The sequence below is a fragment of the Alexandromys fortis genome, unplaced genomic scaffold, assembly GCF_014885135.2.
Source record: "Alexandromys fortis isolate MF-2015 unplaced genomic scaffold, M_Fortis_MF-2015_v1.1 scaffold_10, whole genome shotgun sequence".
Lineage (NCBI taxonomy): Eukaryota > Metazoa > Chordata > Mammalia > Rodentia > Cricetidae > Alexandromys > Alexandromys fortis.
In genome coordinates, this window is record NW_026067895.1 from 21772960 (window position 1) to 21881855 (window position 108896).

Sequence of the window (108896 nt, forward strand, 5' to 3'; positions counted from 1 at the left end):
GAGGAGAGGAGAGGAGAGGAGAGGAGAGGAGAGGAGAGGAGAGGAGAGGAGAGGAGAGGAGAGGAGAGGAGTTGGGCTGGCAAGAAGCTCAGCAGGTAAAAGTACTTCCAGAGCATGCCTGATGATTGTGATTTCTATCCTAGGAACCCTTGGTGGAAGGGAAGAACCAACTCCTAAGAGCTAAGTTTTAACTGCATTGGTACACCCATGTGCACACAATAAAAATAATTATTGCGTCGGGCAGTGGTGGTGCATGTCTTTAATTCTAGCACTCAGCAGGTAAAGGCAAGTAGATCTCTCTAAGTTCAAGGCCAGCCTGGTCTACAGAGTGAGTTCCAGGACAGTTAGGTCTACACAGAGAAAGTCTGTATCAAAAAAAAAAAAAAGAAAGAAAGAAAAGAAACAAACAAAACTACTAATACTAAATTAAGCAAATATATAACCACAGAAGTTGTAGCTCAGTGTAGAGCACTTGACCATCATACATGAGGTCCTGGGTTCAATACCTGATACTGGAGGGAAAATATATACATATATAGAGCCAAGTTATATTAAATGCAGTAAGATTTGAAGATAATTTACACGATAAAATACAAAAGTATAAAGTTGGTGCTAACTTCAGCAGCACATATACTAAAATTGGAAAGATGCAGAGAGTAGTCAGGAAGGATGTGAAACAATCCCGTTAAAAATAAATAAATAAGGAGTTGGTTTCAATTAACATGCTTCCTTTGAATTACTATTGCTACTGGAGCAGAGCAGTGAGTGAAGAGCAGTACTCCGGCTTGCTAGCAATGTTTCCCACAGCAAGGACAAACCGGCCTTCATCTGTTTGCTATCCTGAAATTGTGGAGCACAGGCACAAGCCTCTGGAGCAGCAGATGACCTGGGCCCAATTATGTGGCTATCAAAATGGGTATCAAAATGGGTAGTTGGAGCTCTGAGTTCCAAGACAGCCCTGGCTGTTACACAGAGAAACCCTGTCTCAAAAAACAAAACAAATCTACCCCACGTACATCTAGGCAGCACTAATTAGACTTCATGGGTTATAAAACAAACAACAACAATAAAAAAAAAAAAAAACTGGCATGGTGACATCATAAGATTTTAACCCCAGCACTTTAGAAACAGAGGCAGGCAGATCACTGAGTTCCAAACCAGCTGGAGTAACATAGCGAGACTTTTTCCCCAAACCCCCTCCACAAAAAGTCATGAAATTGGGGGATGAATTTGTTAGGGGAGATCTGGGGAGCAGTGGAAGGGAGAAATAGGGGGATTTATGAAATTCTCAAAAATAAACTTATTTTTAAAAAAATTAAAATAAGAATATCTCTATGGTTCTATGGTGATCAAATAAGAAAACAGAGATGAAAAATTATCCTAACTCCCCACTCCCCTCTCTGATTCTGGTCCATATATTACCTTTTTTTTTTTAACTAAAAAAGACAAGTACTACTCAAAGTTTGCCCACATGACATTTCTTACCCTAAATAACAGGGGCTAGGGAGATGGCAGGCAAAATACATGACTACCAACCTACGTTCAATCCCCGGAACTCTTGTAAAGAGGAAAAGAGAGGATCCAGTCCACACAGGTGTTCCACATTACCATGACACATCCCTCCCTCCACAACAGCAGCTAATGTTTAGAGGCAAAATCCAATTCATCATCCCAGGTTGGTCTCAAACTTGTGTTCCTGCCTCAGCTTCCTAAGTTTTGGGATATTAGGTGTGTATCATCATATCTACCTACTTAAAGGTTTTAGTGAGGAACATTCTGTATAAAAGTCAATGGAATTAGTTCAGAAATATTTGTGTTGTGTGTTAAAGGAGACTAGAGCTCTTCAACAATCTGTGGTTTACACAATCAATACCACTCACATTATTTTCTGGATCTGACAGTATGGCAGATGCCAAGGCTGCAATCTGTATTTTCTTCTCCTGTAGTTTCTTCTTTCTCTCAATTAAATGTTCTTCTATGGTGAGCTCTGGAACAGGGTTTTCAATGACCTCTGAAAGAAATTAGGTTTTCCTTCTTAAATATTCCTTTACTTTCAGAGAGCGAATAAATTCATACCTTTCATTTTATATAAGTATTAACAATGGCAGTAAGCATCTATGTCTATTGTTGGGCATAACCCACCAGTCTACTATCATACACGTACATGTATTTTGCAGATGCAAAAACTAAAGCTAAAAAAGCAGCTTAGCTAACTTCAATTTCAAATTCAAAACCTAACAGAAACAGACCCAAAGCCCACGCTCAAATTCTTAAATACTATCCTAACAAGCCCACAACTTCATTAGCTAATGAAACACTCTTGACGTAGTGTTTTCTTAAGTTACAAAATACCATACTTTTGTTTTCAACTCTATGTAGGGCTTTGAATTATATGTTAAGGGATTCACAGGAGGTGGATGGCGGTGGCATATGCCGAGAGGCAGAGGCTGGCAGATCTCTATGAGTTTGAGGCCAGCCTGGTGTGCAAAGTGAGTTCCAAGAGAAAGACTCAGAGGAAACTAGATAATAAACACACAAGAATAACCTGCGATGCGCATCTGATCAGTGACTGAAACCAGCTAACTACAACAGTTAATCTATAATCTCACACACATTTTTAATGAGGCCTGATAAATTGAAGTAAAATTTAACAGTAGTTTCATTTAAAATGTATTTCCAGGTTAATTTTGATTAGTTAAAACTATTCCACTAGGCATGGTGTATGATGGCTCACACCTGTAATCTCAGCATTTGGCAGGCTGAGGCAGGATTGCCATGAGTTTGAACCCATCCTGGGTTACACAGTAAGTTTCCGGTCAACCTGAGCATATGAGACCTCGTTTAAAAAAAACGGTGAGGGTGGGGGACAGTGAAATGGCTCAGCTGGTAGAAGGAGCCTGCTACCAACCCTCTAATCTCCACATGCATACGTATACAATAAAAATACAACTTTACCAACTTAAATAAGGAGCAATTTTAAATGTTAAATGTTTTTAAATGTTAAAAACCCACATTTCAGTAACTGAAAAAGACATACACTAAGCACGATTGTCCTTAAAAAAGATTGTACATCACAAAATCAATTTTGCTGTTTTCAAAAGTAATCGTTTTTGTTAAGTAGGTCCTTTTCTTATAATTAGAAGGATTCAAAACAGTAACAATTAGAATTTTTCATGTTTGCCTCGCCAATGAAAAATGTAATTTACACATTTTTCCATAATAAAAAGTATATCAGCCGGGCGGTGGTGGCACATGCCTTTAATGCCAGGACTCGGGAGGCAGAGGTAGGCGGATCTTTGTGAGTTCGAGGCCAGCCTGGTCTACAAGAGCTAGTTCTAGGACAGGCACCAAAGCTAGAGAAACTGTCTCGGAGGGGGGAGGGAGGGGGAGGGAGTATATCAAAGCTTACAATTGTGAGCCTTTCAAATGTAGAGAATGGCCTTTAAAGGAACAGTGCTCCACGATGTCCACACTAGGTGCACCGCCTAAAACAAACTATATTCACCATGCAAAAGACCACTTCCTAAACTGGGCGGTGGTGGTGTGCGCCTTTAATTCCAGCACTCTGGGAGGCAGAGGCAGGTGGATCTCTGTGAGTTCAAGGCCAGCCTGGTCTGCAAGAGTTAGTTCCAGGACAGGCTCCAAAGCTACACAGAAACCTTGTCTTGAAAACAAAAACAACAACAAAATAAAACAAAAGACCACAGTCAACTATGAAGATATGTCTTATTACCTTCCTCAACTTCCTGTTCCTCTTCATCCTCTTCTTCTTGCTGGCTGTCTGTGACTATTGGACAGATTTACATATTAAAGCTGTGATAACATTAAGTGGTAAAACAGAACAGAGAAGAAAGGAACAGAGCGATGGTTACCACAGATCTCAGGCTAGGTACCAATAGGAAGGGAGGGAGGGAGGGGGGGGGGGGGGGGGGGGGGGGGGGGGGGGGGGGGGGAGGGAGGGAGCTAGCAGAATTTAGTGTTTGTCCAGATGGCATTTCCTGAGTACATGCTTTGCTACAAATCACTATAATGGTGTCTTTGATTTTTGTCTTTTACTATTACTTCACAAACACATTTTCTCTTTTTTCTCTACCTCTGCCCCATTCCCCTCTCTCTGAAAAGATAATCACCCAAACCTTATTCTCAATGAAACAGATTCCCAAAAGAACTGTCCGTGACCCTGGCCAGAATTACTAAGTCCACTATACGCTAATGGCAGCTACTCTTACTCTACAGAGTAAGAGTAGCTGCCATTAAAAGCCAAATGCTAAACTTTGAATGAAAAAAAAAATGTGTTCTAGGAGTAAAATCTAAGTGTAACTAGGAAGTCAGCCATCGACTCACCTGGCTTCTCCCTGGTCTGTGGGATTATACCGCTTTTATCCTTGATAGGAAGCAAATGAATCAGCTCCTTCTCAGGTGCGGTCTGCAGAGTTCTTGGCACTTTTTCATATTTAGCTATCACACTCTCATGCTTTCGTTTCTTGATATGAACTGGCTCACTGCAGAAAAAAGTTCAATTTCATTCTTAAAGGGTATTCTTCTAGATAGGCCTCTGTTGCAGTAATAAACACCATTGTGGCGGCTTAGATGAATGCAAACAAATTGTGATAAGTATATACAACTTTAATGGAAAAATCAGACTCACAAAACCGAGGTTCCCGTGGAGTACAGCACAACTGAGGAGGAAAGGATCTGTTCCAGCTTACAACTGGAGTTCCTTATGAAGGGCAGGAACATAAGGTAGAAACTGAAGAAGCTATGGAGGAATACTGCTTATTGGCTTGTTCCTCCTGGCTTGCTCAGTTTTCCTTATACCAGGACCACATGCCAAGAGACAGCATTGCCAAAAATGGGCTGGGCCCTTCCAACTAACATAAAACAAGAAAATGCCCCCCAGGCTTGCCAGTAAGCCAGCGACTCTCAACCTGTGGGTCCAATCTCTTTGTCAAAACTCTGTCTCTAAAAATATTTACACTTCATAAGAATGGCAAAATTACATTTACGAAGCAGCAATGAAAACAATTTTATGATCGGGGGGTCACTAATAGGTTTTCTGTCCCCCAGTAATATGTTTCTCTGCTGCCTCACTAAGCCAGATCAAGCTGAATTTAAAAAGTATAACAACAGGCTTATTTGAGCAAAGCAAATCCCAGGTGGGTTCTCCAGTCCCAGAGATCAAGGCTGGAGAAGCCGCCCACAGAACTAAAGCAGGGAGATTATATAGGTTGTAGGTGAGGGTTGATGACATATCACCCACAAAATGGGTTTGTACCCAAATATGGTCAAAAGCTGAAAGCATCAGGCAGGGACTTGGGCAGTGGGCAACATCAAGAGAGGAAGCTGCAGTGGAGCCAAGAATGTGGAACTGGGCTCTTTGCTGCCTTTCCTTTGTTCAGAGACTCTGAGCTAGCTGGGTTTGGGGGACCTAGCAGGAGTGAGCTGGAGGTGCCAACCGAACAGCTACCACAACATGAGGAACTGTATTAAAAGGTTGCAGCACTGGAAAGGTTGAGAATCACTGCTATAAGCCAATCTGATGAAACATGGTCTCAAGCGAAGGTCGCTCTTCTCAGATTACTCTAGTTTGTGTCAGGTTGACAAAAAAACAAACAAAAAACTAACCAGCACATGTACCTGAAGGCTATCGTCAGAAAATCTACTGTAAACCAGACAAGATGATACGTGCCTATAATCCCTCTGGGGATTATGAAGGCTGAGGCAGGAGGACCATCAGTTATAGTCCATCTTGAGCTACGTACAGGGTCCTGGGTCTGATGCTCAGAACCACATTTGTAACGCACAGAGATGTGAACACTTATAATCCAGATGACATATTACCTAGAAGAAAGATCTCTTGTAAGAAAAGATGCTTTTTGCCCTAAATCTCTCATCAGCTGTAAGTCATCTTCATCCATCATATCTAAAGGAAGGGCTTCTTCCTCCTCCTCCTCTTCCCTCTCCATCCTTTTAACTGTTCCACCAAAAAAGAAAAAAGAAGTATTAAAGCCCTGCATTTTTTCTATCTCACCTCCCCTTCTTCCAGTTCTCCCCATGAAAGCACTACTGACATGCCGGTGACAATTCTTTTCCTCGTGGAGATGCTCTGAACCCAGCCAAGGGCTAGCAGCTTAGTATCTGATTCCTGAAATCTAGAAATCAGTGTTTGCCTGTATTCTGAACTGAGAACCAACGGCTGAGTTCATTAGCACCTTCTCATCTCCTGTGACCTTTGCTTCACTTCAGCGGCCCTCTCCAAAGGCCAGGTCCCAAGCCTTGGTGCTCATTCTTGGACCACAACCATCTGTACTTCGAATGTACTATTTTACTAACTATACATATAGACCTCTATTTCTTCAACCGTTGCTGTTCTGAACACTAGAGTGTTCTGCTTTTGTTCCCTGGCTTAGATTGCAGGGTTACACTTCCACCATTCTCCTGCTTACACACTTGGCAACTCTCCTTTCTGTATTAAAGTTACTCATCCTATTGTTATAATATAAAATATAATATAAAATCCCAACCTCACTCCTATTGTTATAATATAAAATATAATATAAAATCCCAACCTCACTCATCATTCTAACTTCCTTCTCTGCTCACTTTCTGTGTTCCCTTTATTCACCTTTTTATTCACGTGTGTCTATATGATATATATGTGTGTGCATATCTGTGTCTATATATCTCAAGTGCCAAAAACCCTTTTAGAAGTGCAGAAGATTCAACTTTGAACAAGACAACCGTAGTGTTTTCACTAACAAAACTTAACCTTCCTAACAGCAGCAAGACTGATAAATACTACTATGTAAGCAGGCACAGAATGAAACTCCTATCTACTTTAAAGGACACTGCATTTCTCAAACCAGAAATTGGTGTATATTGTTAGTCAGCTTCCTCTCCCATTGACTCTCTTATTTTCTGTCACTGCACTTCTAGCTCCTTCACCTGCCTCATTTCATCCAAGGACCTACTCTGCTATTTTAGTAAGAAAAGTGAGGCTACAAGGGAAAAAAAAAAATCCATCGATTTTCTTCATATCAGACTCAACAGTGTTTGCCTCCATCATTTTCTTATATTCATCCGTCTCTCATGATTTCACTTAGATGCTAAGCTGTAAAAATGAATTTTTTCCCCTTTACTTTATTAAGGGAACTATTAGCACGTTACACTTTTCTCTTCCTTCCTTTCTTTCTTTCTTTCTTTCTTGCTTTCTTCTCTCTCTCTCTCTCTCTCTCTCTCTCTCTCTCTCTCTCTCTCCCTCTCTCTCTCGGGTTTTCAAGAAAGGGTTTCTCTGTGTAGCCCTGGCTGACCTGGAACCCCCCTCTGTAGACCAAGCTGGCCTCAAACTCAGAAACCTGTCAGTCTCGGCCTCCTGAATGCTGGGATTATAGGCGTGCACCACCACCTGGCAGCACATTACACTTTTGAGGTTGTAAAACTTTAGAAGTTTTAGATACTTTCTCTAAAAGTATCTATAATCAATCAACTCATTGTTCCTAGACTGGAGGCTGAGTGACCAAACAAGATCACATGGTTACCAGCACAAATCAAAAGAAGAGCCCACATTTCCTGACTTCCAGGCAAATGATCATATATCCCTTACAATAATAATGCTACTACTGGGTCAAATATGTCAGGATTAAGAGATTAAGATGGTTATAGAAAAAAAATAGTTCTTTAAATCAGCTTCAGAACTGGCCTGATTCAAAATGGTCACATTCTTTTCTTATTCTGGGTATCTGAAGTTCTTGGATAGTTCTACAAAATAACCCAGACAATTAGAGCTGAATTTCAGCCCAAGTCTACAAGCTGAAAGAAAACCACCAGTTTAGAAAGGGAAATACCAGTTGGGCAGTGGTAGTGCATGCCTATAATCCCAGCACTCAGGAGACAGAGGCAGGCAGAACTCTGTGACTTCGAGATCAGCCTGGTCTACAGAGCAAGTTCCAGGTCAGCCAGGGCTACACAGAGAAATTCTGTCTGGGGAAATAAAAATAAAGAAAAGAAAAGGAAGTACCTATTGGCAACATGGTGAAGAACGCACGAATGCAAAGCAGTCTGACCTCGGCTCTCAGTGAATGGGAAGGTGACAGCGCCGACGTGTAGCCCAAAATTCATTTACACAGCTACTCGGGGTGTCTCCCAAGTACTACATTTTCAGATCTGCTGTCTAGACCAACTAAAAGCAGAAGCGAGCTTTCTCACAGTGCATACTATCTTGAAATGCTTTCTCATACTGACTGTGGTAAAGCATAAAGGAATTCTATCGTTACCTAGACCATGAACACAGGACGAATGTTACTAGAACACAAGTCACCTCCGCAGAGAACCCTTCAGCATAACCGGAGAGGACTAGGGTGAGTGAAGGCTCTCATTACCTGGCCATTTGCTCTTTGGGTCCTCCAAGGGGACTGGTTTCTTGGATACGGCATCTTTGACAGCTTGCCTTAGCTTCCTCTGCTCTTTTCGGTACTTCTTGATAGTGCTCTGCTGCTTAAATTGCTTATTCTTCAGTTTGTTTTCGAGTTTCACCTTACTAGTTTTTATCAGCTTGCGAAAGCTTGGGACCTGCTTTTTATTCCTCCTCTAGAAAACAACAGAAGGGGCACTGCAACTTAGAAACTTAAATTATTTCTTAAATCAGGTTAAGGAAAACAGCTTACAAATTAGACCAATTTCACAAATGTCTCACAACTGTGGATCCTGCATAAGAACTAAAACCAACATAAGGCAGTAGTAACTCATCCTACAGAATGGCACTAGAACATCGGTGACTCATGACAGAACTTTTCCATAGCCTGACTCTACCTGAAATGAAAAACGTTATGAATCTCTTATTTTGAGGTAAATGGTTATTCAAGAGTAGCTTATAACACTTGTACCATAACACAGAGCAAAATAATGCTATCTTTAACAATAACAACTGACATTTACTTGGTGTTTTATTAATCCCAAAGCACTCAGACTTCTCAATCGCCTACATAATGATCGTCACATAACAGAGGAAGTGAAGGTTACAGAAATCATGCAATTCAATGAAGATCCCTGATTTAAGGAGGGTTAAACTGAATTATGTGTTTGGATTCCAATTCTCTTGCTGGCAATTGTTTTATACTCCAAATCCCAAGACTCCTTCTAAATTTCCCTCTCCATCTCGGAAATCACCAGCCTTCCTATCTCCTTAAACTTTAAGTGGGAAACGGGTCCTCTCCGGGTCCGGTTCAAGAAGTCTGGACTTGCTTCTCACGTGTAGAAAAGGACCGAGAGACAGTCTGGAAAGACTCTTCAGTCTGACATCCTTCAGATGTAGGGCTCACAGCTGGCCTCACACCGGCTCCCTAAGGCCGTGCTTGGTCACCGTGAGCGAGGAAGCAAAAGCCAAGTAAGGACCCGAAGCAGATGGTGCAAAGAACCGCCAGAAGCCCCAACACAGGCCACCGCCCCCTATACCAGAGTGGAAAATCTCGGTAAAGACAAGCCAGGCGAGGACCCTGTCAACCCGGGAAACCGTAAGTCATGGAGGGCGGGGACCCGAGGGCACTTACCGCCTTCATCCTTGAGCCTGCAAGGAGTACCGCAGACAAGATCAACAGGAAGGGGGAGACGCAGGAGCCGGAGAAAGTAACACACGTGCCTAAAGCACAGCTTCACTCGAACAGGAAGCCGCTGCCAGCCCCACACCTTTCTGCCACCGGAAACGGAAGGCGGGACTTCCGTCTTCTGGCGGTGGCGCGCGCGCGCCCCCTAGGGTGCTCCGGTTTCTCGTCCCGGCGATCGGTGGCTAACCCGGGTGAGACGTGCTGAGGCGGGGTGCTGCTGGCATCGGTTGAGCGGATGGCCCAACTGAGGGGATAAGATAGGTTCCTGCCCGGGTTCCTTTGAAATTCTGGGGAAGACAGAAGGCGAAGCCTTGGCCCTTTCAGTCGCCTTCGTCTCGCGGCTCTGTCTGTTGCGGGTATTCCCCTTCCCGGTCTTCTAGAGGGCGGGATGCAGCTTCTTTTTTAGAAGCTGGCCCCTCCACAGGGCATGGGGTTTTGTTCCAAATGACGATTTCTCACCTCCACCTGCCAACCAAAAGTCCACGCTTCCTAGTTTAGACGTGGTGGCCACGCTTTTAATCTCAGCACTCTGGAGGCGGAGACAGGAAGATCTCTGTGAGTTTGAGGGATCTACACCACGTAGACCCTGCCAAGAAAAGCTCTGTACTTTTACTGTGGAATCGTTTTGCTTTGGGTTTCACCATTATATGAGAAAGTACTATATAGTAAATCTTTCAGAATTAGGTTTCTGTTAATCTTTTGATAAAGACAAAGTTGTCTATTTAGTAATTACAACCAAATCGTTAATTCTTACAAGAAGATATAGGCTTTGCAAGAATATGATTTTCAAGTACTTCTCTCCCAAAAACTGACCTGCATTAAAAAACAAAATCAAGCCCTGCGGGGGTGGCTCATGCCTCTAATCCCACACTAAAGGGGCAGAGGCAGATGGAGACAACCACGGATATTCAGAGAAACCCTGTCTCAAAAATCAAAACAAACAGAAAAACCCAAAAGCAAAAACAAAACACTGGGCTAGAGAAATGGTTCAATGATTAAGAGTGCTCGCTACTCGCCCAGGAGACCAGGGTTCTGTTTCCAACACCCACATCCGTCTTCACCGCCAGCTCCAGGGATTCTGATGACTCTTCTGGCCTTCTCAGGCACCCTCCCGAACCCATATGTAAAAATTAAAATAAAAATTTTTGAAAAGAAAAACACAAAACTGAACTTAAGGCTATTAAAGGTGAAAAAAGATGTTATTTGACAAACCCCCAACCCGAAATGCTTCCATTTCAGTCTCCCAAGGACTGATTACAGAGTAGAGTCACCATGCCCAGGCTTAAGCATATCATTCTTGATCACAACCCTGACACAGTTGGCCTCACAGCCCTGAGCTGGGGAGATAAGCCAGAAGAAGCCCAGAGGACACTGAGGTCATGAACAGTTCTTACAGAGCCCGAGAAGAAACGCCCTTTCTGCTTTCCCCTTCACGGACACTCTTTCCACCTCCTGTCTCACATTCTCCTTGTCCTCCTTCCACACCCTGTCTCGGAAACAGCAGAGCCTGTCCCACTGTTAGATGACTTCACCACACAAATTGAAAACATAAGCCTGTGCTCTCACCGAGCGCCCGAAATTCCTTCCTGAACAGAACCGTTAACTCCCACTGCTTCGGTTTGCCTAATTGTTCCAGGGATGAGGCATCCCCATTCCTATTCACAGCTACCTCCGTTTCTTTCTCTTCCATGGACTATCTTCCCCTCTGCCTTTCTATAATAGTTCCTTCCTTGTTAGTTTATTCACCTAGAGCTCTTCGCTCTGTATTTTTTTCTAAAGGTGGTTTCTCCTTTTAATTTAATTACTGTTTTGTCTTTCTTCCGTCTTGAAAAAAATTACCATCCTGCATCTCCACTTCCTCTTCTCTATTATAATAACCAACTCTGTGCCAGATTTTTAAATTTTATTTTAGACTATTTTATATGTATGAGTGTTTTGCCTATGTATGTAGTATGTGCCTGGTATAGAAGTGGGTTCAGTCCCTTAGAATTGGAGTTATGGATGGTTGTGAGCCACCAACTGGGTTCTGGGAATTGAACCCTGGCCTTCTGCAAAAGCAACAAGTACTCTAGACCGTTGAGTTATTTCTCCAGCACCCACGCCCTCGTGCTAGCTTTTTAAGGATCTGCATCTTATTCTTTGCCCATTTTATACTTAAGTTTATAATCAAGTAAAATCTTTGAGTCATTTTGAGACATGCTAGCTCTCTCCTATCTTGAAATCGAGCAGCTCTTTGTATGAAAGCAAATTTCAAAATGGAAGCTTTGGTGATTCTTACTAACTTAATATTAAGGAAGCTAAGATGAACTTAATGTAATTGGCTTCATTTGCTTGTTTGTAGCCCTGGCCAGCCTAGAGGAGGCTGGCCTAAAACTCCTGAGTGCTAAGATTAAAGGTCTGTCTGTGCCACCACCACCTGGCTCTAATCAGCCTCTTGATCCTGTCCACTCCAACTCATCACCCATTCAGCTAACCCATGTTAAGTCTACTTTGTGCTTGACGTCTTCTTGGCTCCCTCTCAGCTTTTCTGGATACAGGCTGATAGGGATCACTGGACTATGTTAACAGGGTGGCAGGAGCTGTTCCTAGATTCCTGTGAGTCCTTTGGGAAGGCACGTACACCCATCTGGATGCTCCTGTGACATTCCCCTGGAGCTGATCATATTAAGAAGCTCCAAATTCTGGTTTTTCTCCTAAATATTCACAGTGTTGCAGTGTTTCTCTCTTTAGCCTCACTGGGTCTCTTGGCTACATTTGCTGCTTTCTCTCCTGTCTTCTCTTTCTCCCCTCCCCCAACACCCCCTTCTCTACATTAGAATATGGGCTCCCTTGGCTCTCCCAGCTGCCTCTTCCCCAGGTCTTCTATTCCTTCCCTCTCAAGCCTCTTCAGTGAAGATGTTCACTGATATGAATAGTGCAATGCAACCAAGCAACACTATTCATAATAGCCAAGTTACAGAATCAGCCCAGCTAATCATCACCATATGAATAAAGAAAAGGTAGCTGAGCCTGGCAATGGTGGCACATGTCTTTAATCCCAGCATTAGGGAGGCAGAAGCAGGAGGATCTCTGTGAGTTCAAGGCTAGCCTGGTCTACAAAGTGAGTTCCAGAACAGCCAGGACTACATGGAGAAACCCTATCTCAAAAAGGGAGGGAGGGAAGAAGGGAGGGAGGGAGGAAGGGAGGAAGAAATGTAGCTGAGTCTAGTGACACAGATCTATAATCCCAGCTACTCAAGAATATCAGGCAGGATTGTCACAAGTTCAAGGTCAGTCTTGAAGAGACTTAAAGAGACTCTTCTCTAAAGAAAATTTTAAGATTTACTTCTTCACTTATGTATAAGTGTATAAATGCCTCATGTCTGTGGGTGCTCATGGAGGCCAGAAGAGGATGACAGATTTCCTGGAGTTGGAGTAGAACCATCAGACTTAAGTGAATTTTATTCTTGTTGAAGAGCAACAAGCACTCTTAACCCCTAAACCATCCTCCGGGCCCATGTCTCAGAAACTTTTAAAGTAAAAAGGGCACTGGTTTTATATATATATAAACCCTGTCTCAGAAAAAAAATACATTTTCCTTAAGGAATTAAATTATGTCATTTTAAATAAAATGATTAGAACTGGAGATCATCATATTAAAATAACGTGTGCTCAAAAAATACTACCTTTCTCACATATTTGGAATCTAGTTTTGTTTTTATTTTGTTTTGTTTTGTTTGTTGTTTTGTTTTCTTTCTTTTTTTTCTGGCTTTTGAGACAGGGTTTCTCTGTGTAGCACTGGCTGTCCTAGAACTCACTTTATAGACCAGACTGGCCTCGAATTCACAGACATCCACCAGCCTCTGCCTCCCAAGTACTGGGATTAAAGGTGTGTGCCAATACTACCTGGCTGGAATCTAGATTTTTTAAGGCATTAAAGTAGACTTAAGATTAATTGGGAGGGAGGAGGAGTAAGTGGAAAGGATGAAAAGATGAAAGGAGTATGATTGAAGTGTGCTGTATTCATTTATGAAATACCATGATGAAATTGATTATTTTATGTAAATCATATACCTAAATAAAAAGAAAAGAAGATAGAAATTCCAGCAGCCACCAAGGGTATTAGAAACAAGAAACTAAATCTCCCTCAGTGATGCTAGTTGCAGACTTCTGGCCTCTGAAACTATGAGAGAATGAATTTTATTGCTCTAAGTTACCAAGTTTGAAGTAATTTGTTATAGCAGCCAAGGAGACTAATACACTAGTATTTATGTGTCCTTGGAGATAGGACAGCACTTCCCCATGTACAGTTCACAAAATGATTAAGCACTGTCTACAAAGACAGCCTGCTCACGATCACACTATCAGGGTCCTTCTCTTTCTTGTCTCACTTCTGTACCCTATAATCAGTGGCTCCTGGACTTTATTTTCAAAAATAAATAAATGATCTACACTCAGATACTTATGCATTAGTTCCTTATGTCTACTATAACAAAATACCATACTAGATAACATCTCAGAAATGTATTCTCTCAAGGTTACCAAAGCTACAAGTCTAACATCAAGGCATTGGCATAGTTGGTTCCATGTGAAGAACCTCTGCTCGTTACTAGTGACAGGTGGTAATCCTTGACAGCCTTTGGCTTGAAGACACTCCAGTCTTTGCCTCCATCTTCGTTTAGTATTCTCCTCTGTCCCTGTGTCTTCACATGGCTGTCTTCTCTGATGACACTAGGTTAAGGGACAACCTAATGACCTCACATTAAATTGATTATATCTGCAAAAGCCCTGTTTCTAAGAAAGGTTGCATTCCTACGTACAGCCACTTAGAATTGTTAACATATATCATCGGGCTCCCCTTATCCATAGAGGCTGTGTTCCAAAACCAGAAGCCAAAGATATTATTGAGCCCTAAGTACTATGTTTTCCCTATGAGCACATAAAGGTTATCAGTTGGGCACACAAGGAAAATAACACAATAACTAATAATATATTAGAAAAGGTATAACAATATACGGTTGTCAAAGTTATATGAGTGCCATCTCTGAAGTGAGAGGGCAAAGTGCAGATAACAGTTAACCACTGTGTCTTCTCTGTGAGAGGAAGTACATGTCATGCTATAACTAAAAACATGTTTACAGTGTCTCATATGAACACCTTGTTACTGACCATTCTCTCTTTCTGCCTCCCTGCCACTTCTGCATTCTCCACCTTCCCCACGTTCATGTCTGTTGCTTTTGTGACCTACCAAGAATAACCAGGGCCATCTGTGTGTTCAAGAGTTTGGAGCTGTCTGTTGGAACCGGGTGGGTTCAGCAGAGGGCACACAGTTAAAGACAGTGATCCACCCTCTCCCTGAATCTTTTGAGAGCTGTTAGCTCTGAAGTCAAATGTAGGGCTCTGCGAACCCTCCCTTCCTTGACTGACTGTTGATAAGGCTGGTCCTGGGACAGGTACTTAGAACTAGTGTGAGTTCATGAATCCCTATTAAGCCATGGACTCAGAATCAAACAAACCGAAGGCAACTTCCACTTACTTAATCACTTAATGTTCCCAAGCTAAGTGTACTTTGTTTTCTCTTATTGTCAATAATTTCATGAGATAAATATTAGCTTTACTGAATTGCCATAGATATTGATGTATAGCCCTGCTTAGTCTTCACTTCATGGCCGTTTTCCTTCCTCGCCTCTCAAGTGCTGGGATCACCATTATAGCACATTAGTTAATTTTTATTTAAGAATCAGGCACGGCATTAGGTATTACATTGAATTCCAAATTCAGCTGGGAAATGTAACAAGGTGCCAGTGCCATCAGAGAGAGTAGTTTTTCAGCAGACAGGATTGAATACCTAAGGCTCCTTTCTCAATCTGCAATAATGTAGGCAAGGCAAAAATTAAGTTGGATTTTCCTAGTGTCATGATATCTTTTTTTCCCTTTAAAGATTTCTGGTGATAAATGAAACCTCAATATTTCCTCATTGCATACTTGCATGAGTAGGTCAGAGCCATACTCTATTCATTGGTTTTCAAAATCCCTAGGAAAGAGAAAGTAATTCCGTGCACAAAGATGTACACAGTTTCTGAACACCCCTGGGGCAACACAACTTCCTCATCCTCCCCTCTGTGCCAGACTCTGCTAGGAACTGTCAGTGAAAGAGTGTCTGTCGAACAAGGATGTATTGTCAGTAAGGCGGTATTCTAACGCTGCTGATCAGCATAGCTGATCCAGCAGGAGACGACAGAGCACAGCTGACACCTAAGGTGTCACGTATCATTCTCACAAATCCCACAGTGCCACCTCTGCTTATTTCTAATGCGTTATCCACCACACCTATCAACAAACAGACGTCTGCTCACAGGCTTACCCTCATGTAATCTGAGGATCTGCTTCGGTGAAATTGATGCTTTTAATGTTTTCCGTCTTTTCCAAAGCCGGTGCTATTAACTGCATTTAAAATCCACTTCAACAAATAAATGGATACATAAATAAAACAGAGATCTGTGAAATTGATGAAAGGTCTGAATGATACAAAATATCTCTCTAATATGTCAAACAGGAAAAAACTATCTAGAGCTAAAGAATGTCTTTCTTTAATCCATTGAAGAAGAAGGAAAAAGTCTCTTAAGGACTCTTAGAACTTTCTTTTTTATATTTATTTATTCATTTGGTTTTCTAAGACAGGGTTTCTCTGTAGCTTTGGAGCCTGTTCTAGAACTCTCTCTGTAGACTGGGCTGGCCTTGAACTCACAGAGATCCACCTTCCTCTGCCTCCCAAGTGCTGGGTTTAAAGGCATGTGCTACCGGCACCTATCTAGAGCTTAATTTTAAAATTGTATTTACATATTTAAGCATTATTTTGTGGGGGGGTGTGTGTGAGTGAGAGAGAGACCTGCGGCATGCCATTGACAACTTATGGGAGTCAGTCTTCTACCATGTGGATCCCAGAAGTTGAACTCAGGGTTTTTTTTATTAATTAATTAATTTTTTTATTGAAAATTTCCACCTCCTTCCCTCCTCCCACTTCTCTCCCCTCCCCCACTCCCACTTCACCTCCCTCTCCAGTCCAAGGAGCAGTCAGGGTTCCCTACCCTATAAGAAGTCCAAGGTTCTCCCTGTTTCCCCCAGGTCTGAACTCAGGTTGTTGAGCTTGGCAGCAAACACCTTTTCCCAGTGAACCATCTTTAACTTGTTTAAGATTTTATAACTACCAAAATAAAAGGGATTTGACAGTCTTGAGAAGAGGCAAGATATGGGAAGTAGGACGCTGGAGAGATGGCTCAAGTGTTACCCACATCAGCTCAGTGGTTAAGAGCATTTGTTGCTCTTTTAGAGGACCCCGGTTCAGTTCCCAGCACCTGCATAATAGTTCACAACCAACCATACCTCTAGTTCCAGGGTATCTTATATCCTCTTCTGATCTCCACGGGCACCAGTCAGTCATCCATGTGGTGCACATACATACATGTAGGCAAAACATGCACATTAAATATAAATACATCTTTAAAATGTAAAGATGTTTTTACAAAATAATGTATTTATAAAAATGTATGTAAAGTGGAGGACGGGAAAGAGGCGAGTGAAAGAGACCACAAAACAGTTACACTTTAAAATTTACATAACGATTTAATGTGTACATTTTAGTAAGTAAATGAAGTCATCGCTTTAAAATATTAGATGTTTATATTGCGAACTGGTTCTGTGGCCTCCGGTGTGAGGAGTGTGTAGCAGGCTTGTTCTGGCTTCAGAGACTGCAGTCTAGATGCCTGTCAAAGCTGTGATGATCACTTGAAGGCTTTAGTGAGTGGGGCTCAAGGATTAGCTACCATTCTGACCTTTATGGCTGCAGCCAAAAGCTTCAGTTTCTCTGTGACCATTACACGACTTGAATGGCTTCAAGCAGAACAGTTGACTTCTCCAAGAGAGAGGGGGGAATGCTCATGTTTTTAAGGCCCAGTCATGGATGTCATTGGTTTTTACCATCTGTTTATCAGAAGTAAGTCCCTTACTTCACACTACACTCAGAGGTGGAGGAGTTAAACCCAGATTCTTGAAGGGATCTCAGAAATTGAGGATGTTGGGCTAGGCGCAGAGGTCAAAAGTTAGAGTACTTTCCTAGTCTACATTAGGCCCTGAATTTGATTCCCATTACAACAAAATAAGATAAAATTATGGATATTTAAAAAGTAACATAATGAGTGCACGTGTGTGTGTGTGTGTGTGTGTGTGTGTGTGTGTGTGTGTGTGCATTCATGCCACCACATGCATGTGGAGGTTAGAGGACAACTTGAGGAAGTCAGTTTTTTTCTACCTCATGGATCTGTTGTGTGACAGACTTTTCCTGGAGCAACATACACACACACACACACACACACATACACACTATCACCCCATAATGGGTGTCCATGACAGACCAAAGTAACAATTGTACCAGTATCCAATTTGGTAAGCTAATGAATTTTTATTGTGGTCAATATCAGGAGTAGGTGCATCACCAGAAAGCCCACTCCATCCTGGGTGAGGACACTGGAAAAAGCCTCCCCGAGCTCCCCACAGCTGAGGAAGCTCCAGTCTGAACACCCTTTTTCCTTCTGCACGTTGACTGCTCGAGTCTCCAGTCCCAGTACTGTTCACTCCCTGTGCTGTTGGGTAGGAGCCTTCAAGATTTCTCCAAGTTTTGATAGCTCTGGAGTTTGTCCCCCGACGTGTGACCTTTGTTTATCTCCTGTTTGCCACCCTAGGCTCTTCCTTCCCTTTCATTTCTGAGGAGCATGCCATAGGAAGGATCTCAGGGATTGAGCTCAGATTGGCTGGTGTGGCATGCCTTGACTAGCTAAGCCATCTCATCAGCCCCATGGACATATTTTAAGCCATCAGAGACAAATTCTATGAGTATTGAGAACTAGGTAGGCACTGATTTCAAAGACATATTTTTCTATCACTAAAGAAAGAGTAGGTTTGGAATTTGGTGAAGTTTTTGGTTTTCTTGTGCCTGTAGTTGGTTGGTTTTATTCATCAGTTGATACTTTTGAAATGATTGAAAGATTCCTTTATTTGTATGTGCGTGCATATGTGAGTGTGTGTGTACATGTGGGTTTGCTCCCAGAAACCATAAGAGCGTGTTGGACCCCTCAGAGCTGAAATTCCAAGTGTGTACAGGATGCCTAATTTGTCACGTGGTGCTGGGGTCTGAACTCTGGTCCTTGGGTTTGTACAGGTGCCTTGCTGTACAGACCAGGCTGGCTAACTCATGATGATCCTCCTGCTACTGCCTCTCCAGGCAATGTTAGAATAAGGATGTACAGGACTATTGTAGCTTTGAAAATAAAAGGACGAAGAAGGTAGGATTTAAATCATGGGCTGAGGGACCGGAGAGATGGCTCAGCTGTGAAGAGCACAGGCTGCACTTCTAGCCGACCTGGGTTCAATTCCCAGCAGCAACATGGCAGCTCATACCTGTCTCTAACTCCAGTTCCAGGCAATCTGACACACTCACACAGACGTATGTGCAGGTGAAACATCAATGCACATTAAGTAAAAACAAATTATTAAAAATAAACAAATAAATCATGGGCTGATTTAGGAACTGGATTTCTGCCTAACATAAGAGACACGTTATTTTGTGCTCCATGTGACCGTGCATGCATAAGACTTAATAGGACCTAGACAGTGACTTATCCGTAACAGATAGGCCACTGCTTAGTTCCTAGAAAGAATTAAGAAATATTTACTGGGCCAGGCGATGGTGGTGCACGCCTTTAACCCCAGCACTTGGGAGTCAGAGGCAGGTGAATCCCTGTGAGTTCGAGGCCAGCCTGGTCTAGAAGAGCTAGTTCGAGGACAGCTTGGACTGTTACACAGGGAAACCCTGTCTTGGGGGGGAAAAAAAGAAGAAGAAATGTTTTCTGGCCTATGGAATTAAACTTAATGATGAATTAAGATGAATCCTTAAAATAAGAAAAGCAATCCCACTGGATTGTTGTTGATTTCAAATACTGTGATTCCTCCTGGTAGAATTTTGGAGACAGGCTGTCTCTGTACTCTTGGCTGTCCAGGTGCTCATAGGTAGATCAGGCTATCCTTGAACTCACAGAGATCCTCCTGGGATTAAAGGCCTATGTCACTATGCCATACTATGTGATATATATAGTGATATATATAGATTAAACTTTTGAATATTAATCTAGTCCATTTTTGCTTTCATCCCAAGGAGAGCTGTTTCCTATAGATTTACTTTGTGTTTTAGGTTCGGAGTACTATTTAGTGGCCACATTCCTTTTCAGTTTAGCCACTATCCTGCATGCTGCTCTCTTTTTTTCCCAGTGCCTACATTCTCAGTTGTTTACAAAAACTAGCAAAAAACAAAGCGACCAGTGTAAGAGGCTCCCCTAGTAGATTAGATCCCCTTAGGAATTTATATTATGAAATTATATGTTAATGGTGGATATTTTGGTTGTCTTCTCCTAAACATTTAAAATGCCACAAGATTACTGTGCTGGCTAGTTCTGTGTCAACTTTTCACAAGCTGGAGACATTTGGAGAGAAGGAACCCCAGTTAAGAAAATACCTCCACCAGATTGGCCGTGGACAAGCCTGCGGGGCATGTTCTTTTTGGTTTTATTTGGGAATGGGCATGTTCTTGATTGGAGAGGACCCTGCCTCACTGTGGGCAGTGCTATGGCCTCTGCTTCAGTTCCTGCTTCCAGGTGCCTGCCCCGACTTCCCTCAGTGATGGAGTGAGGTTTGAGAGTTATAAGATGAAATAAATCCAGGGTGGTTTATTACAGCAACAGCAACCCTAACAACACAATTCCTTTTAGTCAACACTTTGCGTGCTTTTCCAAGGTCCCCTTTCAATTCGCACATTTCCAAGTACTTCAAAGAATGATCTGCCACCAAGGGGGACAAGAAGTAGATACCCAGAGCCTTGTGCTTGCTAAGTATGTACTGTACCAATGAGCTACACCCTCAGCTTAATATTGAATACTAACGGATTATTTCTGGGTATGGAGACTATAGTTATAGTTGTGCTTTGAGGTTTGGTGGGTTGTTTTGTTTAGCATTCTATCAGATTGAAAAATGTAATTTTTTTTTTCTTTTACTTTAATTGGTAATTATTTTGAGAAAGGGCTGGAACTGGCTGTATGGATCTGACTACTGGAGTTCCAGGCCTGTTTCTGCTTCCAGAGTTCAGGAATTAAAGTCATGAGCCACCTCTCCTGGCTTTAAAGTGTGGTGGGTTTTTTTTATTTTGTTTTGTTTTGTTTTTGTTTTTCGAGACAGGGGTTCTTTGTGTAGCTCTGTCTGTCCTGGAACGTGCTTTGTAGATCAGGCTGGCCTCGAACTCACAAAGATCTGTGTGCCCCTACCTCTGCTGAGATTAAAAGAGTGTACCGCCACTGCTGGGCATTAAAGTGTGGTTTTAAAAAGGTGTCATTGAAAGAAATAACAGAAATGTGGAATTGGCTCCAGGCCTTGTTGTAGGATAGTTTGATCACAAACTGACACTCCTGAGTCTGCCCAATAAAGTTATACCTTGAATCAGGGGGCAGAGCCAGTGACTAGCTGACCAGAATGGGCCATGGAGGTGCCAGCAATTTAGATAAAGAAGACTTACAGGAAGGAAAGGGTGGGAACTAGAGTTTGAGCTCTCTTGGTTCTGGGATGTGGGAAGAGATGTGACTCTTTTGGACTCTCCGGCCAAAAAGCAAGGTCCACTAGTTGCTACTCAGCCTCTTTGAGCTAGCAGGTTTTCATCCCAGCCTTTGATCTCTGAGTCTTATTGATAAATAGAATGACAGAAACTTCATTTAAACATACAAATTCCAGCTGCAGCAGAGCCAGGGCTGCGGGACCAGAAGCCCACCAGGCGGCAGCCTGAGTAGCTGGAGGGCCCTGACTGAGTGGGGTGGCAGATAATAATTAAGATATCAGTAGATTCACGCACAGCTGCTAAGCTGACAGAAAAACAAGGTCTCGCACCAGCTGTTGCTGAAAATAGAAACATTTAACAAACTTCAGATTTCTTACACTGAATTTATGCAAAAACTTTCATTGGATTGTAACAGTGGCAACTAGTTCCTACTTTCATTTATGTTTTGTTTATTTGAGATAAAGTCTCGTAGCCTAAACTGGTCCCAAGCTTGAATTTTTGGATCTCCTGCCTCTGCCCCACCTCCACCATACTGGATTATTAACTAGTTTGTACCACTGTGCTTGGCTTATGTGGTGCTGGGGATCAAACCTAGGGTTTTGTACAATCCAAACAATCACTCTAACACCTGAGTTACAAACCCAGTTCCATGATTATTTTTAGAAGTCAGTAACTTAAAAAAAAACTTTTGAGACAGAACTTATCTTAGGGCTTTCATTGCTAAGGCTTTGTTTTTGTTTTGTTTGTTTGTTTGTTTGTTTTGAGGCAGGGTTTCTCTGTAGCTTTGGAGCCTATTCTGGAACTCACTTTGTAGACCAGGCTGTCTTCAAACTCACAGAGCTCCAACTGCCTCTCCTGGGATTCACCATTGCTTGGCCCAAGGCAACTCTTATAAAGAAAGTATTTCATCAGGGTGGCTCACATACAGTTTCAGTCCATTATCATCATCACAGGAAGTATGGCATTTGTGCAGGCACATGTGGTGCTAGAGCTGAAAGTGCTACATCTTGCTGGCAATAAGAAGTCAGCTCAGACACTGGGCAGTATCCTGAGCAAAGAAAACCTCAAAGCCCAACACCCACAGTGACACACTTCCTCCAAGGCCATTCCTATTCCAACAAAGCTACACCTCCTAATGGTGTGTGTGAGATTATGGGGGTCAAATACATTCAAACTACCATGGAGCTTCACGTTGAAGAACCAGGCTGGCCTCAAATTCACAGAGTAACTTCAAGTTTGCATTTGCTTATATGTGTGCCTGTGTGTAGAGGTCAGAGAACAACTTACAGGAGTCGGTACCCTCCTCCTGCCATGTGTGTCTCAAGGATAAAGCTCAGATGTTAGGCTTGACAGTAAGAAAGGACCTTTAACAGCTAAACCATTGTGCTAGCCCTCTATCTATACCTTTTAAATGTGGCCTTCTAGGTCCTCTTTTTTTCAAATGCAGCTTAATGTCCTGTCTCAATACAAAAATTATTTGCATTACTTCACAATCTATAGTTATGATATTCATTTAGAACTATACTTCAGATCATTTTTTAAAGAGTTAACATTTAATCAACTTAATATTTTTGTTGTTGTTGTTTTTTCAAGACAGGGCTTCTTTGTGTAGCCCTTAGCAGTCTTTGAACTCACTCTGAAGACCAGGCTGGCCTTGAGCTCAGAGATCCACCTGCCTTCCCCTCACTAATCCTGGGATTAAAGTTGTGTGCCACCACCACCTATTCTCAATTTAAATTTTTTTATAGAGGCTGGAGAGTTGGTTCAGTAGTTAAAAGCATTTATTATTCTTGCAGAGGACCTGGGTTTGGTTTCCAGCACTCACATGTAGGCTCACAACCATCTGTAATTCCAGTTCCCAGGGAATGGAGTTTTTTTCTGATCACAGAGGGATCTTGCAAGCATGTGATGCACATATACACACACTGGCGTGTGCGCGTACACACACACACACACACACACACACACATATTCGAGACAGGGTTTCTCTGTGTAACAGTCCTAGCTGTCCTGGAACTAGGTCTCGTAGACCAGGCTGGCCTCGAATTCATAGAGATCTGCCTGCCTCTGCCTCCTGAGTGTTGGGATAAAAGTGTGCACCACCACTGCCCAACTTTTTTATACTTTTTTATTTTTCAAGACAAGGTTTCTCTGTAGCTTTGGAGCCTGTCCTGGAACTGGTTCTGTAGACCAGGCTGGTCTCGAAGTCACAGAGATCCGCCTGCCTCTGCCTCCCATGTGCTGAGATAAAGGTGTGCACCACCACCACCCAAAAATAAAATATATTTTTAAATGTTGTGAAAGAAGTATAAGCTGGGCCAGGTGGTACATACCTCGAACCTATAATCTCAACACTTAAGAGATGAAGACAAGAGGATCAGGAATTCAAGCTATATCTTGAGTTTGAAGCCAGCTAGGGCTGCATGAGAGCCTGTCTCGAAAAAACAAACAAACAAAAATAATATCAACAAAAATTAAAAAGTGTTCACCCTTTCTCTCTTTCTGATCTTTATAAATACATAATTTACACATCACTGTAATTATAGAATTCAATTCCTTTTTTCCCCCCAATACAGTTTCTCTTTGTGGCCCTGAATATACCTACCTCTGCCTCCTGAAGGCATGTGTCGTCATACCTGGCACAATCCTTTCTTTTAGCATAGATTTGTTAGATTTCTTTGTATTTTTGCTTTTCTGTCACTTGTCTTTGATACACATAGATTTGCCTGCACTTCTCATATTGCTGACTATTTTAGATGAATTAGAATTTTTTATTCTAAATCATTTAGCCACAACCATATCTGCACAGCTGTTATCTTTTCTTTGGAATGGTTTCCTTATGACAGATTCCCAGGGGTAAGATCACAGTGCCTCCTAATATGTGGCATGAGTTGCTCCACTAAAGGACATTGTATATTTTTAAAGCATTTCCTCTTTTCTTGGTCTGAGGTCTGTCCCACTGTGGCTTACCGAACAGCAGCTGCTCTGTGATGTTTCTGTCATTCCTTTCCCACCCATAGTTCACCCTTCGAAGCTAATCTGCAATATGCATCTTTGTAATACTTATTATCTTACTATAATCCACAACCTTGATCCCGGCGACCCTTTTTACCAGATGGGGTTTTACCAGGAATGAATGGAATTTCAGTTATTTGCAGAAGTTGAAGATGATTTCAGAACAAGCCAAATTACATAGATTTGCAAAACCATACATTTCTACTATATTACAGAGCTTACTTTTGAATTTTCATACCAAATTTATTGATCATATTATCAATCAATTTCCAAAAGGACACACTGACAATATAGTTATTTAGTCTATTCATCATTGAAGATAGTTACATACTTAACTGGCCAGTGTGTGTGTATATGTGTGTGTGTGTGTGTTTGTATTTAATCCTTGGCATTTCTGATGTGTATTGAAGTTTGAGTAACATTGCTCTAATTGCTCTAAGGGTCTGTGGATGGTGTTGGAGGTGATTTAACACTGTAAAGGGTGTGTCATACTTAAATGTTCTTTGGGAATCCAGTGTAGCCCAAGAAAGATCAAGAAAAGTTATGAAGAACCGTTCAGTAGGTAAAAGAAAGCACTACTGGTGCAAGCTTGATTAGAGGCACAATAGTAGTAACAATAATAGAGAATAATTTTTAAAACAAGGGTGTAAAGAACTTGAGGCCTCTGTACTCTCCTTAACTATAGCAAAATAATCAGTTTGAGGGATCATCTTTGTAATGGGGAGGGAGGAAGGGTAGAAAGGAGGAAGGAAGAGGAGCGGGAAAAATGTATAGCTTGATAAAAGCAATAAAAATATTCCATGAATAGAAAATAAATTAACGAGACATGATATGTCAGTGAGATCTAAGGCTAGCTGGTTTGGCTGGGCTGGCTGCCAAAGCTTCCCAGAGATCTGCCTTTTCAGTGCTGGAATCACAAGGGCATTCTACCACACCAGCTTCTTACGTGAGTGCTGGGGAGAGAATGAAGGTCCTCAAGCTTGCAGGGCAACTTGACCAACTGAGCTATGATAATAAATGCAGAGACCTTGGTAATAAATTCTTGTTCTGCTTACATTTACAGAAAAACTCATTATAAAAGACACTTGACAGTTATTAATCTGAATGGTGGATACATGGTTGCACATTTTATTACTAAACAAATAGTTGATATTCACTCTTAAATCTATTCACATATTTAGAGGGGTTTTTTTCTCCTTTTTTTCCTTTGGCTTTTCAAAACAAGATTTCTCTGCATTGATTTCTTGGTTTTTTGTTTTGTTTGTTTTTCGAGACAGGGTTTCTCTGTGTTGCTTTGGTGCCTGCCCTGGAACTAGCTCTTGCAGACCAGGCTGGCCTGTAACGGAGATCAGCCTGTCTCTGCCGCCCAACTACTGGGTTTAAAGCGGTCGCCACCTCTGCCTCCCAAGTACTGGGATTAACGGCGTGCACTACCACTGTCCGGCTCACATATACATTTTATATACAAAACTTTGAAGACTTGACGGTACTGTTTGCAAAGTATGTCATTCAATTTCTGTACTTCCTTCCAGAGACATTTGTAGAATGAACGGTCTCTAGTTACTGCTTCATCCTATGATAACAACGTCTATTTAGGTCTTTCACTACAATTTCACGTCGTCCATTCTGAAATGCCAGCAATGATCGGGTTTCTGCCCCCTCCCTACCCTCATTCTTCTATGGAGGCAAGGTCACGCAAGATTCTTCACCTTGCTGCTTTACATAGATGACTCCTCCACCATTGGAGTTTTTAACTTTCACCATGTGTTAGTTAGTTCCAGTGTTTTGCCCCAATCCAGTTTCTTTTTTAAATTTTTTTTATTTTATTTTTTTCGAGACAGGGTTTCTCTGTAGCATTGGAGCCTGTCCTGGAACCCTCCCTGTAGTCCAGGCTGGCCTCGAACTCACAGAGATCCGCCTGCCTCTGCCTCCTGAGTGCTGGGATTAAAGCCGTACGCCACCACCATCACCCAGCAGTTTCCAATTTTTTCACATCAATATCATAGCTTTGTAACTGCTGGCTGCTCTCTTTCCTATCACTCCTGTGGCTTGTTATTATCTGTCTTGTGATTTGTACATTAAATACATTTTATTTCCACTAAATGGTCATCATTCTATTTTAATCCATTACCACAGGGTGCGACAGTTATTAATAGTCCTCGCTCTGACTCCCTTATATCTCCGTACCCAGATGACATTACAACCAACGTGTTCATTGTCATGTGTTACCAGATAAAGCTTTGGTAAACGTGGAGGACAAAGTAGAAAGGGGCTGTCCTGTGGTCAACAGAATTCCTCACTGTTGATAAAGAACGTAAAAACTGTCCAGATGGAAGGACTTAGGCTAACTTCGTCATTTTGCTCTCACAAGAGAATCACATTAAGAGAGCTTTTGACGAAGTGTGTGGTATCTGCGCTTCTGCTAAGCATTGTCACCCGCGAGCGCTCCAACCATCCTCTCCCATCCAGGCGCAGCTGGCGGATCCCAGATTGTCCTCCCGGGTCGCTCTAGCTGCCGTCTCTATGGTTCGGGGACGCGCCGGGTCGCGGCCGGCCCGGGCCCGCTGGTGCGCGTGCGCGATCCTAGCGCGTGCCCGGCCTCCGGCAACTGCCCTGGCTGGCGGGTGGGAGGGGTGGGTCTGGGAACGTTGCGGCGGCCGTGGCCGCGGCCCCTGCGCGCAGGGCAGTCCCCCGCCGCCGCCTCAGATGATGGGTCCCGAGGATGCCGGAGCCTGCTCGGGAAGAAACGCCGAGCTGCTCCCAGTCCCGGGGCCCATGGGTCAGGACGGGAAGACCGTCCACACCGCCGGCGGCTTTGGCGGAGGCGCCGTCGCCGCGGAGTCGCCAGGGGAGGCTGGAGAGGAGGAAGCGCCGCGGCCGCGGCAGCTCCTGCAGCGGTATCTCGCGGCGGCCGCGGGCCCGTTGCAGCCCGGGCTCGGCGGGGCGGAGGCGGCGGCTGTCCCCGCGGCGTGCCGTTCAAGCATGACCAACGGGGACTCGGGATTTTTGCTGCGCCAGGACCGTCGCGGCCCGGAGGAGGCGCGTCGCCGCCGATCCTGCGGCCACCCTTGCCTGCTAGATCCCGCGGACGAGGGTGTGGACGGCGCGGGCGGCCCGGACGACTGGGCCGCGCCGCTGGAGGACCCGCTACGGAGCTGCTGCCTGGTGTCGGGGGACACCGACGACCCGGAACCCACAGCTGCCACCTCTGCCGCGAGATCGGGTGGGAGCGCGGAGCCCAGCCCCGGCCTCCCCGACGCCCGCTTCAGCTCTCGGAACACGTTCGAGGTGAGCCGCCGCCAGAGCGCCGGCGACCTCCTTCCCTCGGCGGGGACACCCACATCCCTGCCAACGGCGGAGCAGAGTCCCGGGGGCACCACGGCTCGAGCTCGACGGAGCGGTGGCTTCGCGGATTTCTTCGCCAGGTATCGCACCGGCCGCGCGGGGGGTCTTGGGCGGGGCCCGGAGCGAGCGCAGAGGGCGGCTGCCTTCCAGCGCTCCGGCGCGTTGGGACTCAGCTTTGATCTGTCGCTAGGGAAGGAGAACCGGATGGCTTTGTGAACTCCAGGCCGGGAGCCAATCTTGGTGTTACTCCGTCCCCTGGGAGCCTTGTGCTTCCAAGTCTGACCTAATGCCATATATTCAGTCGCCTCATCTGGAACAGCAGATAACCACCACTCTTACTATTTTGTAAAATTGCTTACCAGGGATTTGGACGCGGTGTATTCCTACAGGTGTGGTGTAGAAGACGTCTGCGATTTCATTTGCGTGGAATCTAAGGCTGTTCCATTAGTTTGGAAATTCTTAGTTTTTTTTTTTTTAAATTTTACAGTTATTTTATGTAGGTGTCTGTGTGTGTGCGCGCACATGTGCGCGTGTGTGCATCTATGTTTGAATGTATCCTACCTAACATAGAGGTCAGAGAACAACCTTTGGGAGTCGGGTCCCCCCCCCCTCCCTTTGTGGATACAGGGATTCAGCTCAAGTTGTCGACCTTGGTGGAAAGTGCCTTTACTCATTGAGCTATTTTACTGGCCTACTTTGGGAACTCTTGAAATTAGAAATGATTTGTTTTTCATAGTATTTGTTTCACTTGCCTTTACTAAAACACATTCTGAGTTGGAAGTACACGCTTGTAATACCAGTACTAAAGAAGGATGAGGCAGGAGGATAACCACGAGTTCGAGGCCAGCCTGGCCACATAGCTACTATATCAGCCGGGGTTACATAGTAAGATCCCGCCTTTAAACAAAACTGAACAGGCAGGCAGTATAGTGCTTAGAATTAGATCCCAGCCTTTTAGCCCAAATTACTATTGCACTCTAGGAAATCTCCTTTCTGCTTCATCACTTTTCATCAACGCCATCCCCGTTATTCATTGAACCCAGGGCCTTGGATATGCTAGGCAGGTGGCCCACCTACGAAGTTACATCCTCAGCAACTTCTTGTGGAGTGTGTGTGGGGGTTGTTGACTCACCTTCATGTGAGTTTTTGTGCTTGGAAGCATGTATTTTGTGGGCATGGGTTGCTAGAACACTGTAATTATCTGGAAAGATGTCGGTCTCCCTTACCTTCATAAGAAGGTCCTGCTCGTGTGAGATTGGCCTTAAATAACCTCCCGTTCCCTCACCCTGCCTCCAGCCCCCCTCCATTGCTGGGGCAACTAATTTTTAATGGGGTTTTATCTGTAATTTGAGATTCTTGAATTTAAATTATTATGCTGGACTTTGCAGGTTCCAGAGGGAGGCTTTGCTGGTTTCACGGGGCTAGGGAAGTCATGGTGGAAAACTTAGTGTGCATTCCTGAAAAGCACATGTCCTGTGAGGTAGTTTTTGACTTGTGGTCTTTTGTTGGTGGTGGTTTTTATCTCTAGGCAAATAAAATACCTCCAACTTGTAAAATCTTATCTTTATCAGTTTTTCCTGTTTCATTCATTTTGTAGAGACTTTAACTATAACCCAAAGTGAAAGAACCCCTTTAAAAAAAATACAGCTTCATTGTAGCCCAGGCTTGCCTTGCCAGACTGACCTTGAACTTCTCTTTAGGATTAGAGGCTTGTGTCACTAAGTCTGGTTTATATGGTGCTGGGAATCAAGTCCAGTGCCTCCTGCACACAAGGCAAACTCTTTACCCGCTGAGCCTCAGTCCCAGTTCCAGCCTCCTTTCTGAATTAGAAAGTTACAGTTAGTCTGCCTGTTTGTACACAGGGAAGTACATTTTATATGGCACTTGGCAATTCTTACATCTTTCTATTTTAGTATCTCCTATTTTTCCTGCTTGTATAAATTTACAAATATAAAGTTTCTTAAACTAAGAATGGAAAATCCTAATTTTATGTTCCATGGCAGTACTAAATATATAGTAATGAGATCTATAATTTTGCCTGTATCTTCAAAAATATATTTAGTTATATTGTTGTTGTTCCTTTTAAAAATCCAGTTGGTATATTTTTGGAGATGGAATCAGTCTAGCCCAGGTTAGCCTGGAACTTCCTATGTGACTCAGGCAGGTCTCAAACTTTTGATATTCCCCTCCTCTGCCTCTTAAGTGCTGGGATTGCAGGTATGAACTACTTATAAAATTATATTTAAAATCTTGTAGTGACAGTATTATACAAGGCCACAGGATGACTTAAATATATGTGCTTTTGATACCTTGTAGCATTGTACTGAATTACATCTATCATGATCAAGTTTTGAGTTCAGGGCAGGTGACTTTAGAGCTGAATGGGCTTTGGCGATCACCAATCCAGCCAGTATAACCTGAGTGCTTGCTTGGTGCAAAGCATTGAGAATAGCTGTGATTTAGACTATTGTCTCTGGCCTGGCTAGTAGGGGATACATACAGATACATAGAACTGTACTGCAGTTTGTAAGCAATAAATAATAGGGCTTCCTCAATCACTCTTCCCCTTAATGTGTTGAGGTGGGGTCTCTTAGTTGAATCCAAAGTTCACTCACATGGCTAGTCTGACTAGCTAGCTTCAACTACGACTCCCTATCTCAGCTTCCCAGTTGTTGACGTTACTGCAGGCCACCACACCTATCAGGCTTCTGTGTATTCTGGGGATCTCAACTCCTGTCCTCACACTCCATGGGAAGTGCTTTCCTGGCCGAGCCTCCTTCCTGTCCCAAAGAACAAGGTTTAAATTTTTAAAAAACAAAACAAAAAAATAGGCACTTGAAAGTTATTTTTTAAATAATTTTTGAAGTTTTTATGTTGATTGGTTGAGTGAGTGAAGCTACATGTGAGTGTATGCTTGCCAGGATACACGTTAAGGTTCTAGACATCATGGCTTTCTTTACGTGACATTCTTTGAATAGAACAGAATGAGAGGAACATTTTTTCCTTGAATTTAGCAAAAGTCTTAGCTGCATTTTGGACATTTTAAAGGACTCAGAGATGAGTGTCGCAGTGTCTAGCAGTGGTGTGAATAACCCCATTCGAGTTGGGCTAAGTTGTTCTCTTTTATGTCTCCTCTTCTCTACTGTTTTCTGAAGAGTGTAATTATGAATAAATTCTCAATTCTTGAGTAAAATAGTCAGCAAATATCCATCGTCCTGGCAACTCAAGAGTAATTGTTATTATTGTACTGTACACTTGTCAGCCGACGTTCTCGCTGAGTGTTAGGTTTGGAATCAGCTCGCCCTTGCATGGATTCTTTTCCTTGTTTTTGTTTTTCAGGACAGGGTTTCTCTGTGTAACAGCTCTGGCTGTCCCAAAACTCACTTTGTAGACCAGGCTGGCCTCGAACTCACAGAGATCCCCCTGCCTCTGCAGCCTGAGTGCTGGGATTTAAAGACATGCATTGCCACCACTATCCCCTGGCCCTTAAATGAATTCTTATTCTTTGGAGTACCTTGCTCCTACTTCATTATCTAGATGAAGAAACTCACTAATTAAAGCAGGCAGCTCAGCTAGTTAGTGGTAAGTAGGACTAGAGATTGGGATTCCAGGTTGCCAGTCTCTCTTTGTATAGAGTTGACGTGTTTATGTTATGGCAGTGTTCTGTCCTACCTCTTCATCCTCTTTGTTTCTGTCTTTCCCTTTTACTTCTTTTCCTCTTAACTAGACAAAAATCTACAACAAACACTTCAAAAGTAATTTCAGGGTGGGTCGTGCCAGTTTTCCCAGCACTCAGGAAACTGAGGATTGCTGTGAATTAGAGTCTAACTTGGTACAGAGTGAGACTTTGTCTCAAAAAAAAATAGTTTCCTCCTTTATTAATTCTAATTGGTATTATTAATAAAAACCCAGGGTCAGATATAGGGGCTAATACTGAAGGTTAGAGAAGCCGATCATTCAGCCACTAGAGAGTTCTCTACCAATGCTCAGGACCAAAGAAATGATCCAATCTCTATGAATCTTCAGACTGCATCTCCAGACTGTCCTTGGGCTCTTGTCTTCTCCTGCATTATAATTCTCTCTCCACCAGCCTTGTCATTTCTCATCTCCACCTCCCTGGTACTGGGATTAAAGGTGTGAGACACCACAGCCTGGCTCTGTTTCTCTTTGAGTTTGGATCAGTCTACTGTAGCCCAGGGTGGCCTTGAACCCACAGAGATCCATCTGCCTCTGCTTCCTGAGTGCTGGGATTACAGGTGTGTGCCACCACTGCCTGGCCTCTATGGCTAACTAGTAGCTTAGCTCTGCACTCTGATCTTTAGGCAAGCTTTATTGATAGAACACAAACAAAATATCACTACACCCCTTATTTTATTTAATGCAGTGGTGGGAAGAATTTTATGGCAATTTGTGTTTTCCTACAGAGTGTCATATTCAGTTAGGACGCACCATTGATAGGATTGTCAATGACTGGAATAGAAATTCTTCAAAATATACAGGACCTTGTTTAGGTAGCTGCTGTCATTTTGAAGAGCCTCAATGGTCATCTCTTGCTTTCTTCTCTTTCTTGTCAGGTAAGTTTTTTTGTAGTCAGTTTTGGGAGTTTGCTTTACCTTTGCATTGGCATTTGTCTGCTTGTGGTGACTTTGTTGTGTGAGGCCTCAGATCACCTGTTGTGTAAAGATCGAAATGCTATATAGAAACCACTACTGCTCGATGTTCGCCAACTTAGCATTGAGGAGTGAAAACTTTATTTTATTGAACATTTTTAAAATAATTACTTTTGATACAAGGTCTGAGACTACCTTTGACCTTGCTGTGTAGATGAGGATGACCTCAAGTTCCTTCGTTCCCTTATGTACATGTCCTAAATGCTATACCACCATGTCTAGCTTATTTGTAAGTTCCTTCCTTCCTTCCTCCCTCCCACCCTCCCTTGTCAGTCAGTCTATCTATTTATAGCATAGTCTTACTCTGTAGTCCATAATGACCCAGAACTCATTATGTTGCCAAGACTGACTTTGAACTCAGGCAGTCCTCATGCTTCAGGCTCCCCAGTTACTGAGATCACAGATGTGAGCACCCATGGACAGCACATCTCAGAGGAGTAAGCTCAGGGTCTTCTTCTCTCAGCTTTGTTCTTCAGAGATCGCAAGCATCTGTACCTCACCCCTTCTTTACTTTCTTTCTTTTTTTTTTTTTTACATTTATTTATTTTGTTAGAAATATGTGTATCACATGGGTGTATGGTACCTGTGGAAGTCAGAGGTCAGACAGGGGCTGATATCAGGGAACTGGAGTTACACATAGTTGTGAGGCCAGCATGTGTGTTCTGGGAACTGAACCTGAGTCCTCTGTAAGAGCTTTTGGGGCTGGAGAGATAATTCAGTGGTTAAGAGCACTGACTGACCTTCCAGAGACGGTTCAGTATTCCTAGCATCCACGTGGTGGCTTATGACTATTACTCCAATTTCAGGGGATCCAAATATCTCTGGCCTCAGCAGACAAACATGGTTTATGAACATGGTGCACATGCATGCATGCAGACCTAATGTTTATTCACATAAAAAAAAATCAAGTACTCTTACCTGCTGAACCATCTCTTCGGCCTCCATTTTCTCTTTCTTAAAAATCAAATAACTAAATATTTTTTGTGGGTCTTTCAACAAATTCTTTCTTGCTTTCAAACAGAAATGGCTTCATTTTACACATATAGTAGTAGACCTTAAATATTTATTGACTAAATATTATAGATGTGAACTGAGTTAAAGAAGATTCTGAAAAATACCATTTTTTAATCTTTAAAATAATAAAATTATGGTGATATTTTGTGATCTAACAAATGTAGCTTACCTGATGAATGTCGAACTAAGCCACTAGCTAGCCATACAGGCCAGGCAGTGCTGGCACACACCTTTAATACCAGTGCTCAGGAGACAGAGGCAGACATCTCTGTGAGTTTGAGGCCACCTTGGGCTAGTCTCAGAGAAAAAGAGCTAGGTTGTTTAGTCATAGCAGTTGGGAATCACAGGCCTTTGATCCCAGCTCTAGGAGGGTGGAGATAGAAAGAGGTGTGACTGAGTGGAGAGAGGACTCTAAAGCTGTAGGATTCATGGAGACAGGATCTTGTCACGCACTTGGGTCTGAGCATTTGGAGAGGTAAGAACTCTAGTGTCTGGTGCTCTGCTTCTCTGATCTTTCAGCTTTCACTCCCCTCATCTGACTCCAGGTTTTTATTTAATTAGACTAATTAGGATCACACTACAGAAAGTTTCTAGAGGTGGAAAAGACCATTCCCTTCAAAGATCTTCGTTGAAGATGTGAGGCTTTGTGTTTGTTTTGTAAAGCCTACCTTAGCATAATCATGTTAAACCCTGTTTCTTAGGTGTAGACAGTGTAAACCAGCACTTAATTGTGTAGCCTCAGTCGTCCTCAAACTTCAGACCTTCCCGAGATCTGGGATTATAGACAGTTGCTACCGTGTTCACTTCAGATCTGTTCTTTTCTACTAGAATTTCTTTGAGGGATATGTCTGCTATGAGAAACAGCACCGCTGAAATCTATCAATTTAAGGGAAATATGGGTGAATTTTTGTATATTGTGTGAGAAAACAGTGCACAGTTTGTGTAGGAAGACACTTTTAAAAAAAAAAAAGATTTTATTTTTTCTATGTATAGTGTTCAGGCCTGAAGAGGGTGCCAGATCTCATTACAGGTGGTTATGAGCCACCATGTGGTTGCTGGGAATTGAACTCAGAAACTTTGGAAGAACAGCCAGTGATCTTAACCACTGAGCCATCTCTCCAGCCCCTAGGAAGACATTTAAACACTTATTTGTACATGTGCTTAGGTGGTTGAGGTACTGGATTCTTATACAGTGAAGCTTGGATTAAAAAGTAAATAGAAGAAGGAACTAAAAAGGAAGGAATATTGAGAAAGATTAAAATATTTTTTCTTTGTTTTAGGGGAAAATAAATATAGACAGGTGAGGCCAAATTTTTAGCTTAATTTTATGAAATGTTTAACTTGGCTTACACATGTGTTGTCATGGGAAGTTTTGGAGAGAAAGCAGAAACATTTGGAAACTTTGAGGCAGTGCATCTGTCGCATCCCTAATGTATGCAGAAAGGGAACGAGAAGGCTTTTCTGGGGCTGCTGCTTTCAGGGTCTCTGGGAACTAACTCTGTTAGCTCCATGAAAAGTCATCCCAGGTGGTGCTGCTGGAGCGTTGCTTGGCACATACTACTGAGACACCTTTTTCTTCTGTCTGTGTGTGCGTGTGTGTGTCTGTGTGGGTAGAGGGGTGTGTGTGTGTTTATTATCCACTTGCTCATACACTTGTTTTGTAGAAGCCAGACCAAGGTTGGCATCAGGTATCTTCGATCATTCTCCACCTTATCATTATTATTCTGTCTGTTTGCTTGAGACAGGGTCTCTCTCTGGCCTGGATCTCACTCTTGGGTAGGCTGGGTGGCCAGAGAGTCACAGAGTCTGTCTCTACTCACCCAGTCTCATTGCTGGGGGTTTGGGTATCTAAACTCGGGTCCTAATGCTTGGGCATAGTTTGCCAACTTTCTGTCACCACCGATCCACTTTTTAAAAAAAACATGAGGGCTGGAGAGATGGCTCAGAGGTTAAGAACACTTTCTGTTCTTCCAGATGTCCTGAGTTCAATTCCTAGCAACCACGTGCTGGCTCACAACCATCTATAACGAGATCTGGTGTCCTCTTCTGGCATACAGGCATATATGCAGGCAGAACACTGCATACCAAATAAATAAATAAATAAATAAATAAACAAACAAACAAATAAATCTTTTAAAAATCAGCAACCTTTTTTCCTTTATTTATTTTGTGCATGTGTCCATGTACCTGTCATGGAGCATTGTGGAGTCAGAGGCTAGCTTCTGAGACCAGCTCATCTTCGCAGCTCCTTCAGTGGTTCCTAAAGTTTTTAAAAATTACTTGGAAGGAGGGAGAGTTATCAAGAATGGTTTTGTCTCTAAGTGAAGATTTTTGGATTCAGTAGATTGTAGAAGAAATCTCCCCAGAATCTGAATTTTAACAAGTCTATCTATCCCATTGCCCCCACCATTCTTACAATAGTTGTTCCTAGACAGGAATCTCCGAAATACTAAATACTTCACCTAGTTGATTGACAAACTGGTTTTCTCAGGTGGTGACTGAGTGAAAATAGAGCACACAGATTTATAGCTCATGGCACTTCATATGAACAGATAGCAGCTCGGTGATGGTGGCAAATACTTTTAATCCCAGCACGCAGGGTTCAGAGGCAGGCAGATCCCTGAGTTCTGCTAGCCTGGTCTACATAGTGAGCTCCAGCACAGCCAGGGATACACAGAGAAACCCTGCCTTAAAAAACCAAACCAGGTTCAATTCCCAGCACCCACATGGCAGCTCACAACTGTCTGAAAACCCAGTTCCAGGGGATCTGACACCTTCACACCAATGCACATAAAATAGAAATAACTAAATTATAAAAAAATAAAAAAATTTAAAAAGGTCAACTTTAAAAAAAACCAAACCAAACCAACAAAAACAAAGAAACAGATAGCAATAGAGAACAGATGAAGAAATAAATTCAAAATACAGCATTTACAAGCTTGAGAATTTGTGTCTGTATGGTTAAATCTCAGCTTTCTTTTTCCTAATGGGAAGTCTACTATGTATGCTGCGTAGACTGTGTTTGTTGGTAAAAATGTTTTGAGAAAAGAGCGTGATTCTGCTGTTTTTACGGGGCATCAAGAAGCCTGTTAATTTCCTTCCCTCTGAAGGTTCTGCACGGACCATGGCTTGCATCCCACTGAAACTTGCTGCTTCAGCCTTTCTTGAACTGATTTTTGTGGTTAAGAGGGGGGAAACCCATGTGACTGTCTGGTTTTTCAGCAAACTCTGTCCTGCAATTAAGAGAAGTTTAGCTTAGGAAAGCAGGCTAGCTGGTTTATAGTGAACTTGACAGTCGTGTGTTTAACTTACCTCTGAATTTGCCTTTTCAATTCCTTTTCAATTTGAATTTCATTTGACTGTTCTTTTGTGTGTTAAAAATATTTCTATCTGCTTCTCCCTGGCCCCATGTAGATTAAAATATTTTAAATTTGGAACTGAACACCATAGTTTTTTCTTTTCTTTTGTTTTGTTTTTCTGAGACAGGGTTTCTCTGTAGCTTTGGTGCCTGTCCTGGAACTAGGTCTTGTAGACCAGGCTGGTCTCGAGCTCACAGTTTAATCCGAAGTGCTGGGATTAAAGACAGGATTTCTCTGTAGCTTTGGAGCCTGTCCTCCCGAGTGCTGGTTTTAAAGGCATGCACCACCACCACCTGGCCATTTTTCTTGTATTTCCTTGAATATTATAATATACAAGTACCCCATCCATCATATGGTAGGTGTTATTTAGAATTTTCAAATTTGGTTTCATCTGGATTTTAGTTAACTAGAGGCAATTCTTTTGTTATTGTCCCTGAAAAAAATCTTAGTCAAGGGCTATATCAGCTTTTGGGGGGTTTGGGGGAGGAGGAAGTAGGTGGATCTCTGATTTCAAGGTCATCCTGGTCCACAAATTGAGTTCCAGGATAGCTAGGGCTGCACAGAGAAACCCTGTCTGGGGGGAGGGAGGATAGAAATTAAGATAAAATAAAATTTATTTATTAATATCTTTACTTGTGGCATTCAGGGTGCAGCTACACATTATATTTTTTCAACTCTTTCAGTTATTTTTTATAAATTAGAAATTTCTATTACTTATTACATTAAAACAACCAGGCGTGTGACACACACTTGTAGTCCGAGTACTTAGGTGGAAGTAAGAGGATCAAGAGTTCAAGCCATCTACAGCTAGCTGTATAGACGTTGAAAGCCAACTAGTTCTACAAGAGACCCTGTCTCCAAAGCAAACAAATAAAAGATAAATGTAAAACATAGTTCCAGAGCTAAAAAATAAATATGTCTCTTAGTAACGATAACTCTACCAAATGGTAGTTAAATCTTACTCATGAAGAAAAAAATTCATTGTTTGTTATCAAAAACCTATGCTGTGTATAAACTTAAATTCTTTGTTTGTTTTGTTTTTTGAGCTGGGGTTTCTCTGTAGCTTTGGAGCCTGTCCTGGAACTAGCTCTTGTAGATCAGGCTGGCCTCGAACTCAAAGAGATCCACCTGCCTCTGCCTCCTGAGTGCTGGGATAAAGCATGTGCCACCACTGCCCGGCAGAAACTTAAATTCTAAAGTAGTTTTTGAACTTTCAAATATGTATCACATCCTAACAGTTTCTGTATTCTGTTTTTTACTATTGTGACCTTTTAAATAGTATTAATAGAAAGTTCTACTGGAGAATAAAATTTATGTTGCTGTTTTTACTTTCATGGTTCATTGACTTCCTACCCCCATGTGACTTTTAGAGAAAGAGAGAGAGTATGTGTGTTCATGCTGGCTCTAGAACAGGCCACAAAGCTTATGTGGAGGTTAGAGGACACCTTGGGGATAGTTCATAATCTCTCTCTCTACTGTTCAGGTCCTGGAGATCAAACTAGTCATCAGACTTGGCAGTCAGCACCCTTACCCCACTAAGTGATTTTTATTTCTTATTGTTTTGAGTTTTTTATTTGTTTTTTTTTTGTTTTTGTTTTTTTGTTTTTGTTTTTGAGACAGGGTCTCACTGTAGACCAGGCTAGCCTCCAGCTCACAGAGATCCACCTGCGTCTGCCTCCTGAGAACTGGGATTAAAGGTGTGTGCTACCACCACCTGCTTAAGAAACTTCTTTATGTTGAAGCACAGTATCATGGGTCCAGTATGCCCTCTGGAACAAGTCAGTTCCTTGTGGGGCTTGTTGGTTTGTTTGAGATGGAATCTAGCCAGATAGTCCAGGCTAGCTTGGAACTTCCACCACTTCCATAGTGGAATTCTGGATATGTCCTACCATACCTAACCAACACACATAGTTCTTATGAGCTAGTGTGCAATTTTCTTATTATTTGTTCAATAAATTTACTTAGGGCCTATTATATATACTAAGCATTAAGTAAAATAGATAAAACATTTTATTTAAAACCTTAAGGTAAGACTGGGGGGATTGTTTGATTGATAAAGTGCTTGATAGTTGTTTTAGGGTTTCTGTTGCTGTGAAGAGACACCAAGACCACAGCAACTCTTACAAAGAAAACATTTAATTGTGACTGTAGACGTAAGTTTCTGTCCTGCCCAGTCAGTCCCTCAGCCCATTCTGTCCCAAAGAAATACACAGAGGCTTATATTACTTATAAACTGTTTGGCCGATTAGCTCAGGCTTATTATTAACTAGATTTTACAATTGAAATTAACCCGTAATTCTTGTCTATGTTTAGCCACATGGCTTTTTACATACCTTTTCTCAATGCAGCATTCTCATCTTGTTTCCTCTGTGTCTGAATTGCAACCACAATTCTTCTTCTGACCTTTCTTCTTCCCAGAATTTTCCTAGTCTGGTTGCCCCGCCTATACTTTCTGCCTGGCTACTGACCAATCAACGTTTTATTAAACCAATATGAGTGACAAATCTTTACAGTGTACAAAAGTATTACATCACAGCAGTACTTACAGTTCAGAGGTTCTGTCCATTATCATCATGGCAGGACATGGCAGTGTACAGGCAGACATAGTGCTGGAGAGGTAGCTGAGAATTCTACATCTGGATGTGCAGGCAGCATAAGTGAATGTCTAGGCCTAGTTTGAGCATCTGAGACCCCAAAGCCCATCCCCACAGTGACACACTTGCTCCAAAAAGTCTACTCTAACAAGGCCACATCTCCTACTAGTGCCACTCCTATGGGCCAAGGATTCAAACATGAGTCTATGGGTCCATTCCTGTTCAAACCACTACAGTGACTAAGGAAGATACCCAGGGTCAGCCTCTGTTTTCACATGCCCAGCTTCATGCACACACACACACACACACACACACACACACACACACACGTATACCACCACCATCAACAACACCACCAACAGGATAATGCTATAAAACAAGTACTTAAAGTATTCCCTGGTTAGTGTTGAAAAAGAAACTATAGTAGCTTCAAGGCAATAGAGATTAACTTTGGAGTAAGAAGTAAGGAAATTCTCTACTATAGATCAAGCTTGACTTTTTACCTAATGAGGAGGGCTGGGTTGGATTGAAGCTGTCAGCAGTACAGCCACTTGGCAACATGCCCAATATTATACATGATCTAGTGCAAAGCCTTTTGGTACAGCACAATACTCATTAGTATGATTGACCCCAAGTTACATGAAGTAATGCGAAAACTAGAGGCATACAGGTTGGAGCTAAATTTATATGACCAGGTAAGGTGAATGTAGTCAATGGGGACGACAGCAGTGCCCGGAACAGCTTTTCCTCAGTATTGGGGATTGCTTCTGGCTATCATATGATAGCATATGAGCATGGCTGGGCAAATGCTCTCACAACTAAGATACATTTCTAACCTTCATTTGTTTTAAGGTAGCTTCTCAGTAATTTGTCCAGACTAGCTCTGAACTCATCTGTCCTCTTCCTTACTCTCTTATAGAATCGGCCTGTACTACCAGACCTATCATCTCGTCCCCCACTCTCCAATGAACAAAGTCAGTTTTATTAATGGTTAATCATTTTGAGTTGGGAGGAATCAGTCAAAGGATCGCATATAGCTCAGGCTGATGTTTTCTTGTAGCTGAGGAATCTTGACCTTTTGTGAACACCTCCTCAGCACTGGGAATACAGCTGTGTTCACTGGTTTTATGTGATGCTGGTGATCAGCCCTGGGCTTCATGCAAGCACTCTAGCAATTGAGCCAGATCCCTGGCATCCTCCTTCTTAAAAACAACAACAAAGCTAAAACATGCTTAGAGTTGTGTTTCAGAATAGTAAGTTGTCAGTGTGGCAGATATTTGGGGACTTGAGAAACTGGGGCCTAGAGACAGCTGTAGTAGTGAGAGAGTAGCGCTTGATATTACAAAGTGCAGTGTTTAGGATACGTAAGTAATAATAAGTAAGACATTCCGTTTTGTCAGATGGAATGGCTGATAAGTGGAGTGACACATGATTTATGTTATTGGCCTTTAATGAAACCTAGTAAAAGTAAATTTTGAAACCTGACTCTTCTTTTGAGGGAAGTAAAATGACATGAAACTACTTACATGGAAAGTTAGACCTTTACTGTATTTTGTAAGGAATTTCTTGAGTCTGGGAAGAGTCAGAGAAGCTATTAAGCCAGTGCTGTGAATATGAAAGGAAACAGCTTCTGGGAAAAGCCTGAGAGTGCAGAGTTGTCTGTACATCAGTGTGTCCTTTCTGTATGCTGCTCCTTAACTAAATTGTGACAGTTACAACAGTTAACTGTTTTTGAGAATCAGTAAGCTGAAGTCAAAGTGTTGAGACTTACATACACACTTGTGTGTGTGTGTTTGTTTGTTTGTGTGTCTGTGCTCGTCTGTTAAGTTCAAATCTATTTGAAGTTAAGAACTGTATCTTTTTATTTTTTTCCTCTGTATATAGACCTATTGGGTTAAAATGGTGGGGAGGGGGACAAGAGAGATGGCCCAGCAGTTAAGAGTGCTTATTGCTTCTGTAGGGATCCAGGTTCTGTTCCCAGTTCCTACATGGAGGCTCACAAGCATTGTAACTACAGTTCTAAAGAATCTGATGTCCTCTCCTGGCCTTTGTGGGTACCAGACACGACATGATGCATAGACGAACATGCAGGCAAAACATCCATATATAAAAATAAATCAGAATCTCTCCCAGTCTCGGTTTCTCTGTGTCTGTCTCTGTGCTGCATAGTTTCATGCCAGCCTGACACAAGCAAGAGTCATTTGAGAGGTGATGAGAACCTTAATTGAGAAAATGTCTCCATAAGATAGAACTGTAGGCAAGCCTGTAGGACATTTTCTTAATTAGTGATTTAAGTGGGAGAGCTCAGCCCATTGTGGATGAGGGCATCCATGGACTGTTGTCCTGGGTTCTATAAAAAAGCAGGCTGAGCAAACCATGGGGAGAAAGCTAGTAAGCAGCACTCCTCCATGACCTCTGCATCAGCTCCTGCCTCCAGGTTCTTGCCCTGCTTGAGTTCCTGTCCTGATTTCCTTTGATGATGCATAGTGATGTGGAAACATAAGCTGAAAATACCCTTCCTTCCAAAGTTGCTTTGGGTATGGTGTCTCATTGCAGCACTGATGAAACCCTATAATATAACTAAGACAGTCTCTCTGTGTGTATGTTTATTGTGTCTGTCTGTCTGTATGTTGCCCATCCCACTCCAGAGAGATGGCCTGCATTTGATTTTCCATACACTTTTGTACCCCAATACGAAAGAGGGAAGAAGACAACAAAACACTTCTTTAACATAATACAAAGGACAACTCCATCAGTTACTTGCTTTAACACTTTGAGACATCAAGTCCTTAGCATTCTGTTGTTTAGGCTGAGAAACTACTCTAGACCAAGTGTCCTGAAGGCAACCCTTCCCCCAGGTAACCTCATATTACAGAAGAAGAAACAGAAGTATGCTTGCATATCCTGACCATCTGTCAGGATGGAAATAGGCTCACATTTTTGGGCCTCCACACTTGTGGCCTCCTACATTCATGTAAGTACGTTGACTCTAAAAGTATCTTACTAGTGTGAATTCACTATACCTCATGTTGGGTTTCATAAGTATTTTATATATTCTCTTTTAGCCCCTACATTGTTTCCCTTCATTCAGTCTTTTTTTAATCGATATTTATTGAGTTCTACATTTTTCTTTGCTCTCCTCCCTGCCTCTCCCCTTCCCCTTTCAACCCACACGCAAGGTCCCCATTCTACCAGTTTACTCAGGAGATCTTGTCTTTATCTACTTTCTACTTCCCATGTAGATTAGATCTATATAAGTCTCTCTTAGTGTCTTCATTGTTGTCTGAGTTCTCTGGGATTGTGGTATGTAGGCTGGCTTTCTTTGCTTTATGTTTAAGAATCACCTATGAATGAGTACATGTGATAATTGTCTTTCTGTGTCTGGGTTACATCACTCAAAATAATGTTTTCTAGCTCCATCCATTTGCCTGCAAAATTCAAGATGTTGTTATTTTATCTGCTGTGTAGTACTCCATTGTGTAAATGTATCACATTTTCCTTATCCATTCTTTGGTCGAGGGGCATTTAGGCTGTTTCCAGGTTCTGGCTATGACAAACAAAGCTGCTATGAACATAGTTGAGCATGTGTCCTTGTGGCACGATTGAGCATCCTTTGGATATATACCCAAAAGTGGTATTACTGGGTCTTGAGGAAGGTTGTTTCCTAAATTTTCTGAGAAATGGCCACACTGACATCCAAAGAGGTTGTGCCAGCTTGTGTTCCCACCAGCAATGCAGAAGTGTTCCCTTTTCCTCACGACCTCTCCAGCATAAGTTGTCATTAGTGGGTTTTTTTTGTTGTTGTTGTTGTTTTGTTTTTTTTTTGGTTTTTCGAGACAGGGTTTCTCTGTAGCTTTGGAGCCCGTCTTGGAACTAGTTCTTGTAGACCAGGCTGGTCTCAAACTCATAAAGATCTGCCTGCCTCTGCCTCCCAAGTGCTGGGATTAAAGGCGTGCGCCACCACTGCCTGGCCTGTCATCAGTGTTTTTGATCTTGGCCATTCTTACAGGTGTAAGATGGAATCTCAGAGTTGTTTTGATTTGCATTTCTCTGATGGCTAAGGATGCTGAACATTTCCTTTAAGTGTCTTTCAGCCATTTTAGATTCTTCTGTTGAGAGTTCTCTGTTTAGGCCTGTACTCCATTTTTTAAATTGGATTATGTGTTCTTTTGGTGTCCAATTCCTTGAGTTCTTTGTATATTTTGAAGATCAGACCTCTGTGTGATGATGGAGTTAGTGAAGATCTTTAACTGATGAGTCTATTTCCTCTTATCTTCAGTGCTTGAGATTCTCTCTTCCATCTCTTGTATTCTGCTGTTCATGCCTGTGTTTATGGTTCCTGATCTTTTTCTCATGATTTCTGTTTCTATAAATCCTTCAGTTTGTGTTTTCTTTACTGTTTATATTTCAGTTTTCAAGTCCTGAATAGTTTCTTTTGTTGAAATAAGAGCGGCGGGGCTGCGTCCCCAACACCCCGGCTGCTTGGCTAGCTCATGCCCGAAATAACAACACACAAACTGTATTCATTTAAGAACTGCTTGGCCCATGAACTCTAGCCCTTACAGGCTAATTCTCACACCTGGACTAGCCCATTTCTAATGATGTGTGTAAGCACCCCAAGGTGCGCTTACCGGGAAGATTCTAGCCTATGTCCATCCTGTGTTGGAGTTGCCTGGGAGAGCTGAGCATGGCGTCTCTGCTCCCGAGCTGTCGGCTCTCTCTCCGGAAGCAGAGCAGAGTCTGACCTCACTTCCTCTTCCGCCCAGAATTCTATTCTGTTTACTCCTCCCATCTATGTTCCAAGCTGAGGCCAAGCAGTTGGTTTATTATAACTTAACCAATGAAATCAACAGATTGATATATGACACTCCCACATCATTCTTTTATATGTTTGATTTCTTTTTCTTGATTTTCTTTAAGTGATTTGCTGATATCTTCCAATTTTTTGTTTGTCTTTTCCTCAATTTCTTTTTTTTAATATTTATTTATGTATACAGTGTTTTACCTGCATGTAAGCCTGCACACCAGAAGAGGGTATCATATCTCATTACAAGTGGTTGTGAGCCACTATGTGGGGGCTGGGAATTGAACTCAGGACTTCTGGAAGAGCAATCAGTGCTCTTAACCTCTGAGCCATCTTTCTAGCCCTTCCTCAATTTCTTTAAGGGAATTTCTCATTTCATCTTTAAGGATTTCAAACATTCTCTTCAAGTTATTTTTTAGTTCATTTTCTTCTGGTTAATCCATATTTGGTTGTTCAGGTCTTGCTCTTGTAAGGTCTTTAGGTTTACTGGTGTTGTGTTGCTCTTTGTGGTATAGCATGTGATCTCACCTTTTTCTATTCATCTTTTCCTCTAATATGTGTGGTTGGGGCTGTCTGAGATTCTGTTGAATATCTTCTAGGTGCCAGTGAATCCAAAGCTCAGATGGTTGTTCCTTGTGGTACAGTCAGCGTCACAGTTCTAGTTACCTTGTTGGTTACTCGGTGTTCCTGGAGATAGCTCAGTGCTCCTGTGCCTTGCTCTGCTCACTTGCAGTTTGCTGTCTCAGGCCTACTTTGGCTTAGGTTGCTGGCTGTGTCCTGTTTCTGTAAATCCCGGTGGATCCTCTCCTGCAGAACTCCCTGGCTTAGAGTTGAACCTGTTCTGGTGGAGATCGCTGACTCTGGATTTAGTTACTGGCTCAATCCTGATCTGCTAGTGTCCTGGGACTGGGTTGGCTTCTGGGACTAGATTTGCTCCTGGCTTCTGTTCCCCCAAAATATTTAATTTTAAATTGTTAAACATATATACAAGTGTGTGGATAGGTTTGTGCACATGAGTGAATTGTTTGTCTCTCTCTCACTTCATCTTCCTCTTCTTTTTTTGTTAGATCTTCCATGAGAGACAACTTTCTTCCATAATTACATGCTGGCCTTTCTGCAATAAGCTTTGTTACATAGTTGTTTTAGGAAAAGCAATTAATAACGGTGGGACAGCAGTAGATGTACTTTTATTACAAATATTTTAAAAAGTATTACTAAAGGTAATTAAATAGTAATTTTTCAAAATATTCTAATACCTGGGACTAGAGAGATGACTAGGTAATTAAGGGCTCTTTTTTTTTTTAATTTTATTGAGCTCTACATTTTTCTCTGCTCTGCTCCTTTTTTCTCCCCTCCCCTTCAACTCTCTCCCATTGCCCCCATGCTCCCAGTTTACTCAGGAGATCCATGTATGTCTCTCTTAGGGTCCTCAAGGGCTCTTATTATTCTGACAAAGGACTCAGATTTGATTTCCACCAACTATATGGTGGCTCATAGCCATCTATGTCTCTAATTCCAGGGGTTCTAATGCTCTTCTCACTTCCAGAAGTTCCTGCATGTTCATGGTGCACATGCATACATTCAGACGTGTAACACATATATACAAAATAGGATAACTATTTTTAAATAAATGATTATTTAGGTGTGTGTATATATACACATATATATTATTACCTAAGCTCTTAATCTCTCAAAGATTCTTGGCTTTTGAAGTCAAGTATCTGAATCATGAATTTAAAGTGAATATATTTAATTTATGCCTTTTACCTTTCCTTATTGTTTGTTTGTCAGCATTTTTGTGAATAACTCAACATGGTGGCATGTGCCTATAAACCCAGTACTTGGGAGGTGGAGGCAGGAGGATCAGGAGTTCATTGTCGTCATAGGCTATATAAGTAGTTGGAGGTCAGCTTGGGTGACCTCTTGCCTGGAAAAAAAAATTCTGTATTTCTGATTCTACTAATACATCTGTATAAGTCAGGTATTCTTAACTGAGTTATGCTGTTCTAAACAATATTTGTATAAGTAGTAGGAATAATTTTACTTAAAAGTATTTTAAATTTGCTTTAGAAATAAATATACTTAAAAGTTACTACTTAACTGTTTCCTGGTTATGGAAAAACAATTTGTGTAAACTTTCTGTGTTTCAGAAACCTTTTTCCAAAAAGGACGAAGGAACTCAAATCAGTTGTTCATAGCGCTCCTGGATGGAAGTTATTTGGTAAGGTTCCTCCCAGAGAAAATCTTCAGAAAACATCCAAAATTATTCAGCAGGTAAGTACTCATCTGAGCATGCAGTTTCAGAGCTCTTACAGCATCGCTCGGCGCTTGGCTAGCTGCTCAGCACATGAGGGTCAGTGTAGCAGGACCACCCCAAATTTAAGGCTACGCTAAGCTGTACAGTGAATACAAGGCCAACTTGGGCTACATAATGGGGCCTGTCTCAGATAAAGCAGTGTGACAAAGCATTGTTTTATTTTTTTAAATGTTTTTTAAAAATAAATTTTTAAAGCATTTATTTTTATCTCTTGTATATGAATATTTTGCCTGTATGTTTGTAAGTGCACCATGCATGTACCTGGTACCAACAGGGGTTAAAAAACAAAACAAAAGAAAAGTCACCAGGTCCCCTGGACTGGAGTTATAATGAATGTGAGCTGGGATGGTACTGGGTCCTCTACAAGAGCAGTAAGCTCTTTTAACCATTAACAGCCCCCAAGCATTATTTTCTTGAAAATGAACCATTTTCATTTTTCTAGATATAAACTTGGAAATTGTAGGTACTTACTGTAGTTGTCTTATGTTTTCTTAAAAGACAAGCCACAGTATTTCTGATAACATGTTAAGATTGTGAAAATTCTTTGAAGTAATAAGACATTGATTCACTTTCTGGTTATCCTTGAGTGTCTGAAGGGTAGAGGACACCAAGCGTAGCTCATCACTCTGACTGCGTACTTTATCTACCAAAGATGTGGTGACCATTCTGCTGTGAACAATGGAGCTGGGAAAAAAAGGTTGAGGGCTGCCCCATTGTTCTTGAAGCTTCTCTGCTTTCTGTCTGTGCTGAAAGGTTCTGCCGTTGAGCATTGCCTTGTAATTGCTTCCTAGTCATTTAGAAGCAAAGTCTTTTTAATATTTATATTACCAACCACATGAATTCCTAGAACTTATTTTGACTCCTAAACTCGTGCTACTCAGCACTCGATTAATGAGACTGGAAAGTGGTGAACCTGGCTCAATTCGGACTGTTCCAAAATTCTGAATTATTGTTTAAAAGGAATTTTTAAGCCTGACATGGTGGAGCACCCCTTTAATCCTGACATTTACACTTGGGAGACAGCAGTAAGCAGATCTCTGTGAGGTCAAGGCCAGTCTGATTTACTAGCAAGTTCCAGGCTAGCCAGTCCTGCATAGGGAAACCCTGTCTCTAAATAAGTAAATTCTGTTTTCTCTTGTTCAGTTGTAGTTTCCAGATTTAATATAGCCAGCATCTATAAAAATGTTAAAACTTTTACCATTATTCATATTAGAAAAATATCTTTAAGGAGTTAATAATGTTTGTTTCCCAAGTAATAATTATTTGGTTTTTAGATTTCATTCTAGTAATAGTTTTTGGATCTCTAAGAACACAACTAGGTGTGGTGGCACCTGCTCATAATTCTCAGCTCCCTGGAGGCACAGGGAGGAGGGAGGAATGCAGCAAATGCAAGGGCAACCTAATCAGCAGTAATGCTTGTCAGACTCTGTTTCAGAAACAGAGACAAAAATGAACAAAGATTAAAGCACTGTAGTGTCAGGGGCTGTTGTTCAGCTTGCTAGCATCCCTCAGCACTGCATAAACTGGGTTAGTGGTGTATGTGTGAAAGCCCCAAGCTTTATATGGAGCTTGCAGACACCCTGGGCTATTATACCCTGCTTAAAAAACAAACAAACAAAAAAAAAGAGACATGATTAGTTTCATTTACAGATATTAAAATAGTAGTTTATTGCTGCTTTAGAGTGCTATGATTCCCAAATCTTATGCCTACATACTTTGGTATGCAGAGGAGACACATGAGTTATTTATATTTTTGATGTAGAATCAATAGAATCCCACTTTTGTCAGGCAGGGTGTAGCTGTTAATAAAGAAGTTGTTTTAATATTAAGTGATACTAAATTCTTTTCAATGACATTATCATTGTCAATGGTTTCTCTGAGATAAGTATGAGAAAAATACAGGAACTATATAAAAATAGTAATGAATTTAAAATAAGGGTGATAGATGTGACAAGTCTTTCTCTGTCCTACCAGCTTCCAAATAATGACACGGAGATGTCTTATTAATTACAAATGTCGGCCTTTGGCTTAGGCTTGTCTCAACTAGCTCTTCTTTTTATTTTAATTTTGTTTTTATTTTACATGCCAGCCCCAGTTCATCCTTACTTTCCTTTTTCCACTCACCTGTCTCCCCCATCTCACCTCCATCCACTCTTCAGAGGCTCTAAAGCCTCCCTTGGGGAGCCAGCAAAGTCCAGCATACCAAGTTGAGGCAGAACCAATCCTCTTCCTCCTGTATGTAAGGTATTCCACCATAGGGAATGGACTGTAAAGGGCCAGTTCTTATACCCAGGATAAGACCTGGTTCCACTGCTAGTCCTATAATGGCTCCCTCTATCAAGATAATCCCTCATTACTCCCCCTCTCCATCCCTCCCCAACTCAGCCATCTTGAACCCTCATGTTCCCACTCCCCATCCCCTTTCATCCCCCCTCCCAGTTTACCCAGGATATCTTAACTATTTACCTTTCCTGGGGCCCTCCATGTTTGTCCCTCTTAGAGTCCTCCTTTTTACCTAGCTTCTCTGGGGTTGTAGATTGTAGCCTTGCTTTATTTATTATATTTATGAGTGAGTACATACTATTTGTCTTTCTGGGTCTGGGTTACCTTACTCAGGATTTTTTTTATAGTTCCATCCATTTGCATGCAAATTTCAAGATGTCAGGGTTTTTTTCTGCTGAGTAATACCCCATTGTATAAATGTACCACATTTTCTTTATCCATTTTTCAGTTGAGGGGCATCTAGGTTGTTTCTAGGTTCTGGCTATTACAAATAATGTTGCTATGAACATAGCTGAGCAAATGTCCTTGTGGTATGATTGTGTATCCTTGTGGTATGATAGTGGTATTGCTGGGTCTTGAGGTAGATTGATTCCCAATTTTTTGAGAAATCGCCATATTGATTTCCAAAATGGCTGTACAGGTTTGTACTCCCACCAGTAGTGGGGAAGTGTTCCCCTTACTCCACACCCTCTCCAGCATTAGGTACCATCAGTCTTTTTGATCTTAGCCATTCTGACAGGTGTAACATGGTATCTCAGAGTTGTTTTAATTTGCATTTCTCTGATGGCTAAGAATGTTGAGCGAATCCTTAACTGTCTTTTAGCCATTTGAGTTTCTCCTGTTGAGAGTTCAATTTCCAGCAACCACATAGTGTCTTACAACCATCTGTAGTGGGATTTAATGTCCTCTTCTGGTATAAAGGTGTACATGCAGATAGAGCAGTCATACATAAAATAAATAAATAAATAAATCTTAAAAAAAGGGGGCTTTAAAAAAAGAAAGAAAAGCTATATTCAGTAAGCACATTAATTATATTCAATATATACAGGCAATAAATGCATCAACAATGTCCATTTTTATTTTGACAAATTCAGAGAAAATACTCCATATATATCCTATCTTGGTGAGTTCAAAGTCTTGTACCTAATTTATGTTCTATCATAATTTACTTTCTGCATCTGGTAAACAAGGAAAACTATAACCATAACTATCTAGTCTTCAACTCCCTCAGAGACCCAAGAAGGAAATATTATTAACTGAGTAAGCAGGGAGTGCAAACCAGTGACGTCCAAAAATGTGAAAAATGATAGAAACAGCTGACTGCCTAGACAGTCACCCACAGTTCCACAACAACATTGGGGCATCCATCTTTGGCCTACATTCCTAGTATATCTGACAGATTTTCTGTGAAAAAGGATTTTCTGAAGGACTGTTCCTCCTTGTCTCTGCAGTGTTTGAGAGTCACTTTGTTTTGTATCCTGCTTGTCCAATAGGATAGCATACTTTCAGCAGCTGAGGCAAGGACCTTTTTTTGCCCAGTGACTTACTTTGTCCTAAAGAAAGTAAGCTTCATGTGGAGTTTTTTCACTTCCCATCATCTTCTCTGAAGTAGATTTGTGCTGCCTGGAGCCGACATGTCTCATTGTCATTAAAAAAAAGGAGCCTATGTTATTAAAACATCTTAAATGTCATATTCTGTAGATCTCTGGAGTGTTTGAAGACGACCTGTCTATCTAAAATATATCTGACCTTGAAAACATACCTAATGTTCGATTATAATTGATGATTAACTACTAACCTGCATTTTCTTATTATCTTGAACAGTTGGTAATAATTTTCAAGTACTAGAAATTTGCACTTTCCTTTCAGAGTAGATTCAATAATCTACTCTTTTATCAAGTTTCTTTATTCTACAGGATTGTTTTGGCTATCCTGGGTGTTTTGTTTTTCCATATGAAGATGAGTGTTGTTCTTTCAAGGATACAAGAGCATTATTCCACAGCAAAGTCAGGTGTTATTCTGATAGGTCTTCCTTTATATGTTACTTTGCCTTTTTTCTTTGTAGCTCTTAATATTCTGTCTTTATTCTGTATGTTTAGTGTTATTATTATATGGAGAGGGGATTTTTTTTTTGAGTCCAGTCTGTTTGGTGTTTTGTAAGCTTCTTGTACCTTAATAGGCATATCCTTCTTTAGGTTGGGAAAGTTTACTTCTTTGATTTTGTTGAATATATTTTCTGTGCCTTTAATCTGTTGTTCTTCTATCCCTATTATTCTTAGGTTTGGTCTTTTCATGGTGTCCCAGATTTTCTGGACGCTTATTGTTAAGAATTTGTTGGATTTAATGTTTTCTTTGACTGATGAATTTATTTCCTCTATTGTGTCTTTAATGCCTGAGATTCTCCCTTCCATCTCTGGTATTCTGTTGGTTATGCTTGCATCTACAGTTCTTGTTTGTTTACCCATATTTTCCATTTCCAAAAGTCCCTCGGTTTGTATTTTCTCTGTTGTCTCTATTTCAATTTTCAAGTCTTGAACTGTTTCTTTCATTTGTTTGATTGTTTTTTCTTGGTGTTCTTGGCTTTCTTAAAGGGATTTATTGATTTCTCCCAATTGTTGTTTGTCTTTTCCTCTATTTCTTTGAGGGAATTTTTTATTTCTTCATTAAGAGCCTCTATTATCTTTATAAAGTTATTATTTTTTTTTGTGAACTCTCTCTGTAGACTAGACTGGCCTCAAACTCTGTTTGCCTGTGCCTCCCAGGGATTAAAGACTTGCGCCATGACTGCTCAGTCATAAATTTATTTTTAAGGATTTTCTTCTGCTTCATCTGCGTTGGGATGTTCAGGTCCTGCTGCTGTAGAACCACTAGTTTCTGGTGCTGCCAGATTGTTCTTTATGTTGTTGAATGTATTCTTATACTGCCATCTACCTATCTCTTCCTCCTGTCACTACAGGTAGAGCCTGTGGCTCCTCCAGTGGTCACTCTTCCCCCAGGTGTATGTGGGGTCTATGACTTTGTTGGTTGCTGATTGTGGGGGATGGTTGGGTTGGGGTAGGGGTGGGCTGCTGCTGCCTGATCAGTGGGATTGCAGTAGTTGGGGGAGGGACATGAGATGTGCCCTAGGAGGCTAAGACCTAGAGAGCAGGGCTGTCTAGCTGGGAGCTCAGAGACTCACCTCTTCCTCCAGGTGCTGGTGGGACTTGTGGCTCTGGTGATCACTGAAGCTGTAGGGGATAGTTGGGAAAGGGCGGGGAGGATATTGCTGCTGGCTGGCTGGCGCTGTGGTAAGTCGTGGTGGGTCACAGGATGTACCCTTGGGGGCTAGAGCCTAGAAAGCATACACTCACCTCTTCCTCCAGGTGTAGGGCCTTCTGATATGGCAGCTGATGGTTGCAGGGGTGGGGGGTATGCTGCTGCCTGGTTTCTGGGGCTGCAGTAGGTGGGGGGGGCATGGGATGTGCCCCTGAGGGCTAGGACCTAGAAAGCAGCTAGTTCTTTTTTTTTTTTTTATGGGTGGACCCAAATTCTTTTTTTTTAATTTATTTATTTATTATGTATACAATATTCTGTCTGTGTGTACGTCTACAGGCCAGAAGAGGGCACCAGACCTCATTACAGATGGTTGTGAGCCACCATGTGGTTGCTGGGAATTGAATTCAGGACCTCTGGAAGAGCAGGCAATGCTCTTAACCACTGAGCCATCTCTCCAGCCCAAGCAGCTAGTTCTTATAACTGAAGTTAACCCATACAAGTATGGGGGTGATGGTGTTTTGAGACAGGGTTTCTCTGTGTAGCTTTTGGAGCCTGTCCTGGAACTTACTCTATAGACCAGGCAGGTCTTGAACTCACAGAGATTATCTGCTTGCCTCTGCCTCCTGAGTGCTGGATTAAAGGCGTGCACCACTACTGCCTGGCTCATATTTTTTTTTAAGATTTATTTATTATGTATACTGTGTTCTGCCTGCATGCTAGAAGGCACCAAATCTCATTATAGATGGTTGTGAGCCACCATGTAGTTGCTGGGAATTAAACTCAGGACCTCTGGAAGAGCAGCCAGTGCCCTTAGCCTCTCTATCCCCAAATTAACCCATATTTTTAAATCTATGTTTTACCATATAACGTTACCTCTCTTCCATCTCCTGCCTCCTCTCCATGTCTGGCTGGAGACTTTGCCTTTCTTCTTCCCAGAGACCTCTCTATCACCAGAAGCCCAGCCATACCTCCTGCCTAATTATTGGCTGTTCAGCTTTTTAACTAAATGAATCACAGTAATATATCTTCATACAGTATACAAATATACCACAACAGATAGTGTCTAATCTTAAAACAAGATTTGGGGAGTTTGTATAGTATGCAACATGTATTTGTCCAATTGTAGTGTATTATGTAAAAATAATATCTAGAGGCTGGAGAGATAGCTGAGCAGTTAGAAGTGAGTATTGTTCCTGCAGAGGACCTGAGTTCAGTTTTTAGCACCGTATCAGGTAGCCTATCACCATTTGTAACTCTGACTACAGGGACGCTGACACTGTCTTCTAGACTCCATGGACTTATGTGCACATACCACACACACACATACACCTAATTATATATAAAAATCAATGGGGGCTGGAGAAATGGCTCAGTAGTTAAGAGATATCTTACTATTCTAGAGGACCCACGTTTGATTCCCAGCATATGCTTGTGACTTCACCTCCAGGGAGTCTTCACAATTCTTGCTTCTGAGGGCACCCCTACACATATGGCATACATAAACACACACACACATACACATAATTAAAATTAATAAAAAGTGAATTAATTAAAAGTGAAATAAAATCAGCATAATAGTGCATGCCTATGATTTTAATTTTGGATTTAGGATGTCTTGCAGGAAAATCTTGAGTTTTAAGCCAATGGAGGCTCAAGGGAACAAAAAAGAAAATAACCTTTTAACGCACGCGCGCGCGTGTGTGTGTGTATGTGTGTGTGTGTGTGTGTGTGTGTTTTAAAGAAAGAGTTTCACTTTGTAGCCCTGGCTAACGTAGAACTCACTCTTTAGATGAGGCCAGGGTCAAACTCACAGAGATTTTCCTGCCTTTGCCATCTGGGTGCTGGGATTAAAATCATGCACCACTACACCTGGCTTTATGTGTATTATTTTTTTAATGCTTAGAGTAAAGATATTCTTGCCAGATTGTGGTGGTGGTGCACACCTTTAATTCCATTACTTGTGAGGCAGAGGCAGGCAGATCTATGGGAGTTGCGGGCAACCTGGTCTACAGCCAAGACTGTGACACAGAGAAACCCTATCTTGAAAATAAAATAAAATAAAACCCCCAAAACAAAACAAAAACCCACAAAAACATATTCTTTTGAAAATATTTTATGTATATAGGTGTTTTGTCTACTTGTATGTCTATATGTATCATGTATGCCTGGTACTTTCAGAGGTCAAAAGAGAGTGTCAGATTCCTGGGACTGGAGTTAGAGATGTGGGTTGCTATGTGGTTCCTCTGGAAATATAGCAGGTATTCTTAACCACTGAGCGTCATTCCAGCCCCCACTACGATATTCTTCTGCTGTTGTTCTGAGATGATCTGATTAAACCCAGGTGGATCAGGAGGTGGATGAGGTGGAAGATGACTCTGAACTCCTGTTCGACCTGGTTTTGTCTCCATGTGGTTGGCAGACACCTGTGTGCCACCACCCTGGTTTGGACAGTACTGGGGATTGACCCTAGAGTCTCTGTTATGCTAAGTAAGCACCCTACCAGTTGAGTTTTATTGCCAGCAGTCTATTAAGATATCATTACTGAATCCTTCAAACATGACTATTAATTAAATGGAACCATTTTTTATTTCATTTAGTTTAGAGTGTGCTATAAGAAAATTGCTACTGGGCTGGAAAGATGGCTCAGTGGTTAGGAGCACTGACTGCTCTTCCAGAGGTCCTGAGTTCAATTCCCAGCAACCACATGGTGGCTCACAATCACCTATAATGAGATCTGGTGCCCTCTTCTGGCCTACAAGCAGGACACTGTATAAATAAATCTTAGAAAGAAAGAAAGAAAGAAAGAAAGAAAGAAAGAAAGAAAGAAAGAAAGAAAGAAAGAGGGAGGGAGGGAGGGAGGGAGGGAGGAAGGAAGAAAATTGCTACTAAGACACTGAGAACTTTGTTAAAAGCTCAGAACCTCTTCCCTCATAAAATTTAGCACGTACTGTGAAATTAACTTTTATCTAGCTGAATGTGGTTGTTCATAACTGTATTTTTAAAACTCAGGTGCCTGAGGTGGTAGGTTGTTGTTAGTCTTGTGATTAGCTGGAGGATAGCCTGAGCTTTAAGTGGGAGGGCTAGAAAGTGAGACTGTTGAAAAAGAAAACCTACCAACCAATCAAAACTTTTGTTTATAGTTTTTCTAGATCAAATTCTTCCTCAAGAAACCCAACAGTGGTCTAGCTACTGAAGGCTTGTTAAAGTATTCAGTCTTTTTTCTTTTTTTTACATTTTTCATGACTGGTATGCATATGTATGCACTTGAATACCACAATATATGTGTGGAGAGCAGAAAACAATTTAGGGAGTCCATTCTCTCTTTCTGCCAGATGTGTCCTGGAGACTCCACTCAGGTTATCAGATCCGCTGTAACTGCCTTTGCCTCCCATGACCCTACTCCTGTGCCTTCCCTGTTTGTTTACCTCCATCTGCTATTCTCTCTCCCCAATCTTTTTTATTCAAGGTGGGCATGGCTTTCTCTTTATAGTAATGTACATGTCCAACTTTATGTTGCTAACTTGAAACACTTTTCCTTAGCATTGATGTTTGAATTTTGTAAAGCATTAAGAATAGAAAACTGAGCCAGGCAGTGGTGGTGCATGCCTTTTAATCCCAGCACTCTGTAAGTTCAAGGCCAGCCCGGTCTACAGAAGGAGTTCCAGGATAGCCAGGGTTACACAGAAAAGCACTGTCTCAAAAAAAAAAAAGTATAAAAACGCTTTATTTGTGACCTTTTACCTTGTATTCATTTCTAATGAATTTCTAGACTTAAGAGTCTGAAATGGGAAAACTCAAAAAGTGTTACCAGTACAACCATGAAAAAGTTGATACTGTGTCATGTTTTAGGATTAAGACTGTAGGAAATGAATTATAGCTGGTAACTCAGGTATAAAAGTCCTGAAAATGTATTGAAGTCAAAATAAACTCCTGCTCCATGTGGTGATGTACTTCCAATAGTCCCTGAACTTAGGAAGACAAGGTAGGAACAGGAGTCCATGGTCATCCCTGGGCTCATAGAGAGTTCGAGGTCACCCTGAGATACAGGTAACCCTTTTCAAAATATGCATATATGAGCAAATCCCTTTGAACATTCTAAAGCTGTCTCACTTGCCTTTTGAGTGGCTAAGCAGTAAGATACAGGGAGCAAGCATGGCATGACAGTCTAGTGTGTAGCTACACCCAACTTTTTTATTTTTTACACCCAACTTTTTATGTAGATGCTTGGGATTCATACTTAGTTCCTCACTCTTGGAGAGCAAGTGCTCTTAACTGTTGAGCCATCTCCCCAGACCCCTTGGGTAAATTTTTTTAATTAAAATTTTATGTGCTGGGTGTTGTGGTACACACCTTTAATCCCAGCACTCAGGAGGCAGAGGCAGGAGATCTCTGTGAGTTTGAGGCCAGGCTGGTCTACAGTGAGTTCCAGGACAGCTAGTGCTATACAGAGAAACCCTGTCTCAAAAACAAAAACAAAAACAAAAACAAAAACAAAACAAAACAAAACAAAAAACCAATAAATGAACAGAACAGAATAGAATAGAATTTGATGTATGTGGGTGTTTTGCTTGCATATGTGTCTGCATGCATACCCCGTCCCCACAGAGGCCAGAGAAGATGTTGGATCCCTAGAACTGAAGTCACAGATGGTTATAAATCACCATGTGGTTGCTAAGAATCTAACCCAGGCCCTCTGGAGAGCAACCAGTGCTTGTAACTGAGCTGTCCCTCCTGCCCAGGTAATATTTTTTAAAGCAGGTATTCAAAAACCAGTAGCCATATTCTTAAGTATGAGTATAATGCTTATGAGCCATAATTTCTCTTGTTTTTAATAGAAGGGCACTTGTCAGATTGTACACTAAACAGGAATGTAAGGTTTCATTTATAATTTTTTCTGAATTACTAGTAAAACAATAATATTTTTATGAAATATAATACATCATAGGGTGATAATTTCCCCCATCACATTTTTAAACCTTTTAAGCTTCCTTCTTTTGGCCAGTGAGATGATGACATAGAGGGTATATATAGTGTTGCCGAGTCTGATGACAGGAGTTCGATTTCAGGTCCCATGTGACAGACAGACAGGACTGATTTTGAACATGCATACTTATACGTACAAATAAAAAATGTAGTAAATTTAAATGTATTAAGTGTTTTTGCATGTATATATATAAGATGTATTTTCCTATAACTTATTTCAAGAAAGCTTCACCATATGTAATTATCTTTTATGTATGTGAAATTTAACCATCGTGTTTTAAATAATTTTTCATAGATAGAAGAAATTTCTAGGTGAAAGTTGGTTAAATATTCTTAAAATATTTTGTTAATATAGTAAATTATATTAAAAATCTGGTCGATTTTAGTGTCATCCATGTTAGCACTAAAGAAACATAAAAATGCTTAGTGGTAGAGCACTTGCCTGTCGTGCACACCAAACAAAGCTAACATAAAGTGTGTTATAGACTAATAGCAAAATCACACAGACGGAGATTGGAATCAAGTTCTGAGCCACAATAATATTGACAGTGTTGTATTTTGAGGATGATCACATATGCTGTTTTGCAAGTGTGAAATTCCTGCTTGTTGCCTTTTGAACCATTAGTGAACCATATTAAAAGTTGAATTTCTAGTATCAATTACAGTGTCATTCATTTGACCTGGATTTCTGGCTTTTCTAAATTAATAGATAAAGTTAGAATATAATTAGTTTGTCTCTGACCTCGAAACTGCAAGCAGGAATGATTTCAAATGAGCATGTTATGAATAATTATAGTATAGTTGGATCCTACATTGACTATACCCATTTCCATCTTTATTTCAATCTGACTTTTTTCTCAGTAGAAAATGAATTATTAGTATGTGTGTATGTGGCATTATTCCTGTGTTGTCCTTCATGTGAAAATGAGACTTTGTACTTGGATGATAGCCCAGGCTTTCCATCAATATTCATGCCAGTCTCTGAAGGAAATGTGAATTGAGTAATTAAATCACTTTAACAGAATTTAGCTAGCAAGAAAAAAAATGTTTTAAATATTGATTTCTGGGCCAAGATGTAGTTCAGTGGGTAGAACTACCATTGCATTAAGCCCTGCACAACATAAACTAGGTGTGATGGTGCATGCCTGTCATCCCTGCACTCACGGTGGGGAGGGGGAAGAGACGGGACAGGAGCAGCTACATAGCATAGCATAGCTACATAGACAGCGTGATCTGTCTTCAAAAAAAGGTCACACTACTTAGTTAAGTCTTTCTTTTTTTTATTTATTTATTATGTATACAATATTCTGTCTGTGTGTATGCCTGCAGGCCGAAAGAGGGCACCAGACCTCTTTACAGATGGTTGTGAGCCACCATGTGGTTGCTGGGAATTGAACTCAGGACCTTTGGAAGAGCAGGCAATGCTCTTAACCTCTGAGCCATCTCTCCAGCCCCAGTTTTTTTTTTTAAAGAAAAATATAAAAGTATGAATGAAACAGATTATAAATGAATAAACTTATTGATTTTTGGTCAGTTTCTGGGAATAGATTTCACAAAATTGTAAACATTTCTTTAAAATGCTCAAGTGGGCCTGGTGGTGGTAGTGCACACCTTTAATCCCAACACTCAGGAGGCAGAGACAAAGACAAGTGGATCTCTGAGTTTGAAGCAAGCCTGGTCTACAGAGTGAGTCTAAAACAGCCAGGGCTGCACAGAGAAACCCTGTCTTGAAAAAACCAGAAAACAAACAAAAAACCAAAGTCCAAAAACTCATGGTGAGGCCTTGAGATCATAGGCCCTGGTTGGGTTGGGGTGCTGAATACAGTCGTTTAGCTAAACTGATATAATATCAAGCTGATTTCCAAATATATGTGCTTATACCCGTAGAAAAACCCTCTCGTGAAAAAACAAAAAACAACAACATGTAAAAAAAAAAAACAAAAAGAAGCTCAAATGGAGAAATTTAAGTAATTCTACAAAGAATAAATTAATATTGTATCTTTTAGAAGAATGATCAGATTTAATGAAATAGAGGAATATTATAAAACAGTTTATTGTGTTTAAGGCTATAATTTATATGATGTATTGGTAATTTGTTTATAATTAGAGGAAAGAGGTGTACTTATAAGCCAAGACTTTCTTCTCTTGGAGTGTTTATATATGTAGTAGTTAGAGTTACAGAAGCCTGAAATCAAATAGCATCATTTGATTAGAATCTCAGTGTCACCCTTTCGAGAGTTCTTCTGAGCTTTAGAGTTGAGTAGACCATCTCCTGTCTCAGCATTTCCATCATTCATCTAAGACATAGAAAGTAACTTTATCTGCTTAGGTAGAGGATACTGCTGAGGGAAATGAGACAAAGGGTCTCTAAGACCACTCCAGTTCATCTGGAGTACTTCTGTCCTTCTTTCTCCTAACACAGTTTGGTACTTTTTATATGACATGAATTTATAATTAGGCTGCCCTAGGAAATAAAAAAGAAATTTATTTATTTTCTTGATATTTTATATTCCTTATAGCATAATCCCCTTAATAGTAGAGGTTTAATAGTACATACTGAAAATTAGAAAAGTCTCTACATAAATTATATCCTTATTTGCTCTAGGAATATGAAGCACGAACAGGGAGAACCTGTAAAGTACCACCTCAGTCTTCAAGACGTAAGAATTTTGAGTTTGAGCCACTTTCTACCACTGCCCTGATTCTTGAGGACCGGCCATCGTAAGTATTTAGTGATCATTAGGTTCATTATTTATACTTAAAGTTAGATTTAATTGTTCTCACTATTTCATTTAAAATAGAACTTAAATACAGGAAGGGATTTTTTTTCTGTTTCGTTTTGAGATAGGATCTCATTTAGCCCAGGCTGGTTTTAAATCTCATATTTTCCTGTTGTACTTCCTAGTGTAGACTTGTAGGATACATCACCATGTATCCTAAAACGAACAGGGAAAAACATATCTTTACAGCCTCACTATGTAGATCTGGCTGTCCTGGAACTTTTTATGTAGAGCAGTGCTGGAACTAAAGGTGTGCACCACCACAACCCAGCCCTTATAAAATACAATCTTTATTCTTTCCAGGAATGATGATGTGTACCTGTAGTCCCTTCTGTCCAGGAGCTGAGGTAGGAGTGTCACTTGAAAACACAAATTCATGATCAGGCTGGGAGATGCATACATACATACATTCATATACACACAGACACATACATACATACATACATACATACATACCACACACATACACCCACCCTCCAAGACTTTAGTCTCAGAACTGTACCACCACCAATAAAACCAACTTTTTTTTGTCTGTTTCTATTTTCAACACAGTATTCTTTATCTTATGGCAAGCATTACTAGGGGATTATTTTAGTTTTGATGTCTAATATGTATTTGAGATATACCAATCCTTGCCTTTTATATCATATAACTACTGAATGCCAACCAACTCATTTACTACCACTAAGAATTTATTCTTGGGCTGGAGAGGTAGGTCAATGGTTAAAAGCACCGGCTACTCTTTGAGAGGACCCAGGTTCAATACTCAGTACCCACATGGCAGCTCACAATGAGTCCAGTTCCAGGCCCTCTTCCCGCCTCTGGGTACCAAACATGCACATGGTGCCTGGAAGTACATGAAGTCAAAACACCCATTCACAGAATAATAATACAATTAAAACAATCTTTTCTGGGGGCTGGAGAAATGGCTTAGAGATTAAGAGCACTGGCTGCTCTTCCAGAGGTCCTGAGTTCAATTCCCAGCAACCACATGGTAGTTCACAACCATCTATAATGGGATCTGGTGCCTTCTTCTGGTAGAACACTGTATACTTAATAAATAAAGTCTAAAAAAAAATCTTTTCTTAGGGGTTGGCTACAATTTAGGAGTAGAGTGTATATTTAGAATGTGCAAGGCCCTGGGTTCAATCCCTAGCAAGTATCTTACACCCTTACTAAAGCAATACTATTTGTTTCCTAATCTCTTTTTCCCCTCTCTGAGGCTCCTGGGTGTGTTATTGTTATTGTTGTTAGGTTTTTGTTTTCATTTTTCTTTTTCTGTCATCTTGCCACTTCGCTGGTCTGCATCTGTTACCTTGTTGAACATAAAAATAAACAATCTGGGGGGCTGGAGAGCTCAGTGGTTAAGAGCATTGCCTGCTCTTCCAAAGGTCCTGAGTTCAATTCCCAGCAACCACATAGTGGCTGATAACCATCTGTAATGAGGTCTGGTGCCCTCTTCTAGCCTTCAGGCATACACACAGACAGAATATTGTATACATAATAAATAAATAAATATTTAAAAACAACAACAACAAAAATAAACAATCTGGAGCTAAACCAAAGTAGAATGTTTTGTAAAAGTTTTCAAAGGCTGAGATTGGGATTATAAGGACATTAAGGACATTTAAGACTAAAAAATTGTGGCCCTCATACAACTTTTTAATTGGATAGAATTGGGTGTGAGAATGATCTGGATGTGATATATGTCTACCCATTGATCACCATAGTTGACTGGACTGATCAGGGTGTCTCACTTACCTCTCTGTATGTGTTGAAGGGTTCTTGCACGTATTGCCATTGGTGGGAAAGTTGACGATAGAGATATAATGCCTTTAATACCAGCACTCAGGAGGCAGAGGGAGGTGGATCTCTGTGAGTTTAAGGCCAGCCTGGTCTACAGAGTGAGTTCTAGGGCAGCCAAGACTATCCAGAGAAACCCTGTCTTGAAAAACCAACACCCCCCCCCCACAGAGAGAGAGAGAGAGGGAGAGAGAGAGAGAGAGAGAGAGAGAGAGAGAGAGAGCACTAGATTAACCCTGGGCTGGCCCTGTGGTTTATTTTTTTTTTACACATATAAACATTTAAGTCATAGAACTTGTTACCCATGACCTTTACAATAAGAATGAGTTCTACTGACTGATAAACAGAGCTCAGGTCTAGAAGGATCTGTCATACAGGATAGATTCTATTGGTGGAGGATGCCAAAATACATAGGACCTCTTTCATAGGGATGTGTTCTGTTCACTTGGGAGACAAAGTTCAGGATCAGGACCTAAACAATGCTCAGGATACTGGGGGATCCAGGAAGGCTGGCTCACAGAGTAGCAAAAAGATCACTAAGTTGATCAACTACTTTTTACTCTGGCATTCTAGGTGACTGTGTATTATTCATTTCCTTCCACTGAAGAGAACAGGCCCACGTGATTGGCAATCCTGGTTTCTCCAGTACTTGTTCTAAGCTCTGCTTCCTACATATGTCCTTCCTAATGCAGCGTGTTTGGTTGACGGGAATGATCTGCCATGATTGAGAGTGTCTGATTAAGTAGTTAACACTCCCCCTCTAGGACATCCAAATGAGTTCTAAATTCAGTAACTTTATTCTCAATAAGTTTTACATTGATTTTTTTTAAAGGCTTTTTAGGAACCTGGTAATAGGAGCTGGTAGTACTGACTCACAGCTGTTACTCCAGTACTTGGATGGCTGAGGCAAAAGCATTGCTGTGAGTTGGAGGCCACCATATGCTATACAGTAAGATTTGTACAGCTCTGGGGTATCCATGAAATCCCTGTTTCATCTTCCCTATCCCCACCCCCCTACAATTAGTAATGAGACCATGTAAAAGTTTCACTTCAGACTTCCAGGTGTAAAAATGAACTCAGCCAATTCCAAGATTCTATTCTTAGGAAGAGTCATTTGCAGGAAAGCAAGGATGATTAGATAAGCAAAAATATTTGGTTGAGGATCTTTAGATAGACTCCAAACTAAGCAGGTAGCTTATTCTATTACTCTAAATTTAATATAGTAATTAATTAGAATAAGTGTTGGAGCTCCCCCCATGTGTCTGGTCATCTGTAATCTAGAGATTAAATGTGATCTCTGTTTCATTTAACTCTGATTTGCTATAATGAATTCTTAAATTTGAATAGGGCTATTTTAGAAGGAAATGATTTATATGACTTATATAATTGCCATCTAAAGGTGATCAACTTGAATATGGAAATGCTTAATCACTCATTACCTGTCTCCTCTTCAATGAGTTGAAAAAACAGGTGCAGAGAACTGAAGTAAATGAAAATTCAGTCTTGTGAAGGATAACCCAGATGGTAATCCATGGGTACAGCACGAATACTAAGTGAAACTCCTACCTGTTCTCTCCCAGAATACCTTCTGACAGATTCAGGTCAGATAACATCTATCCAGTTAGAGGCTGAGAAGCTGGAGCAGAGTCCCTTAGTAATTTTGTAGGTTTTGTTTGTTTGTTTGTTTTCCTGTTCATGGATGCAGACAGGTTCAAGATACCCTGTTTTTTGTTTATTTGTGTGTTTTGTTTTGAGGCAGGGTCTCAATCTATAACCCAGGCTAGCGTAGAACTCATTATGTAGATCATTCTGGCCTTAAGCTGACAGAGATCCACCTGCCTCCACCTCCTGGGTGCTGGCTTACTTTTGAATTCAGCTTACTGGTAATGACATTTTCTTAGCTGAGAGATATCATCATGAGAGCAGTACAGAAAGGGCAAATGGCCAGAGAAAAGACACAGTTGGTTAAAGGTACTTAAAGGCAATAAGTCATAGTTATTGCCTGTGGTCAGTATTGTCAGTGGTCACCTTGATACAAACCCATAGTTACCTGAAAAGAGGGAGCCTTAACTGAAGAAGGGCATATCTGTGAGGTATTTTCTTTGCTACTGATTATTGTAGGAGGGCCCAGCCCCTGTGGGTAGTGCTACCCCTGGGCAGGTGTTGTATGAGAGCAAGCCGAGCATTGGCCAGGGGATCCGCCCATTAAGTAGCACTCCTATATGGTCTCTGCTTCAATTTCTGCATCCAGGTTCTCACCAGGAGCTCCTGCTGTGCCTTCTCTTGGTTATGAGCAGCAACATGGAAGCTGAAATAAACCCTTTCTTCTCTAAGTTGATTTTGATCAGGATGATCACAGCAACAAGAAAACAAACTCGAAGATTGTTCTTGCAGAGAACCGATTCTAGTGGTTCCCAGCACCCATGTTGGGTGGCTACAACTGCCTGTAACTCCAGTTCCAGAGAATCTGATGCCCTCTGGCTTCCGTGTGCACCTACATATATGCAGCGCACATAAACACACAGAGATAGACATATGGCCATATAAAAATATAAATCTTAGAAAAAAATGGGCAGAATTTCCTCGTTAGCATGGAATTGGTGCTGGATGCTTCCTCTTATGCAAATAGAAGTGATAATGTAAGGAGTTTCTTCTCCAAAGGAAACCTGTGCTTGGTTCTCCCTTTTCTCTCTTGTTCCATAGCTTTAGATGCATCTGGAGTCATTGAATGCATAGGGTTCTTTTTACACCGCACAGGTTTTTATGGTTGAAACTTTTTTTTACAGATGGAGCAATGATACTATCTCATCACCTGAAATCTTAGTTAGAAGATTTCTTTTTTTTTTTTTTTTTTTTTTTTTTTTTGGTTTTTCGAGACAGGGTTTCTCTGTGGTTTTGGAGCCTGTCCTGGAACTAGCTCTTGTAGACCAGGCTGGTCTCGAACTCACAGAGATCCGCCTGCCTCTGCCTCCCAAGTGCTGGAATTAAAGGCGTGCGCCACCACCGCCCGGCAGTTAGAAGATTTCAAATACAATACTTTCTGTAAATTCATCCTTGTGTGTGCGTATGCCTTTTCCTCTACTTATATAACTAAAAAGCAAGAAATCCACAGATAAACCATTTCAAAAATAAAAACAAAACAAAAACCAAAAATTAAGACATCCTTAAGGAATATGATATATCAGATACACTAATATGTTGCTGTGTTTCTCATCAATTTGTTAAAGAAAAAAACCACTGATACTTATAACACTTTTTTAAAAAAGTATCAGTGGGTAAAATTGCTTCTATTTTTCTTCTAGCAACATCTTTGACAACTTCAGCAATAGCTTCTTTGAGATAGGGTCTCACTACATGGCTCAAGCTGTTTAGCATTTGTAATCCTTTTGCCTTGGTTCCTGAGTGTTGGATCTACATGTGCACCAATACCAAACTGAATAATAGAAATTCTGAAAGGTGCTAGTGAAAGGTGACTATGGTTATATGGACAAGAATGGACCCCAGAGTCTCATTGTCTTAATTAGTGTTCTATTGCTGTGAAGAGACACCATGACCAGGGCAGCTCTTATAAAAGAAAGCATTTAACTGGGGCTTGCTTACAGTTTCAGAGGCTTAATCCATTTTCTTTTGTTGTTGTTTTTTGTTTGTTTTTGTCGAGACAGGGTTTCTCTGTTTAGCCTTGACTGTCCTAGAACAGGCTGGCCTCTAACTCAGAGGTTAGCCTGCCTCTCCTCTTGAGCACTGGGATTAAAGGCTTGTTACCACTGCCCCCGTCAGGTTTAGCCCATTGTCATCATTAGGAGGGAGCGCGGCAGCAGACAGGCAGACAGAGTGTGGAAGAGAAGTCAAGAGCTCTGTATCTGGATCCACAGGCAGCAGGAAGAAACATTGGAACTGGTTTGGGCTTTTGAAACCAGAAGCACCCTCCCTGCCACCCCCACTTCCAGTGACACACTTCCTCCAACAAGGCCACACTTCCTCCGGCAAGGTCTTACCTCCTAATCCCTCTCAAATAGTCCCACTTCCTAATGACCAGGCATTCAAATATATGAGCCTATAGGGCCATTCTCATTCAAACCACTCTCCTCATATAGGTGTGGCCTTGTTGGAGGAAGTGTGTCATTGGGTAGGGACTCTGATCTTTCAAAAGTCTATGCCAGGCCCAGTCAGTCTCAATCTCTCTCTCTTCCTGTGGTCTAGGATATAGCTCTCAGCTACTGCCTCAGCACCCCTCCCCTTTATTTACTTCTTCAGACAGATGTAAAAATTAGTGAGTTTTTAGAAAGAAAAAAAACACCCTAATCTGTTTTTTTTGTTGTTGTTCTTTATTTACTATATAGCATACAGTTGTCTAGTAGTTGTGGTACTGAAGCTCTTGTCTTCAAAATGTCAAAGATTGCTGAGCATGGTGGCACTCAGGCAGAGGCAGGTTAGTCTCTCTCGGTTCAAGGCCTTCGCTTTTGTGAAGCAAATGGTCAGTTTGTAATAGAATTATCCCTAATGACTGGATAGAATTGGTTAAAGTTGTTTCAGAGCCTGGTTCACAATTACAATGGAGTACCTGGTTCAGAGAAGAGGCCAAGATTAATGCACAACGGAGTAAAGCTAGAGGTTGGGAAATTTCCCAAGATCAAATTCTTGGGGAAGGAGATTATGCTATTATAGAAAGGCAAGCTGTGTATAATGACCACACCCTGGATTTATGCCATGCAGCAGCTTTGAATGGTTGGGACAGAACTGAAGAAATAGGAAAGAAAATTGAGTCATTTAAGTAAAGTTATGCAGGGCTCAAAGGATTTCTTATAAAGATTGACTTCAGCAGTAAATTGAATTAAACCAAATTCAGAAGCTAGACAAATTATAATTGAATCTCTGGCTTTTGAAAATGCCAATTCTCAATGCAAAAGGATAATTAGGCCATTAAAGGCAAGGTCAGGACCTTTGAAGGAATGGAGCCGAGATACCATTAATATTGGATATTATGACAGTGATGTTACTTGGATAGGAGAAGTGATTTCCAGAAGTTTGAAGAAAAATCTAAATGTCAAATGTTTCAATTGTGGCAAACAAGGTCACCTTAAAGGGGATTGTAAAAAGGGTGCTCCTAGAAACAGTGTTTTCTCTAAGCATAATCCACTCAGAATGCCCCTCCTTTCTGGATTAGGTGGAAGGTGTGGCAAAGGTAGGCATTGGACTAATGATTGTAGGTCACTGAGGAATATTCAAGATAATCCTTTGCCTTTGGGAAACTCCATGAGGGGCCTCTTGTAGGCTCCATGCCAAGTCCTGTTCAGTTGTTTCCTGTCATCATAGAGGAAAATCCTTCCCAGAGCAATGAACAGTCCTTCCCAGAACCTAATGCTTTGTAAGAAACCATACTGCTCTGGATAATAGAACAGCTATAGAAGAGAGAACAAAAAATTAGGCCGATTTAATTCCATAGTTTTTTCTACTATCCTATGTCTCTCTGCAGCTGTTGTTCTTTCCTCATTAGCATTTAGAAAATTAAAAGTTAATAAAGCAATATGCACCTGGCTTGTGCTATTATTTTAGAAATAAGTTTTCATTTTTCTTTTAGAGACAGGGTATCACACTATAGTTCAAGTTGGTTAGGAACTTGCTATATAGCCCAGACTGGCCTCAGATTCACGACAGTCTTCCTGTTTCAGCCTCCCAAGTGCTAGCATTATAAGCATGAGTCACTGTGCCCTACCTCTTTTGTTTTTTAATTATTATTTATTATATATAGTGTTCTACATGCATGAATGCCTACAGGCCACAAGAGGGCACCAGATCTCATTCTAGATTATTGTGAGCCACCTTGTGGTTGCTGGGAATTAACTCAGGAAGGCAGTGCTCTTACTCTTCAGCCCCTGCACCCTACCTCTTGTCAAACTATTTTTAAAATGTATATAATTTTTTAGTTGTATGTCAAAAGGGTTTATGAAAAACAGCAAGTCACAGATTCAATGCAATGTCCATCAAAATCCCAGCAAAATTCTTCAAAGACCTTGAAAGAATGGTACTCAACGTCATATGGAAAAGCAAAAAACCCAGGATAGCCAAAACAATCCTGTTAAATAAAAGAACTTCTGGAGGTATCACAATCCCTGACTTCAAACTCTACTACAGAGCTACAGTACTGAAAACAGCCTGGTGTTGGCATAAGAACAGACAGGAGGACCAATGGAACCAAATAGAAGACACGGATATCAATCCAAACATCTTTGAACACCTGATCTTTGACAAGAAAGCAAAAAATATCAAATGGAAAAAAGAAAGCATACTTAACAAGTGGTGCTGGCATAACTGGATATCAACATGTAGAAGAATGAAAATAGATCCTTATCAGTCACCATGCACAAAACTCAAGTCCAAATGGATCAAAGACCTCAACATAAAACCAACCATATTGAACCTCATAGAAGAGAAAGTGGGAAGTACACTTGAATGTATTGGCACAGGGAACCACTTTCTAAATAGAACCCCAGCGGAACAGACATTGAGAGAAACAATTAATAAATGGGACCTCCTGAAACTGAAAAGCTTCTGTAAAGCAAAGGACACAGTCAACAAGACAAAACAACAGCCTAAAGAATGGGAAAAGATCTTCACTAACCCCACATCAGACAGAGGTCTGATCTCCAAAATATACAAAGAACTCAAGAAATTGGACACCAAAAGAACACATAATCCAATTAAAAAAATGAAGTACAGGCCTCAACAGAGAACTCTCAACAGAGGAATCTAAAATGGCTGAAAGACACTTTAAGGAAATGTTCAACATCCTTAGTCATCAGAGAAATGCAAATCAAAACAACTCTAAGATTCTATCTTACACCCTTAAGAATGGCCAAGATCAAAAACACTGATGACAGCTTATGCTGGAGAGGTTGTGGGGAAAAGGGAACACTTCTGCATTGCTGGCAGGAATGCAAGCTGGTACAGCCTCTTTGGATGTCAGTGTGGCCATTTCTCAGAAAATTAGGAAACAACCTTCCTCAAGACTCAGTAATACCACTTTTGGGTAAATATCCAAAGATGCTCAATCGTGCCACAAGCACATTTGCTCAACTATGTTCATAGCCATAGCCAGAACAACCTAAATGCCCCTCTACCAAAGAATGGATAAGAAAAATGTGGTACATTTACACAATGGAGTACTACAAAGCAGAAAAAAATAACAACATCTTGAATTTTGCAGGCAAATGGATGGAGCTGGAAAACATCATTGAGTGAGGTAACCCAGACACAGAAAGACAATTATCACATGTACTCACTCATAGGTGGTTTTTAAACATAAAGCAAAGAAAGCCAGGCTACAAACCACAATCCCAGAGAACTCAGACAACAATATGGACACTAAGAGAGACTTACATAGATCTAGTCTACATGGGAAGTAGAAAGCAGAAAAAGACAAGATCTCCTGAGTAAACTGGTAGAATGGGGACCTTGCGTGTGGGTTGAAGGGGGAAGGGAAGAGGCAGGGAGGGAAGCAGAGAAAAATGTAGAGCTCAATAAATATCAATAAAAAATTTTTAAAAAACCCAACAAATCTAGGAGTGGGTGTAATGAATAACCTGAACACACTGCCTAAGATCTGAAATGTTTAAATATCTAAACGTGAGTCAACCAGATGGCTTGTATAAAACTATGATGTTTAAGAACTTGAATTCTGACTCTGGGAACCAAATAGTAGAAGACAAGAAGCAGCTCCTGCGAGTTGCTCTTTGATCTCCATACACGGCACCACCCACACACAAATAAATGCAATACAATTTTTTTTGTTTGTTTTTAGAGATAAGCTTTCTCTGTAGCTTTGGTGCCTGTCCTGGAACTAGCTCTTGTAGACAGGGCTGACCTCGCACTCACAGAGATCCGCCAGCCTCTGCCTCCCGAGTGCTGGGATTAAAGGCGTAAGCCACCACCACCTGCCACAATACAATTTTTTAAAAAATAAATAAATATGGGCTGAGAGGTAAGTGATTAGAGCATTTACTGTTCTTTCAGAGAACCCAGGTTCAGGTCCCAGCACCCACATGGGTAGCTCACAGCCATCCTTAACCCAGTTTCAGGGGATCCAACAACTTCTGGCTCTGGCAAGTATCTGCATCTGGGACAGAAATAGGTAAACTCAGGTTCACATATATACATAAAATAAATCATTCTTAAAAATAAATGTATGCTTACATACATAAACACAACTATAAATGTCTTTATCATAAATATCAGGGATCTGAATTCCAAGTTTGTTTTGAAATGTGGAATTCCTTTCTGCCTTTCATTTACCTTTTCTTTGTTGAGGCAGGGTAGACAGGCTGACCTCACAGAAAGCCTTTTCAGCTCTGCACCGTGTCCGCTCATTTACATTTTCTGTGAAAGTAACATTAAGTTAGCAATGTTTATATCTGCTTCTAGAAAGGTAGTAAATTTAAAAGTTGTTTAAATTTTGGCTTTTTTTTTTTTTTTTTTAAAAACAGGAATCTTCCTGCAAAGTCTGTGGAGGAAGCTTTACGTCACCGGCAAGAGTATGATGAGATGGTGGCTGAAGCAAAAAAACGAGGTATATTTGACTTACAGTGTTGTAGTTAATTTGCATATTTTTAACTATTTAATTTTCTTATAAAGATAATTCTTATTTTTCTATAGCATTTTTTTATAATTTAGGTTTGTTTTGTTGCTTGTTGTTTGTTTTGGTTTAGGCTTTTTATTTTAATTTTTTAAGACAGAGTTTCACTATGAAGCTACTCTGGCCTTGAGCTCTTCATATATTTCAGGACTCAGTCTTTCTAGTTCTGGGATTATAGGTGTGAGCCACCATGCCCAGATTTAGTTTTGTGTGTGTGTGTGTTTTTTTTTTAAAGAAAATTGTAAGGGGGCTGGAGAAATGGCTCAGAGGTTAAGAGCATTGCCTGCTCTTCCAAAGGTCCTGAGTTCAATTCCCAGCAACCACATGGTGGCTCACAACCATCTGTAATGGGGTCTGGTGCCCTCTTCTGCCTTCAGGCATACACACAGACAGAATATTGTATACATAATAAATAAATATTTTAAAAAAGAAAATTGTAAGGATATTATTCATGAGCTTATTTCTGTTGTTTCTCTTTAATAGTATTTAGATTTTTGCCCTTTTACAATATTTTTTTCATGCAATGACAGTCATTCTTCCAGTGTTACTTTAGTTTTCTCTATTACTGTGAGAATATAATTTGAACCTAAAATTTACTTTTATAATTAGTAAAGTCTACCTAAAGTCTCAGTGTTGCCATTTGGTTAGGTTTATAAACCTCGTTTGCACAATTTGTTTTTATTCATTTCTTTTTCCTCCAACTTCCGCCTATATAAGTGTAGTTTAACAGTGTATGTAATATGTGTTGACCATCATTAGTTAAGGATAAATACTCATTTTATAAATATGCATTTCTAATATATATTATACTTATTTTGTATATGTTTTAAGACAAAATTTATTTACTGATTCCCCCCCCTTTGGCTTAAGTGAATGGAATGGAGTATGTAATAATAGCATATAGTTCTGCTTTATGCTCTGCTTTGGAAGTAAAGTTGTGTCTTTAATGTTAGAGTAAGCATAATGGATATAAGCCCAGTAATAGCCTTCTAAAATGCCTAATTACTTGAACATTGGTTGAGTTTATTTTAACATGTATATAATTATGAATATTGTTGAATTTGTGGCTGGCCTGGTCTACAGAGCAACACAGGGCTACACAGAGAAACCCTGTCTGAAACCGCCCCCCCAAATTCATATCCAATAAGCTTTTATTTACTACTTTATCTTGACTTTACTATTTGACTAATATTTATTGAGAAGTAGATGGTGCATTATGTAATAGAAATAATAATAAATTGGGAAATTAAAATGCTTTAGGCTTAATCCTTTTTAATGTGATCTCTGATTGTGAAACTCTGAATAGGTCCACTGTTTCCTTATCTATAACTTTGGAAGCAGGTGATTATATTGGATTTTTAACCTCTTATTTAACACTTTTTTCTTAAAGACATCTTACATACAGTCTGAATACATAAAATATAGATGTAGAGCCAGTGCTGGGCTTCTTTCTTACCTCTCGAGACAGTTTCTGAGGCACACATGATACACAAGTTGAAAATACTTTGGCTAGTTGATCTCCTACAAGGTCTAAATATTTTTAAAATAACTTTCAATTTTTTTAAGACAGTGTTTCTCTGTATAGCTCTGGCTATCCTGGAACTTGCTCTGTAGTCCAAGCTCATCTTAAACTCACAGAGATCTGCCTATCTCTGCCTCCCGAGTGCTGGGATTAAAGGCATGTGCCACCATTGCCCATCTTATAACTTTTGATTTATAGCTCACTTCTCTTTATATTTCAGGCAGCTTTTGTTCCAAGGTTGTGACATTTAAACTCAGAAGTGCATTATTTTTGTTTGTTGAAAATTTTTCATTTTAACCTAATTAGTAAAATAAAACACCATTCTAAAAAGTATTTATAAAGTAATAGTGTCATTGTCAAAATCATTTAAAATATCATATTGTTTTTATTGAAATTAGTAAATCCATTGTATGAAAAATGGCTCTTGCTAGTTGCTTGCAGTTTTTTTTTTTTTTTTTTTTTTCGAGACAGGGTTTCTCTGTGGCTTTGGAGCCTGTCCTGGAACTAGCTCTGTAGACCAGGCTGGTCTCGAACTCACAGAGATCCGCCCGCCTCTGCCTCCCGAGTGCTGGGATTAAAGGCGTGTGCCACCATTGCCCGGCTTGCTTGCAGTTTTTTTATATAATTATTTCATCAACAGTTTTCATTTTGTAGATTAATTAAACAGAACTATGTGGTACAACCAGCTAGGCATAGTGGTACACAATGGTATTCCCAGCCCTAAGGAGGCAGTGCTAGAAGGATGAAGTACATGTGAGGACAGCCTGGTATACACAATGCATTCCAGGCTATCTAGGAAGAGAGCCTGTCTTAAGACACCCTGAGGATGTAAAGCAGTTCGGAGAATGCCTGCCTAATGTGGACAGAGTCCTGGGTAGACCCTCATACTGCATAAGCTAGGAGTGGTGGCACTCACCTGTAATCCTAGAACTCGAGAGGTAGAAGCAGAAATATCAGGAGTTCAGGATTATCCTAGCTTTTTAACAAGTTTGAAGCCAGCCTGGGCTACTTGAGACCCTGTCTTACAAATAATTAAAGGCTATAAAAGAGAAACAAAGGCAAAGAAAAATGTAGAACAGCCAGGCAGCATAGGCAGCCTTGCAGAACCTTGTCTCAATGAAAAAGCAAAACAACCAGAAAGAAGTAACAGCAATTTACTGGTCATTTTTAAAAAATTCTTTTTGCTCTTTACCCCATTACTTTTGTGAGATGGAAGATGGTACTTTAAAAATGACGTTAGACTAGGGTTTTGTTTCTTTTTCTCCATTTTTCTTCCTCTCTACTACTAGAAGATTCTTCTTGAAGGAGCCTTTTTTATAGACTTAGGTACGAAAGGAAGGGATTTTGATCTAGCTCATTTGTATTGAAATAATTCTTACTTGTTCAAAACAGAAATTAAAGAAGCACATAAAAGAAAAAGAATAATGAAAGAACGATTTAAGCAGGAAGAAAGCATTGCAAGTGCAATGGTAATTTGGATCAATGAGATACTGCCCAATTGGGAAGTGATGTAAGTAAGCAGATTTTCCAGAAGTTTAGTGTGTCTCCAAATATTTCATCTTTTCCAAGTCTATATTATCACTTCTCAGCATGTATCTTATGCTGTAGCTAAATTTTACTATTAACCATTGCCTGAATCGCCTTGTGTTTATCTCTAACCCTTCATGAACTCCTGTCTCTAATGCATCCTCTTCTTACTGACCATCCTCTGTGCTGTTAAAATCTTACTTGTCCTCTGGAACCCATGGAATAGGAACTGACTCAGGAAACTTTTAGTCTTCTCAATTACCATTTTTCTTAATTCTAATATAACACTAATTGTAAGAGATTCATTATTGAAAGAGCTCATTAAATAGAAAAATATAAGGTACATTTATCAGATGTTAAAAGTGTTGCTAAAGTTGAGTATGACGGTATATGCCTGTAATCCCAGTAATCTGGATTCTCAGACAGGAGGATTACCATGAATTCAGTGCCATCCTGTGTGATATAGTGAGTTCCAGACCAGCTAGAACTACCTAGAGAGACAGCATCTATAAATAAATAGATACTTAAGAAAAGAAAGAAAATTAAAAACAATAAAAGGTATTTTTAAATGCTGTTCTCTTAAGTGAGAAAATAAGTGAAACACAGTCTTTCCCCTATGAAAGTTCTGTGATACTTTAAGGCAGATATTCCTCTTGCCTTTTTTTCCCTTCACCTTTTTGATCTTTTCCTTTTTGACAATATTTCTACATATGTTTTCTCTTCCCTCTGGACTTCTATAATGCATGTAGGATGTAACATTGACAATTTGTTAAATATTGGAAATGTGACAGACACAGTAGTTCCACTTATCTATACTCTTATTTGGAAAAATTTGGTTACCTGTGGTCTAAAAGTAGAAAATTAACTAACTGAATATAAATAGAAAATTCTAGAAATTAAAACTCAGGGGGCTGGAGAGATGGCTCAGTGGTTAAGAGCATTGCCTGCTCTTCCAAAGGTTCTGAGTTCAATTCCTGGCAACCACATGGTGGCTCACAACCATCTGTAATGAGGTCTGGTGCCCTCTTCTGGTCTATAGACATACACACAGACAATTGTATACATAATAAAAATAAATAAATACATTAAAAAAAAGAAATTAAAACTCAGAAGTTTAAATTGTATATTTTTCTGAGAACCTCAGTGAATCTATTCTGCACTACTTTGTCCTGGCCATAAATCATCCTTTGTTCAACATCTCCATGTGGTATACAAGACCTGTCCATTACTCACTCAGTGACACTTCAGTTACCTGAGCTGCTGTCATAGATTGCAGAGCTTCTGTTAAGTAACTCTTTTACTTATGTAACAGTAGGGATCCTGGTGATCACATTTGTCAAAGAGAAGCTGTAAAGGAGTTCCTTTACATAGAAGTACCCTATTTTATATAACATTTATTATAGTATATCCTTTTATTGTTTGCTATTGTTCATCTCTTATTGCGTCTAAATTACAAATTCGACTTTAACATAGTTACATTTGTATAAGAAAAATATCTAGAGTTTGATACTTGGAGTTTAGAATATATTCCCTGCAGATAAAGAAACTATTCTATTGTCTATGTTAAGTAGTTACATTTGAGTCTTAATACTTCTATAAGGCAGTTATATTTTTACTCACATTTATCTTACTCAAGGTTATCTAGCTCATGGTTGGAGAAGCTAAGTGTTTTGCTCAAGGTTATACTATGAGTGGCTCAACTAGATTTGAATCCAAGTGAACCCCTGCTCCTTAAAGACTAGGGGCTCATCCAGGCCTCACCTATAGTAGGTTCTTTGTGATTTTAGTTTTGGTACTGAACTGGTAGTTCATTTTATGTCCTTTTTATTTTTAATAATTTTCCATATGGTTCTGATTTTGTGATTATATCTTAAATAAGTAACATCTGTCTGGGGCCATTCCCTTTAATTCTCCGCAGTCCATCTGTGAGGCTTTCACAGTCCTCAGGCATGAGCTCAAAGGAAAGAATGCATTACATATGTACCTCTTAAAAGTCTTAAAAGTCATCTGCTGACTTGGCCGTAGGTAAACCAGTATGCAACTAGTATTTTTGGAATAAAAAGTAACTTTTTCCTTCTTTTCTCCTCCTTTAATTCTAGGCGTAGTACAAGAAGAGTTCGAGAATTGTGGTGGCAGGGATTGCCCCCTAGTGTTCGTGGGAAAGTTTGGAGTCTAGCTGTAGGAAATGAACTAAATATCACTCCTGGTTTGTATTCTATATTCAGTTATTCCCACACACACAAATTATTATCTTCAGAGTTTTATAAATCATGTTAGTTAGAGTTGTCATTTAAAAGACACTACCATATATGTCACTTTCAGAGCATGCCTCATGCCCTCCCAAACTTTGTAATAGTTTTTATATATCATTATATATGTAAGATTTGCGGGCTTTTTCCTCTACTTTACAGCTATCACAGTAGTGTTCTTGGCATAAAATACTACAAATATAGTTGATGTAAAGCTCATGAGAGTCTGTGTAGTGAAGAGTAAGTACACACAGATGCTAGTTTAGCACCTGGACAGACTGATTCCATCTGTGTTCAGACAGTAAACAATGTACTGAGGGAACTTAATTTGATTTTTTTCCCTGCTGGATGTGTATCCAAACCAGTCCTTTTATTTAGAGTTTGAGTATTTTTTCCTAATGTTGTAAGTTAACAAAATCATGGGTTTCACTAAGATTTTGTTGCGTTCTATTGTTTAGATTTTATTTGTAAAGCTTGATAGCTCCATCCTTTAGCGCTTAGGAGGCTGCGACAGTTTTGCTACAGTTTTGAGGCTGCTGGGGCTCCACAGTGGGTTGTAGGCCAGACTAGGCTACAGTGTCTATAGAACCTGATAATAATGATGATGATGATAAAGTTTAGAAAAAAAGAGACTTTCAAGAAATTGCCTTAAGTCTCTTAAAACCTTGACAAGTATTAAAATGCTAGAGTCATTTTGATAGTTAAAGAAAAAGTTTAAATAGAATTAGGATAATACCAAACAAAATAATTTTTTTAAGAAGTGGGCATGACACATGCCTGTAATTCTATCAGTGTAATCTCAGCACACGAGATAGAAACAGGAGGATCAGAAGTTTAAGATCATTCCGTTTACATAGTTGAAGGGCTACCTGAGATGGACTCAAAAATTTTTTTCTAGCAAAATATCAGTGTTAATATAGTGTTAATCCTATATAGGTAGACAGTTAACTATAATACCATAAGAGACTTCCATTTCTCTCTCTTTGGAGACTTCAGTCTCTTAATAGTAGAAGTAATATATTGTATGGTTGGGGGAATAACTCTGTAAAGTGATTACCTACTATGAATATGGTTTGGTCCCCAGCACCGCATAAACCAGGTATACCTGTAATCCTAGTGCTCAGAAAGTGGAGACAATAGGACCACAAACTCATATACTACTTAGTGAGTTCAAGACCAGATTGGGCTACATGGAACATTTTCTCAAAAAGAAAAGAAAAAAAGAAAAAAAAACAGAAAAAAAGAAAGAAAGGAAAAAGGGAGTAAAAGAGAATATAGTGGCAACATTGTTATTTTTAAGTATATATTTAATATTTATTGAAAAATAAACAATAATATAAACTTTAAATGCTGCCCAAACTAGTCCTGATCTTACTGTCAGCACACTGTGGCTGTACTATATACTGTACATATTCTCTGTATATATTCTCACTGTCCTGGCCACATCAACAAACATGCTAAAGCAGTATCAAACCACTTAGACTGTTTTTAGTCTCACAGTCTAAAAAATTAAAGTAAAGTGAAATATTTACAGGGTATAACTGAAAATAATTTAGAAGTATTTCCAAAATATCTTTAAAAAAAATGAAACCTGTATGGGTCATGAGATTGCTTAAGTCAAAGGGTGCAGTGCAAACCTGATGACCTGATTTTGACCCCTGGGAAGTGGAAAGAGAACCCACTCCACACAGCTGTCTGTCTCTGGCCTCCACGCTTGCCCAGGACACATGTTGCCCCTATAATAATAAGTACATTTTAGTTAAAAAAGAAATCACTGATCTATTTACTTTAGCTTTAAGAATCTACTAGAAGGCAATACATAGAATTGGGCTCAAAAGTTTTTTGACAAGGATGTTCTTTGCTGTAGCTGACATTAAGCGAAATTGGATAAAATCATAAAAATCCAAATGCCTGTGGGTTTTGTTTGTTTGTTTTTTGAGACAGGGTTTCACTGTGTAGCCTTGGCCATCCTGGAACTAGATCTACACTCTGCCTGCCTCCCGAGTGCTGGGATTAAAGGAGTGTGTCACCATTGCCTAGCCAAATGCCCATTTTTAATCATTACAGTGATATCAACTGTATATATTACAGTTACTTGATTTTTAAAAGTTGATTTTTCACCCGGTGGTGGTGGCTCACGCCTTTAATCCAGCACTCGGGAGACAGGCAGGTGGACAGGCAGGTGGATCTCTGTGAGTTTGAGACCAGCCTGCTCTACAGAACAAGTTCCAGGACAGGCTCTAGAGCTACACAGAAACCCTGTCTTGAAAAAAACAAAAAGTTGATTTTTCACCAGAGGCAGAAGCAGGAGGATCTTTGAGTCTGAGGCAAGGCTAGTCTACACAGTAAGTTCCAGGCTAGTCAGGGTCACACAGTGAGACCCTGTCTCAATAAAATAAAATTTAAAAAAACCATGTAATGAACATTAAAAAAAATAGAAATGGAGTTAATTAAGATATCTTAATGTAGATTAGGCCCAAGGGTTAGAGAAAGGTGCTGAGGAAAAAATTAAGACACTCAGAACATAGGTGTAGGCTCTTATTAAGAGAGCCACACAGCATGTTCATTTTATTTTATATTAAAAACAAAAACTTACCAGGCTGTGGTGGTCCAGCTGTTTCATCCCAGCACTCAGCAAGCAGAGGCAAGGGGATCTCTGTGAGTTTGTGGCCATCCTGATCTATAGAGTGAGTTCCAGGACAGCCAGGAATACACAGAGAAACCCTGTCTCGGGAAAAAAAAAAAAAAAGAAAAAGAAGAAAGGAAAAGAAAAGTTGGCGCTGGAGAGAAGGCTTAGTTAAGAACAGTTGTCTTCCTTGCAGAGGACCTAGGTGGCACAGGTGTATTATTTATTAATCATTGACCCCTTATTTGTATTTGTTTTAATCATGAAATTTAAAACAATAGAGAATATCAGCTAAGAGTACGGTCTGTAAAGCTAGGTAGGTTCACATCTGGTTCCACTGTGTATCATCATTTTCCTAGAATCTGAGAGCAGACCCTGAAATGAGAGTGTTCTCCTTTCACACCATCCTTGTCCTGGCTTTAATCCTGCCTCCCCTTTCCCTTTTGGATTCATGTGAAACTGAGACAAAGGTCTCTTCACTGGGGATATTAATTATAAATCTTCTTGGGAAAGTTACCTTTTAGATTTTTTAAAATTAGTTCCCACATTTTTCTTACTAGATCAATTTTGTGATTTCCTAATGTGAATGATTTGTCAGCTGGAGCCCTTTCTTCTTCCAGGATAGCTTAAAGCTGGGTAAAGGAGGCTGACATGTAAATGGTTTGAAACTTTTAAAAAATCGATGCAGTTGGTAACTGACAGCCTCAAGCAATTGTATGCATAAAATTTTAAACTGCAGTTACCTCTTCTACCGAATCATTCATGGATTTGGGCATAAGTATTTTTAACTTTTTACTTCTTTTAAATTTTATTTTCAAGTAATATGTAATAATGATTAGTAAATAGAAAGGGAAATCGAATTATAAAGTATGTTTGAAATATATGTAGTCAGTTACTTTTAAAATCCGAGTCTTGACAATATAAGAATACTTGTTATAGTCGTCATACATTGGAATATTGTGTTAAAAAGAAATAAAAAGGTCTGTGTTTTTTTGTTTTGTTTTGTTTTGGTTTTGGTTTTTGGTTTTGGTTTTTCGAGACAGGGCTTCTCTGTAGCTTTGGAGTCTGTCCTGGAAGTAGCTCTTGTAGACCAGGCTGGTCTTGAACAAGGTCTGGGGTATTATTTTCTCCAATTTACAGATGAAAAGATCAAGTTCCAGAGTAGTTAAGTAAGTTTCTTGAAATCCTAGAGGTAATAATTGGCAGAGTAGGAATGCAGTCTGGGTCTGACTCCTCAAGTTTTAGCTGCTCCTGGACAGTTTGGCTGTTGAGCAGCACCCCTCCATTCCTGGAGTTGGCAGGAGACCCCAGGATGACCTTACTCCTGTGTCACATCATAAAGAATCCTGATAAAGGGAGTTTGCTTCAGTTTACCACATTTTGTTTGTTTGTTTGTATTTTGAAACAGGGTTTCTGTGTAGCTCTGGAGCCTGTGCTGGAACTCACTCTGTAGACCAGGCAGGCCTTGAACTCACAGAGATCCACCTGTCTCTGCCTCCTGCGTGCTGGGATTAAAGGGTTGTGCTACCCCCACTCTTTATCACATTTTTGATACCTGCTTATAGTGAAAATAAAAATGTGAATTTATTTCTTTTGTATTATTTACGAATTTTTGTTTTTCTCCCCAGAACTGTATGAAATCTTTCTTTCAAGAGCAAGAGAACGGTGGAAGAGCTTCAGTGAAACCAGTTCTGATAGTGACGTTGAAGGTATGAGGGTTTCCAAATGGGAATTTCAAAATCCAGGTCCTGAGTATAGCACTGTGATTTTATATCATAAACCAGATTTAAGTACAGCACCTCATTTCAGTGGATGATAGAATTCCGAGCTGTGGAAAGGGAAACAGGCTCAGAGTCGTTAGTGAGTTAGAAGCAAGAGGCTGAGCTATAAGTCAGGTCTGTTTGATCCAGTGACGAATCAAGTGTTTTCAGACCAAGTTGTTAATAAAGACTCAAGTTTTTCACTCTCTGATATCATCTTTCCTCATCCATTGAACTTAGTCCTTAGTAAATCATATATAGTTCTTACTGGGATTTGCCTTACTCATTGTTCATTTAATTCAACCATAACTCCCACCCTTACTTCTCTCTGCCTTGCCAGTTAGTTTTCTTAATCATTTTGAAGAATTTTTCCTTGTATCAGTTTATTAAATTTAGGCAAATTTATTTATCTTTTGTAGTCTGATAATGGAGAATCATTTTCCTAATTCTTTTTTTTAGATAGGTTCTCATTCAGTTCAGTCTGGCCTTGAAGTCACTGTATAGCTGAGGATTACACTGAACTTCTGATGTCCTGTCTCTATCTCCCGAGTTCTAAGATTATCTGTGTGAGCCACTATGTCCTATGGATATATGTTGTGGACATATGTTGATGCTGGGGATTGAACCCAGGCCTTTATACATGCTGAGCACGAATTCTTCCAACTAAGCTATATTCCCAACCTCCTTTTTCTTCCTTCCTTCCTTCCCTCCTTCCTTCCTCCCTCCCTCCCTCCCTCCCTCCCTCCCTCCCCCTCCCCCCCTCCCTCCCTCCCTCCCTCCCTCCCTCCCTCCCTCCCTCCCTCCCTCCCTCCCTCCCTTTCTTCCTCCTTACTTCCTTTTGTCCTTTTTTTGTGTTATATCTACTATGCAGAAAGCAAACTCACTGGACATAGTGGTACACACCTTTAATCCCAGCAGAGGCAAGCTGGTAGGTCTCTGTAAGTTCGAGACCAGCCTAGTCTACAAAACAAGTTTCAGGATAGCCAGGGCTGTTGTATGGAGAAACCCTGCCTGAAAATTTTAAATAAATAAAAAAGGAAAGCAAACTCTTTCTTGCCTGTAAGTAAAACTCCAAAATGTATCTTTCAATAAAGAAATAGTATTTATCTCATAGTGGTTGTCTATTAGGAAAGGGAAATATTAGTAAGTGGTCAGAGAGAAGACTTGATTTTGAGGGCCATGAGGAATCATGTTGAGATCAGTCAGCTATTATAGCTGTTTGTGAGGAACTGCAAATGCAAAGGGAGTGAAGATATGTAAAATTTTAAATTAGCGGGTTGGAGAGATGGCTCAGCGGTTAAGAGCATTGCCTGCTCTTCCAAAGGTCCTGAGTTCAATTCCCAGCAACCACATGGTGGCTCACAACCATCTGTAATGAGGTCTGGTGCCCTCTTCTGGCCTGCAGGCATACACACAGACAGAATATTGTATACATAATAAATAAATAATTTTAAAAAATTTTAAATTAGCAGAATCTCAGCTGTTGCATTATTCTTTTCATTTATTTATTATTATTATTTGAGATATATTCATTTATAGCCCAGTCTAGCCTTGAACTTGCTGCCTCTGTTTCCAGAGGACTGGGATTACAGGTGTATATTCGTATATCCCCATCCCTGGGTCAGTTTTTATGAAGTGCTAAAATTATACAAATTAAGATTGGAAATGTCAACATCAGCAACACAAGGGACAGGTGGCGGTGGTGCATACCTTTAATCTGAGCATCCAGGAGGCAGAGGCAGGCAGATCTCTGTGAGTTTAAGGCCAGCCTAGTCGACAAAGTGAGTTCCAGGACAGCTAGGGCTGTTACACAGAGAAACAAACAAACAAACCAAAAGAAAATCAAGCAAACAAAAAAATACCTAAAACTGAAACTCCGTGGTTGAAGAACAATTGCTCAGAGCCATGAAAAAAACAACATATATAAAGTAAAATGGCATGTGTCTGAGAGTAAGGGTAACACACCTTTATCCCTACACTTTAGGGGGTGGAGGCAGGAGGATTGGGTTCAGGGTCATTTTCAGCTGTGTAGCCTGGACATGAGAACCTTTACAAAACAAATTGTACTTCACAATGAGTTAATTGAATGTAATAAAGAATTATGCCAGGGCTGGCAAGACGGCTTAGTGGAAAAGGCATGTACTGCCGAATCTAAGGATGAGTGTGATTCATAGCTCCCTTATGATAGGAGAGAACCAACCAAGGTGCAGCCAGAGGGAGAAAGAGAAGAAGTAGACACCATGTTTTCTTGTCTGTGGTTGGTGGTCTGTAATCCCAGCACTTATAAGGCTGAGGCAGAAGTACTCATATGAGTTTGAGGTTAGCCTGGGTTACAGAGTGAGACCCTCAGAAGGGAAAGAGGACTGAAGATGTAGCTCAGAGACAGTGCCTGCCTAGCATACACGAGGGCCTGTGTTTAACCCCAGCACCACACAAACTAGGTATAGTGGCACGTGCCGTAATACCAGCACTCAGGAGGGTACAGGACAGAGGACTAGGAATTCAAGTCTACATGGGGAAGTGAAGGTTGAAGCTAGCCTAGGCTATGTGAGAGCCTGTCTCAAATTCCCCACACAAAATACGAAAGTTGAAAACTAGCTAGGCAAGATGCATGCCAGCACTTGAGAAGCAGAGACAGGAGGATGGCTATGAATTTGAGGCCAGCTGGGTGACCATAGTGAGTTCCAGGACAGCTGGAACAATATAATGAGACCTGTCTCAAAACCAGACAAAGAAGAAAAGAACACTGCTGGGGGTGGGGGAAGAGGCTAAGTCCTAAATTCTAACAAAGACTATTCAGTGTTCTTGCACATCCTTGATTATTCAGCTTTTCTACTATGTTAACATATAGGCAATGTGATTGGCCTCTGCTTAAATGTATTTCTTTGGTAATACAGGTATATCTGTTGCTGACCGAGAGGCTAGCCTGGAATTAATTAAGTTGGACATATCCCGTACATTTCCATCTCTCTACATCTTTCAGAAGGTGAGGTTTTCTAGTCAGTTTTTAACAGCTGTTTTATTTTATTCTTTCAATACTCAATGGGACAAATTCTGTAAATCAATAAGCACTATTTTTTATTTTAGTTTTTTTGATACAGAGTCTCACTATGTATCCCATATAGAGCAGGCTGGTATAGAAGTCACAGGATTCACCTGCCTTTGCCCTCCAAATGCTGGGATTGAAGACATGAGTTACCATGCCAGCCCACATATTATTATTTCTATAATATTTATTTATTTTTATTTTACATGCATTGATGTTTTACATGCATGTATGTCTGTGTGAGGATGTTGGATCCCCTGGAACTGGAGTTACAGACAGTTGTGAACCATGTGGGTGCTAGGAATTGAACTTGGGTCCTCTGGAAGAGCAGCCAGTGCTCTTAACCATTGAGCCATCTCTCCAGTCCCCAGGTATTATTTTCTTAGAGAAATAAATATTTTTAAAATTTGAGAAGAAGCCAGGCATGGTGGTAGATGGGTTTAATCCCAGCACTCAGAAGGCAGAGGCAAGTGAATCTCAGCCTGCAGCTACATAGTGACATCTTGCTTTAATAAAACAAAAGAAGCTTTCTTTCTAGCAGGAATGGAGAAATGGCTCCATGGTTAAGAGAAGGACCTGGGTTCAGTTTCTAGCCTACAACCATCTCTAACTCAGTTCAGGGCATCAGACTCCCTCTTCTGACATCCATGGCACCAGGCATATATATACAGATAAAACACTCATATGCATAAAAAAATAAATTTTTAAAAACTAAAAATAATGTGAGTCTTTATATAAAAATGTAAAACTAACAAAAATTATAGCACTTGTTTTCTATGAATAAAACACATTGTAGTTATCATAGCACATATTTATTATGTGGTAGAACTTACGTTTTTGTTATAGTTAATTTTTATGTTTGAATTAATGGATTTACCTGACAAACTGTTAAAATACAATACGTTGGTTCCAAGTTGTTTAGAATTACCACTGAACTAGGAAGAAATAGTTTACTTTTATATTTATTTTTTTACAGGAATAACTGTCTATCTTTAATTCTTAATATTAAAATCCAAGGAAAGGGCTGGAGAGATGGCTCAGAGGTTAAGAGCACTGGCTGCTCTTCCAGAGGTCCTGAGTTCAATTCCCAGCAACCACATGGTGGCTCACAACCATCTATGATGAAATCTGGTGCCCTCTTCTGGTGTGCAGGCATACATGCAGGCAGAATGCTGTATACATAATAAATAAATAAATAAATAAATAAATAAATAAATAAATTTAATAAAAAATATAAAATCCAAGGAAATAGTTTACATATAATACAGGCTATGAGTTGATAACATTTTTACTTTTGGTACCAGTGAGATGGATCTGCAGGTAAAGGTGCTTGCTGCCAAGCCTGACAACTTGAGTTTGATCTTAGGAACCCACATAGTTGGAAGGAGAGAACCAATTCCTGACATGTCTGTACCTACACATATGCACAATAAGTAAATAAATGAAAAAAACACTGGAACTGGAGAGAAGACCCCACAGTTAAGATTGTTTGCTCTTCTAGAAGACTCAGATTTTATTCCTGGCATCTTTGTGGCAGATCACAGTTCTCTGTAATTCTAATTCCGGGGTATCTGACACTCTCTTCTGTCTCCATGGACATCATGCACACACATTGTCCACAGATATACATGCAGGCAGAAAACCTATATAGAGAGATTTTAAAAAGGCCTATTGGAGCTGAGTGTGGTGGCTCACGCCTTTAATTCAGCACTTGGGAGTTTGAGCCCAGCCTAGTCTGCAGTGTGAGTTTCAGGACTACCAAAGATACACAGAGAAACCTTGTCTCAAAAAAACAAAAGGGAGCCTGGCTGTGGTGGTGCCTTTAATCCCAGCACTCCGAGGCAGAGGCAGGCGGATCTCTGTGAGTTCAAGGCCAGCCTGGTCTACAAGAGCTAGTTCCAGGACAGGCTCCAAAGCTACAGGGAAAAAACAAAAACAAAAACAAACAAACAAACAAAAAAAGCAAAGGGGGAGGAGTAAAGAAAAGAAATTACTATTGCTATTAAAATTACTGACACAACTCAGTATATCTGGCTGACTTTTTGTTTTTTAAAGACAGTGTCTTACTATGTAATCTCAGTTGTCTTGGAACTCACTATGTAGATCACATTGACCTCAGACTCATAGTGGCACCTGCTTTGTTGGCATTAAAGTTGTGTGCTTCATGCCTGGGCACTTTTATTTCTTCTGAAATTACACAGAGTGAAATGAGCTCAGTATAAGAACATGTGCATGCGTGTGCAAGGCCCTGGCTTCTGTCTTCATGTGTGTATAGATAAAAATAGAACAATAATCTGTATTGTCATGTTATACCTTAGAAGTATTTAAAATTGTTTGTAAATTATAAGTTGTATTCAAGTGAGTATATTTGACTTATTATTTAAGATCAAACTTTTATTAATTCTGAAAACATCTTGATAAATGCATGTAGAATATTTTTATAATGATTAAGTATTCTAAAACTGGTTAGAGAATGCTGCAGTTTTTTTAATTTTAGTTTTGCAGTTTTTAATATTTCATGAGCATTAACCTAGAGATACTTACAATTTCAAATTTTATTCCTCTTTCCTAAGGGTGGTCCATATCATGATGTTTTACATAGTATCTTAGGGGCATATACATGTTACAGACCTGATGTTGGTTATGTAAGTATTTGTTTCAGTCTGATTTTTGCATATAAACATTTTATCTGTACCTATCAAGACTTCCTATGTTGTATTAGATATTTATGGACACATTATCTGTAGCTTTATCTTTTGAGCTTATTGGTTTACCTGAAGAGGAAGCTTTTCCATCTCTTACCAACTATCGAGAATAAAACTGGCTGCCTGTTAACACCTCTGCTGTCAGTGATTGCTTTGGCTTGTCTCCCGAATCATCGTTTCTCTGTGGCTGTTCCTCTATTGAATAAATTCTTTGCATATTCTGCTATATTAGGGGAAGACAAGTCACCTGTCGATACAGGATAAGGGTAGGAAAATTTCTCACTTAGTAGACTGAACCAGCTCTGCGTTTTCGCCCTACTCTTCAACTTGAGAATGTCTCCCAGCTTCAGTTCTTGAGCCAGACAGGATTCTCTGGCTCGACGACTGTTGGCTTTTTCTTCTGCAGACCTTTGTTTCAGCATTTCCACTTGTTTTAGTTAGAACTGCTAAGATGATGTTTCCATCATTTACACGGTTTGTAACCTTTTCCATTCTCTCTGTCCTCCCAAGGTAATATTTACATTTCCCTTTACTGTCATGTTGGATTTGGGGAAGAAACAAAGAAAATTTGAGTGTCCAGTGTTTAACTAGAAGTTATTGAACTTTCATCTTCTCTCCTTTCATTTAAAGAACTGTAGAGATTCCATTGCCTGGTACAGCTTTGTTCTGTTTTATATTAATTTGTATATTTCCAGAGAAATAGGAATAGATAAAAAAAATTATTGAAAACAGTGTGATGTCTCATCCCTGTAATCCTCTTAGTAGCCTGAGACAGGGGGATTGCTATGAGATTGCTTTCACCCCCAAGAAAAGAAAGAATGGATCAGTGCAATGTTAATACTAGTGAGTGGGATCCATCTGAAGTATGTTACAAGGGAATGCAAGAAGCTAGAGATGGCCGAGAAGTAGTGGTGCACACCTTGGTTTAGATCCAGTACTCAGGAGGCAGATACAGGGACTGGAGAGATGGCTCAGTGGTTAAGAGCATTGCCTGCTCTTCCAAAGGTTCTGAGTTCAATTCCCGGCAACCACATGGTGGCTCACAACCATCTGTAATGAGGTCTAGTGCCCTCTTCTGCCCGGCAGACATACACACAGGCAGAATATTGTATATATAACAAATAAATAAATAAATATTTGAAAAAAAATACAAGTTTGCCGTTAATCCCAGCACTCGGAAGGCAGATACAGGCAGATCTCTGTGAGTTTGAGGACAGTCAGTACAACAGAAAGGAACCATTTCAACTCCCCCCCCCCCATAAAAAGAAGCTAGAATGGTGATTATAGACAGACCTTTCAGAATATTTGTCTTGGGAACAAGACACATCCATCATTGCAGTTACTCTCAGGGGACTCTGTGTGTATGTCTATTATAGAATTCTTGACTATGCTTTTAATTAAAGAGACGTATAATTGCTTTTTTAAAAATAAGTATTTATTATGTATAGTGTTCTGTCTGCATGTGTGCCTGAACACCAGAAGAGAGAACCAGATCTCATTACAGATAGTTGTGAGCCCCCATGTGGTTGCTGGGAATTGAATTCAGGACTACTGGAAGAGCAGCCAGTGCTCTTAACCTCTGAGCCATCTCTCCAGTCCTGGTGTAACTGCTATATAGATAACTCACTAGCGGTTTTAGTAAGGCCTTTCATAATGTAAATGAACCTTTTTCTAAGTGTCTTTCTTCTCCATTATAAATGTTGTATTCTGTATGGGCTGTCATTTCTTTGTTTAAGCTTTTTTTTATTAAGGGATTTTTTTTCTCCTTCATTTTTTTCTTGTGGTTCCCTCAAGTTCAGGCTGTTTCAAGTCCCACAACTTCTTTCTTAGAATTTTAGCAATTTATCCATAGACCTCTTTTATTCTTAGTTCTTTGTATGCTATAACATGAAAACAATCCCTTAATTTTCATTAATGTGTAATTTTGAAAGAATTTAGACTAAGAAGAAATAGAGCAAGTAAAGGCTGATTTAAATTTTTTCTAACTTATTAAACCCTGTCACATGCACAATAAATTAAAATTAGGGAATTTCACAACTATTACAGTTTGTTAGTACTTGCTTTTACGGGACGGGGAGAAATCAGTAAATTCTTAATGTTTGTAAATTTTGAAGAGGGTGACTAAACTCTAGAATTATTTAAATTCATTTTTATCTTCCTTTCCCCTTGAAAGGTCCAGGGGATGTCCTTCATCGCAGCAGTGCTCATTCTCAACCTGGAAGAAGCAGACGCCTTCATTGCCTTTGCAAATCTCCTAAACAAGCCATGCCAGTTGGCCTTTTTCCGGGTGGACCACAGCATGGTATGAACGTTTAGGATAGACTGTTTGCCTCCTGTGCTCCTGCACTCTGAATGTCAGCTTAGAATAAGAAACACGGAAGGATGAAGTTTTCATTGAGTGGCAGTTTTAGGAAAACTTGAAGCAACTCAGAGGACTTGCTAATAAAATTTTTATTAATATTAATGATTTTTCTTTTTGTAGTAGATTATTTTGTAATTTTATTGATTTTATTCCCTGTTTATAGATGTTGAAGTATTTTGCAACATTTGAAGTATTCTTTGAGGAAAACTTGTCCAAACTATTTCTTCATTTCAAGTCATATAGCCTTACACCAGATATATACTTGATAGATTGGTAAGTCACTAACAGACATAAATAACAGTAAAAAGGAAATAAACTATAATTTTCTCTGTTTTTTAGGAAATATAGTAAATCTGATAGATGAGATTATGCGTGTAAAAGAACCTTTCCCTTACAAATAGAAAAAGTCCCACATTTTATAGGGACATATTTAAAAACAGACTGGAGCCAGATGTGGTACATGCCTTGAATCCCAGCACTCCAGAGGCAGACACAGGAAGATCTCTTTCAAGGCCAGCCTGATTTACAAAGTTGAGTTACAGGGATACAAGGAGAAATCCTGTCTTGAAAAACAAAACAAACAAAAAACATAGACTGGAGAGAACCATAGAAATCGCTCAGTGGTTAAGAGTGATTTGTGTGGTGTGGTGATGCAGTTCTTTAAAAAAAAAAAAAAGTGCATGCTACTCTTGCAGAGAACCTGAGTTCATTTCCCTACTGGGGAAATGCTTGAGCAGCTCCACAGCCTGTAACTATAGGAGGATCTAACACCTTCTTCTGCCCTTCTCCACTGCAGTTAGGTCACACACACACACACACACACACACACACACACTAGAATTATGCACACATGCATAATTATACAATATATACACATATAATATATGCAGACATAAAATAAAATATTTTTAAGATAAAAATTTTATATATATATGTATGTATGTGTGTGTGTGTGTATTAAAGTCTTTTGCAAAATAGAGGAAAGAGAGAAGACTAGGGGACTGGGAAGATGGCTGAGCATGGGGAAGCACTTGCCACACAATCTGATGTGATTTTGACCCGTGTAACCTATATAAAAAGCCTGATGCAGTGGCACATATCTCAACATTCCAGTGGTGATACGGGAGGCGGAGACAGGAGAATCCCTGCGAAGCTAGCTTAGAGTAATGAGCACAGCCGCAGAAGCAATAGAGACCCTGCCTCAACAAGGTGCAAGACAAGAGCCAACTCCCAATAGTTGTTCTCTGATATCACATGTACCATGGCAAACATGTGCTTGCACACACATGCACACATGAAGTAAATATTTTTTTTAAAAAAAGAGTGTAGTAATATCTTGAAATGTAGTGAATTGTAATGGTGGATTATTTTATTTAATGCCTAGCATATACTGATATCTCAGGGAAAAAAATAGTTGTCATTTCTTTATTCTTAACACAGAAAAGATATATGGTAATATTTCTTTAAAGATTTATTTATTTATTTATTTATTTATTTATTTATTATGTATACAACATTCTACCTCCATGTTTGCCCACATGTCAGAGGAGGGTGCCAGATCTCATTACAGATGGTTGTGAGCCACCATGTGGTTGCTGGGAATTGAACTCAGGACCTCTTGAAGAACAGCCGGTGCTCTTAACCACTGAGCCATCTCTCCAGCCCCGGTAATATTTCTTTAATAAGATGTTTTTCAAAGCTTTATCCAAAGTTCTGAAAGAGGAATAATTCCTTGTTTAGATGCTAATATTTATTTTCTTATTTCCAGGATATTCTTTCTAATTTTGAGGGTTTGTGTGGTAAGCAATAGGCAGTTGACTTTAGTATCACTGTGAATTTTGATAAGAAGTGGAGAATTTAGGATGGGAGAGATGGCTTAGTGCTTAAGAACATTGGCTGTTGTCCCAGAAGATCCAGGTTCAACTTCCAGCAACCTCAAGGTGTCTGTAACTCCAATCCAAGGGAATTGGATGCCCTTCTCTGGCCTCCTCAGGCACTGCATGAGCAGACATACACACAGGCATACGCATTAAATTAAAAAAAAAACTTTTAAAAGTGAAGATTATGAAGTTGTCAACAGTAAGGAGTAGTTATGGAACTTTATTTATTTTTGAGACAGGGCTTATAGTCCAGGCTGGGTTCAAACTTCCTTTGTAGCTGAGGATGACCTTGAAATTCTAATCTTCCTACTCTACCTCCCAAGGGTTAGAGTTTCAAGCTTGTGCTACCATATTCAGTTTATCCTGGGAATGATGCCCAGGGTAGCTTGCATGCTAGGGAGGTGCTCTGCCACCTACCCTAGGCTAGCTGTAAACTTTGGTGTAGAAAAATGAATAAGCAGATAATGACCTTTACCAAATGGGATGTCTTCCTAGTCATTGGGCCGTTTTCAGTTCTCTTCCCTGGTATATTCTAGTTTGCTTCCTCTCTCTCGCTGCCCTCTCCCTCCCTCTTTCTTTCTCCCCCCACCTTCCTCACTATTGCTTTAGTTCGTGTTCTCCCTCCATACTCCCCTTTTCCCCTCCCTCCCTTGTTGTTGGTTTGGTTGACATGTACAGTGCCGAGGATTAAACACATAGCCTTGCACATGCTTGCAAGCTTCTCTAGGATTAAGCTGCACCTCAAGTTTTGAACATTTTTTATATATCTGACACTGTTTTAAACCCTTGATTAATCTGGGTATAGTAGTGCATGCCTGAAGTTCTAGCCCTGGGAGAGGCAGAGGTAGGAGGAGCATGAGTTATAAGCAGGAGCCTGGCTATATAGTGAGAACTTGTCTGCCCCAACCTCCAATAAATACATAAAAACCAATAACAAAATGAGAAAGTGGACTTTACTACTTTAATTTCAAGACAGCCCTAAAATAGGTAATATTAATATCTTTAGTCTTCTGTGATGAGGAATCTGAGGCATAGCAACACTAAACATTATGTTTACTGTCGTAGAACAAAGTAGGAGATTAGAGATTCAAACTCAAGCATTCTGGTTTCAGAGTTCCATGGCTCTTATCATTAATTCTCTTCTACCCCGTTTTATTCCAGACTTCATCTCCATGTAAGGTTGTAAATTTACTTAACGTCATTACTTATTGATCTTATCACTAATCAAGTTTTGAAAACAGACATTACACTGTTTGTCCTTTTATCCCTATGCACTTCTTTTTCCAGAGTGATCTTGATGAGTGTGAGTAACTGTCTCCTCCCTGACTCTAGGATCTTCACGCTGTACAGCAAGTCACTGCCACTTGATCTGGCTTGTCGTGTCTGGGATGTGTTTTGCAGAGATGGAGAGGAATTTTTATTTAGGACTGGATTGGGGATCCTCCGGCTATATGAAGATATACTCCTACAGATGGACTTTATTCATATAGCACAATTTCTTACCAAATTGCCAGAAGATATCACATCAGAAAAGCTTTTCAGCTGCATTGCAGCCATTCAGATGCAGAATAGCACCAAAAAATGGACTCAGGTATTTTTTTCTAACTTTTTTTTAAAATTTATTTTTAAAAACTATCTTTTCTCATTTTACATGCCAAATCTATTTCCACTTCCTCCCCTTCACCTGTTCCCTCTACCTTCTCCCTCACCCCTTTTTAAACTTTTAATACTTAAAATTATTTATTGACTTTTGTAAAGCAGTTATCTGTATCACAAATGTTAGTCTTTTTTTTTGTTGTTGTTTGTTTTTTTGTTTTTGTTTTTCGAGACAGGGTTTCTCTGTGGCTTTGGAGCCTGTCCTGGAACTCCCTTTGTAGACCAGGCTGGTCTCGAACTCCCAGAGATCCGTCTGCCTCTGCCTCCCGAGTGCTGGGATTACAGGCGTGCGCCACCACTGCCCGGCACAAATGTTAGTCTTAAACTAAAAAATAATTCTTGGCTTTGAGATGGAAGGATTTAAAATGGCTTTCTCTTTTTTAAATTTACAGCTTTATTTTGTATAAATCCTGTAGTATTTTAGTGAATTGCCACCTACAGTAATCACTCACCAATGCAGTCATGGAGTTACTTTGATATTTCAAACAGACAATTGTATTAAGTACCTGCTTTGAGACTGGCAAGATGATTCAAGGGTAAAGGTTCCTGCTGCCAATATGACTCCCTGAGTTTAATACCAGGGTCCCACATGATGGAAGATTCCACACATGCACTATGGCACATGCATGCTAATTCACTCACACATACCGTTTGGTCCTACATGTTGATGACTCCATATATGCACTGTGGCGAATGCATGCTGATGCTAAATACCTGAGCTTAATTCCTGGGTCCCACATGTAGATGACTGCACACATGCACTATGGCACATGCATGCTAATACACTCACATATACCCTAGATAGATAGATAGATAGATAGATAGATAGATAGATAGATAGATAGATAGATAGATGGATGGATGGATGGATGGATGGATGGATGGATGAATGTAAAAATGAAGCACCACCAAAAAGCCTCATCTGCTGTGTATTAAAAGCTTGCAGCAGAAAGAACGTAATATATGATAGTAGCTTTTTGTTGTTTTGAGTCAAGGTCTCATTTAACCCAGGCTAGACTTGATCTTACTGTACAGCTGAAGATGACCTTTGTCTTAGTCAGTGTTCTATTGCTGTAAAGAGACCATGGCAACTTTCATAAAAATAAAAGGCGTTTAATTTGGGTTTACTTACAGTTTTAGAAGTTTAGTCCATTATCCTCATAGTGGAAAGCATGGCAGCATGCAGGTAGACATGGTAGCTGAGAATTCTACATTTGGATCTGTAGGCATCAGGAAGAAAGAGATACTGGGCCTGGCTTGAGCCTTTGAAACCCCACAGCCCACCCCTAGTGACACACCTACTCCAACAAGGCCATACCTCCCAATCTGTCCCAAGTATTCTGGGATGACCATTCAAATATATGTGCCTGTGGGGGCCATTCTTATTCAAACTGACACAGCCTTGAACCTGTGATCCTTCTATTCTGGAATACAGCATGTGCAACCACATCCAGAGATCCTGGCTTTCAGATGCTTAGTCTTGTTAGGAGAAACACGTATCCTGGTAAATGACATAGAGTAAGGATTGTCATTTAGTCCACGAATAACACATCTGTCTTTTAAGATTTTAGTTTAAAGCGGGGCAGTGATGGTGCAGGCCTTTAATCCTGACACTCAGGAGGCAGAGCCTCTCTGAGTTCGAGGCCAGCCTGGTCTACACAAGCTAGTTCCAGGACACAGGCTCCAAAGCTACAGAGAAACCCTGTCTCGAAAAAACAAAAACAAACAAACAAACAAAAAAAAGATCTTAGTTTAATTGCCCTTGAAATAAAATATAAAAATATTGGCCCAGTAATATCAGAGTAATTTTCAGTTGATGAAAACTGGGATCTAATTATATTCAGTAAAGTGAAGGAGAGGTGGGGAGATGCTCAACAAGTAACAGCTCCTGCTGGCGATCGTAGCAACCCGAGTTCAATCTCCAGGACCCATGTGGCAGAAGACAACCAACTCCTGCAAGGTGTCTGCTGACCAAGGCATGCACACATACTCACATACACAACCAATGAATTAATAAACTATAGAAACAAAAACAAGAAAAGCCAAAGAAACAAACAAAAAACTCCCAGAAAATCTGAGAGGGTAGCATATGCCTGAAATTTCAGCTGTTGAGGTGGCAGCAACAGGATCAGCAGTTAGAGGCATTCTATGCATGTAACAGGTCAGAGCCAGCCTGGGCTATGTGAGACTCTGTCAATAGAAATTTTAAACAGGGATGGTGTGAGGACTTGAGAATGACAATATTTCAACAGAGCTTTCTGTGTTTATAGCCCATGCTTATTTAAATCTCTTTGTTTCTTACAATTTGCAGGTCTTTGCATCTGTAACGAAGGACATTAAAGAAGGGGATAAGAACAGCAGTCCTGCTCTGAAGAGCTGACATTGGAGTCAGGGGCACGCTGTAATGCAAAAGCTAATTTTGGGGGAAGTTTCCTGTTTCGTGCTGATAGCGTGGAAAGAAGAATCAAGAGCTGGAAAACCGCTGAGTTGAAGTTCCATGGCCGAAGGAAATGAAATACGTAATTTATTGACAGTATTAACAAAAAAGTACCTGGGAGAGCCATTTTTCAGAGGAAGAGGCTTAGATGGCCTTTACATACTCCATAATTTGGAGTGAATACTTTAAATGCAATAATTTTTTTAAAATAGCTTCAACAGAAACTTCAATTTTTTTATATCTTTTCTTTTTTTTAACAATTACCACAAACGCACTTCAGGGGTCAGAATAGGATTGTTAAATCCTACTTTAACCTCCAAAAAAGATAGGCTACATGTATTATCTCCAGTTCTGGGTGTTTGAAGCTATTGTAGACCAATAGTAAGCATCTACATTGTATGTTATTGAAGTCACTGTAACTCCTGCTTACCGTATCATAGCCTAGGGCAGTTCTGACCCTCTGGAACTGGAAATGTTGGTGGGACATTGTTTCTTGTTTTGTTTATGGTGTTTCCCACAGTGTTGTGTCCCTTTGTTTTTAAAGAGAAATTCTTTCTCTAAGGAGTTTCTATTACAGAAGAATTTTAGCCTTTTTGTTTCTTGTCTGACAAATTGTTAGGTAGTAACTTAACATTAAAAAACTAACTGGTAGCCGGGCAGTGGTGGCGCATGCCTTTAATCCCAGCACTCGGGAGGCAGAGGCAGGCGGATCTCTGTGAGTTCTAGGCCAGCCTGGTCTACAAGAGCTAGTTCCAGGAGAGGCTCCAAAGCTACGGAGAAACCCTGTCTCGAAAAACTAAAAAAAAAAAAAAAAAAAAAACCTAACTGGTAGAATGAAAGATCTTTTGCACTTTAGTGGACTGAAGACTTGACTTTGAGAGTAAGAATAAAAAAGCAATGAATTCTAAGAGTTCTAGATAACACACTACTTACAAGACTTGAATTTTTTTAGTTAAAATCCATCTATCTATAGAAACAAATTTTATTAATTTCAGTTTGAAATTTGAAATCTTATATAGCTAAGTCTAAGACTTGTGAAACTCTATGCATAATTTTCTAATTGATGGGAATAATAGTAAAAGTAATTTTACCTTTTTTCTTAGTCTTTTTGATGGCATCTCATATAAATTATTAATCATTGGAAAACTGGCATTAAATTTATTATACTTGATTTTTGAACCTAACCTAAATCATTTGAATTATTATGGGTCACATCTGTACAAAATACTGTTTGGTTACTGATTAGATTTATACTGTTTTGATGTTGCAGTTTGGTTTGAAACAACATAGAAGCACACATTTCTGTTAGTGGTGAACAATACATATATATAGTCTCTAGACTAAAAAGCCAGAGATTCTTCCTTATGGTATAGTAAATTGCCTAAGGAATATGGGACCAGAGGGTGTCCATATATTTTTACCCTATGGGTTGATCATTCTAGCCTCGGGAACCCTGAAGAGTTAACTCCTATCAAAGGGGCTGGCTCAGTGAAGCTGGTAGTGTTAATAAAATACTGAAGGAGTTTCTAGAGTCTTAATAGGTTTTAGGATGAACTTTTACTCTGTGACTATGCCTTGATATTGGTGTCCCTCATAAAGGGCACATAACCTCTGGCAGTAATCTCTGAATTTATATTACTTGACTTGGGTTTAATTTTACTTTCAGGTATTAGTTTCCTGAAGTGGTCTTATGTTCTGTATTTTTTTCTTACCTTTTTTATTGTACAGTTTCTTTACCTTCCAAGTATAAATGTGTATATAAAATGTAAATACAAGAAAGTCACTAAAAACCACTAGTAACAATTACTATGAAAATAAAACTTGTAAGCAGAATTATGACAGAACGAGTCTTCATTATTTTAGTGCTATTAGGCTTAGTCAATATCTAGAAAAAAACAGACTAACTTTTTTTTCTGGGGGTCAGGTTTCTTCTCTAAGGAATTTTTGAGGTTGTCAGTACTTTGAGCCTTTCAGAGAAACTGACACAGTGTGCTGTATATTCTTTCCCTGTGGGCCACACAAACAGGTAATGTGTAATTACTCACATCCCCCCACACATCAGGCATTTGTTAGGTTATTTCTTTATTTAAGACAAGGTCTCTCTATGTATCCCTGGCAGGTCTGGCCAAGAACTCACTATGCATACCACTCTGGGCAACTCAAAAGGATGAAAGATGTTCTACATTTAGCTGGCAGAAATGTGTTAGGGGAGGTTAAGAGCACTGGGAGTTCTTCCAGAGGACCCGTGTTTGATTATCAGCATCCACATGCTGTGAACCATATGGTGGCTCACAACTGTCTATAACTCCAATCTGCTGGATTCTAGAGGATTCAACACTCTCTTCTAACCTCTATGGACCCTGCATGCATGTGATACACTTACATACAGGCAGGCAAAACACCTATACATATATGTTCTTTTAAGTATATTTTTGGGGCTGACAATATGGTTTACTTGGTTGAGATTGCTTATTTAACATGCAGAAACTCCTAGATTTGGTCCCTAGCACCACATAAACCATGTGTGCTAGTGTACATCTCCAACCCAACGTTTCAGAGATGGGGATAGGATCAGAAATTTAAGGGCAAAGCCAGTCTGCAATACATGAGACCATGTATGTCTCTTACAGAGGCTGGAGAGATGGCTCAGAGGTTAAGAGCACTGGCTGCTCTTTTAGAGATCCTGAGTTCAATTCCCAGCAACCACATAGTAGCTTATAGCCATCTATAATGAGATCTTGTGCCTTCTTCAGGTGCAAATACACATACAGGCAGAACACTGTAATATAATAATTAAATCTTTTTTAAAAAACTTAGAAACAATAGCAGACACCAAACACTGGAAAAACAGGCAGCCTCTTGGAATAAATGGTGCTGGGGAAATTGGACTTCCATATGTGGAAGAAGGAAACTAGATCCCGATATATCATCTCTCATAAAAATCAGGCAGGAGAGGTAGGTGAGCAGTTGAGAGTACTTCTATTCTTGCAGAGGAGAGGTTTGGTTTTCAGCATCCACATGGAAGTCAGCACAATGCTGGAAAGGTAGATTAGAGCTTACATCTGGGTCTATAGGAATGGAAGAGAAGGGTGGGTAAAGAAGGAGACAGACAGGCAGACAGACAGACAGATGAGAGAGACAGGTAAAGAGTGTGTTATATTAGATTGCTTGTTCGTCCTGGCCACCCAGAACCAAAATAATCACACAGGAACTATATTATTTTAAACTCTGTTTGGCCCATTAGCTCCAGCTTCTTATTGGCTAACTCTTTTTTTTTTTTTATAACATGTTGAATGTTTATTTAGGGGGTTGTGGAGGTTAGAGGAAAGGGAGAAGGAGGGCAGAGAGAGAGAGAGTAGAAAAAGAAGGAGAAGAGAAAGAAAGGGGAGAAGCAGGAACACGCATGCTCCAGGAAGAGAGGAGAGCAAGAAAGACTTGGCTAACTCTTACATTTTAATTTAACCCATTCCTATTAATTTGTGTATCACCACGTGACTGTGGCTTACAGGCTAAAGTCCTGTCCAGCTCCAGCAGGGCTACATGGCTTCTCCCTGACTCTGCCTCCTTTCTCCCAGCATGCCATTTAGTTTTCCCCGCCTACCTAAGTTCTGCTCTATCAACTGGTCAAGGCAGTTTCTTTAATCATTAATGGCAATCACAGCATACAGAGGGAAATAACACATCAAGAGTGAGCTAGCTAACTAGGAGTGGCATAGGCTTTTAAAACCTCAAAGACCACCTCCACTGATACCCCTTCTTTAACAAGGTCACACCTCCTAATCCTCCACAAACAGTTCAACAGTAGACCAAGTATTCAAATATGATGGCTGGTGGGGGTGATCTGATGTGGGAGTGTCATATAGCAATCAGTGATCAGTCCATCTTCAGATAACAATACAGCTCATTTTCATTCCTATTTCCAACACAATTGTCATTTCTTCAGATTTACTAGTGACAGGTAGAGACAAGAGCCCAGACTTGTGAGAAATCAGGTTAGTTTAAACTGTCAACAGACCCTAGAATCACCTGGAAAGAATTTCAATTAAGGAATTGCCTAGGTTAGATTGGCTGTGGGCATGTCTGTAGGATTGTTGTTAATTAATATAGGAAGACATAGCCTCATTGTGAGTCACATCATTTCCTAGGCAGGAACTTATACTATTTAAGGCAGAAACTGTCGAATGCTGGAGGTAGGGTTTGGTGGGCTGTTCTTGTGAGAGTTTGGAAGACAGTAATGCTGAGAGCAATGGGTACTATAGCAGCCTGGCTCATGAGCTTTCATTTCAGTAGGGAGCAAGAACTTTATCAGGAATTGAGCTAGGGGCCAGTCATGTGATACTTTGGTTACCAATTTGTATTATTTGATCATGCTGGTGAAGCACAATTAATAAAAACTCAGGGTCAGAAATTGGGGTTCAACCTGAAGATCTGAAAAGCAAAACAACCAGTCACTGGCTCTTACCTTGACTTCAGTCTGAAATGGCGATCCTGCTTCCCGGAATCTCAGGAGACTGTGTGTCTGAGAGCTCTCACACAAGCCCCCTCCCCCCACCCCCAGTCTTATATTCCTCTCTAGGGCTGGGATTAAAGATGCCTGTCATTGTGGCTACTGGGATTAAAGGTGTGTGACCTCGAATTTAAGATACACCTGCCATTTACGTCTAGTTCTGGGATTAAGCATTCACCTCCAAGCCCAACCAGATAACTTCTCCAAATTACTACAAAGGAAGCCACTCCCTCCCTCCAAGAGGTGTGGTGCAATTCATATCTCTGTCTCAACGTCTCAGTCTCTCTTCTGTCTTCTGTCTCCTCCTCTTCCTCACTCTCATTTTGCCAGCTGTCTTTCTATTCACATTGTCTTTATCAAAATTTACGTCAGGGGCTGGAGAGATGGCTCAGTGGTTAAGAACATTACCTGCCTGCTCTTCCAAAGGTCCTGAGTTCAATTCCCAGCAACCACATGGTAGCTCACAACCATCTGTAATGAGGTCTGGTGCCCTTTTCTGGCCTGCAGACATACACACAGACAGAATATTGTATGCATAATAAATAAATAAATATTTGTTTAAAAAAAATTACGTCAGTTCTGGTGTGGTAAACGTTTACAACCCCATACCCTGGGTTGTCGCCATTACTGCTACAACATTTTGCTGTAACCTCCCTACATGATGTCCTCACTAATATGTTTGGTGCTTACCTTGATTTATGACTCCTTTCTTCTATGACTACAGAATGGTCATGTGATCACTTTAATGGTGGAACATGTCATTTCAGGCATCTTCAATCTATTCCTGGGCCACAGTCATGTGGGTAGGATGCGAGGAGAGCCTGTTGGCCTAGAACGATTTTGGGTGGGAGGGCAATAAGGCAACCTTTGTTTTCAAAGCATCTCCTAGCCTCCATCTTATGTCTGTACACAATTGGGTGTGCCTGTAATTAAAATCTGATGCACTAGGAATAGGATAGTAAGCAAGCAGGGATCTATATTATCTAAGCGTGTTAATCAAAGCAAAGAAGCCACCCAAAATACACTCCTTAGCAACCAAACTCCTCCTCCCTTGCGTACCCTCTGTCATTTGGCCCACTGTCAGCCTTGGCGATTATTTCATTCTGTTCTCTTCCATTGTTTTGAGTAAAGTCCTTGCTGCACTGCCGCATTTATTTCAGTTCTTTGACTAAGAAGAAGCCAAAAGCCTGGAAACATCCAGGCCAGACTCTGACACCAGTAACATATACTTAGCCTTTGCTGGCCTAGGAATCCTTAATGTTAACCAGACTGGCCTTAAGACAGCAGTCTTCCTGCCTTTGGCTCCAAGAAATTGAAATCACTGGAGCAAGCCACTAAGTAGCTTGGCTGATCTGAAAAACAGTTGGTGGCCTTGTCTAATCTCAAATTCTAACAATCCTCTTACCTCAGACTCCTCTGAGTGCTAGGATTACTCGTGTGTGCCACTAAGCCCAGGTTAGTGTAAAACATTTCTTTTGTTGTTGTTTTGATATTTAAAGACAGTCTCACTATGTAACTCTGGCTATCTTGGAACTTACCACGTAGACCGGTTGGCTTTGAACTCAGATCCACTTATCTCGGATTCCTGAGTGCTGGAATTATAGCTGTGTGCTAAGTGTAAATAATTCTACAGTAGGCTATAAAGGCGTAGGGCACTGATGCTGCCAAAAAGTTAACTCTTCCTCCTCCAGCAACTGCAGCCTCCTTCCACCTCCAAGAGAGATTTAAGTATTTGAATACTAATGGAAAGAATTCAGGGAACACCTTGGAGCCCCAGAGAATGGAATGTTAATCCAAGAGTCCTAGAGTAAGCTTCAAGGAGTTCTAGCCCGAAGAGAAAATAAGGGAGTGAAAGGAAATTCAGACGCTCGATTTGCAAATTTTACTACTGGGAAATTGGGGAGATCCTGTCTTTGTTTGAAGGAGACCTAGTAGTATAAAAGTGAGCAGTGGGGCTGGAGAGATTGCTCAGAGGTTAAGAGCATTGCCTGCTCTTCCAAAGGTCCTGAGTTCAATTCCCAGCAACCATCTGTAATGAGGTCTGGTGCCCTCTTCTGGCCTGCACCACAGAAAGAATAAATAAATAAATATTAAAAAAAATTTTAAAAAAAGTGAGCAGTGGTTAGGTTTGATAATGAAATCTGATTGGGTACATAGTGAAGTATTCATATAAAAAGAGGTTTCTAAGACATTTTGTGAAGGTAGAGAAATATAACTTGTAATATTTTAGAAGAAAAATTCCAATGTCACAGCTGGGATATCTATCTCCTGTGATATTCCCTCTTACCAACTCTACTTGTCATTAGCCGTCTTTAAAAAGATGATTTATGAGTGTGTGGGTGGTCTTTATGGATAGCCAAGGAGGCCAGAAGAGGGCATTAGTCCCCCTGAACTAGAGGTATAGGCAGCCATAGGCGTGCATGCTGGGAAAGACCCTCAGGTGCTCTGCAGGAGCCATAGCTGCTCCTAACTGCTGAGCCATTTCTCTAGCTACCACATTAGCCTTTGTGGTACTCAAATACTGCCTGAGCTATTTCTGCCTTGGTGTTTTTGAAAAGTTGTAGTTTCTGTCAAAGTTATTCTTTCCCTGGACTGATTAGGCTTTTTGACATTTTGTGTCATTTTTTTTTTCTCTCCTGACATCCATTTACCCAATCTAAAAGAACCACTCATTCTCCCACTAACCTTTTCTTGTCCCCAGTTCTGGAATTTAAGTAACCTATGTGTAAAGATTTAGCAGCTCTAGTTTGTTGCTGTACCGTCTCTGTAGCACTGGAGCATTTACACCAAGGCCCTAGAAAGTGGGTGACGCTATTTTTCTTAGCCATTGTTCGGATCTGGCCTGCACAGCAGCAAAGATGGCTCAGAAAATGAATGTCGCAACACACTTACTAATAGTGTGGGGCCAAGCGTGGATGTCTGTCCTTTGAGAGCCAGATGACTTTGCATTGTGCTCCATCTCTTGTTTGTGGGCAAATCAAACTACTCTTCCTGAAGAATTAGGAGGGACGTTATGGTCAAGGTATGGTAGCATATATTGGCACTTGGGAGGCAGAGGCAGATGGGTCTATTGAGTTCAGGGCCAGCATAATCTAGGTAGCAAGTTCCAGGTCAGCTAAGGCTGCACAATGAGACCTTGTCTCAAATACATACATACATAATCTGGCTTGTAAAAAGAGGATTCTGAAGATGGTTATTTTGTATTGTAAAATCATTTTCTTAATTTTTTATATTTTACATTTTTATTTAGTGTACTTGTTTAGAGGTGTGGGGATAGGCTTATAAATGCCACTTGGCAGGCAGAAGGTGGTGGGGCACACCTTTAATTCCAGCACTTGCAAGGCAGAAGCAGATGGACCTCTGAGTTTGGGGCCAGTCTGGTCTACAGAGTTAGTTTCAGGACAGCTAGGGCTGTTACACAGAGAAATCCTGTCTCAAAAAACAACAAACAAACAAACAAAGAAAGGGATTGCAGAAAAGGAGTTGGAACCTAAGCAAAAAGCAGCCACGAGAAAAACACTTCAGGGCCCATTTTTATTAGTGCTCCATTTAGTTTCTGGATATATTTTTTAAAAAGTTTCATATCCCTCAGGGTGCCTTTGAACTAGCTAGTGACCAAACTGCCTGGACCTGCCCTGCGCGAGATGGCAGGAATGCAACACCAAGCCAGTTTATGAGGTGCTGAGGCTAACCCAAGACTCTGCGTGAACTAGGCAAGCCTTATACCAACTGAGCTACACCTCCAGCCCATTTCAGAGTCTTGCCTTTCTGTCAGTTCATCACTCGTTACCTTTATCTTATCCTAAATTAGCCATAATCTCGATTTCTTATCTCTTTTTACAAACCAACTACCCTCAGAGTTATTTGGGAATAAATTTTACAAAAAAAAAAAAAAGTGTGAATTTCAACTGTGCAGGGGAGCCTGCGAGTTTGGCAGTTTTTGACATCCTAACCTCGACCTGCAGCTCAGTTTTCGTACCGAAAGGACCAGAGATTAAGGGTATTCAATCACGTCAGGGTGTGTGGAAAGGTCTCGCACACCGCGGAACAATTCGGAACCATGACTAAATAAAAGTGTCTCTCTGGCCTCCTGCGCTCTGCGGACTCTCCACCATCACGGGAGAAGCTCGAGGCAGGCACCTGCAACATCCACTCTCCCTGAGATTCTGGTCCAGGTAAAAGGTAAACGCGTCCCTAGAGCGGAGACAGAGCCCGCAAAGACCAACTGTTCTAAATCTCGTGAGTCGAGGTCCGAAGTGGGCGGGGAGCCGGAAGTCTCGCGAGACGCCGGAGTTTTCCCGCGAAGGAGAAGCGCGCGGTTTTTTCTCGCGCCGGGGCTTGAGGAAGCGCGCTGGGCGTGTTGGGCTGTGGGGAGTTAGCGCGCGGCTGTGGAGGCGCTCGGAGGAGGCGACCGGGTGCCCGGCGGCTATCCAGCCATGCCTGCGGAGCAGCCCGCAAGCAGCAGCGGTGAGTCGGCGGCGCACGGCGGGAGAGGGAGCCAGCGGGGGCCGGGGCTGAGGGGGAAGGAGGCGAGCGCCTGCGGGGCGACGCGGAAGGGTTGCCAGTCTCCCGTGCACCCTCCTGCGGGACCTGGGGCCGGGCAGATGGGCACCGTCACCCAGACGCTTCGGTGTTGCTTGCGGTGCACCGGGGAAGGGAGTAGGGTCGTGACCTTCGGTGTTGAGAAGTCGTAACTTCGACCACGTTCTCAAAGCCCCCCATCCCTCGTCCCCTTAGGGTCCGTAGCCCCAGAAATGGCTGAGCCGACGGAACCTGCACTGATTACCCCAGCCATGCTGGAGGAGGAGGAGCAGCTCGAGGCTGCGGGACTTGAAAGGGAGCGGAAGATGTTAGAAGAGGTAAAGCCCCGTGACCCGGGATTCTCCCCCCCGGGCGTTCCTTCACCGCTGGCTTGGTCTTTCCGTGAACTTCGGGGCAGCCTGGTCCCTTATCTTTTTCGTACGTGTGTAGATGGAAATCTTGGCTTGCGCTTTGAGTGATCGGTTTCTGAGCTGTGGTTTTGGTGCGGGCGCAGGCGTGGGGGGAGTGGTCGGAAGGTATCTTGAGTAACGTTTCAGATTGCCTTGACCATTAAGATTCATTCGGTGTCACCGGTGAATGCTTTCCTTTGCCATCTTTATTTGCCTTTTAAATATGTCCCTTCACTCTATGCTTGATGGCCAAAATTAATCTTTAACACCCAGAGTCATAATGTAGTAGACAGAGACAGAGATGGAGTATGTGTTGGCATCAATCAAAGGCTGGGCTGAAATCCAGGTCTACTGATTTCCTCCACTTTTTTTTTTTTTTCTTTTTCCCTGTTTTGTTTGCCCCACCACCGCCTGGCTAAGCATGTTAAATTTTTTTTTTTTTTGGTTTTTCAAGACAGGGTTTCTCTGTAGCTTTGGTGAGCATGTTGAATTTTGAAGAGAGGTTTGGACTGGTGAGATGGCTCAGCTGGTAAAGTGTTTGGTGAACAAGTCCAACAGCCTGAGCTCTAACCCAGAGCCCAAAGGTAGAAAGAAAGAACTGACTTTACAAAGTTGTCTTCTGATCTTCAAAAATGGGTGTCCAGGCCTGCAATGCCCCCACATCTTGCATGCACACAGACAGATAAGAAAGAAGTTTATTTTGTTGTTACTATTCTGATCCAAGTTTGAGGGACTGAGTTTGGTGATGACCTTGTAGACTGAATCAAGTGGTAGAGGGTATCATATGTAGCACAGGGGTTTTTTTCTTGTTATTTTTTTTTTTTTAATTTTCTGAATTTTTTTTTTTTTTTTAAGACAGGATCTCATGTAACTTAGACTGGCTTGGACCTCCCTGTGTAAAAGTCGCTATCCTTGAACTCTTGTTTTCCTTTATTTACCTCCTGAGTACTGGGGTTATGGGCATTTGCCACTATGCCTGGGTATGGGTACCGGCAGTTTAGTTATAAAAAGATGCGGTAGACCCTGGCCAGTGAAGTTTTGTTTGTTTTGTTTTAATTAGCATAAAGAGATGCAGGTTTCATAAGGTATTTTTATATGTGTCATTGTATTTGTTAATTCCTCCCCTTCTGTCTTCCTCTATTCTCCCTCACCCTCCTATTAGTGACTTGAGTTCTTCTGGTTTTTGTTTATTGTTTTTATTCTAATTCTGTTCTATTTTTATTTTCATTGCTTTGTTTCATTTTGTTTTGAGACAGAGTCTTGTATAGTCAGGCCAGTGCCTAACTTACTTTGTAGAAGAATGGCCTTGAGTGATCCATGTGTCTCTTTAGAAAATTTAGTATCATAGATTATTTTTCTTTGGATAGGCTCGAATGTCTTGGGATAGAGAGTCCACTGAAATTCGGTACCGCAGACTTCAGCATTTGCTTGAAAAAAGCAATATCTACTCAAAATTTTTGTTGACTAAAATGGAACAACAGCAGTTGGAGGTATGTATATATGATTAATTATAAATGATAGGTTAGAAACATTTTGAAAATAGCTTTTTGAGATATAAATTAGGTATAGTAAAATGTAGAGATTTCAAGTTTATGGTTTAGCTTTTAAAATTAATTTTATTTTATGTGAATGGTGGCTTATGTATCTTGGATGTCTGCACCATGTGCATCCCTGGTGCCCATGAAGAGCAGAAGAAAGAAGACATTGGCTTTCCTGGGTGGAGTTCCAGATGCTTGTGGGCTGCTACCATTTGGATGCTGGGAATTGAACCTGGGTCCTTGAAGAGCAGCCAGTGGTCTTCATGGTTGAGCCATCTCTCTAGATCTTATTTGATGAGTTTTGATCAATGAATGTGTAGACCTGTGTTATCACCAGCACAAATGAAATAATGTATATTTATTTCCATTCCAAAATTTTTTTTAGGCCATCATCAAACCTTATGATGAATCTGTCACTGTGATCAGTAGTGCTTTCCCAGAATGTTATATAAATGGAACCACTATATTATAGTATTATAAATATTTGGTTTGATCATTGTTTCCTATCATAATTTTTAGAGTCTCTGGGATCTTCAGAGTGGTATTTTTTTTTTTAAAAGATTTATTATGTATCCAGCGTTCTGCCTGCATGCCAGAAGAGGGCACCAGATTTCAGAGGTTGTGAGCCACCGTGTAGTTGCTGGGAATTGAACTCAGAACCTCTGAAAGAGCAGCCAGTGCTCTGAATTATCCTTTTGAGTGGTATCTTTTTGTATGCTGGTGTGTTAACTAGAATTAGGGCTTGGTCACTCAACAAGCTGGAAGCAGGACTAGAAGTGTAGATTTAACTCAGCTTCAAGCAAGGTTAAGTTAGTTGATGACTGTGGTCAATGCTTTAATCCTTCATGTCTACATAATGAAACTCCAAAGTGACATGAGAGCTTCCTTTATGGAGCAGTTGGAGGACCCTAGAGAATGGGGTTTTGGAAAGAGCACTGAAGCTCTCTTTGTTTTTGCTGTGCTGCTCTGGTTGTTCATCAGTGTTTTTTGTAATAGACTACACATTTAAGTAAATGTTTCCCTGAGTTCTGTGAGCTGCTCTAGCAAGAGGAACTTGTGGGAACCTCATTTTATGGTCAGAAACAAAGGTTGAACAACTTAAACATTCCATTTGGCAGCAGGGTTGAGGCGGACAGTATGGGGACCTAAGCACTCAGTCTCTAAGATCTGGTTCTCTGGGACAAAGCTATGTTGCATCAGAACTAAACTGAATCGAATTGTGATGACATTCAGCAGCGGCATATTAATTAATTGCTTTATACAAACAAAAAGAGTGTAAGTTTTACTGATTAAGGTAGACATTCAACAGGCAGTTGTTGAATAAAAGAATAGAGGAAACGCAGTCTTGTCTTCCATTTTTCAGATTTCTTATATAATGTATTGATCATTTAAATATTTTATTCCTGAGAAGTATCACATTTTAAAAATGACATTATTTATCCTCAGGTTACATAGAAGTATAACTGAACACTGAATTACCTATTGTTGGTTTGTTTATTCTTTGGAGACGTGTCTCACTGTTTTGCAGACTGGCAAGTCAGAAGGTTCATCGCCTTTGTTTTCTCCTCAGTTCACTGTCCTTTTGGAAACTGTTGTCAAATATATTGTGTCTGCTTTTAGTTTAGTGTGGCAGAGGAGGGTAAATCTGTTTCCTGAAATCTTAGAAAGCCTAGAAGTACAAGTTCTTTTTAAAATTATTATTAAGTCTTTTTTATTATGAATACATGATGATGTAATTGTGTTATATTTTATGTCACATTTCTTAAAAAATACCTTACAGGAACAGAAGAAGAAAGAGAAGTTGGAGAAAAAAAAGCGATCATTAAAAGTTGTAGAGGTAATAGTAACAAGCCAGAATTTTCTCCTCTGGTGCTGAGGGTTGAACCCAGGGTGTTGAATATGTGAAGAGAATGATCTACCACTGAAGGATACAGTCCTTTTGAATATTTATGCTATCTTAAGTTTTGAGAAAATTACTTGTGCTTATTCATATCTACTTAATTTCAAATTCTATTTTTTATTCTTATTTTTTTTAAAAGATTTTATTTTTACTTTATATGTGTGTGTGTGTTTTGCCTATATGTGTGTAAGTACATCGTGTGTCTGGAGTGCCCTTGGGAGCCCGATGTGGATGTCAGATCTCTTGGAACTGGAATTGTTCAGCTTGTTCATTTGTTTGCTTTAACTTTCAGCTCTTTAAAACGTTTTTCTTGGGCTGGAGAGATGGTTCAGTGGTTAAGAGCACTGACTGCTCTTCCAGAGGACCTGGGTTTAAGTCCCAGCACCCACGTGGCAACTTAGAACACCTGTAACTCCAAGATCTGACAGCCTCACACAGGCATACATGTAGGCAAAACACCAATGCACATAGAATAAAAATAAATTAAATTTCTTAATGGGTAGTAAAAATATTTTTTAGAGGTTTATTCTATTTTATGAATCTGAGTGAATTCTTGCATGTGTGTATATATGTCTGTGTACCACATGTGTGCCTGGTGCTTGGAGAGGCCAGAAGAGGTCATTGGATTCCCAGGAACTATAGTTATAGATATTTGTGAGTGTCTGTGCGACTTTTGGGAAGTGAACCTAAATCCTCTGGGTAGGAACCAGTACTTAGCAGTCGTTCTGGCCCTCTCTTCAAATCTTTTTTTTTTTTCTCTTGTTTTTTTGTTTTTTTGAGACAGGGTTTCTGTGTGTTGCTTTGGAGCCTGTCCTGGAACTCACTTTGATCTCAAACTCACAGATCTGCCTGCCTCTGTCTCTTGGATGCTGGGATTAAAGGTGCACACCACCACTTCCTGGCTCTTCAAATCTTTTAAAAAATTTTATTTTATTTCTTTTTAAGTATCTTTTTATTATTATGTGTATTTGATGTGTCTGAATGTTTATGGATGTTCACATGTGTGAAGTCCCAAGGTTGTCTGTTTGGAGGTTTCCTCGGTCATTTCATGTTCACTGAAGCAGGGTCTCAGTTGAGCCTATAATTCACCAGTATGGCTAGTCTAGCTAGCCTGCTTTTTCCAGGGATCCCCTGTCTTTCTCTTCCTTATGAGCACTGGAATTAAATGGGGGCACATGCCCACCCAGAATTTATATGCATTTTCAAATCCAAACTCCAGTTTCTTTTGAGCTATCTCCCTAACTCTTTTTTACTTAATTATTGATTGTATTTTGGTTGTATTCATCCCATTATTCTCTCCACTCACTTCCATTGATTCCCCTCTTCCTAATATGTCCTTGTTCTATGATTATGTCTTATTATGTGTATCAATGTCTGTGTTTTCTGTGTGATCACCCGCCATGCTTCTGTGATGATGGAGTCTTAGAAGAGGCATTAGCTCCCCTAAGGCAGCTATGACATGATTAATGTGGGTGCTGGGAACCAAAGTGATCCTCTGTAAGAACAGGAGATTCTATTAACCACTGAGTAATCTTTGTAGCCCTTAGTACGTTTTTAATGTGTGATGCCATGCCTGGTACACACAGGCAAAAAAGATGAAATTATAGGGCTAGTCATCTGGTCTTCATAGCAAATTTGAGGCCAGTTAAAGCTACATAGTAAGAATTTCTCAAAGAAAAATAAAAGAAAGTAATAACTAAATGTCCTTAATATAAATAATATTCTAAGGCTTTAAGAGATGACTCAGCAGTTATTAGGGCACTGGTTGTTCTTCCAGAGGACCTGAGTTTCATTCATAGCACCCATATGGTGGTTCTTAACTGTCTCAAATTCCAGGGGATTTGTTGATCTCTTGTGCTTGGGCACCGTCCCAGGGTCCTGCCAAAGTTAATTGTCTGTACATAAGGGAGGAGTAAGGTAAGAAAGAAATAGACAAGAGATAACAGAATCAGGAGGGCATCAGTGAATGCTGTGATCCACCCACCCTAAGTTTATCAAAGTTCTTTTTTTTTTTAAATATTTATTTATTTATTATGTATACAATATTCTGTCTGTGTGTATGTCTGCAGATCAGAAGAGGGCACCAGACCTCATTCCAGATGGTTGTGAGCCACCATGTGGTTGCCGGGAATTGAACTCAGGACCTTTGGAAGAGCAGGCAATGCTCTTAA

At 40.4% G+C, this 108896-nt stretch overlaps 3 protein-coding genes across 5 annotated transcripts in view; 2 read left to right on the forward strand and 1 right to left on the reverse strand.

Annotated features, from left to right (window-relative positions):
• Noc3l (NOC3 like DNA replication regulator) overlaps positions 1-9709 on the reverse strand; it is a 28895-nt gene extending 19186 nt beyond the window's left edge. The window contains exons 1-6 of the mRNA XM_050160386.1: positions 9546-9709; positions 8379-8586; positions 5842-5974; positions 4345-4502; positions 3734-3787; positions 1826-2011 (exon numbers count right to left, since the gene is read on the reverse strand). Coding sequence (XP_050016343.1) covers positions 1826-2011; positions 3734-3787; positions 4345-4502; positions 5842-5974; positions 8379-8586; positions 9546-9554 — 748 coding nt within the window. The 5' untranslated portion in view covers positions 9555-9709. The remainder of the gene's footprint in view (positions 1-1825; positions 2012-3733; positions 3788-4344; positions 4503-5841; positions 5975-8378; positions 8587-9545) is intronic.
• A 14890-nt stretch (positions 9710-24599) lies between these two features.
• Positions 24600-95682, forward strand: Tbc1d12 (TBC1 domain family member 12). 3 transcript variants are annotated; one of them, XM_050159156.1, is made up of 13 exons: positions 24600-27668; positions 46180-46303; positions 59473-59588; positions 69931-70013; positions 72994-73111; positions 75228-75334; positions 79632-79712; positions 82661-82749; positions 85383-85454; positions 87688-87816; positions 88040-88149; positions 91089-91347; positions 93724-95682. In XM_050159156.1, exons 1-13 carry the CDS (start codon positions 26767-26769, stop codon positions 93790-93792), a joined length of 2259 nt encoding a protein of 752 aa, XP_050015113.1. In that variant the 5' UTR covers positions 24600-26766; the 3' UTR covers positions 93793-95682. The 3 variants fall into 3 exon arrangements, with proteins under 3 accessions (XP_050015113.1, XP_050015120.1, XP_050015125.1); XM_050159163.1 differs by lacking the exons at positions 24600-27668; positions 59473-59588 and having other exon boundaries at positions 46187-46303; XM_050159168.1 differs by lacking the exons at positions 24600-27668; positions 46180-46303; positions 59473-59588 and adding an exon at positions 59976-59994.
• Positions 95683-102661: 6979 nt separating this feature from the next.
• Positions 102662-108896, forward strand: part of Hells (helicase, lymphoid specific) — a 30124-nt gene continuing 23889 nt past the window's right edge. The window contains exons 1-4 of the mRNA XM_050160396.1: positions 102662-102823; positions 103094-103215; positions 104655-104777; positions 106606-106668. Coding sequence (XP_050016353.1) covers positions 102793-102823; positions 103094-103215; positions 104655-104777; positions 106606-106668 — 339 coding nt within the window. The 5' untranslated portion in view covers positions 102662-102792. The remainder of the gene's footprint in view (positions 102824-103093; positions 103216-104654; positions 104778-106605; positions 106669-108896) is intronic.

What these genes read in the sequence shown, in the direction of transcription:
- Tbc1d12 (XM_050159156.1), top strand. Translation starts at nt 26,767, where the DNA reads ATGGTTCGGGGACGCGCCGGGTCGCGGCCGGCCCGGGCCCGCTGGTGC. An exon ending in GGCTGAAGCAAAAAAACGAG is followed by an intron (nt 70,014 to 72,993) that starts GTATATTTGACT and finishes TGTTCAAAACAG; the next exon opens with AAATTAAAGAAGCACATAAA. An exon ending in TGAACTAAATATCACTCCTG is followed by an intron (nt 75,335 to 79,631) that starts GTTTGTATTCTA and finishes TTTTCTCCCCAG; the next exon opens with AACTGTATGAAATCTTTCTT.